Raw genomic sequence first — 144,179 nt, forward strand, 5'->3', positions numbered from 1 at the left:
CATCCAGCGAGGGGAACCCTTTGGAGCTTTGCCGCTTTGAATGGCTGATTTTCCTTATCACAAAAAATAGAGGGATTTTTTTTAAATGAGGCACAGCATTAGAACACACAAGTCCACTCCTGGTAGCTGGTATGCGATGGGGGAAGAGCCTAAACCTGAGAAATGAGAAATGTGCCAGGATCCAGAGTACAGATTTTAGCCCTTTTTTTTTTGGGGGGGGGGGGTAATTCAAGGCATTTATTTTGTCCCCTTCTATCATAGGTATGCCAGGGGAGGATAATTTTCTATGTAAATGCACTTGAAGAGACTGCAGAAACCTGATACATGTTGATGATGTTAAGACTGAGTTTCTAAGTAAACTTAATTTCAGTTTTATAGAAGATGAGTTTTAAGATATATTTAAAAATTTGAAATTAATATTTACAATTAATGTAAATAACATGGCAACTTAGCATGGCTATACAGTATATTTGAGGGCAGTATGTACGTGTAGAGTTTTTCTGTAATTTTCTGAAGTTTATGGCTGAAAGAAGCTCATTTAGACTTCTTCTTCTATTAAATTTCCTACCACCACAGAAATGTCAGCATTTCTATGCCAGACCCAACAGTCCAGCCCATTTTCTGTCTCTGACAGTAGTTAACAAAAGATGTGTTACATGAAGGTGCCCATTATACGATGAAGACCAAATATAGAAAACATTTATTTATAACTTCTGACACTTGATAATTTTCTCAAGTTCTACAGTCTGAGAGGCAGGATTTCTACAAATTAGCTTGTTAGTAATACAGATCTGATCCTCTAGATAATGTTAAATTTCCTTTTTTTTTTAAATGAAAGTAAAAGCTCTGCATTTCTTTAAAAGCAGATTAGAATCACAAGTCACTGATTTTTCACCTTAACTGAAATGCTGAACCTATGCAAAAAAAGGAGAATGTTGTCAAATACATTGGCAGCCATGCAGGGCTGAATTTAGCTGTGCTATACCATATACAGGGCTGAATAGCTCAGTATTTACAGTTCTTACATATACACAAAAAGCCCCAAACTCACCTCTCGAGATCACCAAGAGATTTATCCGACTTATCCAATGCAGAATTTGGACAGGATGGACCATCACCAGCATTTAGACACGCCATGAAAAGTGCCATAGGATCTTTAAGGACTGCAAACGGTTAGGTTTTCTCCTTCTGTCTCGCTGGGAGGAGGAAGGAAAGCTCCAGCAAAATGCTGGGATAAAGTATCTTTCCGGGACACTGGTTACATGTCTAATCAGACAGCTACAGAATTAGTAACATCATTCCAAGCTGTGCTTTTCAGCTTTCTTTGGAGATGTCACATTCTGGTATGGAAACTACTTAGCTCATGATCTTTTTAATAGCCCTTGTAAAGGACCGGGGCTTTTTCTTTCCTCTAACAGTGCCTTGGTGTCGTTCTGAAGAAGTTGTCAGTGTTTCTACCTTAATTCTGCTCTTGTCTGGTGAACCTGAGGATGTGATTTCTGCCAGCTTGCTGGCGGTGAAAGGGGAAGATGGTGCTCTCTTTCCCTTTTGCCATGCCTCTTTTCTCCCAGTACCACCTCCTCCTTGGGCCAGTCCTGGTGCTAGATCCTTCTGTCACTTGATTCAGTTCCTTACCCAGCAGATCCTTACCACGTCGGTGTGGTCGTTGACTCTTCTTGACCGTGTCGGGGAGTTCACGCTGGTTGACAGAGAGGTCTGACAAAAACCAGTGCTGGAGCCAAGTAGCGGAGAGCAAGCCAGGCAACAGGCATGTGAAACCACAACCTAAAATTTCTATTCTTTTAAGTTACAGTATAGCATATCATGTCTTGAAAAGAAGGTGAGCAGCTCCGTGGCTTAAAGGGAGTGCAAATGAGGGAGCAAACCAAGGTGTTTGCGGTAGGTTTCTCCCTGTGATGAAGCTCTGCAAGCACTAGGTGGCCTGCTTTTAAAGGAAATGAGAAATCCCAGCCATTTCGGTGTGCAGGAGAGCATTAAAGGGACAATTTACACAAGTTATGCATCTATTTTATAAATCATGCTATTCTGTGATGAATTCAGGGAATATCAGGGGGGTTTATTGTGGTGCAATGAAATCACAGAATACTGTACTGACTTCATAAACATCAGAGGTGATTTATCAGATTGTTTAGACACAGGAGCAAGTCAATAAATGAAAACTCCCTGCGTGCAGGCTCTTGCTGTACCTTAGTTTAACCGTCTTTCATAGCGATGTAGTTGAATTACTTCATACTTGCTGTGACAGATGCAATTACCACAGCTGAGCAGACGTGATATCCTATGACATGATCGTAAGTGTGAGCCGTTGGAGATTGTATTTTCAACTCAACAGCCCCGGCAGCCACTAAGGAGTAAAGTTGTATACTGAAACAATATCATCTGTGTTTTCAGAAATGTGTTTCCCCATCCTCATACTCCATCCAGTAAAAAAAAAGCTTCAACACCTCTGTAAAATGATAATCACGTGCTTGAAGTTAGAGGCACCACCAGTGTTGGTGTTGGATGCCCTCAAAGACACTGAGGGCCAAAGGAGTATGGAAGGTACGAGAAGCAGCTGCCCTGCAAAGTGTGATGTTATCAACAGGCTTTTTGCTCCAGTTCTATTTTTAACTATCAAAAGTGGAGAACAAGAGAAAAAGACGGGGTTCAGAAAGAGAAACTGCATTTTAGCTCAGGTATTGAATGTCTTCTGGGAAAGTCCTGCTAGCAGTTGTAATTTGTGTAGCTCTAAAAGAGAATCAGTTCTGTTGTAGGCCAGTAAAAAGAGTCAATGCAAAAAGAAACACTTCAACTTATTATAAAGGTCTTGAACCACTAAATGAAATATTAAAAAATCAGTTAATATTGAAAGCAAACCAAGCTTTGGTGAAATAGTAACGGACTCTAACAAGAAACTGTAACATCATCGTTATACACACTTTATGCTCAATGATGCTTTAGGCACCAGAATCACCCAGTGCCCAAAACTAAGGTGCAGCAGAATTCTAGTGTGGCACGGACCCTAAAATTCTCATTTTTCTCTGTTTAATGTGAGTGGTGGGAACCTGACAGCAGCAACAAGTGATTCTGGCAGCGAGAATGGGAACTTAATGGGTTGGTAAAATGTCACGTAACATCTCTCCAGGACTGTGCTTCCTCCCAGGCAAATCCCTCCTACCAGCCCAAAGGTAGCCTCATGGTCAGGCTCCCACAAGTCACAAAGCAAGTAGGTCTACTGAGGATAGGAGTGCTCTTTAAATTAAGGGAAACTATTTTTTCCTTTCCGCTTCCCCAGGGATTAGTCTGGATATCAGAAGCATTCAAACTGGGTATTAGATTAACAGCTGTAAAAGAACCACAGGGGTTTATGTTTCAGGCTTTTCTCCATTTAATCCAGCGAGGGAAAAAGTCTTTAATAAAATCCCAGATTCATCAGCCATCTAAGAAAACATAGGACACTGAATCTTGCTTTCAAAATATACACATTTTGAGAGGGGATTTATGTTGCAAAATAAGCCATGACCTATTGTTGATCCTGCTAGCAAACAATATGGGTTAATGATTTAACTTCTATTTAAAAACCAGCACTTCATCAAACCTTAACTGAGCTTAGTCAGCCAGTAGCTATGGTTCTTACTGACTGAGAAATAAATGGTGATTGATTGTCCTGACATAATGAATTGTTATTGCATTTTTCAGGAATTTAGGCTCATTTGCCCAAGCTGCTCTTTCCACAATGTTCAGAAGATTTAATTAATATTCCTATCAATATTTTAAATAGGCTCAAGATTCTGGGAATTACAGACTAATCATTTTCATGGCTGAGTAGCCACAGGGAGATGAAATTACATTGAAAATTTTCATACTGAGGATGTTTGATTTGTAAAGCCCTATATACCTTCCTAAGACAACTCTGGGAAGGTTTTACGCTGAAACTGTAAAATTTATGCTGTTCATTTCTTGATGCTGTGGTGGAGCAGGGCTGGCACAGGTATTGTCTACTCCATCTCTCCCCGTGTAGCTGTCTAATTCCCTTATAAACTCTTTAAGGGCCATATTTGATTTTTATTCATATATAAACTCATTCAATTATTTTCTTCTGATGAGATAGATAACAAATGACAGGTGCGACTTTAGCTGGCAGCTGGAAAAATAATTTCAGATTTCAGCTGAATTTTACGAGGCAATTGATGCTGTCTGATGCTCTCCCACCTCTTGATCTCGAGTGTCCCTCCTGTACCAACAGTTCCTTGGGTTTACGGTGTGCGGATTACCTGAGAGAAGGTGCTCAAAATACGGTGGCATGGAAGGTGGAGGCCAAGAAAAGAGGAAGCGAGAGAGACCGAATGACAGAGCAGAATCACGTAAAGCTCACCTCCTTAGAAAGTCAGCGCTTAAAAAAGAAAAACTCACTTTATAACATGCTGTTTTATTCAAGTGCGTGGGTTTTAATTTTAGGAAAGGGTTGCCTACGCAACTCCAGGTAAAGGCATCCTCCTCCGAACCAGCGCTCTGGCTCCGATGAGGACTTGGCCCCAGAACCCACCGGCTCCTCCCAGTGTTTGTAGAAGCTGCCAAAGGAGTAAGGATGGCCTGAAATCGTTACCTGCCAAGATTTTTGTGCAGGTATTCCGAATTAACTTGTGAACCTGCTATGCTTAAAAAAGCAGCTTCCCCTCACTCCAAAGAAACCACATTTTGGAAGCAGCTCCGTGGCATCTCCAACCGCTCTTGAGTTTTCTTCATTTTTCTTCATCTGAAAATAGCCCCCTAATGTGTCCGATTGACCAAATTCATGCTTTTGAGCAGAGTTAGCTGGAAAATAAGTCATCGGGCGTAAATCAGCAGCACATACGCTGCTTGCAGGCTCCTGCGTGAGCACTTGCTGACTTGACCTTCAGAGAACCGACGGCTTCAACGGCTGCACCAGGAACTCTCAGCAACGCGGCGTTCCCTCAGGGCGAGGGAAAACATGCCGGTCGTTGAATAGTTATGCCATTAGCAGATTATTATTATGAGGGACAGCGCGTTGGGGATTCAGAGGTATTACATGTGTGATTTTTAATTAACGGACTGATTTATTCAGAGGATAGCGTGACTGCCAGGAGAACGCGTGTCTGCCGTTACACTGATGTCGCTAGGCAGCAAACGGATTTTTTTTTCTCGGAATGAAAGCGACGAAAGGAAATTGCACTTGGCAAAGCGTAATTGGGAAATGACGGTGGGCACCTGAGAAGGGCCGAAAGCTTTGAGACACGGGAGAGGCAAATAACAGCTAAAGGGCAGAGCGGAGGAATGAGTTCAGAGGGGTAAGTGCAGGCACAGCTGCCGTCAGGGAAAGGAAATGGAAACCAAAACCCGAGCAGAAATCCCGCTGCCTCGATGAGGCATCCGCCCCGTCCCAGGATGTCCCATTTCATCACCGTGACATCTATCCACCTCTCCCTCTATAAAAAGAAAGATGCATTTCCGCGTAGATCCCCTCGGTTCTCGGCCAGAAGAGGCGGACCGGGGCCAGCTGCCGCTCTCGCGTGTTCGGCCAGGACAGAAGTTATTGCGCCCGCTCTCCGTGTCTCGTCACGCTTGCAGCGCAAATTCAATCCACCACATCTTCCATTAGATGGCTGGGGACAATCAAGGCCACGGTTCCGGTGCCGTAGGTTATTTTATTTCTTAAAAGCGTGCTTTTAAGTATGATCAGAACTGCAGTTGTATAATTAGAAAATAGCCTGTAATAACTCCAGAGGAAATGGTATGGACAACTAGTTAAATACGCAGCCAGTCTGCGGTAACACCGTGCTCCCACAGCTGCTTCCAGGACAGGGGCAGATTTTAATCTCAACGCAAACTTCCAGTGGCCTGAATGGCATCACTGTAAAATAATTTTCCTTCCCACTTTTTGCCGTGCCCACTGTTCTAATACTGTAGTATTCTAATATTTGAATGTTCTATCATTAACATGAAACAAGAGAGCTGCTAATACTGCCATCGGTTTCGTTTTTTGCCTTGTAGATTGTCACTCCATCCCAACTAAACCTCTTTAAATAATTCTCTGCTACATTTTGTGCCTTAGACATCTATACAGCCCTTTTCTGATAAACTCCCCAGGCAAGAACTCTATTCAATTTGCTTCTAGGGATTTGCTTCGGGACTTCTAATTCGAACTCTTTCCTGTCTACCACCTCCTTTTTTTCAGATTTTAATGAAATTAGTCACGGGAGTTAAAAGTTAGCACGATTTCAAAGTCCTTATCATCAGCTATTCAGTGTCACTGACATGAACAGATTGATTATACACCACAAGTACTATAGTATATATTGTGGTATGAAGTTTGCCCATTTAACCAGACTCCTTTTAAAATTATTAAAAACTTCCCTAACTGCATCTCCCAAGTTCAGGCTTATAATGCAACCACTTTTTTCACATTCTTTGACTTCTTATTTGCAGCAATCTACCACACGGGCAAGAAGAACTATGGGAAGCCTACCTTTTGTTAAGTCTTACCGCTAGAAGCAATTCTGGAGAGCTGATGGTATCAATATACCATCATACTCAGTCTCCTCATATACTGCAGTGCCATGCCCAGCCGTGTCCCCTACTTTACCTCGTTAGCTATTTCTCCTAATAGTGTCTCTCATTTATGCCAATGCTTTATTACAACCAACCACTTTAGATTAGTTAAAGAAACCAAATGCGCACAAAACACGCCCAAAATTAAAGTACAGGCTTCAATCCTACGAGGTTTGTAAGCACCTGGAATTCATCGTGTGTTAAAACAGCCAGTGCTGACCTCTAAGCATTCTGGGTTATCCATAAAAACGCCTCTCGCGCGTACGATCACTTCGGGACAAGAGGGTGCCAACCACAAGACGACCGCCTTCATCAACCGCAAGATTATCGCCTTCATCGACTGACTTAGGTTCCTATACACTATATTTTTCCTTCTGTATATGCCATTGTTTGTAGTTACTGTCGCATCGCGTCTTGTGTCGAGTTCCAGCCTCGCAGCTCACTGACCGACAACACGGTGGGTGATGATTGCCGGCAGAACTGCCCTCTGGCTTCAGCCCTGGCACCGAATCAACTCAAATGAGTGTTTATCTAGGCTGGTGTTCCACCGGCTCGGTATATACTACTACGGAAAAATGTGTTTGTTTTACTGCCACTTACCGTGGAAAAACAGGCACTACTGTATATTGTGTTTCAACGACTGTTGTTACTATGGATGCAAATATAAATCTATTTTTACATTTAATACGCCGTATGCCAGCAAGATCTAGCGGAAGATCCCTGCAAATATAAACACCTACATGCACAGTGACCTACTTACAAGTTACATGTGGGCTTGCACGTAGCCATATAAAGCACGTTTAAAAGCTGTATTCAAAGCCTGTAATTTAAAACAATTTTCAGGCAGTGTGTGGCAGACTGAATAGAAATGATGCTTGATAGTCATTCATCCAAATTTTATTTAGTTTTAACATACAGAGTTTTCTTTTAAATTACAAAGGCTTACACTGTGCCAAGGACTTGCCATTGTGTTGATTTCAATGGGGAATTTTGGTTTGCATTTGATGACATTGGTAGCAGCCCACATTTTGAGTGGATAACATCTAAAATTCAGTGTCATGATGTTCAAGGATTTCCACTGATTTCCAGACACAGAAAAAATTCAAGGAATTACATACATTGAATGCATTCTGTTTATTTGAGAAGGAAGATCTCATACGAGTGCCCATTATGGAAGGCATCTCTTATCATGTACAATAAAATCAACCATTGCTTCCAGCAGAATACAAAAATACACATCTCAGTGACTTCCATACAATAATAAATATGTAATCATGCATCCAACAATAAAAAGGCACGGAAAACTGGTCACTTAGTAGTCATAAAAATTACTAACTATATTAACAAAGCCACCCAAATTATCTGTACAAGGAAATGTAACAATATATTCCAAAGGTGAAAACACATAAAACATCTTTAAAATAGTATATGCAATAAATACCTCAATTGTTTTTTATATATTAAAAATAAAACTGTGCCATTGTAAACAGTATGTAAACAAACAAAATTCACTGTTCCTTACCATTATTACAAGTAAATAAAGCCAAAAGTTACACCCCTGCTCTGTTAGATATACTTCATTGGCAAGTTTTGTCAGGCAGTTTAAAGTTTTACTCTTTTCTGCAGCAAACAGAGCCCACTATGTGTGTGTAATTAAGTACTAGAGCAATCGCCAAGCTTCAGAACTGACTACCCCAAATGCAATAGGTCATCAAATAGAACCGAAACTAGGAAAAGCAATTTTTGCAGTGTTACGGACAAAAGTAATTTATTTATACTACATATAATAGTGTCAGTAAAACGTAGCTGCTTATATACCACTGCTCTCCTCTCGGTCTCGGGGGGGCTGTTCGAAGGCGGTAAGCATCCTCAGTCCCACGGGCGGAGAAAGTGAGGCACACCAAGGTTAAATGGGTTGCCCCCAGTCTTGCACCAGCTCCGCGGCAGGAAACTAAAGGCAGAATCCAGACCTCCAGCCACTTCCCCCTCATTTCCTCGCATATCCTCTACTCGCCATTGCCTTTCAGACAAATAATGGCATGTCCTGAACAACAGTCCCGACTAGAATTACAGAATGACAACGAACGTGCAAAAGGAAAGTTGCCTGCTCACTTGGGCGCCCATCTGCTCCCGTTAACAATCATGGGGGTTTGCCGCTGACCGCAGCGGGAGCACAACAGGAGATTTTTTTTCACCCCAAATCTGTAATCGGATCCACAATAGCAGACTAGCGAGCCCAGGCAGAGCCCTGTGCATCCTCCACGAGCCTACTGATCGCCTCGACTGTTTATTCTTTTGAGGTCTGTTTCTATAGCCAACAAACTCCTGGAAAGTTCAACCAAGGTACATACTTCCTTCCTTATTAGCAAGGGGAAGAGTAGGAATCTGAATATGATCCTTTCTTAAAACAAAATCACAGCAAATGACTCCTGAGAGTGGTGGGCATTCTGCACAGATGTCTTCAGAAAGAGCCTCACGGGGGAATACGGCTGGCTTGCTATTTCTTCAGCTTTTGATAACATTGGCATAGCTACTACATTTTACAAATCCTACTGTATCCCTGGGATGACTATCTACGATGAATATAAACTTACCTGCTCTGGACACATATCTCAAAGTGCATGATAGCTCTTCTTTGAAAATGATATTTTTAGCCTTAGATGAAGAAATTAAGATGCATCTATTTAGCTGTTTCACAGCCTTATTTTTTTTACAGGAAGAATATACTTAGAGCATACACAATTAAAAGATACCCTGAAAAGGGATTTAGGAAGCGCTGCATTAAGGTATTTTTCCTCCCTGGTGCTATTAAAGAACTGATCCTTCTTTCTCTAAACAAGTGATTTCTCTAATGTCAAGCAGTTGTCTGATTTGCCTTACCACTTAATAGTTTCATAATTTTATTCATCCGTAAAATATTAAAAGAATCATTCTACAGACTGGCTCTGAAGATTCCTCCATGGCTTGAGGAGAAGTTTAAAGCCATATACTATAATAACTCCCCCCCCCAGCCCCGATAAGGTACTTTTGGATAAGGTACTTCAAGTGTCTCAGTCCAGATCTGTAGAGCCAGGTGAGCTGCATGAAATCAGTAGGTATACAAAATAGACGGGACTAGTTTTTATTCATCAATAAATAATTCTTCATTTTCACCTGCCACGCTGCATGCCCTCTTTGTGGAGAGAGGTATGAAAGGTGATCTGGTTTTAGAAGATTTTGTATTAAATCTTACAAAAGTTATTTTAGAAGGTATTTTCTTAGACATATTCAAGGACCAGACCAATGAAAAATTCTGTACATTCTCTGAGGCATATATTCCCACCTGTGTTGTAGTTTGCAGGTTCTGTAGAAAAATCCAAATAGCAACTGCAGATTTCACATTGGGAAAAAATAAATACATTTCACTCATTTAAAAAAATTATCACAGTAGGAAAATAGCCAGTAAACAATAGATTCAGAGGGGTTTAATCTTGGCCCCAGTGAGATCAATGGGAGTTTTGCCAAGGATTTCAACAAAGCCAAAATTTCACCCAGAATCATATACAATTCTTTAGCTGACAACAATCATAAACATCCTGCCACTCCATTGTATAAGTTAAATATTTATAAGCATCTGTAAACATCCTGCAATTCGTCTGATATAAAAAATACTATAATAAAAACAATGCAGCATTTCAAGCATTGTATAGTTTTAAGTTTTTTTGGCTCTACACACAAGTTGGCATCACTATAGTGGGCAAAACCAGGGTATGTATATACATATATATATATATATACAGGTGTGCACGCACATACACACTGCAGACTAAGTACTACATATATACACACACACATATGCAAATACTGGCAAGAGAACAACATTCATAGGTATGGCATTTAAAACTCTACCGATGGTCAGTCTTGATGATAACTTTTATGCGAGGAAGAGTTTCTACCTACTCAAATCCTTTGTAGGCTTACACGTAAATGCTAAAACTAAATTACATGAGCAATCTCCAAGGGGGACTGAAGTGCTCTTTAAAGCTAAGCACGTGCCTAAGTCCCAACAGATCTGTATGTTTGCAAAGACGATGAACTTTCCTGTGGAGCGAACGGGGAACGAAGGGCAGAACCTACCAAGTGCGCAGCAATTTTTACCTAAACCAGTATAAATCATGTTAGATGTTTTAATTTTCTATTGAATATGTTTCTGAATTGGGTCAAAATTGTGTGTTTCAGCTTTTTGCTACAAAACACAATTCAGACCCAGATATGAATTATGCAGAAAAATATACAGCATCACATCTCCGCAACATTTCCATGTGCACTTTATGCACCCATTCATGCAAGTAGGTGCATGTTACTACAGAATTAACTAACAGGTGTACTTGACTGGAATACTAGTTTAAGTGACAAGCCTGGCTAATGAGAGGAATCAACCATGTTGGGCTGGGAGCCTCTCAGGAGCTTTAAAATACCTTTAGATTAAATTTGCTTTTTTTACGTGCCAGAACATACACCACAAGTACATTCATGTGATTCCACAGCGCTCAGCATTTCAAGATACCTGCTCTGGACGTACAGTTGTGGCGGTGAGAAGTTCTGTTAGTACTGATATGTTTGCTGTCACCGTGAATTAAGACAGGAAGTTGGTAGTATTAGATGTCGTTAAATGATTTGTGTGTGATGACAGCAACGAAGAAGCACCAGAACTCTGTTGCAGAGATCAGGCCCTCTTCACCTCTCAGAAGCTCCTCAACGGCTTGTACTCTTTATGTACAAATCCCATCTGTTGCACATCTCGCCTTCTGCTGTGAATATTATCTTGCCTTTTGATGATCCTCTCGACATACAAGCTTCAGCGAACTAAATTACTACGTAACTGGCAGCTCTAGGGAGGTCCCATGTTTCAGCTCTTTTAGGATTCAAAGGACACAGTGTAAGGGAGTGGCTAATGAAATGAATTATTTCAGGACAGGTTCACAAGCTGTGCTCTTTAAGGGGGGGAAAAATGGCAATTTTTGTCACATATGGACGCCCGCATTGTTCAAAGTGCATGTTTTAAGGAGACAGAAATCCAGGACACAAAGTATGGACACCACGAGTGACAGATGCCTGTAGAAAATCCTCCGAAATCTGGCTAAGCAGTACAGTCCAAATGCCTGTTTCAATATAGAGAGATGGCATCTTGTGAGAGGACAGTGCCACTAGAAACTTCACGGGGGTATCCGCATGCCCGTGTGCTTGCTATAAACCTTCACAAACTGTTCCGATGGAAAATCTTACGTTCTTAAAATTCTCATTAAGAGCCCCCAGGCCTGATTTGTCAGCACACGTGCTCTCCCTCCCTGAAAAGCAAGACAAAGCAGCTTCGAACGGCTTTCCTCATCCACCCCATTCATGTAACAATTGGCTGTGACTGCAATGAGAATTAGTCCCAAACAGAGCTTACCTCAACTAACTCGGGGAGAAAAACAGTCACGTCTGTAACTCTTTCCCTGTTAATGACATTGCCAGGTTATTAATTAAGCTAAAATGTTTTCTATCCAATTAACACTTTAGTTTATGAAAAATAGGACTTAAAATGCTAATTTCCTTTAAATATTCATAGTAGGCATTTGGGGCACTGTGAGGGGTTAGGTTTTGGCTTTTCACTCAGTTTCCATCCTGAAAACAAACTACCCAATTTTACTTGTAGTTCATTTCTTCCTGGTTTCATCTTCTAGTTCACATGCCCTAGTATAACATAGCTATACCTGGATCAAACACAGCTTCCTAGAAGAAGTGCTTCCAATGAATTTGGAAAAAAAATATAATTTAAAGTACTTCAAACTTTGTACCATATCGCTTTTACTTCCAGTATCTTTTCAATCCTAACACTAATCTTTCAGTCATACTACAAATATTTTTTTCCGAAGTGTTTGTTCCATAGAATAAAATACAGCTTAGTCACTTGTGTACTTGTCCTACTAGTAGCTACCATAATTTCTAGTATTTTCAAAAGTCTTACACAGCTGGTGGATTAGCAAAACCACCTCTCCTTCCAAGGGCATTCCAGTAGCTAGTGTTAATTGTTAGTGGCATGGCAAGCTAAATACAGCTTTTAGCGGGGACTGCAAGAGTATAACTTAAAGGATTTTTGTCCACCATGGCTATGCTGGAGCTTGGAGCCTGAAGCCCTGCTCAATCTAGATTTCCTGGAATATGCTACAGCTTTCTCCTGTCCTGCCTGTCCAGCTCTTCTGAACAGAAACGGGGGGAGACATGCGAGGGTCTCATCTTGCCAAGCAGCTGGGAAGTCATCCAGACACGGGAGCTGGGAAGCAGCGTGAGAACATTAGTAGAGACATGACCTGTGTTAAACAGAAATTATGTACCAGCTTCTTCTGCCCTTGCTAATATAAGCAATAGGTTATATGAACTCAAACTCCCATCAAAGAGTTTATATAAAAAGTGCTTGTATCAACTGGGAGACAAGGGCTTCAATTAATTTAAAACAGATGTTTATAGTTTTACCAAGCAAATGTATGAATTCTGTGTTGACTGCTCTGAAGGTGGTAGGTCTTTAACCACTGCAGCTAAATTCATTACAATTTGTCCAGGAATACTCTCAGGTCTGTAATTGCCAGCATTTTGTTAGTTTGCCAAAGTGTTAACAGTGTTAATATTTTATTTTTTTACAGTTGATGAGGGGATGATGTTTTAAGTTTAATTCTACGGTCTGGAAAAAAAACCCCAACTTTCAAAACCATTTTTTTTCAGTTAAAATATTGAGGGCAATCACTATTGAGCCTACAGAAGTTGCTATGAATTTTGGTATTAGCTCCAACTGGCTACAGGAATAGCCTCCTGGAAGTCTCCAGATGGCTTCCAAATGGAATATAATTTCTGAGAAACAAACTGGACTTCTGTATGGCAGAAATGAGCATTTCAAGTACATTAAGCAAACCATTAACAGAGCTATTAAACCTAATCCAACAGTAGTAGAAAAGAACTAGAAAATTTTTTTCTTTTTGTAAAAAAGATCAATTTCCACACTATATTCTATACATAAATACAGAAATTTATACAACCAGTAAAGATCGTCTATTGATAATTACCGAATGATGCTTTATCAATTGTGCTGACACTACCATTCATCTCTGAAGAGGCAGCAGAGATATTTTAAGTCCTGTCCAAACTCCTCAGCTTCCTCAAGCCATCAAAAACTCCTCCTTTTACTTAAGACAGCAATACAGTCATGTACAGTTCCTGCAAACGTTAAATCTTCGCAATTAGAATAAGCAGCATCGAGCACTGATGATATGAAAAAATCATACTACAAAGCATCCAATCTATGAAAACAGCATCAAAAAAGTGGGAGAGCCCGTAGTATAAATTTAACACTCAGGATGCTGCATTGAGAGGTACTTAGGTCACTGGGGTGAAAAAATAAATTTATAATTACTTATATAATTTTCTGTGGCTCCCACTTACTCACATGAGTGACAAGATGATTTCCTGGTTGTAAGCTGAATGTATTGCTCCAGCTCGGTTATCCTCAACAACATACATCACTTGTGACTTTACCTTTCACACAGACTTTTTGCACTGCTAATTATTAGTTACCAGAGCTGTCAAACTTATATGCAAGAACTTAATACTTAGGGGCAGAGACAGACCAATGGAGAAATAATAGTAAACACTAGTAATGCAGTCATTAATAGGAAGCATCAAGCAAAATGGAATCACTGTGGGGGTTGTTGTCTTACAAGTCCATTGTGGAATTATCTATGTATAACATGTAGTTTTACATCTATTTTTAAAGTTGGACTATGGAACATCCTCTCATATTTGCTTTATACATTAATTTTCCATTACATGTGAAAAAGGTCTCCTGCCAGTCTTCCCGAAAGGAAGACGAGATGCATCGAAAAACGCTGATGATTTTACCCTTGAAATAAGATCTGTTCATTATCAAGGCATCACGGAATTTTCATTAAGTGAATTAGTATCGCTGAGTTCAATTAAAAAGTCAAAACTGGCAGCTATTTCTCTACGAAAAGCATAGGAAAATATGAAATGGGCCATTATAAAAAAAAATCAATTCCTCTTGTTTGAATTACAGTTCTACAACATCACAGTATGAATTTCTTTGGGCAGGGTTGGAGAGAGAAAGATGATTTCTATTGATTATTATTTACAGGACCAAGCATGTTTACTCCAGTCCCAAAGTAAGAAATACTGGATTGAAATAGTCTGGGAGGGTTTTTGATCACACGCTTTACATTTTACTGTTTTTCCAAGTTTAAAATATTTTTCTTTGAAAGAGAGGTTTGAGAGAAAAAAAAAGTGGTTAAGGAGAAATGCACAAAAATGTACCATAAAGAAAATTTGTAATTGCCATCATATAAAAAATTTCATTTTTGAACAAATGTTTTCTTTAAAGTATTGTAAAAAACCCTCAACACCTACAACCATGAGCTTGCCTGATTTCATTCAGTTTCTAAGAAGAAGGCATTAGGCATTATAAAGGCAATACTTGCATGACCCGAATCAGAGGTTGTTACAGCAACTGAATACAGTGAACTGGAAAAATCCTATTCAAAATTGACAAAAGAGAAGCATGCACTTTGCAATCTGCTGCCATTTTAAAACATGCATTTCTCCTCTTCCTCTTTCTGAGGTGTAAGGCATTTCATCTATATGAATACCAGCTGCTTCAAAAAAAATGCCGATTGCTCTGTATTCCTTTCAGATTTTAAGGTATGCTGACTGACCATGGAAATTAAGTGTATTTGACTAGGGGAAACAAATTCATCCGGTAAACTCTGTATAGTCATTTTTTTGTTTGATAAATCTAGCATGTTGAATTGGGCTCCACAGTATCTATTGGGATAACTTGTGTTCTAAAAAACTAACTACTTTTAGGGGATGTGTTTACCTTATTTTTGCTGAAATATTGGGATGTATGCTTTGAAGCACTTTAAACATCAAGATTAAATTATAAAGAATTCAGTTCATTAAAAATGTAGCTATGTATGTCCTTAGTTCTAGGAGCTGGGACTTCTACAGCAGTAAGGAAAAAAACCCCAATACTTGGAAATTACAATAATCATGAGATAGTAACACTGTGTTCAAAAGTCTTTCTTTAGAAAAGCCACATCACTAAACACAGTTACGACCCATGACCTCAGAGAAACCCTGTAAAATATTTTGAGCCTCCTTGTCAGATGCATTTGGATTTGATGGCCAACACTAGTCTAAGGCATAGAGTTGCATAAAATTTGCTCTCCTGGGCATCTAATAAATACAGCATAAATGATGCTTACAATTTTCGTTCTACTTGCACGTTTAAAAAAAACCTTCTGCTTAGGACAATCGAAGTTAAATTCTTTGGTGGTCATTTAAAGAAAAAAGAACTATACAAAGACAATTGATCATTAGTCCTATACTGAGGTAATTTGAGGAGTGCCACAAGAAAGCTGCGTTACAAACAACATTTGCCCATTTTCCCTGCCTAAAACCAGCTCCCTTTTTTTAATGTACTCAGCATAGACCTCTACAGGGACCTGAAGAGATCCTGTTCCATAGCCCATCTTAACACATTTCATATAGCAAGGCTGAAGGTAGTAAAGAGAGTGTATCCTACAATCAGGAAAGCAAGGGAAGTTCTTCTATGTATTCTGTCCGTGAATTGACCAGAAAGATTAACTACGTAGTCTACCGTAACATCTGATATATTAGAACGCTGCCACACGTTAAAATATAGCGTAGCTTACAGAGAAACAAAGAGAAAAGGAAATACAACGTGCAAAGACGTGACAGATGCCATCTGAACTTCATTAAAGGGGTGAATGTCAAGTACATTAAAAAATATATAATCTTTCCATTGTTTGCCTAACTTCCCATTGTTTGCATATGCTTTTCATACAACAGCATGAAAATCATGTCACTTGGCAAAGGGATTTTGGTTTGTTTTTTACAGAAACTCTAATGGAACATAGCCTTTTACTTCTGTTTGTTTACCAGAATAATCAATTATGTCCACAGAGCTCCCAGAGTGGTGCCTGTTGAACCTACAGCAACAAGAGCACATAGTACTATAATTGGATATAAACGAAGCCTGGTTTGGTCCTTTTTATTTTTTTTTTTAATCTTCTTTTTTCAATAAAGCAATGAGGGGAATAGATCTTACTTTCCAAGGGATGATTCCCATCTACTTTCCAAGGGATGACTCCCATCATACTCACAAGAAAGGGAGGGCAAAGCCAGGATGCCGTACTTGACGTTGGCCCCTTCAGACAGGGGAGATGAGATAAGCTTTGGAAAAAACAAATGAAACCTTACTCTGCTGCCTACGAGGAAAACATAAATAGATATTAAGATACTTTTTAACCTGTAAGAAGTGTCAAAGCTACTTGATTAAGTAAAAGTCAAGCGTTCCTCGTGCTGCAATAACACGTTGTTAGGAACAGCAAGCAGACAGCAATTCTGTGCAAGTTTTCTGGCAGGTGGTGCCATATCATCTCATCTCAAACATTTAAGTAGGGTTTTTTGTAGCTATATGCAAATTCTTTTTCTACTAGATTAATATTTTTGTGAAAAATTAACCAGGAAATTCAATTATGAAGCTATGTTTCATTTAAGTAAACTATAAATAACCTTATAATCTCTGGTCTAACGCAGTTTCTAAACAAAGATAGTTTTCATTTTTTAACCTGTTTACATTCATGGATTACTATCTTGCATGTGATTCATCTTTGCATGCATAGTGTAAAACCTTAGAGTTTGTTTTTTGAATTTTTATGATCTACCCATGTAGGAGTGCTGACAAGAAACAAGTTGATGCCTTTGTAAAGAAATGCATACAGAGACATTTTTAAATTAATAGTTAATTAGTAATGAGTAAAAGCTTACCCCACAAAAATCAAATCAGCTGCTACATTTTAAAACTCTTCTTATGTCTGATAAATAAAATGAATTTTCCTGTAAAAAATTTTCATTAATGTTTCAACCTGCTTTTTGAACAATAGAATAAATAAAGCCATTAGTGCCTAAAAGTTCAAATATGCTACAGCTGTTTGAGATAACAGAACAACTACATTAAAATGCACCATGAGAAAATCCTTTATCATTTTTCCATGCAGGAAGCCAATTGATATTTTTGTGAGGTACCGGTCTTTCAAAAATACTCATAAGTTAGTTACCTGATATACCTTCTGTACATGGTATATTTAAAAATCTAACTGTACAGTGTTTCAATCATATATAATGCATATAATCTGCTGAATATGGCACAAATGCTAAGTTTCCACACCCACACATCCTTTGCCGTAGGAACACATTTTAGGCATAACACAACACTGAAGAATAGAAAAGTGCCTGAAACTGGAAAAAAAAAAAAAAAAAAAGCCACTCAAGTAGTAATAAATTAAATCTCATTCAAACCGATATAAAAGTTGTTCAAGTGTTTAAAGTATCAGATGTGTCATGCAACAGAACAACAGACGATTCAGGCAGGCACACCATGCGTTAGTTTGCATTCATGGTATCACAAGGTTATCTCTCCCCCCTTCTGCGTGGCCAGCGAGTGCTGGGTACCTGCGGCACTGCTAGGCTCACGTGTCGAACATCCGAAACCTCTCCGTCTCCTGCGCAGGAGGTTTTACGGAGCTATGCCTCGGAAGGATAACCGGACAACCTCATGCTGTACAGTGGTATCTTGCTGCAGCATAAAGAGAGGCATACTGAGCTGCATGGAAGCAAAGCAATCATTTCTTGGTTATATTTTCCAGTCAGTGCAGTTCACCATAAACCAATCGATTTACCAAAATGTGCTTATCCGAACTGGCCAAGTTTGCACACCGAGAAAACCTCTTCACGGAACATGTCACCTTTTCCTTTTTTTTTTTGGGCACAAATCCTTTTGTAGTCTTGCAGCAAGCTCTTCACCATACAAGAATTCGGAGATACTAGCCTGTACAAACACTGGTGCTTATTCTTCCATAGAGTAAACTACAAAGACAGCCAAGTGCCTGCAACAGCTTTGCCTCTCCAGCAACTTTCCCTTCTCTCTCTACGGAGAGCACCAGCATAATTACACTTCAGACAAAGGGGTGTTCTTGCCGAGCTCTTTAATTCCCTGGAGAATTCGCTTCATATGACCCACTTTCGTTATCCCCAGGTCCTACAGAATAAGAAAAAAAAAAAAAGAGAAAAAGAAGGAAGTTTATTTACAAAAAGGAAAAAAACCACCCCATTGATTATGATCTAACCATGCAACAGATATCTAGAAATGTGCTCACTGCAGTCAACATTAGCCAAAAAAGATTCCGTGGCCCCAGCAAGTGTTGCCTAATAAAATAATTGCTTAGAGCATACAATGAATCCCTCTCTGTCTTGCAGACAGAAAATTACTTACCTGCAATAATGACAACCCAAGGCACTGCAGTATCTGTCAAAAACTTCTTTCACTTGACTTCTGAGTACAAAACCTTTCACAATTTCTGGCAAAAAAAGAACAATCTCCCCCTCCTCTCTAATACAGCAATAATGCTTGGTAGGATGTGATGGATTAGAGCTTCTGTCCAGCAATGTCACTTGATCTGAGGCCCTATGATGTCTGTTTTAATCAACAAACACACATATCCCCAGTTTCTCAAGGGAAAGTGGATGTAATGGCTACAGGCATGTAGGACAACTTCCCTTTAGAGAGCAATAGAAAAGGTAAGCATTTATTTTTCATTCCAAAAAGGTGACGTCTCCCATCATGGATCTTCCTGATTAGAGAGCTGGAAGAAAAGTTCTCAGAGACATGACAGTCACATCCCAAAGGAAAATGTAAAAAGCACAAGCATAAATCTCCTTGTAGCCGCCACTAAAGCAATCACATCAGCTGAAATGTTTCTAATATTGGTTTCTGGGACCCATCTCCGTAGGGAATGACAATAGACAAGAATTTTTTGCAGCAAACCTCTTCCAGTAATAATAACAGCTTTACCAGCATCCCTTTTCAATTTTGACTGGTCCAATGGTCAGAGCAGAATGGGATGCCCAGCTGTGCTAATGATCCCCAACTGTGCTAATGAGTTTTCAGCCCAGTTTGGTGGAAATCTGCTTCCTTTACCTGTAAAGCCCAGCTTTGAAAAACTCTTTAAAATCCTTGTGTTAGTGATGTTGAGCAAGTGACAGAGAGTCAAACACTAGCTACCTGTGTAGAATGTGATTAAATAAAAAAACCCTAGAAGTTTCACTATCTGTTTTTCTGAAATAAAAATAATTTTATTTTAGTTGGAAGATTTTCCATTATGAAGACATTAAAAGGAAAGGAGTCTAATTAAGCAGCTTGAAATAATTATCCTCAGAGTGAAAAATGAAACCATATATAATATTCTGTACATACTCTACACAAAGACTGTATCAACCTTTCTACAGCCAGAAGAAACCTCAGAAAATCTGTGCCTTATATTACTTAAAAGTGTTAGCATGCAATTAATTTTGCATTTCTCCAAAGGAAGAAAGGGGCGGTAAGATGGGCATGTATTAATTATTTTATTGTAAAGGCAGCACAGCACAGATTAAACAGGTGGATTAATTTTCAGAGAGTCTCAAGATTGAATTCTGGTTATGTTAGAGATGAAAAAAACCTGGTTGTTTCTTCAGATGAAAACTATCAGTATGATAAATACGTGACCGTCCTTTCCAGCATTAGGGCACTAAGTTGTCAGCATTAGAGTTCAAGATATGTTCATTATAGTCCCCCAAATCAAGTGCTGTTCATAAACTTATCTGAAAAAAACTTCTGATTTTCCACATCACATCAATTTATATTTCATTTCTGCTAATGCTCATCTCACTTATAAAAAAATGTAGTACTCATTTTTAAGTTAAGAGAGTTGATGTAGGTAGCAGTTGTTAAACTCATCCCACAATGACAGTAATATTTTTCATTTTAGATTTGGAGAATATTTTCTTTTTTATGCTAAACTTAATTTTCCAATGAATCAAAAATACACACGACTATTGAAACTACTGAAATAGCCTAGTTGCTGTGTGGAGGAAATTCTACATAAGGGAAAACCCATAAGGATACTTTCCAAACCACGAGAAGCCACACATGTTAAAGGTTAAGAACTTGCAAATTCTTCAAAACAAACATGTTTCACGAGTAGAACTTCTGTTGGATAAGCAACATAGCGAGATGCTGCCAGACTTCAAAGATCAGAGGAAAGAGTCATATTATGAAATTCCCAGAAAACTCAGCCACTTTTTCCACCAACCTTTACAAAGTATCGTGAACAACGCCTATGTTTCAGAGGCAAGAGATTTCAGTTTTATTTCCATGCCAGTTGAAGTTGCTGTAATGTAGATCAGAACAGCAAGTCTCAAGAGCCTCATCACGCTTTTTGGGACCCTTTTGATAAATTCTGCCACACTTCCAGGGCAAAAAAACCCCAACCAACAAGACAAAAGCTGAATTTTTATGCTTGTGTAATAGTTTGGTCTGGAGGAAATTAAAATTTATACATTCCTGACCCTAGATGCTATCTAGTATTCTCAGTTTACTACTGATGCAGGAAAGTTTGCAGAAATTCTCTCATCTCAGACTAAAAGGATCTGCTACAGCAGCATATCATGCATCATTCAAAAAGCAAGATCCCCAAAGATCACTGCATTTTTGTGCATGCATGAGTTTCATCATGCTCTACATAATCAGTCCATATTTCATTGATATCTAATTAACAAAAATTCAATTTGACCAAAATATGGGTTTGAAGACAAGACTCTAGCCAGTCTGAGGAAGAGAATAGCCTTTCTTTTTCCCCAGCTGTGGCCTTAAAACCACAGGATCACCTCTCCTTCTGCTCTCCCTAACCACTTTGCCATCTCTGGACCTACAGCAGGTAAGGCTCAAAAAACTGAAAAAGAAAAGAAAAAAAAAAAAAAAAAAAAAGATTGGACAAGAAAAAGCTGATGAAAATTCTTGCAACAGCTTTCAGGAGTTCTTCATCTGCATTATATTATGGTGACTTAGGCCCCTGTCTGCTTAGCCAAGAACCCATTTATTCCAGGTTTGCCCCACAGATTTTGGCCAAATGTACCACCAATGTAATATTACCAAACAATTTATATAACCACTCCTTAATATTAACATCTTCCAGATGAGAAAACTCCCCTACTTGCATTCCCAGTGTCAAAAGCCATCTAGCATGCCTGAAGTCTACCAAATCTTAGAAAACATTTTCCATGCCAGAACTTTCTCAAAACACGCTACTGCGAAACACAGAGATGAAATGCCGCAGTCCTCAGCACAGACTTCAGCTTGACCGGCACTGCTGACATGAGGCATGGAAACCCTTTCTCCAAGGAAACCAGCATTGCTATGGAGCTCTAAGGAGACATCGTCTTTGTCCTACCAAACGTGTTGCAGTTCTGATTATTATTGTGTACATAGGAACATCGTTATCAATGCTAAGAATGCCAGTATTTATTTCAGAAAAATCTGAGTCTAGTTTTCAATGCGTTAGCTTGTAAAATAAAGTTTAAAAAAAACCAAACAGTCATGACAAGCTTGCTTTCTACAGCTTTTACGGCATAGTTTGCAATCCACTACTCAGCCTTTCCGCAAGGGAAAGAAAATCACATGGATGTAAACGTCTAAGATTCCCCTAAATAAAATCAGGCATAGGAGGCTGGAGAAAGGGTATTACTGCAGGGGCTGGATGGAAAGAGGTGTCTGGTTTCTCTTGGAGGTGTTTTCCATTTGCCAGTTGCCACACAGAGCTAACTGAGAATGGGATGCACAAGCTACACAGAAATATATATAATTAGAGGTCCAATTCTTCAGTGAACGTATCAATCTATTTCAGTGATGCGTGCAAAGGAAGAGTTTCATCAAATCCTTTTCCGTACTGCTTTTTGCCTCTACTTTTGACCACAGAAAGAAAGGTGGGCCCAAAGGATTCAACTGAAACAGGCAACGATTTTTCCTGTTGTACACATGAGAAGTAATAGAAGTAAATCTATTGCACATGACTTAAGAGCTTGTGAATCAATGGCGAGCCCATTTAGCTTGGCAGGAAGCACAAACCTTGCACTCGAGGAGAGGCTGTAGACAGATTATAGCTCGCAAGAGCACTGAAGACTCATCTCGATAGCCAAAGGGAGGAAAAATTAACAGAGCAGCTGGTGACGTGTTCCTCATGGCCTAGGTACCACATTACACGTCTTGACACCAATTCAGGTCACTGGTCAGAAAACTGCAGGCTCCCCGAGCCATCTTTAATGGCTCCCTGCAGAGATCATGCCCCGTATGTAACGAACAGGACGAGTGCTAAACTCTGCTATTTAAATTCAACGTTGCTACATAGAACGCAAGCCATGCTTGGCCAAAAGCCTGGCCTGCCTTATGAACAGCGCTGCTTTGGAAGCTCTCGGCATCGGCTAACGAGCAGATAGAGCGATTCTGGAACAAGATTTCCGCTAGCAGAGGATATACCCGTGGCAACTTGCGTAGAGCAGCTCCTCGTCCAGCTATGCTGAGCAATTTAAAGCCTCGTATGTGCTTCCAGGCAGCCCTGGTAGAGGGGACAGTAAAAGTCTGTCTCTTTGTAGGTTCTAAGACAGGCTTTTAGATATTTCAGGGCATAGGTCTTTGTGATGGGGTTTTATTTATGCTGAATTAGCATGAGTCTTAGCAACAGGGATAACAGGTTGCTGATTACCCTGCTGCAGATATTTACTTGGTTGAAGAGCCAGTCTTCTGGGCATGCAGTCAAAGTGATACCTATGAGAAATGAGGCATGGCCAGAAGCCACGTCTAGGTTAACACTGATCTTACCCACCATCATTTATTCGAACAAATTTGACATCCTAATTCTTTTTTAAGATTTCTTAACATTTTAGCAAACCTATGCATTGTGTGATCCTGAGTTTCCTAGTTAAGTTTTAAACTTGTTCAGTGCCCATTCAGAAGAGGGACTTGTAACATCTAGCACGGGAACATAGTGGTGGATTGCTTGGACAGTTTTCTATTTCTAAATTTTTGCAGGTAGGGAGTGTCCTGAAACTCTCCCTCCATGCCAGGAACTATCCAGAAAGAAAGGAATTTACCTTCCATGAAAAAAAGCTTAGGTGATCTAATACCATAGGGTAAATTAATACACAACAGCCAAACAGATCATCTCAAACACAGCTATCTTTGGCAGCTGCCTTCTACTGCAACAGTCACACAATGCAAGCACTACCTTATAACGTCAGGATTTCATACTATATAAGAAACTTCGCAAAAAATGGCATATTTGTATGAAAGTATTGCCTCTATCTGGAGACTACTGCACTGTGGCTAGAGCGATGACTTGCACTCTAAATGTAAATGTGTGCGATTTATACAATAGCCTCTTTCCTCTCTTATGTGCTAAAAGCAGTTGCAAAACACATTATCAAGAAGTCATTACTACTGAGTTCCCGGAAAAAAGTAATGTAATGAATCCCCAAAGATATAGCCTCTATTACATATAATGGATGCACTTAAGTCATTCTTGAAAAAGACCAGCAAGCTCAAATAACAGCCTCAGACTGCTAGGTAACATTTCTCCCTGCAAAACTTATCAATCTGACCTCAGAGGAAGAAAGTTTTACAATTTTGGAGTCAAAAAAAGTGCTCTTTTTTAGATGTCTACAGCTAAAATCAGGCAGAGGTTGGTCAGGGACGAGAAAACCTATTGCAGAGGTCTATTTTGACACACAAACACCAACACCATGTAAGTCCAATGACGCAATTTATTAAGCTGCTTCTCTCTCTCACACCCACTATATCCAATATATATACAATAAATCACCTGAAGCAGGTCAGCTGCTCGTAGCTGCTGACCTTGCAGTAGATAGATTCAAAATTATTATCATCACCTTCAACTGATTCATACTGATCCTGTTTAATGGAAATGGTGAACTCTTGAAGATAACATTATATTACATTGATGTCAGTAAGATATCAAATGTGCTTTTCTTATGCCTTCTGACATAAACCATAATGCTATCAATTTGCAAAGGAAGTTTTGGATAACAGATATTCTTTGTTGCGAGTACAAGTCAGCACTTCAGAAATTCAGGCCAAAGGACAGCGCGTATTAGTTTATTGCATATTTGCACAGTGTAAGCCAAGCTACAAGCACATAACAAGTGCAGGGAAAGAAGAAAAGTTGGTTGTTGTTTTGTCAAAGAAAATGGTCAATAGCAGAAAAGTAGCACAAAGGAAATACCTTAAGATCTCGCCTTTCCAGATGTAAAAGCTCAGAGCCTCGGATGTCATGGCTGATGAAGATTTCTTTGTACTCTCCCAAACTGAGCAGATCCAGCCAAGCAGCAACTTCATCTGTGCCCCATTTTTGAACTACCAAAGTTAAGAGCAAAACCCCCTTAATTTCTACATGCTCAAATGCATCACAAGCAAAGGTTAGGCCAAAGAGAGTGGAAAACAGAGTAGAAATGCCGTGCTAGCAAAGGGAAAGGTTAGAGGTGTCATTTCCACAAAAACTGACAATTTCCTTTTTACATGCAGGTTACAGGTTAGCAGTTAACATGAGAAAGTATCTAAACAAAGTTGGGGTTCTTTGCTTTGCAGCCATGCTTTCAGCTTTACTCCAGTTTCTTCAGTAAAGCCTTTAAAACCTCATGTCCCAACAAATTCACATTAAACCATCTTAGGATCAGTGACGCAAAGTCTAATGTTGTTCTGCTTTATACCATTAATTATTAGCAGTCATCCAGGGAGAGGAGAAGCCTTCAAAAACTAATTAACATGTAAAATTAAAATATCAACCATACGTCAAATATAGCAATGGCAGCAAGCAAGTCCAGTTTTAATTAACAGACTCTAATATTCTTAATTAATGCAACAAGTATTCTTTAAGCTACTGTGTTACATAGGCCATTAAGCAGCTCTCTGTAAAACATTGTTCTCTAAGGTTAGTTGCCCACATTAGTCCTAATAAGACCACATTTATTGAAAACAAAAATAGTTATGCTACTTATTGCTATAATTTTGCAACTTCATTCAATGCTGATCAGTTTTACAATGAAGTGAAATCTGAAGTCTAATCTGAAACCTAAAGTCTGATCAACAACTGCAAGATTTTGCAGATCATGACCAACTGTCCATTAAAAAGATAAAGATGTAGAAACAGTTTTAGGACCATCTGATCACTGATTAACTCCTGGACATAATCTTAAGGAACTAAGTTCATGGATAAGAGTGGGAAGAGAGGAGAGTGGAGTTTGTTCAACTTCTAATTAAAAAAAATCAATATTGTCGATCCTGGCTTTTTGTTTGATTTGCCTCACTCACTAATATTAAAACCCGTCTGAAATTTAAGAATAACTGGTTAATTAAACCAGTGTGATAAAAGCAATTGCACATCTTCTGAAACTAACCTGAAAAACCTGAGTTGGAGCTTCACAGGGAAAAAGTGTGTTTACCTATGGCTTGTATTGCAATGAGTTAATCAAATGTAACCACCAGCAAAGACACAGGTCCTGTTGCATGATAAAACTATCTAAATATTTCTGTAGTGGTTCTTTGGCTCACTTGGAAGTCTTGGGGTCCTACCGAATGCTTTCTAAATGCACGGAAAGAAATCCTCACCCTAATGAAGATGCTAGTTAGCTCAGTTGCTTTTCACTCTGATCTTACTCTTAGGTAGAGTTCATCATGTCACCTCTTACCAAAAAAACCCCCAAAAATCACATTTTCCCCAAATGCTACTATTTTTCTTGTAATTTCAAAACACATACCAGGCTGCGGGCTGGTCTTATGCTTCTGAACTTTTTCTTTTTTAAACTTTGGCACTATGCGAAACACTGTACTTCTATTGTTTCTTTTAGCATAATCCAGAGGGGGATCCTGCATGAAAGAAGAGACATAAGTTACCTCTAATTAACAGAAAACAACAGTTAAATTACATGCTTGAGATGGTAATTCACAGTTAATCTCAAAAATTAAGACCAAATTTTACTTCCGTAAAGAATAATGTCAGGATTTAACTCTATACACGTTTCATTTATTAAATAACCATTCAAAACCTTTACATTCACAAAAGGGAACAAAACACGAAAAAACCCCTAAGCTTAGAAGCTTGTTCACAGCAGACGGAAATGATCCAGCATCACTACTGAAATTGCCTCTCCAGGTCATGAGGGATTCTAACTTACTCTTCCCTATCAAAAGAAAATTAAGCTTAATTAGAAACAGGAAGTATTAATCAAACTCACCTCATCATCATTTGGTTGAAAAACATAATAAAGCCAAGGAATCTCAGCAAGTTTTCTCAACTCTATTTCCACGCTGTGCAAAGCATCAGACAACAGTTCTTCATGGGGAGCTTCTAACTGCTGTTTATAAACAGGCCAGAAAAATAGTATTTTTAGTTTTATTAAGATATAACATTTAAATCCAGACATGTTGTTACCACACAAAAACAGATGACTACTTCACGGTGAGCGTAAACAAATGATGAAAACAAATAATCTTCCAAAATTAGATTTTCCTTCAGAGATGCATCAGACCACCTTGACACTATATTCAGTATAGTCGCACACAAAGGGATGATTGAGACAGCTGAGACTTTTTGGTGCAGACCAGCTGGACCTAGCTGTCAATCACTGTCATCGTTCACTGCGCTCCTAGGTCTTCACAGAACAAAAGTTATCTGATAACACCAATACTAGAAAACACACTTGAAATGGAAACTACCAGCACAAGGGAGATAAAAACCTTACCAGAAGAGCAAGAGCCTGGAAAATCTTTGTGTGAAAAGTGGTGTAAAGAAATTGAATAGATGGTAGTAAGCCTGAGTTCTTATTTGCAAATGACAAATCTTCATATGACAGATCACTCTCGTGGTCAAGTAAGAGGATATGGATCTTGCTGAAGACGCTCCATCCTCAAAGGTCTTCCAGTGGTGATATGATACCTGCGCTACCCCTTCTAAATAGGTGAGCCATGCAGCGGTAGCCACTGCTGCTGGCTGAGGGTGGGAAGAACGGGGACCAAGCATGGAAGAAGGACACGACTGCAGCCCCAGGTGGGAGACAAAAAGCCAAAGACATCAGTGAAGGCCAAAGAGGCAAAGAAAGTGGTAACTGTAAAAAGCTTGGGACTTGCTGACCTATAGGAATTTGGCTCTGTCAACACTTTGAGAACCTCATGGAGGTACCAGTTTTCCTTAAAACCCCGGTCTGAAAACTATTCTGCAGCTGTTGTGTGAGTTGAACCCATGAAGAAGACGTAAGACAGGCAGCTGATCCCTGGAAAAGCTGTTTGGGGCTTATCTGGCATTGCTGAAACACCATTTGAGGTAAAGAGTTGAATCCTGGAACGAGTTGCTTGTAATCACTAATAAAGCGATCTGAACATCTATTTCTCTCTTTGAAGTAGTCCCAAAGCAATGCAGAATATCCTTTTAAAACGATCTAATTAAGTTATATCCTAGTGAATACATTTTAAAAATGGAGTTGTAAGAGAATCTTTGATCTCTAGTGCTGGAAAAAGATTTTGATGTTGTTGGGGGTTTGCTGATGAATTACAAGCCCCTATTAATTTATCCTGCCTAACATAAACTTCTTTCCTTTGTTTCACTAGTTTGCATACGTTACCACCTTTCAAAGAAGAGACCACCTTTAGTAAGATATTGCTGTTTAGTATAGTAATACTGGAAATCTAAGCTCCCTCTTGCTGTCATGTTATTTCCTCTTCTAAAGCTCACAGAATTCAGTGCCCATAAGCAGACTCCAATCTTTCTTTTGCCTTCCCTTTTTTTTCTCAATTTGAACAGTTCAGTTAATTTGGAGCACAGTGGAAGACCCACTTGTCTTTGAAGAAGTTAGAACTTCTCTTGTGTTTTCATTTTTAAGAAATTATTTAAGAAGTCATTTATTTTATATAAATGAATGAAGCAAAGTTCTGTCTTTCTCAACAAGCACTTGCCTAATTGCTTGATTCTAAAAGGAAAACAATTCCTTTTTTTGCTTGGGCCCAAAAACCCTCTCATCTGATGGCGAGAAAGTGTATGCATTGGCAATATTGCTCCTGAAATGAACCCAAAAGAGTAGTGTAATTCTGGTAAAGGAAGAGTTAGCAATTTAGGGTTAATTCTCCTCCTACAACATCTTGGAAAAGCTTCTTATTTCCAAGATGGAAATTAACACTATGAATGAAACAATGAAAATAAAGGATTGTCTCAATTCCTTCCCAAATGAAATTTTTAATATGAAAATATTTTATTTCAGTGAGCTCAGATCATTTCAGTCAGTTGAAATGAAACATTCTGTCATATTTCTCCCTTAGTACATGGGAAAATGTGCTCTGTTCCAGACTGGAAATGCTTTTTAAAAAGCAAGCATGGAAACAGTGCCTTTGGAAAATATCTAGACAAAACATAGTATTTTTTATTTTTCCCAAACTGTATTCTAGCCATAACCATCTGGGAACTTCCACAAATCAGCTTCATTTTCCCATCTTATCATTTCACTAAAAATGGTATTTATAGCTAATTCGCCATTTGATGTCATCTAGCTAATACTGTTGTGTGAACTTTTGTTAATTGTATCTTACAGGAGGTGGCAGGAATCAGTCTCCTTCTATATGTATTTACATTTCTTTTGTCTCCTTCAGGAGCCGTAACAGAAAGACTCAAGAGCCGGTAAATGGCAATCAAAGAAGCAGCTTACCAAGTAGTATATGCAACAAAGGCATCAATTTACTGCTATCAGGAGCTTTGATCACAGAAAAGAGGGGTGAGGGAGAATTGAAGAAGAAAAAAAAAAAAAAAAAAAAAAAAAAAAAAAAAAAAAAAAAAAAAAAGGAAGATATTAAAGAAACAATGTCCGTCTTTGTCAGAAAAGAGACATAATTTAGAGAACAGTGTATGATGGCAGCAGCTGATGCATCAAGCAACACCCTACATTTCATCTGTCTCTGTTTTAATAGAATCAGGGACCAACATACACGCAGCTTCAGCATTTATAAAATAACATGGCGATAAGGTTAACCAGGGTGCCTTGTTATTGTGGCTGTGAAATACTGTTCTAAACAAACACAATGTCAAAGGAGCGTAATGGACATTTCTGGAAGATTATCTCGGTATCTTCCAAACGGCCTTTTTATTAAAAATGGGGTCAATGTAGACTCATGACTCATTTGCACAAACCATAATGAGAAGCAGAAGTACAACATGTAAAAATCAGAAATGGACAAATGAATCAAATTAAGCTTTGGAACATCAACAAGGGACCAGTTCAACAACATAATGAGATCACAACTGGCTACAGAAAAGGTAAGGTTTCAATGGGAAGGTTTCCATACTAACATTCTTTCCAGACTGCCTTGATAAATTACACTAGTCCTAGCATGGCACCACCAACTTAAAGCTTTTCTTCTACTTCCTTTTCCTAAACAATTTTAAAATTTAAACAAATTTCTGTATTTTGATTCCCCATTCAATCTGAAATATGGGGAATTAGTAATAGCCATTTGAAAAAAACTGATACTTTTCCCTTTTCTTGGACAAAAACATCTAATGAGTAACTTTCCCTTCTAAAACCTCATAAACTGAATCATATGATCCAGTAATAATCTCTGACTGTTTCTAGAACTTAAATGCTTATTAGCCTTTAGACCATATTAACTTTACGTTACTGTAGAATAGACACGTACTATTTATCACTTGTGGAAAAAGGTATGTGAACCTGCACCAGTAAGTTTCATACCCTGAGCTAAATGAAAACATTCCTATTGATATCCATTTTTAATTATAACAGCCAAAGAAAATATAACTGTTCCTATTGAGTATCTTCTTAATGTAAAACTGGACCAGCATAGAAAACCTGACATCTTTCTTCTCTTCACAATGTCACATGTAGAAATTTTCTAATTATACATCCAGGTACAACAATTCTTGAGCAGTCTTCATCATTTCAGGCACAGAAACACTAGCTGAAGAAGAAGATGCAAAGTCTGCAAGTACCATCAGAGGTCCACTGAACACTTACCAGCTAAAGGTTTTAATATAATTCCTGCCAGGTATTAGAACAACAGTGAGATTTACTTGCCCACATCAGATCTGTAGAACTTGAAAGTATGAGTCTGAACAGCTCTCACTCCAGGTTGTCTTTAAACTCTGAAGATGGTCACATAATAGAACTCCAGAAGTTCACTTAAATGCTAAACCTCCAGAAGATGATTTATCTTTTTCTGAGATAGGCCTCCAAGACAGTTAAGTGTGAATCAACCTCAACAGGGATACTTTTTTCTCTCCACTGACTATTAAAAAGAAGAGCCCAGGCAATGACCTTTTAGATATCTGACGTGAGGCAAGATGGATGCCAACCTAGGACAAGAATTCATAACTCATTCTGATCCAAGCCACAAATGCAGTGTAATATCCTCCAATCGGTCTTACAGGGCTTCTTATAGCATGCCATAAATCCTGTGCTGATTTAAAAAATCAGCAAAGAACAAATCACAGGTAATCTGAATGAGGGAATAAAACCATGTATTTTGTGACCTTACCAAAGGAACTCTTCCTACTAGCAGAGATTCAGTTTCATTATGTAGGGCCTTCACATTGACAGCTATCTCCATGGCAGTGTTTCTGGTAAGGCTCTGGGGAATAAAGAAGCATAAAAATTATTTGAAGTGATGCAAGTCAGAATGAGAATAAGTACTTTGGGCTTACAGCACAGATCTTAAGCATCTTCTCCTAGAAGAAATACATCAGTTTAGCTTTACACTGACAACTTCTTCGGCACTGAGTATAGAAAACAAAAATATAGTATCTGTTTACTGTCTTTTCCTCAACTTCATTTAAAATGACCTTATACAATCCTGAAGATCATCAAGTGACCAGCCACCTGTGAGACGAATCCATGATTTTTATGGATGACAAAGGCCAGCAGAAAAGTTCTGGGCCTCATTTAACAACGACTGTTGATCTGAATTGTTCACCTTATCCTTAGCAGAAGTAAGCTCCTAACCATATTTTAAGAAGCAAAGGCTAATTAATATATTTACCGTATGAAAATTTAGGTTAGATATCGACAGCCTCTACCTAATTAATCTTTTTTGGGTCCAGTCCCTGAAAACACCCAGATTGTCTAGTGTGAAGAGAGAAACCAGGAAACTCTTTTCCCCTCACTCCCTTTGCAATCTCTGCATAGCACTTGGATAACAATTAAGCATGAAAATTTCTGTGAATGCATCCAGAAGAATCGACCTTTATGTAGTAACAGCATTTGTTCAGCCTTTGTCATGCCTCCACTCTGTGTCTGGGGACATGCCTACACAGTTGTCCGCAAGCAGATGTGAGCTTACTTTGCCTATTGTTTTTGGTGTTTGCTGACCTGAGCTTGTTTTATTCATGCTCAGAGCTACATTAGTACACCACCTCACTTGATTTAATAAGTGCTACTGCATCACTTCAGGATGAGCACCCCTGGCTGTGGACTACCGTTGCAGATGGAGCAAATTCTTGACTGCTTCCAAAAGGCAACAGACGTACACTTACCGTGCCCCTACTCCAAACTCCCTATCTCGCTTTCGAATGCTCACTCCCCCTGCAACAACACCCAGGTGGTCTGCATTTTAAGTGTCATTAATGTCCCTTTCTAACGTCCAATGTTCACAAAAGAGAATATCAGCTGGGGAGGACGCTGATGAATACAGAAACTGCACTTTCTGCCTTTTCAGATATTGTATTGATCTAACACCAGGATAGGACTCTCCTCTTTGATACTCTTCTGTAAAAAGGCACTTCTCCTACCTCCCATTCCTGGTATTATTAATAAATTTCAGAATCATTGAACATGATCTCTACCAAATTCATCAGCTATGGGGTGTTTCCCTATGCATGTGAAGGGCTGAGACTCCCTGCTGCCATGCAGAGCAGCACCTTCAGAACTGGAAGTAACTTTCCCTTTACTTTCACCTTAGAAAAAGTGGCAAAAAAAGGGAGAAGATACCGCAAGATACAACATCCATTCATCTGTTAAGCAATTCCATTTAAATTTGAGTGTGTGTATGCATATTCAGGAGACTCGTTTATCAAAAATTTCAAGAATTATCATCCAACTTGTTTTAATATGGGGACAGGGAATACAATACAGCTCACGTGTCACAAGCTTATGCACACAGATATTATAGCTTATTTGCTTATACATAAATCTCTGTTCTTCCTTTACCTCAGGAAACCTTGGGTTGGCTTTATTTAATGCATGTGAACATGCATTAACAGCATGAGCAAGCTCCTGCTCCAAGAGGCCATGTATTTTTGCTGCTTCACAGATCCTACAAAAACATTAAAAAAGAAAAAAATATTTCTTACTTCCTTTAAAGAATAAGTCTTAAGACTACACAACTTTATCAGATGAGAAAATATACAAAGATATGTTTCACAAAACACTTTAAAAAAAATATAGTCCTTTATAACAAAAGTTGAAATAAAGTATCTCTTCAAGCACTACAGCACCTCATATAAATGTTATACATAATGCAGATCATTTATTCTCCTATGAAATACTGAGACACATTTATTTGTCTTAGAACACAAAAGCTACGCAAAAATTGTACCAAAAAATATTGGGGCTATTAATTCAAATAAACTATAGAGGAAAACCTTAGCACATTAAGATAACTTACTTGAAGTTACCTTAAAAACCATTACACCTATTTCAAAAGGCATATCCTTCATATGTGACATTAAAATTGGCTGCAATAATTTGAGATTATGGGAAGTCCAGCTGTAATTACAACCTCAGGACAATCTCTAGAACAGTAAAGTTTTTAAGCTGTCTTGGTTAAATTTCACTTTGGTTAATTTATAACCTAAATTATTCTTCTATGTCTACTTAAGTGACCAGTACAGTATAAAAAGAATTCTTCAATTCCTTTCTTATATTATCAGTGCATCTCAACACATACTCCAAGAATTCATTTTGATGCTTGAGATAATTTGTTATCATGATGAACTGAATAGCAGCTTTATAAAAGGTTCTGACTTTTTTAAAAATATGCTTTTCTTAAAAAAACTAGGGTTTTTTTTTTTCCTCTTAAAATTGAAGTGTCTTCTTTATTAAAATACTTCCATCTCAGGAAGAATGTAGATCTTGAAAATAAGTAAGGCTGTGGAATCAGTTTTATACCATCAGCTCACTATCGTCTCAGCCCACACAAATTACTGAAGTGTCCAGGGGCACAGAGATGAGATTTTGAGCATTAGGAATGAAATAGAAAGCTGCAATAACAATGAATGAGTGGATGAATGCAAACGGTATGAAGATTTTATCTGGCAATTTGGGGTCCTTGAATGTTGGTGTGTTAACTGTTTACTTGACAATATTTTAATAAAACTTTTACGTTTATTGAAAAGTGCTCATCTTTTTGAAATTGTGAGTAACAGGCATTAAGGGGAAATAAGGTCAGGAGAAGTTAACGTGAGGTGGATACATCCACACTGGTGACTTCTGAAGTTGACTTCTAAGGGTTTTTTTTTTAATAAATATATTTTTGATTTTGCATACGAGAAGTTTCAATGAAAAGCCTCTCTGCCAAGAAGCTTTCCAGTTTTCCATTTCCACTGCTCCTTCAGAAAGTCCATTTTCACAAAAAAATCCCCACCCATAAACACACAAAAATAAAATTAACATAAATACATAAGAAAAGCATACATAAAGAAGCTGAGCCTTAAAAATAAATTAAAATAAAATAAAATTTAAAAAATAAAATAACTGATAGAGCAGCAGCTAAACATTAATCAAAAATCAGGGAAAATATACACTTCTAAGTCTATGTATGCATTTGCATGAATAATTCAGTCTTGGTGTCTAGGTTGCCAATCCAAACTTACTAATTTTACTGTACCTGGTAATAAGTTCTTCTGCAGCTTGTGAGCACAGCTGGATCTGTGCAACTTCGTCTTCTGTAGCCAACTCAACAGCCTGCTGAGGGTACAAGGGAGATCGAATGACAGGTTTACAGGAATCATACTTCTGTTTGTCTTCCCAAGACTTCAGGGTGTTTTCAAAGGCCTAATCAAAATGAATTATACATTCAGTTCACAGCACTAGGAGTATTCTTACTTATTAAAAAATATAATTTTATATTTTATATAAATTTCTTAAAATTTTAGATTAAATTAATTTAACAAATAAACAACTTTTAAATTTAACTATAATTTTAAATAAGACAAGCTGTATAAATAATAAAATTACATTTAATTTTTTTAAACTTAGTATAGAAAATAAGTCACTTCTGAAAGCTCTCTCTCCTCCCCATTATCCTCAAAAAGTGTCTTCCAAAACAATAAGAACACAAAGACAGTGATAATACAAGCATATTTTGTGCAGATAGCAAGATGCAAATCTGAAACTAACACAGGATTCAAACCTAAAAACGGTGGGAAAAAGTAACAAGTTTACTAAAATAGAGTTCAAATGCCACTAACTCCACCCTAAATTCAAAATCCAGTTAGTGGATGGAGAACTCAGGGGCAGTTACGCCTTTCACACAGTAATCCTAGACAAGCGTGAACTCTCCAGTGGCTTTGTGAATAAGTTCCTGCTTGTGCCTCTTCTGTCTGAGACTGAGTCATGGGGGAGAGGGAGGATTAGTAGGACAGAGAGAGACAGGAGAGACATCTGCTGAAAGTTATTCTGAAAAATGGGCGTTATAGAACTTTGCTGTTTATGCAACTGTGCTAAAACTTCTAGTATGTGATTGTGTGTAATACACCTAAAGAAAAAGAAAGAAGAAAGAAAGAGACAAAAAGAGAGAAAGAAAGAAGGAAAAAAGAAAGAATATATAAAATTTTGACCATTCTTACTATATATTAATGAGAATACAGGAATAACACTAACAAAACTTGATAAAAGCTAACAAAGCTTTGTCACTTATACAAAACAGGAATTCTCTATCTGGCTTATTATAGAAATTATGTAACTGTAAGTAATTATGTAAGTTATATAAATAGTTGTAAAATATTTCTGTAAGCACTGTTTTGTTCGGGTTACAACAATCAAATTATTACAGAAACCAATGTTAGTAATGATATCTCATAACACACTTTCTGCAACATACTCTGTCTCGCGTTAGCATCTGAGCTCTGTTTTTATGTATGATCTTAATAACTCCTGGGGGCTGGATCCATGCCTCTCCATCAACTTGCACTGGAACGCCTTCATCACCAAGTATGGTGATCTTTACCGACCGACACTGGAAAAGAACAAACACGTTATTTTACAGAGCAATAAATACTAATGAAACCGACAGGCCACCTGAAATGTGTTGATTACCAGGAGCTGTGGCTTCCCTCCAGGACTGTCTCAAGGATGAATCACTTTTATACCTCATTCATCATTGAAGACAATTTGTTACCCGTTTAAAATTAAAACAATGTCAGCACTTTATTAATGTATAGGCTGGTGGTCATCAAGAGTACCACTGTTTGCCAGCATCCCAAACTGCTGCCAACCATGTTGCATGCTTTCAAGTAAGAAACAAACCTGAGCTATCCTGTGGTGCTGCAGTTTGATGACTCTCGAAACTGCCATCTGCATGCTGCCAAATACCGCAACAACTTCTAAGATTTTATCATCGAACGAGGGAGCCCCAAATATCTGAAAGGAAAAGAAAATATTCCATTTTTGATGGTAAATCTAGTGCTTAGAGTGCATGTTCAATGAAACACAGACTGATTTACAGATTGTCAACATTTACATGCTGTAACTTATTTACTGTAGAATAACTACACTGTCTCTCAAAAGTCATAGGAGTGAGATACTGTAGACAGTAGGCTAATACTATTTTAAAACAGCAATGCTAATAGCATTTCAAATATCTGAATAATGAGGCATATCCTTATATAGGAAGGATGGCATGTTTCAGCGTGCAGACTAAGAAATGTTTTTCAAGGCATGATGAAAAGCCAATTCAAATCTCTGCTTGGTTAATGTACTTAATATCTAAGAGGTTCTTGAAGTTAAGAGGAGTAATGGTGTCTTTTTTTCTCAGAAGTGCTTATCTACTTATATTCCAAATTCTCTGGAAACCAACATCTGAGTCCACGCTCGGCTTTGTTAAACACAGCTTTCATACTGAAGAGGATCTTGTTTGCGCTCTATACAATTACCCACTGTAAATATGAAAACTGCTTCTGTATGGAACAAATGTCCTGATAGCCAGCCAAGACATTGAATTTCCAGGAGCTTACACGAAGCGCAGAAAGTCTCATGTGTGCCATTGCCACCCGGTGTCCTGCAGGGCAATTCAGCCATGCCACGGGACAAGTCTTAGGCTGGAGTTCAGCTGGGTCTGGCAGGAGATACCATACTAAGACCACTTGAAGCTTGACCATTTCATCCTGATATGCAATACGGAGCAACGAGGGAGCAAAATCAGCAGGAGAAATCACTCCACTAAGAGTTTAATGGGTCAAGAGATCACCTCTGAGCAGTAGTCAGACTACGTCGGTTGGCACCTCGGGCAGAGTAAGCTGCATCAGATACCCGAGACCAGACTGGGGAAAATCCCTGAAAGGAGCCCAAAAGCCACAACTAGTCAGGTCCTGTCTCCTGATAGAGAATTTCCTGGAGGCAAAGAATAAGAGGGTGCAGATCCAGGACTGTGTAATCCAGGTAGTGTCTCTGCAGCAATGGCTCAGGGAGGGAGAGGATGGGGAACAGGGTGAAGGACTTTGGCCCCTGCTGCTGCTTCTCGGGAAACTGTGCCATAGTTTAGTGCCACATCCAGGTGGCATTTCCCTTCAGAGCACCCCAGGACTGCACAGAGAGGTCTTGAGCGGATAAGTGTCAAAGAACAAAAGTGCAATTTTACTGGGCCTAGAGTGTTTTGAAGAAAAAGGTTTCTCCATCTGAATTTTTCCAATTTCCATGGAAATTTTTCTAGTTTTCACATGGGGATGTGACAATCTTGAAAAGAACAAAGACAGTGATTCTGTTATTCCAAGGTAAAAAGTATGGACGGTCCTTGATCCAGCTTTAACAAGTATAACTGACATCTACAGGGCTAGTTCTGCATGGCTTAAGAAAAGGTAGTTGTAAAATTTCATTTATTTTTTGCTTCCATTTTAGCAAAAGGATGGGCAAACCACAACCCAGTCTGCTGTGCCTCTCCACCAGTAAGACATCTGTACTGAAAACCAACTTTTTTTTTTTTTTTTTTTTTAAATAAAGGCAACCAAATCTCTACAGATCAATGTTCAAGAAACAATTCTATCCTTTCCTGTTGCAGGTCATGTTTCCAGCCTGTCTTCTGGACACCAAAAAAGCATGCCGAAACAAGCCCTGCTCAAGTCAGTCAGCGTGCAGCTGCGCTGCTTGGCTCACCGATAATGTTTCAGGAATAGTCACAGCTGCCAAGGCAACATCTTTCTTTTGTCCAGATAAGCAGAACCAGCAGCACTTCAGACCACCACCACCACCTCTGATGATCGGTCAACTCAAGACTGCACTAAAGCAGTGAATTACGCTCCTAACTCTGTCCAGAACAAACATGTCATTTTGCTGGCACATCTCATCACCGGAAGACTAAGAATATCAGTAAAACTGCTCCAAGATACACACATTTGTTGTACACCAGTATGACAGCTAGAACAGATCTTCTCTCTCAGTGAGGCAGTCCAGAGAGAAAAATAAACTCCTGAACAGGAGCTGAGCAGATGTTGGAGATGCTTTCAGGTTATGAATTTGAACATGGAGTATATAAAAACTTTAGATATCCATAGCCAAATATAAACACAACTGCCATCCTCTGACATATACCAAAAATAAGAAAAGATCATTGAAACATGTTTAAATATTTTTGTGACTTTTATGTATGTGTGTGTATATATATATAAAAGCAAAGGATAATAACTCACAAGAAACCAAAAGCATTTTGGCAAAATATCCTGGATTGTCTATATTAAAATCACAAGCTAATTTGCCACTACAGTTTTAGGTGATTCAGACCTCACACACACGAAATCAGGACATGCAGAACTAGGATAATCTGCTCGAAATGACAGCAGTTGCACTGTGTGTGAAGTGGATGGCAGCAATAAGACTGCTCCAAGTTGTAAGACATTTAGGTATCTGTGTAGTGTAAAGTTTCTTAGGACATGTGAGGAAGAAGGGAAAAAAGATATCTTAAAATATTTCAGAAGCTCATTGAAAATAGTATTTAAAAAACAGATTACTACCCCCACTAAATTATCAGTCACTAAACGTATCAGTCCCCATTTTCTGAATCACCATCCCTTAGTCCAAAGCTGTTTGAAGAACAGGAGGAAAATTCAGGTATAAACTGTGAGTCATTATCCTTGTCCACCTTGCTTATTGTTAGAATACAGCAAACAGAGGAATCTATGCTTTGTGAAACCTTATTTACAGGAGTTTGTAAAACAATATATAGAGAGAAACTATTTGTGTCTCCATTTATAAAATTAGTTTCTAAAAATACTCATAGGGTGATTTTTTAAAAAAAATAATCATTAAGCCCTATTATGAACATTTTACTGGAATGGACACAACAGAAGGCAACAGACAGTAAAAAATCATGGGATATATTTTCAATAAAAAAAAAAATCAACAAGACAACACAGTTTAAACTGAAACAGCCTCCCTGAAGAAGAGTTGCTATCCAAACTATATGCTACTACCATTAAAATGAAATGGGAAGAGCAGTTCATGGTATTTATTGCTGGTTTTGCCCAGAAGGTTACTTCTCTTTAATGTTACTCACATCATCTTCTTTGGTTCCACCCCAGAAATTAGTCCCACCAGCATAGCTGGGAATGTTTAGCACAGCTATGCCCTGCAGACTTGGAAGGGGGATGTACTGTCCGTCACACTGTAATAGATAAAAGCTCATTCAGTATATAAATAATGTGGTAAAAGTAATCAGCCATTTTTAACACATGAAGCTTGAACAGAGCTGGCAGGGGAGGACAGAGCCATTAACAGGTTTGACCCAAGACTATTCTCTCCATGCTGTGAAGCACCTCTAATACAAACCTCTTCTCCCCGCTCTTAGCACCAATTTTTGTAGAGCTGAAAAACATGTAGATACTACATGCTGTAGCATCTACAGCAGAGGTGTTCCATGACTCTTCAAAAGAAACATTTTCACATCGTTATTGCGAAATTCCTCATGCACTTAGACCACGCTCTGTCTATCAAGGATTAAAAATCTTTTTGCAATGAAAAAAGCTATCTCCTTGAGTGCACACAGTAAAATCGCCATGGACATTACAAAAAGCTTCATTTACCCATTCAGTAACTAGTCTTCCATCCTATATCGGCATTCTCAAAATTGCAGTACACTTGTTATTTAGGTAAATCCATTAAGCAGGGCAGCGGGGAGGGAAATAAAAAAGTCCAAGAATATGTCTTGCATAGCCACAAACATGTCGTTAAATGTAAGTGTTGTTAGCATTGTACGCTTGGCATCCTGTAAAAATAACTTCATTCTCCTCCTGCAAGTGAAAAAGCATCAGTGAAATCATTCTAGGCTTACAGCAGCACAACTGCCTGCAGAGGTGAGCCCACTGATCTCAAACCATTCAACTGGGAGTCAAAAGTGCAGTCCTGCAGCAGTGCCACAAGCGGGGATTTGAAGCAAGTTGGAAATATAAGGTCATAAAAGCTGGATGCAGGTGTCACTTCGTGGATTATGAATTTGCAGGTGAAGCCGCCTTTAAAGAAGATTGCTAGATTACCCCAAGTTACCAGTCCCACAGAAGGATCTTAAAGTTACACAAATGAAATAGAAATCATCAGGAAATAAGGACAAAATCTGTAGCAATTTTATCAGGAGGAGAAGGAGGTGCAAACTTATTTCTAGAATGTGCCTAGTGCTCTCTTTTTATGATTTAATCTCAGCAACAAGAGAGAATTTAACATTTTAATCAAAATGTGACAGTATCCAAAATATGCTGTGATATTAATAGATGCTGCACAGCCATTTGTATTATAGTAGAGGTCTGCCTCCAATTCCTGAAGTTGGTATTTTTAATTTTCCAATGCTGTGCACCTCATCACACGTTTTAGCATAAGGCTAATATTATGCAAGGCAGTACTAAATATGAAATTTCTACTTGCTGGTTTACTTCCAGAAATATTCAAAAATAATTATGGAAAGGTCAGATCTGAATGCCTTATTGAATCTTATTTGAATCTTATTCAAAAGATCCTTAAATTAGAATTCTATCTGCAGCATACATAACATACTTTCCTGTCATTATATTTGCTAACTACTGCGTAATTCCTTGATAATTACACAGTCCTTAGGTAACAGCAATCTGCTGCTACCAGACAGATTCCTCCTAAATCTCCTAAAAGTGAGAAAAAGTTCCAGTAACTTAAAATTATTCTCTCAACTTAAAAGGTTATCTTCATATATGGTGAACTTCCATATTAAATACTTCGCATGAAGTAAAGAGAAAAATCATATATGTTCTCTGTCAAAATCCAGCCTAGATATGCTTTGGATGAAAATAACTGTAACCATCCTTTAGTCTTTTTCTGCGTTTGGTAATCATTTATATCTTCTTTAAGTTACCAGTATTGTGAAGAAGACTTAGATTTGATATTAGAACTTCAAAGACCAAAAATAACCATCTTTAGATAATTTACACCACATTTGTTGCTGCTGTGATAATATCCTGCTTCTTTTGTGTGACTGTCTCGAACATCTGGTAAAGAAAGTCTCTACCGGTGTAACTGGGCTTCTTGTGATGCACATTCAAAATCTCCCCTCTTCTGTCAGGAATTTTTGTCTAAGATCATCTGTGTGCTCTCCCTGTATGTGTAAGAAAGCTTTCAGATAGTTTAAAATGAACCTGAAGGATTAACTCTGTCTCTTTCCTTCTGTTTAGTGCATGTTCATTTCTGTTATTGTCCTTAAGACCTGTTCTCCCCTTTTGATGCAGTGAACATTAAGAAACATATCTGACCTATACAAAAATTATTATTTTTTTAACCCCAGTAATTACAAGAAATATTATACTGGGTATCTTGCAATATTTAAGTACTGAAATTTTACTCCAGACAACACCTGCAGAACCACCTTTTACATAGGACATTTTTACCCAGTGCCTTTGAGGTCAGCTTGGGTTGACACAAGAATTCTAAAAGGTTTCAAGAGGAAGCCCAAATTCCTCACTACACACTGTGGGAGCAAAAATCCTCATTCTGCCCATAAATAAAATTTACCTCAAGTTGAACTTTTTGTTCCAAGTTCTTGTAAGTTCTCTGCAGTAGCTCTTTTGTGCCAAGAACTCCATACCACATCATGTTTTTCGTCCGACTTCTGAAAACAGGTAAAACAAGACTCACATATTGAAATACACACTTTATTATGTCTTGTATTTGTAGGCTGAGAAAAAGTTAAGAAATTCAAATGAAGAGATAAGGAAAAGAAAATAATGGAAACATCTTGGCTCTGTTACTGAAAATTACATTACCTGCACTTTTCAGGGTGCTCTTCTCGCTTGTTATTAAATTCTAGTGAAATTTTTGCATCTAACCCAATTCCAAAGTAGTTGTTCATGACACATTTTTCTGAATACCCCTCCCTGTTAGAAGAAAAGAGATAATTATGTGTACATTTGTACAGTACTTGGACACACAGAGCTTTGACCAAGATTATGGCTGGCCTCAGAACAGATACATCAACCAAGAGACATCAAAAAACGTTTCCTCTGAATCTCCCTGAGGAAACCCAACGGCAGTCAAAGAGACAGGTTGGCTCCTAGCTCCTTTGCAAATGCAAGTTACTTCTCGTAGGGCAAAGAAGAAACTGTGCCACACGCCCAGCCAGCACTATCTATCTTCACCATACCCAAAATAACAGTGGGATACGAGGAGAGAGCTGCCCCAAGCGTGGCTCTGAGTGCCCAGACCTGCTTCAACATCTTGCTGGTGGCTGAGCTTGCGTTCAGACCAGTGGTTTGGGCAGGAAAACCCAGCTCTGAAGGACTGCTGCCCTTCTCCTACTCATAACTAAAATGGCACAATCCAATCTGTTCTCAGACCTTGAGGTCTACCGCCAAATGATAGCAAACAAGAACTTCACAATGAAAAAAAAAAGATTACAAAAAGATTTTAAAAAAAGCTTAAGAAAAGCAAACTAAAACTAAACAGTAAATTTGGAAAAAAGTATTTCTTACAGGGAATCTGGATCCGGGTCAATAAACGGCGTAGCACCAAATGGATCGATGTTTGCTAGCAACATTTTGCTAATAATTGAACTTCCTGCAATAGAAGCAGCTAGACCAGCCCTCAAACCTGATTAAAAAAAAAAACAGAAAAAAATAACAAAAACCCCATTTGTATTTGATAAACAGAGAAACATATATTATCATAATAAGCCACATACTGAGAGACAAAATTCGTTAAATCCGTATAGGGAATGATTGCATTTCTAGCTCAATTTTTACCTATATCGGTTATCTTTTCAGATGTCTGGCTCTCTTGAGCAAGAAGGCAGCTATGCTGCAGTGTGGTGGCTGACTCTTCAGGTACCACCATTGAGAGAGAAAAAACACAAACAAAATTCAGGATTTCAGGCCAACACTCACTGGCTGGCATAGTAACCAAATGGGTGACCTAACATGCAAAAAGACTACTAGAGCTTATTATTTAGTTTAATCTTCATCTCCAAACTGTCCACGATTTTCCTTTGGAAATATTCCTAAGGAATACGCTTACCATTTTTACAACTTGTAGAATCACAGTTTAACTTAATTTGTGGAAAGATCACAGCCTTGCCATGCCTACCTTGACTAATATCTGTGTCACTCTACAAAACACCGTGTAATACATATAAGCAAGAAAAGTACTTTCTAAAAGTTAAATTGACCTAAAGAAAAATGTAAGCTCAGTTCCATTATGTTTTAACTGTACTAATGAAGTTAATAAGAACAGTGTTTTACTGGTGCCCCCTAGTATTAATTGCATTTGGATAAGAACAGATTTTTTTTTCAACTGTTTTTGCTGCACAGCAGCTTTGTGTAGTTTCAGTTAAGCACTTCCAGAGAGATATCTACAGGCACCTCTTATTCAGAGGGTTGAACTTTACATGTCTCTGCCCCTCAGCCCCTTCATACCCTCCGTTGATTAAGGAGGACTTGAGGATACTAGTGGAAGAAGAACTCGACATGAGCCAGCAGTGTGTGCTCACAGCCCAGAAAGCCGACTGAAAAAGGGTTGGTTTAGATTGGACATAAGGAAGAAATGTTTTACGATGAGGGTGGTGAGGCACTGGCACAGGTTGCCCGGAGAAGCTGTGGCTGCCCCATCCCTGGCAGTGTTCAAGGCCAGGTTGGATGGGGCTTGGAGCAACCTGGTCTGGTGGGAGGTGTCCCTGCCCATGGCAGGGGGGTTGGAACTACATGATCTTTAGAGGTCCCTTTGAACCCAAACGACTCTGTGATTCTATGATTCTAAGATGCTGACTTTCATTTTTCATCCTCCAGAATCAAATGCAACACTTCTGCTATATCCAGTGTTGTGCCAAACGATCAAGAATCTTCTACGTTATTTTGCACTTCCTAGTATATGACATAACACAAGATGTGTATGTCAGTTCAAACAAATTTAGGGCATGAAGTAAAAATTGTTATTTGACAGCAAGCAGGGGAACAGAAGGCAATATTAAAGTAGTGTAAGGAACAGCAGATTTCAAAATCATAATTACCTGGGCAGATAATCCTAGTGTTAAGCACTGGGAGGTTTTCCTTGCTTGCAGCCAAAGCTGGAGCAGAGAAAGCGCCTGTCTGAGAATGGATACCTCGGCTTGTACGTCGATCTGGAGATCTTGGTGCAGTTTTAACTGTGCAGAAGAAGTAAAAGTAAGAGCACTAATTACACCTATTATGACATGACCATATACATAGTTTTTACAGCCCTGAAAATATTTCAAAAGCATTAATTTAATCTGTTACCATTCCATGACAAATGTCCTTCCCCCTCACACCACAGTTGTTCTAAAAACAGGGAAGAAACCTCAGAAACAGATCAGGTGACAAGCACAAATTAAAAGGAGCAAGTGTGCATGGTATTCAATATATGCACAACTTATGCTTCAAGCTACTAGCAAAAACTGCATTATGTCCACCTTAAAATGCAATAATATTTAATGCTGTAGTAAGCTTCTAATAAACATGTTAATAAAGCAATATGAATTTAAACTTCAATTCAATCTATATTTACTTACAAATCTACCTGCATTATATAGTATATTATTATTTAAAACAATTTTAATATAGATAGCTATTCTAACCCATAGGCTACGGAAATACCTGATCAACAGCCACACTATTTGCTTCAAGCAGCTAAAATGGGCCCCCTGCCTGCATCAGATTTCTGAAAACATCAGAGAAAACTCTGACATCTTCATCTACAGCCAAACTGAAAACTGCAAGGGAAGGGAAAAAGCCATGTTCAGACATGCTTGTCTCCTGCAGTTAGAGAGATCGTGGGGGACATCAATTTCTCATCATCTTTTCTTTTTCACAAAAAAAACCCCAGGAATTCCGAAAATAATTGAAATAATTTATTTGTTAAAATTCTCCAGAAGATGGATCAATAAAACCTTGTGACAGATAGCAAGCTTTGGTAGCTGATGTAATTGTTGGTGATAAAGGCTCAGGAAAAAGAAGGGGAAGAAAATCAAGGGAAAAAAGAAGATGTTCACAGAGAGTAAGTGGTAGCTCAGTTGGGCCAGTTGTCCCTGGGGCTGCCTCTGGAGATGATGAAGAAGGATAGGATTTTCAGAGAGCTGACTTCAGGTGCTGCAATTTACTTTCCTGGCAGAACTTGTTTCATGCAGACTGAGAGAATATGCCAGTGCCTGCTTTAGCCTGGGGGAGTTAATCTTTGGGAAATTCAGCCCCGTCAGATGTAGCTAGAGATTGGTGCCCCAGGGAAGAAAGTTTGGATATTACCAAATGCTTTGCTATAGCATTTCCATGTGCATGTAGAAAGCTTTTGCACACCAGATGATCATAGACAGACATTTCTTGGCTACCTCTGCTTCAAATTATCTCACATGTTAAAACTACTTCAGCTTAGGACAACTTTAAGCTTGACCATCTGAAGAAGCTCGGAACAAAAAATGAAATTATTTCAAAGTGATCTGATATATTCCTCTCAAAACCTGAAAACTAATTCAGAAAAAATAGAATGATTAAGACTAGCATCAAGCAAGCAGAAGAAAAACACCACCAGGAATATGGTGGGAAGGATAAAATATACCCTTTTTTGTGGCAGGAGGGGGACAGATCAGTTCACATCAGTCATGATAACTCAGTCTGAAAGTAACATGGCTGTACTGTATGAAGACATGAATGGAAGGAAAATGCAGAGAAAATCGAGAGACAAAGGCAATAACAAGAACCAGGGTTTAGAAGTTGTGTTCAAATCAATTCAGGCCAGGGTTTGGGCATTCACTTTTTTTTTTTTTTAAGATGATAATCTAGCATGGAACAGTCAATGAAATGGCAAATTCTTCACCTTCTTGTATCCCAGGAATATGATTACACACCTTTCTGGATGACTTGCTTAAGTCAAACAGAAATTATTAGATGCAGGACAGGGATAAGTGGGTGAAATTTTCTGAACTGTTTTATATGAAAGGTCTGACCAAGTGGACTAACAGCTCCTTCTGACTTCAACACCTGTGTAACAGCCTTGGCAGTTATCACAAAATGCTATAGTATCGCATGATAACAATACAACCCAATGATTCGTATCTGTGCACAACAAAACACTGTAATAATGTTAAAAAATGAAAAGGAATAAAAACTGCAAGTGATACCTAACAAGAGTTATTAAATATTTAGATGAGGGTAATTAACATATGGAAAAATATTATCTTCATCAAATGACCAGGAAGATCCTCAGAGGGTAAAATATAATATTCAGAATGAAATTAACATTCATTTTTCATAATGCTACTGAAAAATTCACAACATTATTCACACAGTCTGTTCTCTCTGTACTTGGGAACAAGGCAGTTATATTAAATGGGAAAATCAACAGAGCAGCTGGTCTTTATTTGACAGATGTGACTCATGGGGATAACTGCAATAAAGATAAACTTTTGCTGTTCATGCTCTGATAAAAACAACAGAGCTCTAATGAGTAAAACTGATGTTTCATTGCAGATAATTGAATTCATGTTTCATGCTTTGTCCCTAAACACCTATCTTGCACTGACAGCATTAATATGCACTCTATTTCACACTTATCGGATGTATGAAGAATAATACAGCTCCCCAATAAACACAGAAATTGTATCACCAAGAAACAAGGGGTTCATATATATATTTCTACATATGGATATACATATGTGTATATTATTATTTTATTATATAGTTATGGCAGTAGGATTGGGTCATCCGCAGGGCCAGCACCTGCTATGAGCCACTATTGAAACTGGACAACCAACAAGCATTGATTCCTATAACAAAGGGAAAAGGAGAGGGGCCAATGAAGAGACAATCACCAGAGAAAGTCTGACATCCATTTCTGGAGAAAAGGAAATGTGAGATTCTGAATCAACAGAAGCCCCAACAGACTAATGTCGTATTTGTAAGGTAGGAGCTACCAACACAGGCACCAGCTTCAGAGCAGTGCCTCTTGAGGACGACAACTTTTGAGGATGTCGGTGTGGCTTAGGGTAACAGAAGGAGATGCAAATCCCAAATAACTTTGCTCATTTTGCCCCAGGAAGTTGCTCGCCAAATATCTAGAGGATGGGTTTTACTGTCCACCAGCTACCACTGTTTCTCCGTGACTCACAGATCATCTCGAGACCTCACCTGCAGTACATCACTGTCCATTTTGATAATATGGTGAAGACTGAACTTTCCACCTTTAGTAAGAAGCAGCTTTCCTAAAACTACTATGCAGCTTGAGACTCTTGAACAACCCTGGCACATGAACTACCAGTCAACACAAAATGCAGTACTGACATTTGTGATGGAAAATGTCCAAATATGACCTCTGGCTGTATTGGCTTAGTGCCAAAACCATGCAAGGGACGAGGTAAGTGACGGTCCCATATAGACAAATTGTACTTCTTTCTTCCACTGTAGCCACTCACTGGCATAAAGACGCGTGAAGGAGAGATTTTACCCTATCATTTGAATGTGGGAATTAGTACTATGCTATTTCAGGAGATGACTATTCTCTAAATATCATTTTACACACAGTAACTAAACACTGAATAGCCAAAATGGAAAGCTTTGTGACAAAATGGGCTATTTATGAAAATGCTACCTTCCAAGCAAGTTGTTTTAAACTCAGATCACTCGGTATTCTGATTGCTTTGTACAATTAGCGATACAAATAATACAACTGGGTTCTTTCTGTTCTATTTTAAAACCCAGCACAGGCTACCCAGGCTGTTTTCCTTTTTTTGGAGAGTAACCTACAGAGCCGCACAGTGAGGACAGAATGATGCTCCTATGGGAAAGCAGGAGCACTTAGCAGCAGCTGATAAAGTCCATCCGACCAAGGACAGAGCAGGTAGAAGGCTCTCCACCTTGGAAAGCAGGAGTAGCTTGGTATAGTGGCTTGTTATATGGCTCGTTATCCAGGAGCCAATAGCTGCAAGGGACTAGCTGGACTAACCACGTGTATTTGGGACAACAACACAAGAAATTTTTCATGAGAAGGAGCTCTAGGATGTCAAAGACCTCGGTTCGAATTTCTGTTCTGGATTAGACAACTAAAGGGCGTGACCTTAGTACTGCCACTTCTCAGGAGACTTCTATGCTCCAGTTTCTATTATATTCTTTCCTGCTTTGTGCTGTTCCACTTCACATAGAAGACTTAAATATTCATTCTCTCCGTTCCAATAACTCCAATAACTGTGTCAAGGTAAGTTCCCAGCTGAGACATCAGGGGTTTGTTGTCAATACAATGAATAAATATTTGAAACCCCTTCAACAGAAGTGACTGACAGAAATTCCCATAATATGCCCTTAAAATGCCTATGACTGAGACATGCTATTACCACCATCATCTAGGCTCTAGTCCCAGCTCAGGTTCATGTAGAAAGGTGAGTGCAAACACTGGATTAAATGCAGGCACTTCTCTCCCCAACAAATACCTTCTCAGCTTTGTAAATACATTCCAAAAGACTGTTCATCTCATCTCCTGCATTTTCCCCTTAACTTTTATTTATCCAAATCTATTAAAATTTGTGACTAGTTTTCAGTGAAACAGGATGCTAGTATTTTTAATTATGGAGTCAACTATGCTTCATAATGCAGCCATTAGGAGAACACAATTTTAAATTACTTCATTCATAATTTACTCACTTGATGGGGACTCAAGTTCCTTTGTATCTTCCTCTTTTTCCTCTTCTTTGGATTCATCCAACTCTTTGCTATATTCTAGCGGAGACTGGTTCACTTGTTCTTCACTATGAGCATTCTGCTCATCCACAACTGCTTATTAAGAAAAAAGATAGAAAGTTTAAAGATTTTTAAAGAAAAATTGCACACGTGGAAAATTAGCTTCTTTTTTTCTGTTGCTTTAATTTTAAAAATATTAACAAAAGATTTCTATTGCCAATTCAGTGAAAAAGAGCCTAGCAATCCTTTGCCCATTGATGAAGCTTTGCCACCAGAAATTTTCATTTTGTGGAGGATAATAGTTACAAAAGAAGCACACTATTATGTGTGTACACACGTGCATACATATGTATTCATATATGCAGACAGTCATCAACATCCAAACAAGCTGCATTTCTTTTCGTTGCAGTTTGTAATAAGCACATAATTTTATCTATGTAAGAATGTAAAAATCAAATTTTAATATTGAAAATTCTTGCTAGTTTAAAAAAAAAAAAAAAAAGCATCATTATTCTATCAGTAAGGATCAAAATGTTGCTGATGTGTACCTTTTTCTGCTTGTTCAATGATCTGCCTCACAGCCTTCTTCAAGCTGTTTGCCCGGAGCATTAACTGTTCCCTTGGTTTGAAGAGTTTCTGGGTGGAAGACTTTGAGACACACTCCGCTAATTGCTCTTTACTTTCAGACAAGGATTCTTCACTTGAAAACTCCTCTGCTTCTTCTTCCACAATGGGGGGAGTGATGCCTGGGAGAATGGGAGCAGCCTGGGCTTCTGTGTGAAGAGCCTGGAGCAATAGGTCTAGCTTCTCATTTAACTCGGAGCACTAAGACAAAGCGGAAAACAATACATACACACCAAAAAAACAGCGAATGTGTGAACATTTTCGGGAAATTAAGTACCAGATTATATTTAAAATTGTTGGTGTCTTAAGTGCCTATGTAATTGTTTATGTAAAATCCAAACCTAGTTTCAATGTTTTGGAATATCAGAGTATGAGTAGGTCTGCACAGTTTTTTTGCAGACATAGCCTGTGATACCCAACCAGATTAGAGCAATTATAACAAAACCCCCCTACACTCAGATTAAAATAACACACCGTGCTAAACTCAGCCTGCCACATAACTAGGGTACCGATTAGATCTTACTCCTCTCCCAATGGCCTGCAGCACAGAGAACGATCACAGATTTGCCCACACCATGCATTATAAGAAATTATGGGTGGTCAGTACCCCAATTTGGAGAGATAATCTATAGGGACATGCCCAGCTGCTAGACTGTAACACACGGGTTTGTTTTTGCAACACAGCTGTACATTTAAGCAAGCGAGTTGTCACAGAGCAAAGAGGCTCAAGCCAGAATCAAACACAAACACTTCCACCCATCACTAAGCAGTTGCTCTCCCTGTGCTTAAGGGAAAGGAAACCAACACTGTCTGGTCTTGGAACAGTAAAAAAGAAAAATTTGTTTTCTAAAATGTGCACCAAATAGAAATGCGAACCACAAATTGCCATTTAGCAAGTACATTTCCTGACCCTGGGATTGCTAGTGATTTTGTTTTCTTCTTTTCTTTTCCACTCATGTAAATTTTGTGCCTCAGATCAAATCCTTCTGGGTTTTTTTTCCAGTGCCTTTGCAACATGATCTCTACAATTTGCAGCTCAAACCATTATTTTTAACATTGTAGTCTCTCTTCCCTTCATTCTTCCAGCATACTCCTCCTTTATTATCCCATTGTTTTCCTGTAGCTAACTTAATCCCTAAAAGTATAACTCCTAATGCAAAATATTTCCTTTTATCTCTACATACGTTACCATGAACTTTATCCTTTGTGAAGGAAAAAAGTTTAAACAGAGTTTATAGGGATCTTAGGGTTAAAAGATGGTTTGGAAGTAACTGTTCTATGGAATAAGAAGAGAAGAATCTTAAAGTCACTGGGTGAAATGAAAGCCAGGCTGGGCATCCTGGAGCATTTGAAAATTAAACACCCATGAGCTATAAACTTTAAAAAACCCACAACTTTAAACCAGAACACAGTCATAGTCTTACTTTAATGGCCATGGCATCAGCTTCCTCTGCATTTTCCATTGGTTTTTCGTAAGTCTTCCCTATTTTGGCAACAAAGTCCTTTACAGTTTCACATAATATTCTTCAGATAAAAAAAGGAGAGGGAAGAAATCAAATGAAATAAAATAGATATGTTTTGAATATTAAATTCTTATGGCAATTTATTTATATGCATACTGCTATACATCATTCATGTTGGAAACTGAACTCTGTGATCATACTTGCAAAGCAGATGATACTCTTTTCCACGGCTTGCAAAATTCAAGTGATATGCTTTAAAACAAAAACTCTTCCTTTTATTTAAGCCTTTGCGCACATTGTGTCTAAGTCTCTTAGTTCTAGGAACTGAAATAAGCACGACTCACTTTACCCATTCCCTTGCTTGCACACCTTCCGTACCAGAGGAGTTAGCAAACTTACATTCACTTTGATAACTCCAAACACAGTCTTGCAAACTCCCATGCAAAGATGGAGCCTAGAAACCATGGAGAAAATCTACTGACTTTAATGGAACACTTCTTAGATGAAAGCATATGGCCACACACATCCCGTTGCACAGCTCATGCTTTTGAACCACAGCTGACCCTGAGGCGTAGCTATGCAAATTACAGTGGCTGCAATGAATTTGCATTGTGTAAATCAGAGAAAGACTTGGTTCTTATTACCTACACTGCAGACAGACAGCAAGCTTACTAACGAGGTGTGGATAATTGCTTAGTACTGTTCATTTGATTGAAATTTATTTGACAAAAATTAAATAGATTTAACAAGATACAGACCCAATTTAGAATCTGGAGTTATAATAATATCCTGCAGTTTAATTTTCAACATGTGCTATGTATACTTTAAAAATGAAATTTTATTAATTTGCTTTTAGCAGGAAAAAAAAAAAAAGAGGTGTAATGACATTCAGATGTATTTTTGAAGATCCTATGACTGGTCTTTTGCATATTACAAAATATAAGATTTTTCTTCATAGAGAAGGTATACACAGAATACTTCTGATTTCAGATGATGTCTGTGATTTGTCAAGTAATTACCTCTCATTTTCAAGTGTTTCAGTTTGGGTAAAAAAAACCTATCGTCTAAGACCACTATTGATTGAATTGACATAGACAGAGCTATGACAAAGCTACCTAGCCTGAATTTCTGCTTCACATTGGTAAAGTTGTTTGTCCTCTGAAAGATATGGATATGCATAAAACAAACCAGAGAAATGTAATGTGATGTAGATCACATATTCACATTAGTAAGTGTCATACTTAAGCTGCATGCTGGAGTGATTTAAAAATCACTTTATTTTAATAATATGTGATATTTTTTAATGTTGATGTGTTTAGTATTAAGCTACAATTACATCCGTTACAATTGTACCATATAAAAATTTTGCAGAAAAAACATCCGCTCTAAAAGATATAAATTAAGATATATTAAGCCAAGCCAGTCAGGGCAGCCATAAGAAAATCAGGCTTAGACAGAAGGTTATTATGGTGATGATGTTACACAGGGGATTTATCCCACACATCATACATAAAACCAATCAACTCACTTGGCAGATGATATAACAACTGAGTGCTGATCAGAATTGAGAATTTTTGCAAGATGAGCAGCAACTGAGTCTTCATAAGCAGATATCTGAAAACAGAAAGATGACTTCAATTTCCACATGTTTCAGCAGTTTAACACCAAGTAGTGAGTTAAAACACCTCTAAAAATAGCAAGATTTCCATTTCAGATCTAATACAAGGACAAGGAGCTGGCAATGCAGATTCTACCTGCATACTGTATTTTATGTACCAGATTTTTAATATTCAAAGTAACACTGAATCTGAGAACTTGATCCACAGCTCTCTTCTTCCTGTAGAGAAAACGGTAGGTTATTTCTAGCCTAAAAAATAGTCCATGAGGCAGAAAAAAAAAAAAAAAATCTATCTTCTTTTTAGATTTATAACAACCTCAATTATCATAATCTAATATGTTTTATTTCTAAAACAAGCTTCCCTCAAACTAAGCAGCTCAACTAAGAATAAATAAGTTTGCAGTTATACTCCTGAATTTTCTTTTTACTGTCAGATGGGCTCTTACCCCTTACTACTGACAAAGGCTGCTGAAGTGGTATCATGTTACCAAAACCAATCCTTAAGGAGCAAACCAATTAGGGCTTAGTCTTTACAGGAACATTTGGGAGAACGAATGTGTGCACTGTTCGTCTTTTCTTGCACAGAAGAATTATAAGGTCTGAAATACTCTGGAATGGATCAGAAATGCATTCTCACACACTATAACCTGTCTCAAAATAGATATGGATCCAGACCTCAGTTTTAAAAGAAAATTCTAACCAAATTCCAAATCTAAAGCTAAAAATAAATGCCGTTCTGAAATTTTCTGACAGTTTCCATTAAGAATGTCTTAAAATCTCTTAGTGTGTTTTTGCCCTTTATATGGAACAAGCAGATATACCACCTTTTTTTTTCTCCGAAAACCCAGCCTTAGTTGTAGAACACTGACAGTAAGTCAGTTTTCATTTCAAGGGAAAAAACCAAGACATAACCATCTGATCTGTAAGAATGAACTACTATTGTTCAAACATCAGTATACGATTTCTGGAAGCAAACTAATTGAAATAAGCCACCTGAAACTGGAGGAAAGAGAAAAAAAAAAGTATTGGATATGTAATTTTATTTACTTTTCGAACTGCGCTTTAATACATTACCTGCTGTAAGGTTAATTCTTCTTCTTCTGAGATATCATAACTCAATAAATGATACAAAAAACACTAAAATAGAGATTGAGCAGGGTACTCAAAAGAAAACGGCTTTGTCCAACTTAGAGTAATGGCAGGTAACTATAGCCTACAGAACTGATTTTCCAAAAAAGAAGTTTTATATGAGCAGTTCCTCCCATTTTCAGGATGGGCTAAACACAATTTCAAAGCCAGAACTAACTAGAACAAAAAGTGTATTTTTCCCTTTACAAGATGAAGATACACTTGAAAATTTTAACTGTCTTGAAAAATTAGAGAAGATAAAGCCTCGGTCTGCATTGCTGACACTGGAAACAGAGCTGTGTGCAAAGCAACCCCGTTAAAATCCCAGCCAGTGGAGCACAAGCTTTTTTGCATCTCTACATCCAGCAAGCTGTCAAAGGTTATAACCTCCTTGCCAATTAAACCAGCCTGAATTATTAAATTATTCAAGAACCTGCTGATTAATTATTGCTTCTCAAGTACTTTTGAGCTGAAGTTGATATGCATTAACTTTCTTAGGAATATATTATTTTCTTATTTTTAGTCAGACTTTTCATGCCAATTAATTTGATTAAAGCATCTCCCTCTCTCACAAAATCTAAACCTCATCAGATAGTACAAGCACAAATCTAGTCTGAAAGATAGACTAAGCTTTTCTTTAAGGTCACTTATGATTTCGAGCTCTCCAAAAGAACAAACAGAAAGTTGGGTGGTATCACCTGATCTAACTCAAGCAGCAAAAAGCCTCTTTTCTTTCTTTCAGAATACAAACCTTGCCTTCAAAATGTTGGGGTTTTTCCAATGCTTATTCCAAGCTCAAGATAGCAAACATTTTGCTTTTATATAGATATTAAAATATATTTTATACATTTATATATATCTTACTATAGTATATATAATATTATTATACAATAGCATAACACAAAATCATACTATTATATATGAAATAACATATAACACATTCTTATATATAATAATTATATTAAATATATAATGTTATTATATGGCATACTAATATAATACTATATTATATTCTCATATGAAAATATATAATATATAAAAACTAATTTATAACACATACGTAATAAAATATATATTTTTCAGGAATAAATTTTTCTGACTACTCTGCTGAAGACTCCTTACCTTCATTCATTTTTTGGCAAATAATACAGAACTGGAAACCCTAATTACTTGAGATACACTCCATGAACAAACGTTAACTCAGTTCAGTTAGCAGATCACAAAACATCTGTTTCTATCTTTCATGCATGTGTTTCAATTATAAATATTGTCATCCCAGAAGCTCAAAGTATATGAAACAACAAAACAAAAATAAAAGTCCACCTGGCATTCCTCCGACTCTTCTGCAGTCACTGGAAGAATAGAAGGCTTCGCTGGTAATTTCAGTTCATATGACATTATACTCCACCTGAAAGAAACATAACAGCTTTTAAGTTTCCAGATCGTTAGTTTTATCTTTTCTCCAACATATCAGCAAAAAGAAAATTCATTGCTACACCACAGAAAAACTTGTTAAAAAAAAGCAGCTTAATTTTTAATTGTAAGCTAATTGTATATGGGTGAAATAATTGAGATTAATGGTAATAATTTGTTTTATTGCTCAGAATATTTGTTAGTGATTTGATGATGAGCCATACTTGTGAACAAATCATGGGACATTCAATGCAGGCAACAAGTATTTTCCAACAAAACATTCATAATATAAAAGAATTTGTGCAAACTAACTGCAGAAGTCAAAGGAAAATAGACGTGTTCCTAGAGAAAAACCTCTAAGGTAACATTAGCTTTTCATCTCAACTAGGGGAGGCAGGCATGAGAACAAAGCAAATGGTGAAGTATCTTCATTGACATATATATATATATATTTTTCCCCTGGTAAAGGACAGTACTCTACAGCATAGATAGTATGAAACCGCTAATAGCAACATCCTTCAAAGCCTGCTGAAAAGAACAGGTAATCACTGCAGATGGCCTTGGGAGCAAGTCTACTGAAATTAGAGCAAAAAATAAAACTGAGGTTTTTTTCAGTACAGAAAAAGGCAAACATGATTTAATCTATGAATCTTTCAGAATGCCCAGGCCAACATTTCTAAGGATCAGTACCAAGCATTTCTCTAGATACTTTGCTGTAAAACAATCAAGTAGTCTGCAGAAAAGCTTAGAATAAGAAAGGACTTGTTTCTCTATTTCATAAAAAAAACCAACTAAAATACAATCCCCTTTGATGACATTCGGGAGTTTGTAACTAGAGCAAGAACAGAAAGACCCATGAGAGAAAGGAACAAAGTAAGAAATACTCCTCTCAAAAACAGGGTGTTACACCTTCATTGGAATGACATGACCGTCATCTTATCTTTTTTTAAAAGGAGATTGCTCTTTCGCTTTATGGATGGAAACCACACAAAACAAGGATTGGGAAGATCTCTTGGTTTTGACTAAGAAAATGCCTCAAACAGAAATATTAGTAGTGGATCAAACCAAAGATCCAGTTAAGCCCAGCATCTTGTCCACAGCTGATGCCTCAGGAAATTATATGAAGGGTGAAAGCACACAATGTGAGTTCTCCCCACATCCAAGGACAGAGAGCTCAGGTGTTTCCTAAATAAAGATGCTACCTTTAATGGTATTTAATAGCGTGCATGGCGTCCATGAAACTGCCCCAAATGGTTGTGAATCTATACAATTTCTTAATGCTCACAACTTCTTGTAACAGGCAGTTATGCAGCTTCATCAGTTATGCAACAAACTGTCACCTTTTGTTCATCTCTGGACAACATGCTTCCTAGTTTCATCAACCGTTCTCCCCTCTGACTCTTCAGTTTAAAAGGACTTTGAAGAGCTGTCCCCATTACTATCTTGGTTTCCCTCATGATTATGTTTTGCACCCTAAAAACCAAAACCACTGAACACTAAGTCTCCAAGACGGATTTAGGCCATCAGAAACCCAAACAAACACAATTTGAATCTCATGATAAATCATATCTATGCACATTTAGGTTTACCTGTCTAACATTTTCGTGCTGGCTCGTTCTAGTTTCTCCAATATCTGAGGAAGTTGTGTATCGTCATCACAGGATCCTCCCCAACCAAGGACACGAGCAAGGTCATTTCCAGTACCAAGGGGTAACACTCCCAACTGACACTGAAACACAACACAGGAGCAAATCTACTATTGAAAACTAGAAGAAAAAGTACAAACTATTACAAATGCTTCTTATTTCAAGCAAGAAATGTTAATTATATAGATGATGTCTAAAGCTTGTAAATCAAATTGTACAATCCTGATATAACTTGTCCTATTTACAGCAGTGAAAATTTTCCTTTAAGAGTAGCCATTGAGTTTGGCCTGTATAGAGAGATATGACAAAGAACCAGGTCAAGGAAAAGTAAGCATACAAACTTAAGTCTAGTCAGTATAGTCAAGGAAAGTAAGTAAGCACACTTGCCTGTTTGTGCAAGCTGAGCTTATCAATTTCTGACAAGACCCAACCCACGCTTCCATCGCCTCCACACACAAGAATCCTGAAGTTGTCAAACTTCTGAAATAACCGCAAACTGCAGAGAAAACGCAGCCTGTTAGAGCCAGTCACGTCCATTAATGAGACAGCACTTATATTCATTAGCAGCTGTTACAAGAAAATATGGTGCACGGCACCTTTATGGTCCTTCTTTTAATGTTCTGGGGTATGTGGATACAACCATCTACTTAATAAACCTATCTGCATCCCTTCTATTGCTGTATATTCCACTTATACTGACATTTCTGATAAATAACATGCCAAGTTTTACTTAAAAAAAATTCCCTTGATATTGTTTTCAGGATTTTATTAATATTATTTTATTAATTTTATTAATATTTTTTAAAATTTCTAAGCTATGAAATTGCAACTGCTCTATGCTTCCCACTTCAGGCAGAAGCACAAGGCACCGCTGGGGATTTTTCACGAGAAGAGGTTAAGACACAACAACAGGATGTGCTCCACAATATGCGTGGGCTTTTGCCAATGCCTGACTAACTAAATGCAAGGACCTTTGGAGGTAATTATTACACAAGGTGATCACAACAATATAAGAAAATAATACAAGTATTTCGCATTAGATCATTAAAGCCGTATCCTGCTTTAGCTTTCTACGGCTCTTCCTCCTGTTCTCTGGCTTTTAACACCTCCAGGATACAACACTTGGGCAGTACAGAAAAGGAGGACAAGAGAGACAGAACAAGCAGAAAGGTGAGACACAGAGGAAAGGGGAATGAGATGTGAAGAAACAGCCAAGAGGTAAAAACAACAGGGATTTAAACTTAAAAAAAACAAAGAAGAATTGGAAAGTATAAACTCTTAAAATCATAAAAATAAAGATGTTTATTTTTAACGCATGTTATTTTCCAGAATATGTGTAATCTCACAACTACTTCTAAACACCAACGTATTAAGATCACAAATTTTTGAAGCATTTATATTTTTTCTAAAGAAAATAGTATCACTTGCATATGATACGCAGATACCTATTCAGAACAAAAGGTGCAGATATTTAAGGAAAAAAATGTTGATACCAGAACAATTTCTCCAACCCTGAGAAAGGGGAGAAAACCCCTAGAAATACACTGTCTCAAAGAATGCAACTCTGCTCTTTAGATCAACTATAAAAAAGAAGACATCAGCACGACCTGACTGAGTAACTGCTAAGGACCTCTCTTTGGAAACTGTTTGGGAAAAATATTTAAAAGCAACCGACCTGACCTACGATTACTGTGCAAAACTGGAGTGAGCCTCCTGAACCATGCTGCTGTTAGGTACAACTATATGAAGCAAGAGAACTTGCAAACAGACAGACATATTTTTCAGACTGTCCTCTCCCAAAAATTGTCTCTCCAATTAAGATGGATTTTTATCTGTCATTATAATGACATGTACAAAATGTTAGCCAAAAGCGACTTAGATTAAATTCAGATTTTCAGGGTTATGATGAAAAGAGTATTACAGCTTAAAGAGTTAATATAACATGTCCATAACACAGTACTAATTATAAAAATCCACAGCTGTATTCCATTATATATGTATTACATGCCCACTGTTTGAACTGAATTTTTTGCATTTGTTTCGTCTCCATTTTTGTCATGCAAGCATAATTCTGCATCTTTAAGAGTACAAAAATTACTGTTTCTAGTTGCTGTAACTGATATTAATAGGCCATTTAACCACAATGCTACATCTGAGTGGAATTAAGTTAGGCAACAGAAAAATGTGCATAAATTTAATCTTTATGAATGCGCAAAGATGCTTGGGTTGTGGCCACCACTATGCAAATTTCATCCCTATCTCTCCAACAATCAGCCCTTAGATTTTGTAGAATGCCTGATGGTTTTAATTGTGTTCTTGCTCCAAATTTTGCGAGATGCTCATTTTCTTGACTGTTTGCATATGTTGCCTAAACCATATTTTGAATGTAGTTTTCAGATGACAAAAGTTTTAGTGTACTCCTCTATCACCCACTGCAGACTCCTTTGCTGACATTTGTGTTCAGAGTTCAAAAAGATACAGAGTACATATAGACAATAGTTTTATTCCAAAGCTATTCACAAAAAAGTCACAAGAATATCTGAATTACTCATACGAAATGGAAGAATAGCACGCAGGCAACTGTGCATTAAGGCCCTGATTCAGGAAGGCATCTAAACATTTGTAACAGTTTTGAACCTTACCAGTTAGCAGAAATCAAAGCTAGCAAAAAGCCACAAAACACTTGGGCTAATAGGCATTGGGTTTGAATTTTTGTGAGTTTTCCTAAAAACAAAATATTACCCTACAATCCCTTCACCCACCAGAATTCATCCTGAAATTCTGTTATCTCTTCGATTTTAACTAGGAAGTCACAGTAGATATTGGTGATAGAATTACAGCAACAAGGGGACAACACAACACTATACTTTGCACTAAATTCCCTTGTGAAAAGGATTGCTCAAGATTTCCAAGGTCATTACCCTAAGTGAGGTCCTCCATTCATTAAATCGAACACCTGAGCTGGATTTAACGACTGTTTGAATCGACGAAGAAACTTTACTCCCTGATTGTCTCCACTCTTTGAGTTAACAAAAACTAAAAGAGGACTGGCACAGGATGGCGGGCATGTGGCTTTCCAGAAACCTGTGAACATAGTTAGAAAGAATGAAATAAATAAGGCTTTCTAATATGAACAACACAAAAAGAAATCATGGGAAAGAGGAAGAAAGGGATGAAGGACAAAAGGAGTACATTTTATCATGCATAATGTAAATGCTAAACTGAATATTAGCCCTGCAAGGAAAACATAATTGCTCAAGATTTACGAGTTCTTTTTTTCCTTTCCGGTATTTTCAGTGCCTAGATTTAGTAAAATCCTGAAGACAATAGCTTTATTGCTTTTCCACAGTGAAAAAGTTTATTAACCTTTTAGAATACTTCTCAAATCTCATCTTCACAGATCATCACATAATTAAATAAATATTTCAGTTACAAGTGTTTGGTTTTTAATCTGATTTTTCTTTAACCTTACTGAGTTGAACTGGATCATCCACATGTGTATGAGCTTTCTAAGAGTATTCACAGATTTTAAAAGTTACTGTACTCAGCTGCTCCCAGGTGAGACTTTGCATGAGAACTTTCTTCTCAGACTGAAGTTATGCTATTAATTATACCAGAATCACTGAACAAGAGACCTTCAGCTGTGATCCAAAGCTTATTAAAGTCAACGTGGGTCTTAAGAAATTACAGCAGGCTTTCTCTAAGGCCCTTAGTAAGTAGTATTAATGGACACTGTTGTCACTAACATGACCAGTCTATGGAAGTAGTGGTTTCTCAGCAACACTTCAAAATCAGACATCACAGGTATAGGTTTTGACATTGGTTTCAGGCAGTATTAAAACGACTATGTTGTTTTCAATTACTAGAGCTACGAATAAAAAAAACTAGTGTTAAAAGGATGCTAATTTAATTCCACATTATCATAATGTATAATTTAAAATAAGGTTTGATTAATTTATTTAGATGCCAAGAAAAATAATTTCACATATGGAACAATCTTCCTAGCATGAATAATAAATAGCAGCATGACGCTCTGGTCTAAGACATAGCAAGTAAGTAGAGCGAATATAAACAGCATAAACAATCCTTGTACTAACTTCATACAACAGAATTCATTAAACTGTGTTAAAGTTGTTGGTCTACATTTGCCACACAACCTATAAAATTAAAGCAGTTAGATTTCATGATACTCCTTATTAAATCCACTCCCTGCCTTTAAGTGCAGTCCCACTGCTCACACGTCTCTATCCTGAGCCACCAAAGAGCACCTCTGAGTTTTGAACATTTGCTGGGTTTTTATCTGTGTGTTGCAGGATTCTTACACTGCTTATATTTAAAAGAAATTTAGACAAGCTGTGGAAGCAATTCTTCTCTTTAGCCTGGTAAAGCAGTTGGTGGATCTGAGCCATTCAGCTAGCTTACCTCTGCATTAAGCGAAGTTATCCAAAATTTGAGAACTCACAGAATGAGTGATGCATGCCAGGCAGGCATCAGCCCACTTCATCTGAGGACTCTGGTCATTCACTTGAAAAGTTTCCAAGAGTCATAAATAAAATGGGAGAAAATTTCTAGCGGGGGAACTTTCAAAAACATTTTTTAAATCATGTCAGTTAAATAATCTTCTGAAAAGCTACACAGAAAATTATACTTTTCTCTAAATTTGAAGACTGCGTTCACCTGCTCAGCAGAATGATTTTAGCCTTGTTTAGTTATACAGGTCTCACTAGGCACTGCAAGTCCAGAACTACCACTGAACACACTACAACACTACGTACCATCAGAGTCTATACTGTTTAGTGCTGTTGGAGGTATGATCGATACCTTACATTGGCCAAGTGGGCATTTACGAGGATACAGATCTTTACAGGCAGTGTGAACCTACAAAAGAAACAAAAAATTATTTCCCTACAGTGGAATTTCAGGGTGAAAGTATACCTGATGCAGTATCTATGTAACAAAAATGGACTAATATATAACATTTAGGTGTAGAGGGAAGAAGAGTGAGACTGGAAAAAAACCGTGAGTTGTCAACCACAACAGCTTGATACTCATTCTGCAAAATTTAGGTTTGGAGTACTTGAGCTACCCCTATAGAAGATACGAATCATCCTTTCAAGGGAATCACTTACGTCCATCCATGAGGAAGGGAGGACCAAGTTCCTAGCAGCCAGAATCCATGCTGGAGGCAGCAGGCACACTGTGCACATGCAAACCAACAGCTCTGTACATGCGTGGTCCACCTGACTGTTCTGGAAGACCTATCCGCACTAAAGCTAGCACACATACCAAGCCAGAGCAGCCCACCAAAGGTGGGTCCCATAAACTATGCGTTGTAGAGGTGTCTTCCATAGTTATTGGAAAAACAGGCACATGCAGAGGGTGCTGCACTTCACCTAAATTTCACATCGCCTCTGGAGATGCCAATCATTTCCCACTGCCTACACACAGAGCCTCAGACGTCTATATGCCGAAAGCTTCAACCAGAAAAAACCTGCTGACTTTCCACTTCTATACCCTAGCATATGAAACCTATCTTTTTAGACAAGTTAAAAAATTAAGAGAAAACTGCATTTTGGGGAAACAGCAATAGCATGTTATAGAATTTCAATCTGCAACCTACAGAGTGTCCTGAAGAAGGGAACTTCAAGATTTTGCAGTATTAAAAATATTTCTACATCAATATTAATATAATAAACATTACTATTACTGATATTACTAAAATATTATTACAGCAATATCTACAATAAAAGATACAAGAAATTAACATATGATTATCAGGCATATGGAACAGACATCTGAACTTTCAGTTATCAGTCAGGAGAAGGCAGAGAAAACACATTGGATGACAACATCTATTAAAGAAAAGCTGCATCTGTGGGTGTATTAAAAATTAACTGAAGCAAGTATGACAGTCATGAGAAATTATGAACATTAGAGAGACCTGAGTTCGCACAAGCTGCCTGCTCCTACTAAATCCAAAAGCACAGTTATGAAATGACAAAATAAAACTAATGGTGAGCAATAAAGCTGGCAAAATCACAGACGCTTGGACGTGATTCACTGCACCTACCATAGCTTTACACCAAAGGCACTTCCAATCTTGCAGGCGTAAAACACTGCCACAAGTCTTGTCGCAGACTGCGCATTTGGCACTGACAGGCAGATTACCCTCTAACCACTGGTGAGGCATAGCTATCTGTGAAGAAGTAGTCATAGAAGTTAAATACTCAGAAATAGAAATTAGAGGCTTTTATCTCTCAAATATAGGTGGATTTAAACTATTTCCCACAGCTCTACCCTTTCATCAAAGAAGCTGGTATGGCTGACCAGCATAAGTGACACTGATGCTTAAAGGCAACAGCTATGAATGTGGACTATGGTGATATTTCACATGCTAGGCAGAAAATGTGACAGCTGAAGAAGGGAGACACATCTTATTCAACTGTTCATGGTACTATGGTAGCAACTAACCACTAAACAATGGGGCAGTTAAATCTAGAGACTCTGTAACACAAGTACCCATTCAGTTAATGTTGACTACAAGACACAGACCGACTAAAATAACTAAAATTTGGAAGAATAGGCAGGACAGCAGAATACCTCTGTGGCTTTGCATACACCCTCACCATGGCTGGTAAGTCACAGTTTTATAAAGCAGTCCCTAAATGCAGTGCAAAGCTTTACTCAGTGCACTCTTTGTCTCATTAATACCATGGGCAACTCAGGACACTCATAGCACTAACCTTCTAGGAAGAAGTTTCACACCAGTGGCACATACGTAGGTTGTGTTTGTAAAAATAACCCATCTATCATAATAAACCTCTGAAAAGCTTTTGTCATTTCTCCTGCTAATTTTAAAATTCCTGCTTTCATCAGTAAAAAAAAAAAAACCCCACACGTCAGTGAATTCCAAACAAGCATCCTAGGGAACAGCTATCAGTAAGGGGGACACAAAATAGATTGCCAAAACAGCATGGTAACAGTATAAAATACCACCTTTGCTTAAGAGCAGTAGGAACTTCTGGGAGCAATTCTCCAGCTTCAGAGTTTCTCTGCATGTGGCCTTTAAAATATTGTAATACGGCTGCAATCTAGTGCCCACAGATACTAAACTTGCCTTGTGAGATAGGAATGTAACTTTTGTTCTAAATACCATGTTAATCTTTGAAAAGTGTTCAGCAATATAACCACCTACCATTAACTCCAATGGGTCACATGGCAATATTTCTATGCTTAGCCTTTTTTTTTCCCCATAAAGAAGAAACAGCTTTGGAAAATACTGTAAATATGAAGAGTACTTACACCATCTTCATCTTCAATGATGTCTTTTCCAATTGAGGCTAAGGTAGTCCATTTGCAGTTATTTGTTGCTCGGACAGCACATCTTTTGTGTGCTTTAAACTTACACACTGGAAGACACACATAAACATGTATACTTTGTTATTTGCTGTATTTCAGTGGTACATATCTTTAAAAAAATTAAACTGAGATATTCCATAAAACAGCCAAGTACATGTCATTTAGTGTCGCACACATGACACAACCCAATTAAAAGAAAACTCAGTTTATAATCACTCCAGCTTTAACTCTCTAAAGTGGGCTGAACTGCTTAGCTGTAGTCCGTGTTAAGTGTGTCCTCAAGTCCACATCAGTCCCCATTTTTTCAGGTGCAATGCAAGGTACTAAGGTACAAACACATCTTTAACTGTGTTTTTGCCTTTTCTATGCCTCCAGTGACACAACTCAGATACCTGGTTTAAATTTGCAAGCGGTGATAAGAGAGTGTTTCACAGAAATATTTTGCTTCAGGAGCTCTGTTTCTTTGCTTAAAGGTTCCCTTTTGGGCACCATACTATGCCTGTTTTCCCAGAAGCTGAGAAAGTGAAGGGTTAGGTGGTGATGTATTTATTCAGGATACTGGTGGTTACAATATTTTCCAAGAGGTTACATTAAGTGAGGAAGAGCCTGACTTCTTACTGGATTATTTATTAAAAATCCACTCATTGGAATACTCAGTACAAGTGTGTAGTACAGGCAGACATTTTGACAATCTAATAACTATTTGTATTTGTTCAACTCAATTAATATGACTGGTTAATATCATATTAGACCAGACTCACGCACCCAACTGTGGGTATTTCTGTTACTGAAAGTGCATGACATCATTCTATTTAGAGTGCATTATATAAATTATTTTGGCAAAGGCTATTAAAGGTTTATGAGAACTAGCCAGCAGACCAGAAGTAGTAGTCTCTTTTCAAACAAATATTTGACAGGAAACTATCAAAAGCTTTGGCCCATTGCTTGTCCACCATTAAAAAACATTAAGCCATGGTACAAAAGGTCTTGTAAATCATAAATTTCTCATTTTAATTCCACTGATCCATTGCCAGATCAATTTTAAAAGTGAATTGAGACTATGTAAGCAACATCTGAGTTTGAGAGCAATCCTCACTGTTCTGGGAGATGCACTGAAGTACATGCCTAGCTCAAAGAAAGAGAAGGAAACAGAAAAAGGAGTTTTGTTGCTTTTACAGTAGCTCCCCTGGTCATTTCGAAAAGCAGCATTCACAGACCCAAAGTGTGCAAATATGCCATATTCATCAACTGACAGGGTAGGCTTCCATTTTCAAAACAGCTCAGCATCATATTGTGTGTTTGCCAACATATGCTGGTTCCAAGCGTCTAAAGAAGGCAGCTCTCACAGAAGCACAGAAATAAAGGCTGCATTTTCAAGTGATGGGCCTTGAGCAGTTTTGCCACTTGAACGTTTTGGAGAAGATATGCCACTGAATTCAGCTTCCTACTCATACATGATATGCATTTGTCTTTGCCACACAGATCAAAATACGACAAATCAGGGATGAGGGGCAATAAGAAATTCCAAATTATGAAGGCATAACGAAGTAAGGGAATTTTCAAATCCTACTGAGGTACGATTCAACTACATCTCAGAACCCTGTATTCAACCTCTGCTCTCTCAACAAGGCAAGGACAAATTCAAACCCAGGATCTGAAGAGCTGCAGCAAGCCACACCATGGATGGCAAGTGACAGCTAATGTTCGATTTGTGGGTACAGAATATAACTTACCAAATCTCAGATCAGGCTTTCTGCAGGTCACCCCCCAGCAAGACCAATATCATCAAACAACTATTCATGTTATTCTGAGCATTAAACATTACCAAAAGCAATGACCTTAAGTCAGAGATGTAACTTTCAAGCAAAACACATAGCAGTACAGAAGAGACAGGTATAGAAAGGAAAATTTTAAATCAAATCTCAACCTCAGTTACCACCACCCCCTAATTTTTTTTTGTCGCGGGTGACACTGCATCCCATTCATGAATCAGTCTGATATCTGCAATCTTTTGGAAACAGGCAGACATACTGCTAGACATCAATTGCCATTCCTTGCCAATGAAAGTTAAAAGATAAGAAAAGGAAAAATTTAGCCAAACCAAATCTAGAATATTTATAGAACATTATTTTGAATTTTAATTTCCTGTGTAGATGTTTCTAGGTGGAATATGAAGCAGGTCTCTCAGAAAGCCAACCAAGAGAACCATTTAATTAGCAAACATTTGTCACAGTGGTATCAATATCTGCTGTCAGACGCAGTGATTAAATCTAGAGCTATTATTATCTATAATGAAGAAAAGTCAACATTACTGAATGTTATCATAGGATCTCTTGCACTGAAAATATACACCTTTGTTATAGAACACTGCTGTCTCAAAGGCCTTTCGTTCTAACCACCCGTCAATTAATTCAACTGCATTGGCAGGATACTCGGGAAGGGGGGGGTGTCCTCAAATTTACTGCTCTACCATCTATTTTATGACGAGTTTTCTCTTCTGTGGTCTTCACAGAAGAAGTGGCTCAGACTGTTCTTTTCCAATTTTAAAGGCCAAAGTCAAAGTTTTGAAACTGATCTGAAGATCCCTGAGCTGGTATCTATAATTTAAGTTGTCAAGATGGGAGGATTTGTCTTCAGGTATTCCAAGAAACGTGCTGTTTTGTTTCCAAGAATACTGTCACATGACAGATGGACAAGCCACAGTGAAAATGGAGAGACTCACGTGAAAAGAGCAACCTAACTTCACTCCAATTTGAAGCTTATGACTATGTTACAAAGGATAAAATTCAGCAGTTTCTTGGTAGTTTTTACTATTTTCACCCAAATAAGTAACTCTCTAAGTTAATTTAATATTACAGAGTGCTAAAGGAATACTCGCATTACAAAGTCAAGTACTACAAAGTTGTTAGTTGTGCAACTTAACTTTGCAATATAGCTTTGCAATCTAGCTTCCGTGTGCAGATGTAAAGTCTTCAGTTATATGATCATACACTTTTTGAGAATAGGACCCTCATTCACTGCATGCAATGGATGGGTCTTGATAAGTATGCAGCTGTGCCATACTCTGGTTCACAATCATTTTCAACAGGTATTTGCTTTATTTACCAAAAGCTAATGAAATAACGCTTTTTAGAAACCAATATTAATTTCTTCCTGGCCTTTTAAAATTATTATGATTATTATCATTACACTCAGTACTACTGCAACTAAGACCTTTTTTTCAATACTGTGTATCTTCAAAGTATCAGTGGCTTCGGAAGAGCTTCAACTGATTTTTGCAGTTATAGAAAACTCAGCACTTCTGTGATACAGGTCCCAGATTATAAACAACACACAACTACTAATTTGATCAAAAATCTTATTTAAGTGATTTCCTCAGGAATACGGAGGGGCACAGTGTGATACAAAGTCACCCAACACAGTTTTCTATTACTCCTTAATTCTTTAACAATGAACATCCCTTCTCTTCCTGACCGCTTCATTCACTATTCACTCTCCAGCCTGTGCAGAAAATGTGGCAAAAATCCTGGAGACAATGACTACCCAAGTAGTGCATGTACAATACCCTGTGCAATGGGTAAGAACAACAGAGTTTTGTGGGGAAAAAAACAGAATCATAATGGAAAAAGATCAAGTGCACAAAGTGCATTTGCTGAGACAATTTAATCCCAGTATTTTCTTATTGCTTGACTTCATGATCCAAAAGTGTTCTTTCGATATGGTTGGTTTGTGCAATTCATCACAGGAGAAAGCATCTCATTTATAGTGCAATCTCTAGCTTATTAGGTATATTTGATATTCAACAATCAAGATTCAGTCACGATAATGAAAACACTACATGAAGAAATATGTCTCTGAGAATAATCATAAAGGCAGTGTTCCACTGGCAATGACTTGGACAGAAATGTGGTATTAATACAGAGTAATTGAGGCTAGATGGCCTTGGAAGAGTTAATGATCTATAGTTCTTTGGGTTTCTTTGCCTAAACGTTCCATGCATCCCTGTGTTTACCTGATAACTTCTTAGGCTTAGACTCCTGAGCAAACAGCAAGCTAAACTCTGAATAAGAGAAACATTTGAGGGATATAAAGAACAAAAGCCTTACTTGATTCAGCTAGTTTGGAGTAATTTCCAAAGCAAGGCAAAAAAATTGTAATTTCTCTGTCCTAGTAAGGACTGTGGATGAATGTTGTAGACATCAGTCCTTTAGAGCTAGCTAGAGCAACACAACACGCAGACAACATTTGAAAAGTAGATTATCTTTTGAGAAGACACAAAAAAAGGAACTAATGGGAGGAATAGCATTGCATCTCAAAGGAGTGTGTGATTGTATTTTTTAAAAGTCAATTGTTTTTTGAGCAGTAGAAAGAATGAAGCTGGTTTGATATGAATTTACACCTTTAGCTTAATATACATATCGATTCTTTGACTTTTAAAAAGATGCAAGTTCACACTACAGTCTTTTCCCTAGCAAAGGTATTAACATCCTGTCCTGGTTTTGGCTGGGGTAGAGTTAATTTTCTTCATAGTAGCTGGTACGGGACTATGATTTGGATTTCTGCTGAAAACAGCATTGATAATGCCGAGATGTTTTCATCCCTGCTGAGCAGTGCTTACCCAGAGCCAAGGGCTTTGCTGCTTCTCCCCCCACCCCACCAGCGAGCAGCCTGGGGGGGCACAAGGAGTTGGAGGGGACACAGCCGGGACAGCTGACCCCAACCGACCCAAGTGATATCCCACACCATACGGCGTCATGCCCAGTATGTAAAGGTGGGGGAAGAAGAAGGAAGGGGGGACGTTGGGAGTGATGGCGTTTGTCTTCCCAAGTCACCGTCAGGCGTGCTGGAGCCCTGCTGTCCTGGAGATGCTGAACAACTGCCTGCCCGCGGGAAGTGGGGAATGGATTCCTGGTTTTGCTTTGCTTGCGGGTGCGGTTTTTGCTTTACCTATTAAACTGTCTTTATCTCAGTTCCCAAGCGTTCTCACTTCTACTCTTCTGATTCTCTCCCCCATCCCACTGGGTGGCGGGGGGAGTGAGCGAGCAGCTGTGTGGTGCTTAGTTGCTGGCTTTCCTACACTGCCTTCCACAAAACTTAAAGGAGTATCTTCAGGGTGGGCTGCAGTTGATTTGGCGAACCTTTGCCGAAGGCTACTGGGAGGGAAGGTGCCCTGAAAAAAAGAAGGCACCCATCTTATCTCCAAAAGAAATGAGGCTTGTTGTGTGGTCAAGCTGAAAAAAACAGTTGTGTAGTGCTGCTGGAGACCAGCAAGTCTGAGAGAAAAAAATATTACAGGACTGATCTTCTAAAGTACTGCAAAGTATCAGAAATGGGATTTATTTTTATTTTTATCTACAGTTAACAGTCAAGAATCAGACCACAAAGAGCACAAAGGCTCTAAGCTACTTTCAGGATAACCTGGCGTGCCAGTAACCCAAACCACTGAGAGGAGGAAGAGCTCTAATATCTCTTGAGAAGCAGCCTCTCATGCTTCTCAATACAAGACATAATAGAGTAGCCTGAGATCAATGACCACACAAATAATTGAATTTAGCATAGATATAAATGGATTCCCAGCGTAAAGCAGTGCTGGAGGTTTTAGATGCCAAGCATGAATATTTAAACAGTTTTTTTAAAGATGTAATGAGAAAAAGTAGCACAGAACATGTCTGGGGAATCTTAATACCCCATACTTCCTACATTGCCTCCTCAAACAGTGTATATTGCTAACACAGGGTAAGTAAAAAAAATAGATGGTGAAATCCATTAGAAGTGTACATGGCAGAAGCAAGTAACTATGAACTCAGTCACATAAGAATTTCAGAGAAAGAAGTAGTATCAAGCCAAAATACACTTCTTAGATGAAGAAATTAAGGATGGTTAACATGGGTTTTTACAGGTATACAGAACTGGGGACAAAGTACGAGTATTCCAGTAGAAGAGTCAACTGTCAAATGATTTAGATTAGATGCATAATAAAAGTTCTCCTTATATTTAAAAAAACACTTGGAAAAAAAATTGAAGAAAGTAGATATAAACTAGTAGCTAAGAAGTAAGAGGAGGTAAACTTTATTAATAAAGAATATCATAGTATCTACATATAAACCAATCCAGGTCATACATGTTTAGGAAACTGTGGACCAGTGAAAGCAAACCCAAACTACCTTCACAAGCCATTCGTAAAAACTGCTGAAAGATCAACTGCCACCAAAAATGTGGATAAATGCAGCATTAGTTTGCAATAAGTTATGCAGAAAGGTGACAAAGTCCAAATCTGGAAACTAAGGAAATTTCCTTAATGTAAAGTTAACGCCAACTCCTTGGAAATTAAAAACACACTTAGAAGCAAAATAAGATGTGAAAAAACAGAAAACAATGAACTACAACCATTAACACTGATAATCTTAGAAGAATAATTCTTGCTAAACAGCCTTTTAAGACAGCTATAATACTAACTTATGAAAGGATAAATTCTTTATGGAAGGAAAGAAGTATTTCCTTTGCCTGAGCAAATATAACCGTATTTGTACACAGAGGCAATACGACTGCATTTTAGTTAAGCACATGATACTTCCATCTGCCAATATCAGACATTGAAAATCCCATAATTGCCTTAAAACTGTCCAAACGACTTATATGCAGTGGAAAACATACACCAGAGAAGCTGGAAGTAACTATGCTACTTCTAATTTCTATGAAACGGGTTCATCCCGTTCCTTGGCAACTGCACCATTAGCTACATTAAAAGCATGGACAATTCAGGACAGTGGGTTAATGTTTCCTCTGTAAGATTTCCTTAATACACATTATTATGCTCAGACCTCAAGTATTATAACAGCATCAATAACAGAAATGCATTTGCAGTTGGGAAACATGCATCCAAAAACCAAGTCTTGAATGGTGTAACTGTAACTCTTTTCTGGACAGCTAGGTATTTGGGTAATTAAACACCTCTACATTTCATATATATCATAAGGTCACATGGATGCTTTATTTTCTGCTGGATTCTAACACAAGCAGACTTGTTACCACTTTTTCACAGAACTTGCAGCAGAAAATAAATAAGCTGTTACAGGTTTATTATAAGTACTTGTTTGTGAAATATCATTTCTCCAGAGATGCTTAATGCTCAGGTCTTAGCCACACCTCCTTTTTCTTTGTGCTGGATTTCATCTGTTGAACCATCAAAGCGCAAAGGCATCTACATCTCTACCGCCTCACTGCATGAGAGAATTTTTAAAGCAATAAATCTGTCCTCATCTGTCCTGCCTGTACTGTAGGATTGGGCAGCAGCAACAGAGCAAACAAGAATTGGAGGGGAAGAGGTCGGTGCTGAACAAAGTGTTACGAATTTTTATAGATTTTGGGCAGAAACTACCGTTATGATTTTTTTCCTGAGGAATGCTGATTCTGCAAGCCAGTAAGACTATTTTGTTTCACATTTTCTGACGGGCAAATCAAATAAACCCTATCTTTTCTTGCAAACCGTCCACCCAGCACATTCCAAACTGGTCACTGCAGCAGAAGGAACCGTTTTATTGAGATGAGTTAGAAAAAGGTACCTGGAGCACAAAGAAGGTGAGCCAGATCATGAGCAGTCCCTCTGCCCAAAAGAAAGTCACTCTAGTGAATAGATTTCTCCCTTCAGGATTTTTTCTTACTTGTTATTTTCAGAATCATTACCCGTCTTAAACTTTCAGCCATCTGTCTACATACGCAGCATTATAAACAGGGGGAAGAAAACGTTTATTTTACCTTCACAAGACAGGCCGTGAGAAGTGACTCCAGAGAGGCTCTCTCTACACACGTTACAGAAGGTAGGTCGGGCATGGGAGCAGGCGTACCAGTTATGCATCCCTGAGAAATGTTCCACATTAAACTGTGCGGTCTAGTAAAGGAGAAGTTAAGACAAATTTGCAAGTACAGAACACAGCTACGGTGACTGAAATTACCTACGGTTCCATATTACAGGGGAAGACAATGCAATGTTCACCAAAAGTATTTTCCAAAGGGTATTTAGCCTGCTCTCCCTCCAAACTTCTACACAAAAGTGTGATAATAAGCTCTCATTTTGCTAGTAAAAGTCTTAACGTGAAGCTTCACTCTGACATTAGACACGCTTTTCACACTAAGGAGGGTGAATACTCCAGTTCTGTGTCCTGTAGCTTGATCTGTTGAGCTAGAACAGCTTGCACCAAGAGGGATGTCAACTTACCTCATAGTGTTCTCTGGACTGAACGGACTTCAGAGAGCTTATCCAGTCCTCCATTTCTTTTCTGTTCTCAGCACACAATATTAGCCTCCTAAATGGAGTGATTATCTGAAAAAGATAATGCATTCTGATTAATCCAGATAGTAAAAATCATTATAGACCGCAATATTTAACGTACTCTTTCCTGCAAAATGATGCAAAAGGAAGACACGCCCTAGATCAGAAGATATTAAACACTTAAAAACATTTTCTTTAACACACTACCAACAATGAAGGAGTTTGCTCTTCCTTTTTCAGTTCCCAAGATTCGAATCAGGCTTCAGTATAGGTCTTTACAACCTATGTCGATTATTCCTCCTTCTCAGCTCTTTGTCTATGCACTGAGATTTAAATACTCAAATGGCAGGCACTGAAGCTGCTAAAACAACCGTTCTGGAAATTACTAACTGACTAAGATTGCAATCCTATTTCATAACTGCATTATAGCCACTGCAAGGTCCATTCCAGTTGCTAGAGACAAAAACATATCAAAATCAAAAGCCTGGAAGTCTTAAACAACAAAAGCTTTCAGTATATTTCTCTATCTTGTACACTGATACTAAATTTACACAAATTTAAACATACATAAATTTAAAACAGAACTTTCTATATAAAACTCAGTATAAGAACACATACAAATCTTTATAAAAAGACACAGAAAACAAAAGCAAACAGCTGAAATCATATCCTACTAGGATGATTGAATGAATTCCTGGAACAAGTTGATACTGGGGAGTTTTCAGTGGTCTGGAGTTGGATTCTAGAAATGTGAAAATTCTGTATCTAGGAGGTCCAGAGTATAAGCTGTTTTCCCCTCTCCCTCACCAGTAGAAAAATAATTAAAATAACAGGAAGGCACCAGAAACTATCAGCTAACTCCCACTGAAATTATTTTGAGCAGTGCACAAAAATAGACGAAGCAGTTACTTACATAGCAAAGAATTTAAAACAAAATAAGTATATTAAATTAAAGTTATTTGGTTTGTTGTAGGAAGTCTGAAAAATAAAATTACATCCTTTATCAGTCTTATGCATAAATCTGTTGCATAGTATGTACCACCCACACTTGCAAATTACTTAAGTAAAACAAAGAAAGGACCACCAAAAAATGATAGCTCTGAGTACTGTTTTAAACACTACAGGCTAGATATTGTAACATTTGCACAATATTAGTAAACACTTATCTACAGCTGTATTTACTTACCCAATCTCTGCCGTAAATAGTCTCTAGCCTTGATTTGTCCTATCCACTTCTTCATTAAACTGAGCTGCACTTTAACATATCTCAGAGGCAACGTAACTGAAGTGCAGCAAGCTGCAAGTCACATGGAGGGGAGGCAAAACCCTGTAGGCTTTCTTTTTTTTTTTTTTTTTTGCCTTTTTTTTTTTTGATGTACTCACTTCACATGGAATGGAATAGTTTCTCTGTTTTCTATTTCCTTCAATCTTGCTTAAGCTTTTTAATAAGGTTTATTAGTAGCTCTCCGCAGCTCTTCCTAAAGAACAGTTAATGCAAAGAGCAATGCTTCTCTCATTAGTTTGGAGCCAAACAGACGCTTTATTACTTCAAAATGTTTTTCTAGGCCAGGTCATCAAATGAAGCCCAGAAAAGCCATTAAATCATAATATAACCCTGGCTCCAACAACAATCAGCATTCTGCTGGAATTTCCAGGTTTCAGTGGACTCAGAAATTTTATTTGGGCAAATACACCCACCAGATTATTTCCTATTATATAGCATGACATTATAATACAGATTAAGTAAGGACAAGTCTATCCAAAACTCTGCACTTTGCATCCGTCCTTCCCCCATACTTATTGCTAACCTGCAACCAGATGCTGTGAAATGCCCTTAAGCAACAACAGCTGCATTTATTGCTGAAGGCTCCTGACAATCTTGATCTTTTCAAGTAATATTTCTTTAATTACTTATGTCTTTAATACTACTGAGCACAGAAATCCCCTGTGCACCCCCCACTCTTCCCTCCCAAGATCAAGTATGTGTTCAGTTGTTCACACATACTTACCTAGTGCCAATGGAGATGCCCTTTGGTATCCAAAGCATCAGCACAGGGCAGGTAAATACAACAGAGGACCATAGCACCCAAAACAGTAGCTATCAATAACCCAGGTGGGACACCAAAGGTCCTCTCAAAAGGTACTACACACCCATGTAGCGGCAACCAAGCCATGTCGCCAACCACTGCTAACTAATGTATGTAAACATACCAGAAATTCCTATATCCCAACTTCTTATTAAGTTCAGAGCATGATAAACTTAATGAAGTTCAGAGCATTTCAACAGTCTAAAAGTTAAATTATACACTGAGGATCACATGAACGTGGGATCAATTATTACTAGTGCTATAAAAACAAAGTGGAAAGTTGTAAGACATACATACTTGTAAATACAGAATCTATAACATGATTATACTAGATATTCTGTTTGATTTACCTATTTTTAACAACAAACTTCAAGAAGGTATACGAAAACATGAAAACAGACAAAATGCATTATATGCAAAAAATATCAACAATGCTTGAAATTTTTCTTAAAAAAAAAAGAGAGAAACTAAACAGTCCATTTAGGTTCTCATCTACTTCAGTCTACAAAATCACGGAGAAGATGTACTCTTGTTATTTATTACATATTTCACATAACATAAGAACTCAGGGAAGCAAGGAAATTATTAGCAAACAACAAGAAGTGTTTTTTCCTAAATGTAATGCATTAGTTAGGCTTGAAAAGTATTCCCAAAGGATGTTGAGGAGACCATAAGCATAAATGTCTTAAAAGGTATTTGACAAATTCATCACGAATAGATGCATCACATACATACTATAAAACACAATATCCAAAACCTTCAACTTAGCAAGTCCTCAAAATTCAACAGTGAGCTAACTCAGTATAGCTGTTCTTGCTTGTCCTAAACTGAGAATGACTTCCTATACTATCTTATTTGCATTTACGCAAAAGGCATGCTTTCTTATGGATGCTTACAGAAAGTTATGATCAACTAACTGAAGTGGGATGCTTAGAGTGCATTCATTAAAGACAGCTGAACCTGTATGCAGACATAATCAAAATTAAAATGGATTTAATTGTTGTTAAAACTATTTTCCAGATATGTAAATTTGGATTTTACTAGTAATCTTATCTCATTGCATTCAAAGTCCTGTATCTTTTCTTTTACTGACCAAACTCAGTATCTTTTCTTCTATTACATATCACCTTTTTTTAAAATTAGTGCTTGCTGCCCCAATTATTATTTCTATATTACTGAATATGCTAAACTCTCAACAGACAAGAAGAAATTGTAAAATACAATGACAAAGGAAGTGTCACAGGAACCACTGGAAGACCATTGAGGTAACGTATCTTGGAGAAACTCAGGTGCTAATGATTCACACGCTGACAAAGCAGGAGACAAATCAAGAAGGATGAAGACAGACAAAAGGCCTAAAAATAAATAAATCAAGCAGATTTCATTTAGAAGATTAAGTTACTTTGAAAATTTTCACTGTTGTCTAGTAGCCAAGAAGAAGTCATTGCTGATTTTGGAAAAAGAGAGTTATCAAAGCCAGATACTGCAGTATATTGGAAAGTAATGAAATTGAGGTAGTGGGAATAAAAAACGCCTTTAACGCAGGAAGTATAGGCAAAGAGTGAGCATATACAGTTTTAAAAGTTGTAGGCAAACAACACAAGTCCTAGAACATCATAGGGAATAAAGAAAGTCTGGATAGGAAGAAAAATGGCCCATTACTGCGATAATGTTCCTGTTCTGTTCAGAAAAACAGGGGGCTTTTTGAGTAGGGAATGAAGGAGAGAAGAAGAGGACATTGCTCAGTCTGCCACCACATAGGTCTTGCCATAAATTGGGATTTTCACACATGCTGACACTAGGATAATTTGGCTTCTAAAAATACACACATAGTCATGTATACGTACATACACATATGGAAATTACTTTGATGAAAATTACACAGTCAAGTTTTGGGCTGCTACTGCAACTTTTTCTTCAGACAGCACCTATTAGGAGCAAGCTTAACATCTTGAAAGGAAATAAAATTGCCATTAAATTCAGCGTATATTTGAAAGCACCTTTCACTTTCAAAGGGGCTAACTTTACCGGTAACATTCTATTTGCTTTCAACCCAATTGGTTTAGACTTATGACCTGTAAAACAAAATCATAGAGTTTATTTAAAGCCTATTGCCTAATTTTTAACATATTTTACCATATTTAGCAATATGTAAGAAAATACAGTTCCCAAAGCTTGGTGGCTACATTTCTGATTTCTGTTACCGATTCAAAGAAAAATGCAGACACTACATTTGCTAATCGAGAAAAGAATGGTCTTCATCTAAGCAGCAACACACCAGCTGTTGTAAAGCACCCCACTGCCTGCAACATGATATTTGCATTAAGGCACCTTCTGCTGCCCTAAACTATTACCAGGCATTACACTAATAGCACTTTGTATGGCCGATCTTGAATTGACTTAGTAATGTAGAAACAGCACTTAGAATCTGAAATGGGTGGGGAAATGGTTTTCCTGTTCTTTGAACAGATATTTTTAAAATATCTTTCTGGAATTAATGAAGAGAGGGCGATATAAAGAGAGACAGCATCCCCCACCTCTCCTCTTAGGGACCGCACCCGATGCCTGGGGCACGAACGCAACAGATTTAACGCTCTGTAACTTCTCTGTGCTTCTAGACATCGGCAAGTGAGTTCTGGCAAATACCAGGATAATATCTTACGCCTCCCTTGCTTTCTGTCTGCCCCTGCATTTCCCTGTCCTCATGCAGGTGGGTCCATATGAATGCAATGGATGAATGCATCTCCATCACAGTGGTGGGAGGAGACTGCTGCGGTCGTTGATGCTCCCGTACCTACCAGAACTTGTCTGCAAAAATCACGGTGCTAACAGTTGGGCAGCTTTCTACAGTACTTTAATTTCTTGAATTCAGGATACTAAATAAATTACAACAGTTCCGTCACTGTCAAAGGTATAGTTGGGGCTTTATGGTGAATCGTCACTATTATTTTTCAAGATGAGCCAAGCCAGGCTAAACTATAAATTACAAAGGGAGCAGAGGATTTAAAAGCAAGGCGAGTAATAAATGGCTATTATATTTGCCTGAGTACAATACAGAATTTATAATCAGAACAATTAGCTCTGTCTACTTCACTAAAATGTTGCTTTCCTCTTTTTGCTGGCCTTCTCCTATCTCACTATTGCCAAGCTCACAAGTAATGAAGTAATGTGTGGGTTTGGCCCCTGCAATAAAAAACTCTTAAGAGGGGCAAGAAAGGGGTTAGTCCCACACAGCATCTCCTGCACCAGTACACCAGGACAAGTGGGCTTAACTAAAAGGCAGGACAAAAGCAGTTACGTTACAGAAACAGGTATAAGGTCTACCCTGACTTCACTCTGCAGTAGAATCCAGCCTGGGTAATTTAGGTGGCCTTGCCTTGTACCACATCTAGGAAAAAATGCAGAGGCACCTCCCAGAACACATCCAGGCACATGAAGGACAAGAAAGTGATGGGGAGTAGTCAGCACGGCTTCACCAAGGGGAAGTCATGTTTGACCAAGCTGATAACTTATGATGAAATGACTGGCTTGGTGGATGAAGAGACAAAGGTGGATATCATCCACCTTGCCTTCAGTAAGGCCTTCAGAACTATCCCTTAAGGTCCTCATAGAGAAGCTGACGAAGGATGGGCTGGATGAGCAGACAGTGAGGTAGATTGAAAACTGGCTGAATGGCCGGGCCCAGAGGTTGAGAGGCCCAGAGGTTACTGGTGATCTGTAACACAAAGGCTAGTTGGAGGCCAGTAACTAGCAGTGTACCCCAAAGGTCAATACTGGGTCCAGTCCTGTTTAACATCTCCATTAATGATCTTGATGATGGGGCAGAGTGTACCCTCAGCAAGTTTGCTGATGACGCAAAACTGGGAGGAGTGGCTGATAGGCCAGAAGGCTGTGCTGCCATGCAGAGGGACCTCAACAGGCTGGAGAAACGAGGTGACAGGAACCTCGTGAAGTCCAACAAGAAGTCCAAAGTCCTGAACAGCCCCAGGCACCTCTGTATGCTGGGGGCCACCCAGCTGGAAAGCAGCTTGGCAGAAAAGCCCCTGGGGGTCCTGTTGGCCAACAAATTGAAGACGAGCCAGCAAAGAAGGCCAATGGTATCCTGGGCTGCATCAGAAGGAGTGTTGCCATCAGGTGGAGGGAGGTGATCCTTCCCCTCTCCTCAGCACTGGTGAGGCCACACCTGGAGCGCCGTGTCCAGTTCTGGGCTCCTCAGTACAAGAGACATGGACATGCTGGACACAGTCCAGGGAAGGGCCACAAGGAACATGAAGGGACTGGAGCATCTGACATATGAGGAGAGACCGAGAGAGCTGGGACTGTTCAGCCTGGAGAAGAGAAGGCTCAGGGGGATCTTATTTATATGTGTAAATACCTGAAGGGAGAGTGCAAAGAGGACGGAGTCGTGCTCTTTCCAGTAGTGCCCAGTGACAAGCTAAGAGGCAATGGGCACAACCTGAAACACAGGAGGCTCTGTGTGAACATCAGGAAACACTTTTTTTCTGTCAGGGTGAGCACTGGCACAGGTTTCTCAAGGCAGTTGTGGAGTTTCCATCCTTGGAGATACTGAAAAGCCGTCCAGACATGGTCCTGGGAGCCTGCTGTAGGTGGCCCTGCTTCAGCAAGGGGGTTGGACCAGATGACCTTCACAGGTCCCTTCCAAGCCCCAAACCACTCTGTGATTCCGTGAAAACAGAATCCAGGTAAATCAAGTAATCCAGTTACAACATGTCCAGCCTCAAACTGTAAAACTGATGCAAAAAGCATCCAGCAAAGGTCACTTTGTCAGAAACCTACAGTTCCCCAAATTTGATCTCATGTATCCAACATCAACCAACTGCTAATAGAAAAATATTATTCCTTCAGAAGTATAACTTTATAATGAGGCAGTTACAAGAAGCAGGGTAGGAAAGTGTCATGAATTAGAAATCTATCTTAAATCAGTATTTAAATATAGCAAAAACAATAAACCATTCTTGTAAATGTAAACTGGAAACTGCTATATATAGTTCAAGGCCTGCACGTTTCTTTAAAGTCCTTACATAAAGATTTGTTAAGCACTGCTGTGCCCTTAGCCCCAGCTTCACCGGCTCATTACACGTCTATCAGATGGGATGGCTTCTGTGCTTAAAAGAAAACATTTAGTTATATAATTAATGGCATTAGGTGCAAAGTTATACAAAATAAAAGAGCAAGTGACTATTTTTTTCGTCTGTAATAACAGTTGCCTGTTTAAACATGATCCAGCTGCTTGAAGCAGGAAATTTATTCAAAGTTTACACCAATGGCTTTGTTTATAGAATTATTTGGTATACAGGAACTGCATGGAGGGACATTTTTAAGGTTTCTCCAGGTATTTTAACCACTTTTAAAGCAAGAGGAGAAAGAAACACCAGAGAATAGGTAAGTGTAAAACTGCAGGAAGAACGGAAACTGGCAATACTCAGTGCTTCTTCTCCAAACACCCCAACTGCTTCACTGGTGCTATACCAGGAGTTCAGACAAGGAAATAAAAGGTATTTTTGATGCATTTGCTTCTATGCAAATCTTCTTACCTTGTTTTGCAAATTAAAGAAACTCTTAGAAAACTAAAGGAAGAAAAAGAAACATTTTCTGTGAGCTATTTTAGAAAAATCCTGCTTAAGCTCGAAATCAGTGGAAAACAAGCTCCAGGCAAATGTAACTAGAACCAGAATGTACAATATAGCCCAGAATGGTCACATTTTTAAGCATCCCCTTGTTTTCCTCTTCTGAAAACTGTTCAGCTTTCTTGTAATACCTCAATCCCAAGCGATTTATCTATGGATTTTAGCCTCACAGTTGAAATGCTTTATTGCTTTTTCATAATGAAACTTAAAGCTTCAACGTCTCCAGACACTCTAGGGAAAGGGAGGCAGCACATCAAGTCAGAGCTAAGGAGCTTAAAACTTGAAAGTCACACCCAAAGCTACCCAAAGAGCTCTCAGCTTCATTACGGTTTTTTTGTCACTGTCAGAGGGCGGGGGAAAATGAGCAAATGCTAAATGGAGGAGAAAAACCTAAGTGCATCACAAGTGCACACTAATTGCTTTTGTCTAATTTTTTTTCCCCTCGGCATATTAATTTGCTATTTCAGTTTTTGTTTTGTTTCTAAGCTGCCTGAATATAGAAAAAAAAAAAACAAAAAACAAAACACTGAGTGGAAAATTGAACAAAATGGAAAACAAAGCACTTCCCCTCTCTTTCTGTGGTTTGGGTATTGCTCAGGCTGGGAGCATCAAAAAGCCTTCGTCATTTCGAGGCTAATCAGTATCTGTATGAAACAGCAGATAGTTCACAACTAGGAAAAAACTAAATCCATCCCAAGAGTTAGCTACCCATGCAAAGCTGAGTCACACTGGTGAGGCCAGCACAGGAACTTGAGCTGTTTCCAGCCATATTCTACCTCCCGGAGAACACAAGAGGCCCCGAGATCTTCACGGATGTCACTCCAGGACCTCTGTCAGCCCCGCGCTAGACTGCAAACAGGGCACAGGGAATGTCTGGATATGCCATTCCCCCATCTTGAAATGGTGCCATGCACTGACCCTTCTGATAATGCCAATAGCAAAATTTAAAACGCAACGTTACTGAGAGTGGGATTCGGCTCGCAGAGGAAGGCACTTTAAGTAAAGACATCTGCAAATCTGTCTGAACTCCCACCATCAATCAGTGTATACTGTTAGCAATGTTAACACTCAACTGGAACGCAAAGGAAATTTCAAAGTGTACCCAAACACAGGAAATTACTGCACATCTAAAGGATAAATATGATGTAAAGTATGCTGAGAGGAATCCTAAGGATAGCACCGCACAGTACATAGCACTTCACTGATATTTCTTTTGTTTTCCTTCACACAAATGATTTCACAATATTAACGTAAGCTCATTATCCATACCTGGATCACTATTATTATTATTATTGAAATTAGTATGCAATTAAGTTAAGATACACATATAGCAGAGGTTCATGCAAACTAAAGAGTGTTCACACAAGACTGTGTTCAGTCAAGTAAATTTTATGTGTAAACTATTTGAATTTTGGTTTATGTAAATTCATCAAGAAACAGAAACACGTTTCTAAACACAAATCCATTCCTTTCGTGTCCCTGTGGTTTTTAAAGGGAGAAATCAAGCAAGAGTGTCTCCCTTCAAGGGAACATCATCAGAGACTATATGTAGAAATTTACTCAAAATACATTTTTCAGAAAGGAAAAAAATTGCAGGTAGCTGTGCTCCAGAGTATTCCTACAGAGCAAACCAGAAAGTTTAATCATCCAAGCTACAAACAAGGCAGTGAAAAAAGTCTGCTTAGCAATAGCTGAAACCAGGGGAAACAACCCCAAGCCTGGAACAAGCCAAAGCCTTGAAGGTGGTTGCTGACCCCATGATCCCAGGAGTCTCCCAACACAGGAGTAGCAAGATGATTTCACCAAACTACAGAAATAAGAAAGATGGTGAAAGAGAAGCAGCAGAAAGCCCAGAATAGGTCAGTGCGCCCTTTAGGTGAGTGGCCCTCAGAAAAAAACAGACTGAGGTAGAAGAGTGTCTGAAAGAGGCTTGAGGCTATAAGGAAACCATCTCCTGGTGTCCACTGAGACTGAACTGCAGTAAATTGGATTTTGTAAGAAAGCAGGACAGCATCAGAGAAATACTTCCACTGACATCCATAAGCTTTTCTGCTCTTAAACAAAGCTCAAGACCCTGAACTCTGGGCAAATTGAGATTCAGTAATAAAACTGAATTGATGTTAGATTATTTAAATAAGAAAAAAACAGTATTAAGATAATTTTTCCCAGCTTTGGGACTATCTCTCTTTATCTCTGATACTCTGAAAGACAGAAGATTGGAGTGTCCAAACCCAAAGATGAAAGGTTTTAAACTCCTTTGGGAAAAGGCTCTTCTCATTTCCTCTTGATGTGGCTTGGGGAAGGTTAAGCAGTTCTCACATTCCCTGAAGTTCTTGTAGTCCCAAAAGTCTCAATAACAACTGAAAAAAAATCTGGGTGGCAAGAAAGTAAGCAAAATATGTTCAAGTCTAAGAAATTAACACTCTCTCTCCAATACACTGCAAAAGTCTGGCAACACATTCTGTTTTCCAAGCCCATCGTGAATATTAAAAGTTAATTTTCTAAAATCAATTAGAAGCAGCTAATCTCAATGACGAGCAGAAAGTTAACTGATGTCAGAAGCAGCAGGGCTGAAATAAACTGCTAAAAAGCAATACGCCTTCAGGCCCAGTTGTAATATTCAACTTGAAATTCTGACGAATAGAAAGAATTGAGTTTCCAGTACAACCAGGCAACTTCCCATTAAAAACAGTGGCTGTACAGGAGGATTCAAAGATGAAAAGAATTGGTTTCTGCTTTAAGCTGGTTCCACATAAACTACATGCCAGTAAACTTTACATCCCTGGCCAAGATGTAGGATACACTACATTCAGAAATATGGATAGGAAATAGGGTAATCAGACTTCTGGAAGAAAACAATATAAACTGGAAGAAAACAATATAAATGTTAAATACAGCTGAAGCACAGTTGCTCCAATGGAGTATTTGGCCTCACTAACCTATAAAAAATACCTAACCATCTCAAAATAATAGGTCAAAGGAAAATCAGCAAATATAAATGTTTAGTTTTTCAAAATCTATCCAGATTTACAGAATATCAAGAAAATCGCAGACAACTGGACAATTTTTTTGTTTGTTTAAAAATATATTAAGCAGAACCCTCTGCTTTCAGGCCAAAGTGAACTGGTAAGTCTGACCAAGAAAATGGAAATCAGAGGAAAAAAACCTTTAACTTTTTGTTACAAAATTACATTCAGGGACTAACTTTAATGAAATGCCATTCATGTTTCATTTTGTTCTTTATATAATATGAAAAAAAGATTTAAAACCAAAATTTAATCCCTTCAATTTAAACTAAATTAAGTACTTCTGTTCAAAAAAGTTAAAACATCAGGTTGACCCATTATTATTTTTAGTTCAGTCATTGAACTGAAAAGACCAATTATTTTTATGTCCTGATCATGCGATGAGATGAAAAGCTAAGGGATGTAAAAAAAGTAAGCAGGAATAATAAGGATTTTTAATATGGGGAAAGATTAATAGATAAGCACCTTATTATCCTCTTACAAAATTTTGTGGCACAATTCTTAAATGGGACGAGAAGTGTAAATTAGTGATACAGAAACATTTACAGACAGCACAAAATTTTGATTACTTAGTTGCCTCCCTTGATCACCAAGGCACTTCAGAGCGAGCCAAACAAGGTATTAAACAGACAGTACAGTGACTTGAAAAAGTTCTACGTTAGTAAAAACAAAAAAATACACACCAGAGAAAAACCACAGAAGCATAGAAGTATTTATGAATTACAGACTGCTCCAAATTAACAGGAAAGGCATCTTAGTATCATTATAGAGGATAAAAAAATGTGTAAGTTGTTGCTGCTGCAGAAAACTGAAAAAAAATATGGGATACGTTGTTATTTTTTTTTGTTATTTATATTATTACAAATGTAAATGAGCATTAATTTAGAAAACGGTCCCAAATATTCGTGACTTGTGCTCCCTAAGTGCCAAACTGGTCACTTCGCTTACAAGATGATGATGCAGAATAATAGTCAGAAGAACAGCAAGAATAGTTAAGAGTATAGAAGAACGTTTACAAAGATTATTTATCCTGGAAAATAGTCAAATCAAAAGGAGGTAATAAAAAACATAAAATAAAGAAGAGATGCTTTATAGGTTTCTGCTCCCTTTGCCTCATAACACTAGGTGAGAATACTTAATTAAAGCCCAGCACCTTAAGAGTTCTCCAAGGAAGTATTTTTCCACAGAATAAATAATGAGACTCTTTGGTCTATATGCTCTATAGCATTACTAAAACCAAGAAATCAGCAAAAATTTATCATATTAGACATTTTTGCAAGCGTACCCAGAATCCTAGTAATCAGTGTTATTGGCTGGAATATAAAGTCTCATTTCCAGCCAATTTCTAATTACTAAGAATTGCAGTAGGCTTTCCAGGACAGCAGATCTGTCTACTGCAGCTTCCTCCCTCTCAAGATGACCACATTCAGAAGATGCATATTCAACAAAAAGTACTTGATTCAGCACCTCATTCAGAAAGCTGAAAGCAGGGATCTACCTTTTAGATGCCCTGGATGACAAAGCTCCTATCATAGCTAAGGGAGAGTTAGTTAATAATCGGTGAAGTCTGTACTGAATTGAGCAATTAAGGGAATCTGCTTTAAAGACCTATTAATCTTATCCTAGATACCTAAATTTAGGGGTCTAGAAACCCATCATTGATTCCCACCCTGAAGTTAAGGCAAGCTGAATCCCCATCCTGAGTATCATCTAGTATGTTAATTCTCATATTCCTGGAGGGCACCTTCCAGAACAACAGTGAAATTACTTCCTCTGTTATTCTCAGAAGCAATTAGATAACAGAATGAATCAAGCCAGGGCTTTCACTTTTCTGAATATACATATAGTAAGAAATTGAGTGTCCATGGCTTTGCGTAATTCTTAGATGCACTAGAATTTGGCCTAACCCAAATCAAATGTCTAAAGCCAGCTGTCCGAAGTAATGCCTCAAAGCCAGTATTTCAACCCTAAAATTATTATTTTCCATCACATTTATCACAAAAACCCGTAACTGAATTAAATGTTTCAATTTACATTTCAACATCAGTTTGCATGGATTAAATATAGGTGCTGCCACACAATGCCTGTGCATTTTATATGAGACTCTAGGATAGATTTATAACAACCCAGGCCATTTTATACAACCATATGGCTCAACAACTGAAAGGCAGCATGGCTGACATCTACAGAATTTTTTCCTCGCCAACGTGCATCAGTTCTTCATCATCAAAAGCAAGGCAGAGGTAGAAACCTACGCCAAAAGCTAAGCTGCCGAAATCTCCTTGTAATTACAGTTTATAATCACCTTTGATGCCCTGAGGAACTTCATTAATTGAATGTGCCTGTTCAAGAATCATTTTAGTATTTAAAAATCCCATTCCTTACACCTATTAGAACAAAAGCATGCCACCAATGTTCCACATGCCCATGCTTGCATGCTGGAGAGCACTACTCAGCCTCATTCAGTCTCAAGTCTTGTTCTGAGAACATTAAAGAGATTTTTCTAAATGCACTTGAGATATCAACAAGCCATTTTCCATCCCTGCAAACCAAAAGGCATATGGAGTTACAGCTCTCAGCAGAACTGGTCACTGCTCCATCTGCTTGCGTGCAATAAGGTTGGAGAAGACTGATTCATCCCCAAAGTGTCCCCAGAGAGGTAACGTGCTGTGCAACTACACTCCTCGGGCTGTGCCGAGATAACATAAACCACCCTCCGAGGCAGAAGCAAAGCCCTGTGGAAAAAAAGTTCAGCAGAGTACCCAACACCATTACGAGGACTCAGCACCCACCCACGCCACTGAACTACAGGCATGGGGTGAGCAAGAGCCCCCATGGGCTCCTGATGTGGCCGATGGAGAGGGTGATGCACAGCCTTAATGGGCTGAACCGGCTTCTCGAACCTCTTCTCTCTCTTCCCACAGGCTTAGGAGACTGGTACCTAACAAGCAAGTAGGAAGAATCTGGTCTTGAGGGTCTCACAGAAAGACTCTGAAGTCAAGGGACACCTTCTCCTCTATTTAATAGCCTCTAGATGAGGATGCTCAGAACTACAAAATGTCTACAGTCTATTACAAGGCACCCTAGTGCAAGCTTGTGCACTAGGAACTATTTGCTAGAAATGAGTCAGCTGTTCATTGAAAAGTAATATCATCAGCAATAAAGAAAAAAATGAAACAGATGAGCTGGTTTAAGCTTAGCAGCTTCTCATTTTAATTAGTAGATATTTATTTATCTCAAGTTTCCCCTTAACCTCAGTTTGTTTGTAGTAAGAAAGGAAAAGTAATTCTGGTGAATAAACACTGATATTTAGTTACATAAAATATTCTACAAGCATGCGCATTACAAATAAACTCAACCTTAAATCTGTGTGTTATGACTAATTTCAGACTTGAGTTTTATCCAAAAAAAGAGCATGGAAAATCTTGACACGCACACCTCTGTCTCTAAACAGACAAACTAGAAAGGGCAAAAGGCGGCAAACCAGTAGCTTCTACAAGCTGGGGGTGGGAGATTGAGGGGAGAAGGGGGGGATTTAAGTGAAACAACAAAAGGGTTTGTATAAAAATAATTAACTCATTTTAATGTAAATTTTTAAAAGTGTGTTTTCCTGGAAAAATCATTGGGTGTACATTCCATCTACGTAAGTTTGTGTTAAAAACATTCTCTATTGGGACAAAGAAACAAGAGGAGTACATTAACTAGAGAAAGCTAAAGTGAAGGATTTATTTTTTGCTTTTTCAACAAAGAGAAAGCTAACAGAGGACTTAGAACATAAAGAAAAAAATAAGTAATTTTAAGAAAGGCTGGATTATCTTTCTTAAGATGGAAGGAATAAAAAGCAAAAAGAAATTTTTTTTTTATTATTTATAAAGAGTATTGCTGGAAAGCTAACCCCCCCCCCCCCCCCCCCCCCCGACTCCAAACCACTGCAGGCAACGCCAGAGATGTCTTACTTCACTGAGCTGTGTTGCTGGGAGACTGGGTTAGGCAAACACAAAGAAAGAAGCCAAAAGATTAAATGAGATGACGACTATTACCATATTTCACAGTCAAATCAGATGACACTTCAATCCAGGAGAGCTATAAATCCAAATAATTTTTCAAAATGAATTTGAAGACTCCTCAGAGAAAACAGTTTGCCTTAAATTACCCAGGACATGAAAATAAATAGTGTCTCCAAAGCTGTTAAAGCTGTAGCCCCTGAGATACCTTTTTTCACTACCATCTTCCCCAGAATTCTTGATACTAGATACAAAACATGCTTTTGGTGAAGAATGAGGTACTGAGTGGGTCTAAAGGATTATAAAGGATACCAAAACACCAAACATTGTAAGGAAAAAAAAAAGGGGGAAAGAAAAAAAAAGAACCCAAAACATGCCACTTTTCTTCTCCACATAAAATTACACCAAGATCATAGAATCACAGAATATCTCAAGTTGGATTTGACCCATAAGGATCATCGAGTCCAACTCCCTGCTCCTCCCAGGACTACCTAAAACTAAACCTTATGACTAAAAGCATCGTCCAGACACTCCTTGAACTCTGACAGGCTGGGGACCACTTCCCTGGGGAGCCTGTTCCAGTGAACCTGTTCCAGTTCCAGCCTGTTCTCACCCTCTCAGTGAAGAACCTTTTCCTGACTTCCAACCTGAACTTCCCCTGGCTCAGCTTCATTCCATTCCCTCGTGTCCTATCGCTGGTCAGCAGAGAGAGGAGATCAGCACCTCCATCTCCGCTGACCCTTGTGAGGAAGCTGTAGCCTGCGATGAGATCACCCCTCAGCCTTCTCTTCTCCAAGATGAACAAGCCAAGTGACCTCAGCTGATCCTTCTAAGTCTTGCCCTCGAGACCTTTCACCATCTTGGTTGCCCTCCTCTGGACACACTCTAATAGTTTGATGTCATTCTTATATTGAGGGGCCCAAAACTGCACCCAGTACTCAAGGTGGGGCCACACCAGTGCAGCGTAGAGTCGGACAACCACCTCCCTCGACCAGCTAGCTATGCTGTGCTTGATGCACCCCAGGACACAGCTGGCCCTTTTGGCTGCCAGGGCACACTGTTGACTCATATTCAACTTGCCATCAACCCAAACCCCCAGATCTCTTTCCACAGGGCTGCCCTCCAGCCTCTTGTCCCCCAATTTGTACATATAACCAGGGTTACCCCATCCCAGGTGGAGAATCCGGCACTTGCTGTTGTTCAATTTCATAAGGTTGGTGATTCCCCAGCTCTCTGGTCTATCCAGATCTCTAGATGAATGTCTTATTTCAAGATTCAGCTATCAGTAGTAACATTATAGCCAGAGTTTTCTTAATTTTCTTTTTCCCATAATGGAGGCTACGGTGAAGGAAGTTTGGGTCTTTAAGGCATGCTAAGCCTTATACCCCGTCTTGAACAGTAAGTGACAGTCATGACTGCTGGGATCCTCAACTCATCATCTTTGTATGCCTCATTATTCCTCAGCTATCCTGATGCCTGCATGACAGCTTTACTTTTGGCCAGGAGCAAGGCAGAAGCAGAGCTTCTAAGCAACGGAAAGAACCTCTTAAAAAGGCAAGCTGGTACCTCACACAGCCACACCTTCACCTGAGACCTTCCATCAAAGTAGTCTTTTTAATTGTATTCTTAGTCAGTAAAGTAAATTAGGTTGACATGACAGGCTGGACCATCCAGGCCAACGCAAACATGTCTTTGAAGTACTCTGACTACTTCAGTAGCTGCCTGGGAGGTACCACAGCAACAAAGACCTGATGAAGCTTTCAGGAGGCTTGCATTGGACTGCCTTGGAGAAGAACAACCAACACTGGTAGCATGGACCACCTGTGAAATTAAAATCCTCAGGAAAATGGAAAATCAACATTTTAGAGAATAAAGGGATTTGCAGGTTAAGAAAAATGATGCCACTGCAGTCAGTGGGAGAACTCAAGACCTTCAGAAGGACAACTTTACCCCCAATCTTCCTCACAGCTAGTTCTTGTTCAAAAAATTTGCTTTTCCAGAGGTTAAAAATCAGCAGAGGAACTGTCAGACGTTATCGCTTAGTTCCAATAAAGCAGTTGAACAATAAATGGCAAGACCTGTGTGTAAAACACACTTGTGAACTTACTGAAACAGGGATTTACGAACACTCTTTGTCTCTTATACCAGTATCAGAATCAGGGTACGACTGCGAAGGCAGCTTTTCCGCGTGACTTGGAAGCATACAGGGATATGATCAGCAATGAAAAAAAAAATACACTTCAATATGACAAAACCCCAAAAATGTTATTATAAGAAATTAAAACAATAACACAATTACATTTGAATCAATTCAGCATGTCACCTCAAAGACAAAGTACAGCATAAAAACAAGCTGTACTAATAAGTACTAACAAAGTACTAGTACTGAATCTTTCTGAATTTTTAATGCCTTCTATCATCTTCTTTTGAAGCAACTGTTATCTAACATTCTAATTTCTGATAAAAAAACCCACAGAAACAAAATTGTCAATAGCTGATGTGATATCATTCTGATACATTATACTATTTCCAAATAAAGGATATTTTCTTTCCAAATAGAGGAAAATAAGAAGCAATTCAGAGGATTCTTGATTTTCTTAGTAACAGTCTATCCACAGCTTTCAAGACCAGTATTATAGTGGTTCCATACCGTAAAGCTGTTGTTGACATTTTTTGTGCTCGATTCAGCTACGCTGGCATCTGACAGGTCAACTTCATCAAATATTAGAGACTGTGAATGGAAAAGAACATAAAAACATTAAATATAGTCTGAGTCCACTTTCAGGTATGCTTACAGTCTGTGCTTTCATTTTCTTCTGTCCATTCCTACTGGAAAATAAAATAAGAAAAAAAAAAGTAGTGAAAAAATTGGAAACACTGATGATGTGATAAAACTTCATATTTCACCCCTAAACACAGTCCTATTTGCTGTCTAAGTGGTGCATGAGAGCATAAAAAACTGGCTCCAAAAATATACATTGCTTTAAAATCTCTTTTAAAGAATTTTTTTTTTAAATAAATGCAGCTTTGTGGTGTCTACTGTGTAGCATAAATGTGGTGTCAGAGGAAAGAGATTCACACTTAGCAGAATATAAATTAATTAATCAGTTTTAGGATGGAACTCTAAATTCATGAAGGGCAATCTATGATATGGCAGCCATATGAGAAAAAACAGCTCAAGGGCCTGAAGAGATCCCTTCCACTCCTTTGTCTGATGTTCCAGCAAGAGAAATATATGTCTTCTTTAAACACCCCAGCCTCTGGCAAAGAATTAATTAGGTTCTGTTAAACTCATGATGGATTTTGAAGCACAGAAGGGAAGAGCAACAAAAATGCCTCCCCCTTTTTTTAGCCATACCATGTTCTTCGTCTTCCATGCCATGGGACAGAGAATCGATGTTGGGGGAGTTTCAGCATGTCTGGATTCAACATTACAGAGTATTTGTACAATTGCCTACTCATTACACCTCCTTTTCTCATCTTTATGGCACAGATGACGTTGCCATTCTCAGAGTTCTTATCTGCCATGTTTATTAAGTCTTTATATAGACCGCTCGTGGTAGCGCCATGTGCAGAGAAGTGTGACAACAGAGGTACTTCAGTGCTGGGCTCCCGGGAGAGATGATGTTTTCCTTGATTCGTCCCAGCCACACAACTGTGCACCATGCAATTATAGTCAAACAGTCCTAGAAAGAGACATCTCCATGCCTTAGTAATAGTTTTATTGAGAAAACCAAGCTACACAAGATGATGGAGACCTGAAGCACCTCACATACATCTCCCGGCAGACGCTGCAACCCCGCAGCGTAAAGAAAACTAATGCCCACCTCTACGGACCAGCACAATCTGAGCCAGCCCAAAAAGCCAAAATGCTCTCAGTCCCGGCCCTGAGGGGGAGGGAGCAAATGCTTTCAGAAAGAAGACAAGTAGTCCCCTCTGCCCAACCCCAATTTTCCCACCAAAAATTTCAATTGATGGGAAACAGCTTTTTCCCTTATATATGAGTTTTGGCAGAAAATCTTCCTATCTTGATTTCACATAACCATTTCCATCTCTTTAACAGCAATATGGGCATCAGACTAGAAGAGTTTTAATGGCATTCAGTTTGAAGGATAACTTCTGAACATTATCCAATTTTTACTTTTCTTTTTTTTAATTGTTAGATTTGGCTGCCTGAGAGCCACCCCCCCGAAAAACCCCACAACTCCTTAAGTTATTATTTGTGTGAATAGTCAGAAAGGTTAAAATAACTGTGACAAACTTCACTGAAAAAAAAAAATAAAGAGAAATCACCAGTCTTCCTTAGTTAAAGTTAATTTAACACACTACATCCCATAAAGAGCAGTTTTTTAATACAACAATCACTAACAAATCATTAAATTATTATTATTATTGCACTTATAAATCTAAACAAAACGGCAGTTACAAGTGTATGGCATTAGACACTAATAGCATAGAATTACCTTTGAATCCTTAGCATAGTAAAGGGTACGACCTCGAAGTTTGAAATAACGCTTTTTCCACCTCTGAAAAGAACTGGTTTGCTTCAGTAGTAATCCTTCTTTTATACTTGTCTGAAAAATATGAAAATACAGAAGATAAGGTAAATACATATCTAAATAGCTACACATATAAATGAAAGTTACACTTTTAAAAATTTATGTTCCACCTGATGTAACTACGAATTTATATTTGTTATCTATTCACATTAAATTGAGACTAATTCTCTGGACAACCAGACTTTGCATTGCTATTTTTTAAACAACAACAATGTTGGCAAAATGCTAATTTTACACGTAAATCAAAAAGGCAGTCAAGAGGCATGTAATTATTGTGAAGATGAACACAAATAATTCAGTTGTCTGGATAGCTGCAAACCCACAAATATTAAAGTAAGCAACAACTGATGGTGGCACAATTCAGACAAAAAAAACAATGCTAAAAACCATCTACACAAGGTCATTTCCAGCTCCAAATTTGATTATGTTGAGGGGAAAAACAATTTCCACATAGGCAGTAATTCAACAAGGTAATTAAATGTGTGTCTGATTCAAGCACATGATTTATGCCTTTAAAATAGAGGGAATGATCCAGTATGATGCAAGTCATGCATGACTTCAAGTGCATTGCTGAACTGAAGCCTTCAGCATGAAATCAGCTTACCATTAGGAATAATTATTATACGGAAAGTGTGAGAACAGTAACAGCTAGCATATTTTTACCCGGCAAATATTTTTAGTCAAAAAACCATTTGCCAATCCAAACCTTTCCACTGCAGACTGAACCCTGCCTACATAAAGCCCATTTTTTTAAGTAAGACACAAATTAGTATATTTTAAACGTGTATGCTGCTTTCCCCAGCGTGTGTGGGATTCATCCAACCGATGACAGAAATTCTCCACTTAATCAGATGAAATGACATGACGCAGCATACTAATTGCATGAGTCTCAAAATTCATTTTCTTCAGCTTTGAAACACACAAAGGGTATGAGAAAAAGCAAGTACATTTGGATATTATATTCCAAAATGGTCTCTAATATTTCCAGAATATTTCCAATTTGTAGTGTAATAACATGATGTGAATCTTATAATACAATTTCTAGACAATGGGATATAAACATAACTTGAAGTTATTCTAGAGCTTTTAGAGACTTAACTGAGACCGTCTTGTTATCAGATGTCAAATTCTCCTTAACTTTAATGCAAGTAATAAAAATACAGAAAAAAACAGAAAGCACTTTAACATTCCTACTGTTTCCTTGAATTGAGAAACATTGCTATTACATACATACGTCGCAACCTTTTTTTAGATACTCCTAATGTCACAAACTAAGAATATGGTCCAACGATCACAAAGCAATTGAATTAATGCTCTCAAAAAAGCAACCCTCTCAGATGAAACTTCACAGCTGAAAGTTTGGATTTATCTCACTTCACATGCCAACAACCTGGACCAATGCATTCGGTCAGCCCTCCTGCTCTAGCTAAGGGGTAGCAATTCCCAGCTGAAAGGGTCTGCTCACCACACACCATTTCAAGATTGCTTGCGATTTTCTAACCAGACCCTAAGATAAGCTAGTTTTACCTGATATAAATAGATTTAATCAGTTCGCAAATACAAGCACTTATTCAAAGCTGTCTGTTGTAGTCGTGCAGCACTTCTGTTTCATATCGCTCTCTGAGATTTCAGAAGCTCGTCACATGGGATGGGATTAGATGACTTGTATGTTTATCAAGGGTCGGAAGATGTAAGACCAGAGAAATTCAGTTCCAAGGAAACAGTACTCCACATACACGGCAGGCACTGGCCTACTGGAAAAAATTTCTAACATGGAAGGAAATCCATTTACCCTAAAACTTGCTGTATATACTAGAAGACACAAAACATACATTATAGTGAATATTTTCAGGATTTTTAAAATCTGTTCAGAGAACATAAATATCCCTAAACCTTGAGCTGTTACTCACTAAAGAATTAATTAACTGTTCCATGTAATTTTTATGCCTACCTAAGCCATTTCCCCCTATTTCTACCCACCCTTTAAAACAGCAGTATCCCTAAAATCAAACCAATAACTTCAAAATTGAACCTATTTTGCAAATCAGCCATTTAAAATTAACTCCCTAAAGTTGGCAGTAAATAACAATGCAGGCTCTACAGAATGTAATTTTGTATCAAAATGTTAAAAAAAATACTAGACTGGTAAACATTTACCCAAGAAATGTAAGCACTTCATAAAGTATACATCTGAAGTTTACATTTTACCACCAATAGATATACTAGGCTGAGGCTTGAGCATTTGAAATAGACAATTCCATGGCTGCAGGCATCAAAATTGAGCATAAAGCTTTGGCCCAATACCCTCAATTAACTTCATTTAGCCTTTAAAATGTGCAAAAGACTTCCAGCTGCCAACTGAGTCATTAGGTAATCTGCTAATAATGTTTTCCTGAATCTACACACAACTCACAGCACTTACAGTAATTTGAGATTGGAAGGGACCTCTCAGGTTGTTGAATTTGGGTCCGCATTGTTGACTTCAACTAGGTCACATAAAGTTTTTGAAAAGCATTGATTGGGCTATAGCTACACCTTAAGAGAGTGATCGGTATCTTTTCCTCTCCCAAAGGCAATTAAGACAGTGCTCCAAGATCTAACTGTTCTGAGAAACCTTCTTCTAATTAATCTCAGCTGGACATTAAATCTGAAGCATAAGCAATAATCACTGCCAGTTATATTAACTACTTTCCTACTGTAATTTAGGAGAAACAAGAAGTGTACATCCCACAATTCCATGCTACTTCTCACTTTTACAGAATCACCTCTCATCTGCTTGCCAAAACCTGACTTCCCCATACAGCATTTTATATTATCTAGTGATACAACATCTCTCCAGAAGTATGGGGCTATAATTAGAACAGAACAGAACAGAATAGAATAGAATAGCATCACTATTATGGAATCATTAACAATCTTTACTGCTTTAGCCATTAACAATTATGAAAATGATTCAAAATATTAAAATCACATCACAGTGCTCCGCAGTAGTGTATTTTCCTGAAGAAATCTAATTATAAAAATCATAGCCACATCTCATAAATTAAGAAGGTGTACATATGTGTTCAATTATCCAGGAATGTTGAATGCAACTCTACATCACCATAATCTAAATGACAAAAATAAATGGCATTTGTGGGTATTTTGAGCACTAAAAAATGAGAGGCATCTTCTTTTGTATCAGCAGATTTTTAAATATTCAGTATATAACACTTGAAAATTCAAAACTAACAGTTTTAATTTCAAAGACAACCAACCACATTGCCTTACTCCTAATTCACTCAGTTTGTAAACTCCCACATTTGCACAAAAGTCAAATTTTTTATTTCTGCTGCTGCTAGAAAGACCCAAAGAAAGGAGAAAATATTCTGAATTTAGAAAAGAAAACAGTAAACTAACTATGGATGCATTATTGGCAACCGCAAACTAAAACATTGAATGATTAAAGATGAAACTCTCCCCTCCACTCCTCTTCAGGTATATAAGTAGACGTGCTCTCAAAATGTGTCAGGAGAGCGAAGAAAAGAACATCAGGAAATTTCTGAAAGTGAGGAGAATTTAAATGAGAACAGGAAAGGCCATAAAACAGGGCAGGTCAAATGTAAACAGGAAATTAAGAGTGTGAAGAAGCATTTTAAGATCCCCTTGCAACAGATGCTCACGCTGAGACTAAAATGTTCCTTAAATATTTTGAAAGATGAAAGACAGCTAGGTGGCTGGCAGGATCCTTTCTCAACAGAGGTATGAAAAGGGTACTCAAGGATGACAGAATCACAGCAAAGCGGTTCATCACATTTTTGGCATCTGTCTTTACCAGTGAAGATGAGGAGATGGTATCTCACAAAACATGTTCTTTGTAACATCAGAACACGTAACGTCAACATGAAGCACATATACAAGGAAGCACTAGAGCAGCCAAATCACTAAGTCATGTAGCATTGACCTGAGAACCTTGAACGTCCTGAAAGGACCACTGATACTAACTTCCAGTCCTGGTAAGACAGTAGAGTCCGTATAAAAGAATAATATTGCTGAGCACACATACATCCAATGGGAAAAATTCAACAGAGCTTTTGTAAAGGAAAATACTGCCTTGCTACCTGCAGGGAGTTCAGGAGCTGGAGAAAAAAGCATGTGGATAAATGAAGATCCAGTGGACTCAGATTTTCAGAAAGCCTTTGACAAGGATTCCCAACAAACACTATTGAAGAAATTAAGTTAAAATAGAATTGGAAAAAGGGGCTTTTTGTGGACTGAAAGTTGCTCGAGGGACAGGCGGATGGATTGTCCGGCTTATAGCTCAGAAACAAGTTTCACCACGGCTAGTGCACACAGGCAACTCATGGGGGGTTACAAAAGCGACCCAGCCTTGGATTGCCTTGAGGCCCCATCTCTCTGCAGAGACAACTCACAGGAGCCGTGCAGACAGCTTAGCCCTGGGTTGTCTGATAAACCCTCAACTAAACAGGGCGGTGGCTGCGCCATTTAAAGAACCAAAACCTGAACTGAGCCTTGAAATCCCTTAACAAATAGTATGCCCTGATCAATCCAACCACTATTCAGTTGCTTGAGGAAGCAAGGTTAAAAAAAAAAAAAAAAGCTAGAGGGTGTCAGCTTCAGTTTCAAATGACAACCTTGTGTATTCAAACAATCACAGACTAGCAAAGGAAAGATAAGGGGAAACTCCACTCAGATATACATAATCCACTCAGACATAGTCACACACACCATTTCACAAGTCAGGGGATAAAACCCCTAAGATTCAGGTTGGAAATGCAGAAGTCACTTAGCCAACTATACAGTTGGCTTGTGAAGGAGACCCTTCCCCACCCTGATCGGGATGCTGGTCAAGGTAGATTCCCTGGGATTGAGAGCCCTTACCTGGAGGGGTAAGTGAATATTGTTTATGCTTTAAGTTTGTAAACACGTGTGTGGTTGTGGTTGTCTGTGAATCACTTGTGGTTTTAATAGTGTACTACTCTTGCTTTTAAAATTGCAATAGTGCATTCCTCCACTGTATCTGTAAAACCCGCATGTTAAGTGTTAAGTCTGTAAGTGAAGTTCAAACAAATCATTTGCTTGAACCTTGCAGTTAAGTCTGTAAGTGAAGTTCAAGTCATTTGCTTGAACCTTGCAGTTAAGGCTTCTTCCACCACAATAGGAAGCACAAGTAAGGCTTAACAGTCACTCTCTGTTCAGGATTCCCAAGGAATCAGGTTTATTCAAATTCAGTGACCCAAAGAAGGATCACCCAATGAAATCTTCAGATTTGCAGAAAATATTAAGCTCTTTTGAGTAGTCAAAATCCATGCCAATGGCGAGGACCTCAAAGGATGTTATAAAACTGAGCAAAAGGGCAAAGAGGCAGAAGACAAGCTTCAGCCCAGGTCAAGGTAAGATGCTGTGCTTCTAGGAAAGAATCTAAACCCCACTAAGATTCTCACATCAACTTTGAGTAGAGAAGAGATCTGGGAGTCACAGTTCACAGCTCTGTGTGTTCAACCACAGCCAGAAAAGCCATAAAACATTGGCTGTCACCAAGAAAAATAACAAAACCAAGACAGAGGATGTCATTTTGCTGCTATATAAAACAGTGGTGTACCAGACAGTTCTGGTGTCTCCAACTCAAGAGGGTTAAGAGAAGGTACAGAGAAGGGCAACTCAAATGATTCAGAGGACAGAGCAGCTGCCTTACAAAGAGAGACTAAAAAAGATGGAACTCTTCCGTTTGAAGAACAGAAGACTGAGGGGGCAATATGATAAAAGTTTATAAAAGCATTGAAGCAGAGTATGGTGAATGTAGAACTATTGCTCACCAAATCCCACAATATTATAACAAGGAGGAATGTGATAAAACTATATTGAGATCAGCTTAACAAAGATAAAAAGCAGCACATCTTTACACAGTGATTTGATGAAGCTTGCTGTCACAAGAGATTGTAGAGGCAGACAACATCGTCAAGTACAGAAAAAGGATTAGACAAATTTTGCAGGTTGGATTTTTCCTGCTATGTTGACAGTATCTCTTTTGCTTTAAAGTCTGATGTTTGTGTCTGTAAGCAGACCTAGGCCCTCATTTACCAAAACAATTAGTATTTGGATTGTTGACAGAGCAGGCCATTAACGAAAAAAAAAAAAGAGAGACAATAGTATTTGATACTGTTTAATGCCCTCCTGTGACACTTCCTATTCATATGACTTTGCAAAGTTGAGTATTGAAATAAAACCGACCCTCTTCTTTTTAGTATTGTGGAGAGTTTAGTACATTTTCACCATCTGCACAGGTATGGCTCTAGGCAGACAGTGTCTTCATTACATTACAAGGTGAAGTCTCACAGCTCATTAACTCAGAGCCCCTTAAAATGTTGCATATGTTCAGTAGATCAAAAATTACTTTTATTATTAAAAAATGTGACAATCAAACTCTTGATTTTGATTAAAATTATGATCCAAGAATTCCAAGCTTGTGATTTTCTTGACAAACTCTGTACAGCAGCTTCCATTACTGTCACCTATGCTGACAGATTTTTCATTTGTTATGTCAAAATAAAAATAGATTTTTATCTATCAAGAATAAAAACTTCATCAGCTGCTCAGTGCAAGGTTACATTTTTATTGAAGATTCCTGATCATAGCGAAGGGAGCCTGACATCTGAAAATTAAAACCAAACCAAGAACTATGTTATACCTGTGAATTTATACAGCTAAAAATGGTCAAAATAAAATTGAAAATCAGTATGATCATGTTGACTATATAACATTGCTTTAATTTTAAGAAAATCTTAATAAAGAGAAGCACCATCAAGAACTGATCACTCAGTGGAACATGTGGAGCTCTATCACGGGGTACCTAAAGCACCATGCTTGCCTCAGCTGACATGCCCCAGACTGCTGCTGCTGACCCATCCTCCAGGTTACGTTAGCGACACAGAAATCACAAAAAGTGGCAAGTTGCATATGCTCAGTCTGTCACTGCTGATGACACTTAGCCCTGTCCCACTAAAGAAAAAAACAGGCTAGCTAGCTTTGAGAAAACAGCTTTCCAAAATCTCAGAATGAAAGCCAGCCACGCTCTCCCCACTCCCCACCACAACACTAACCTGTGATTAAGCATCATCATTTTTGTGTAATAATAAAACAGTATGTTCTTCCAAAGTTATTCCTACATTCCATATTTTTGGGGTCCTTTATGTGGATGGACTCCAGCCTAAGTGAAACTGTAGTACAAATAAATGCAATTATACAGCTTACACAGCGCACTTTTTCCTCAACCCTGTTCTCCCTTCATGTTTTCTTGCAGCCTATGCTAAGGAAACAGATTTTGCATTACAGTTGTTAAAATTAAAAAAAAAAAAAGCTTTCAGCTTCCTCTACTTGGAATATATGGTACTGTAGTAAACCATGAAGTAAATATTAAATTGCAGAGAAATTGCCATAATAAAAATATCTTGGTAGCAAGGTGAAGTTCAATTAGCAGATTGATTTAAAAATAGAGTTTATAGCACATATAAAAAATGAATAGGATATTGCCATATTAGGATGAAACATTACACTGGGAATTAAAAAACAAACAAAACCCCCCATTTTAGGTATGAACTTGATACTAGATTGAGAATCGGAGAATAAACTTTATCTGCAGTTCAAGTATTTAAACTCCTAACTTCCACCCGTGTACAACATGTTGATCTCACTCTGCGTTCTCATTAATCAGGGCATGAAACAGCTGTAATACACTGAAAAAGGGTAAAACGCTTCATAGGACTGTGACTTAGTGCCAAAGATTTAAAGGTCTTGGTGTTATTACACAACTCAGCTAACTTAGTTTTAGAGTAGTATTTTACAGCTACCGTCTGGAGCTTCAATAGCTGTTCCTTTTAAATCACACATACTCTGAGCAGAGAGATTTACAACAACTAAGTCTAACTGGTTTTGAGACAGAAGAATATAAATGGAATGTATTTCAGGAAGAAAAAAAACAGAAAAAGTAAAACCCATAATAAACAGTCAAAGCACTCAGCTGGCAAGATTTTTTCTTCACCAGAGTTATTTAGGTCTTGGTCTCAACTACATAGGAGGAGCACTCAACACACTTGCCAGTCTGTAAAGTATATGCAGTATAAATCCAAAATAAACCATTTTGCCACCTCACACAGCAAAATGCGGAAAAAAAGGATTCCATTACGTTTCCACAGAAAAGAGCAAACTCTTCGTTGAGTTCTATCCAGTGTTAATACGCAAGTAACAGTTGATCAATTACTTGAGGAAATTACAAAAGCATCATATAACAAAAATATATTAAACACCGCTACAAACTTTTAAGCGATCCTTTCTTGAAAACAAATCATAAAGCAAGCTTGTCATAACAAACCTGCTGTGTTTTACTTCTTGCAGTTTTTAATTTTTGCCCCTCTGAGAATGTTTAAACAAATTCCAGTGATGCTGTCAGGCTTCCGAGGAGCGACGCTGGGTAGAAAGGAGCCTACGCAGAGCCACTTGGAGCTTGTGACTCTCCAGGGTAAAGCTGGGGAACAACTCATTTCCTTCTCGCAGGCTCTTTCCACACTTTCACCAATCGAGTTAGGAAAGAGAAAAAGCTTTTAGCAACAGAATTCGCATGAGGCCAGGAAGAGTTGTAGAATAGTGGTTTGGGTTTGTGCGGCGGGGTTTTTCGGTAGCGGGGTAGGGTCGGCAGGGCCGGCTCCTGCTGGAAGCTGCTGGAAGCTTCCCTGGCTGGGAGCCGGACCCGCCTCTGGGAGAACAGATTCCAGAGGGGAAACCTGCCGGGAGTCGGGGGATCGGGATGGGAGAGGAACCCCTGTGCAGATCCCGAGGGCAGGGAGGAAGGAGGGGCGGGGGAGGAAGGAGCAGCCCGTGGAGGAGCTCATGCCAGAGCGGGGAGTGGACGCCCCCAAAGAGGGCCGCCACTCCATGGGAAAGCCCGTGCTGGAGCAGGCTGTGCCTGAAGGACTGCAGCCCGCGGGAAGGACCCACGCCAGAGAAGTTGGTGAAGGACTGTCTGCCATGGGAGGGACCCCCCGGCGGAGCAGGGGACGAGTGAGTTGTCGTCCCCCCCTAAGGAGGATGGAGCGGCAGAGACAGCGTGTGGCAAGCTGACCCCAAACCCCATCCCCTGTTCCCCTGCACTGCCAGGGGGAGGAGGCAGAGAATTCGGGAGTAAAGTTAAAGCTGGGAAGGAGGAAGAGGTGGGAGGAAGGTGTTTTCAGAATTGGTTTTACTTCTCATTATCCTTGTTTTGATTTGATTGGTAGTAAATTAAATTGATTTTGTTTCTTCCCCAAGGTGAGCCCGTCTTTTGCCCGTGACCGTAAGTGGTGATTGATCCCTCCCTGTCCTTGTCTCGACCCACGAGCTTTTCTTTATATTTTCCCCTCTTCATCCCACTGGGGTGGGGCTGCGGCGGGAGTGAGTGAGCGGCTTCATGGTGCTTTGTTGCCGGCTGGGCTTAAACCACGACAAACAGAACGGAATAATTCAGTTGGAAGGGACCTACAACCATCATCTAGTCCAAAACATACACACTGTAAACATCCAATTTCAGGAAATCTCAGAATCTCGCAAATGTGTTGAAAAAGAGTAAGTTCTTAGAATCTTTATATTCATTCACTTCTTTGAAGAGATGAAAACTGTAGAAATATCATCCCATCCACTCACTCCTTAACCTTTTCTAAATTACCAGTCATTGTTAGAAAGTGATCCATCATTGCAGTTGATATCTTACTCAATACTCAAGCCTATAGAGACAAACAGACACCAATTTCACAGATGCTGTAGCCCTGTGATCTGTAAATTCCTGATATGTTTAGAATTACAAACAGAGAAGTTTATTAACTGAATACCCAAGGATTCCTGAATTTTTATAGTGTTTCCGATTGCTTCAGATAGAGAGATTACATGCTTTAATCTAATTCAGTGGCTGCACTCCATTGCAAGTTTATATTGGACCCAATTTTGTTTTACTGGATGGCACATAAAATCCTGGATACACATTAATCGTGTCTTGAATTACATTTTCTAGTATTTTTCCACTAACAGTCTTAGCTTGATACTCTACTTCTAGAATTGTTAAATCAATAAAACCTTTAATTCCATAATAACTCAAAAGCAAGGACCTCTGGCTTACCTATACAACTTTTCAGGCATGGGGAGACAAATAACAATATATTTCCCACTACTGAGAAATTCATCTTTAAGTGAGAAGCCTGGGAATCTAATCTGAGTGATGATGGTAAAATTATACTAGTGAAATATGCAACAAGGTAAAAAAAGCAATGTACAGAAACAGGCACTTAGAAGAGCTAATGTATTACAGATAGTGAAAAATCCTTTTATTATCATCAAAATTATTTAAAGAAAGCACAAATACAGGATAGATACACCACAGGTTGGAAATCTATTCCCAGTTTGACCGCAGATTTTATGTGTGACCTGGGGCAAATCAGTTACTGTGTGTTCTTTGGTCTCCACACTGCAAAAAATACCTTCTTTATTCTCCTCCACAAGAGTCTGGTTGTGATTTCTTACCATTTTATTGAGCGTCTCACTAGAAGTGGCATTGCATTTTAATCAAACTTGTTCATGAATGACTTTTTGAATGATGGGGACTTCAGAAGTAATAAAAGTGGAACTAAAAAAATTCACAATCCCTATCCTTTATGATCAGCATGACAGAAAAAAACGTTGAAAAGCACAGAACTGTAAACAAAGGTGCAGGATAAAAAGCTGCATTTTGAGACAAGGAATAACACAGAACTTTAATACTTGTACTCCGTAACTAATACTGGTACTGTAGGTTCAGGTTATATATATTCACAATTAAGGAGCATGGCTGTTGCAGAATCACAGAACAACTGAGGTTGGAAGGGACCTTTGGAGATCCATCTAGTCCAGCCCCCCTCACAAAGCAGAGTCACCTAGAGCACTTTGCCCAAGGCTATGTCTGGCCAAGTTCTGAATATCTCCAAGGATGGAGACTCCACTACCTCCCTGGGCTACCTGTTCCAGTGTTCAATCACGCTCAAAATAGACAAAAAAAAAAAAAGAAAAAGAAAAAAACCCACATTTTTTCTTGTGTTTAAATGGTATTTTCTGTATTCCAATTTGTACCCGTTGCCTCTTGTCCTGTTACTGGGCACCACTGAATGTGGCTCTGTTTTCCTTACACTCTTCAGATATTTGTACATATTCATTAGATTCCCCTAAGCCTTCTCTTCTTGAGGCTAAACAGTCCCAGGTCTCTCAGCCTCTTCTCATATCAAAGATGTTCCAGTCTCTTAAGCATCTTTGTGGCCCTTTGCTGGGCCAGTATGTCCATGTCTCTCTTCTACTGAGCAGCCCAGAACTGGACAGACCCCTCCAGGTGCGGCCTCATCAGTGCTGAGTAGAGGATCACCACCCTTGACCTGCTCACAATACTCCTCCTAATGCAGCCCAGCATACTGTTGGCCGTCATTGCCCCATGGTCCTCTGCCAAGCTGCTTTCCCAGTGCATGGGGTTCTTCTTCCCCAGGTGCAGGACACAGTAATTGCCTCTGCTGAACTTGGTGAGGTGTCTGTCGGCCCATTTCTCCAGCCTGTCCCTCTGAATGGCAGCACAGCCATCTGGTGTGTCAGCCACTCCTCCTTAGTTTGTACTGTCTGTACACTTTCTGCAGGTATACTCTATATTACCATCCTGGTCATTAGTGAAGATGTTACACAGCACCGTCCCCAGTAACAACCCCTGGGGTACACCAGTAGTGACTGGCCTCTAACTGGACTTTGTGCCACTGATCACAACACTCTGAGCCTGGCAGCTCAGCCAGTTTCCAGTCCATCTCATCCTCCATTTATCCAGTTTGTACTTCATCAGTTTGTCTATAAGAGTGTTATGGGAGACCGTGTCAAAAGCCTTGCTAAATTCAAGATAACATCCACTGTTCTCTCCTCATCCACCAAACTAGTCACCTGGCAGCAGAATGCTATCAGACCAATGGCTTCCTCTTCATAAAAACATGCTGAATCCTCCCAATCACCATCTCATCTTTCATGTGTTTGGAAATGGTTTCCAGGACTATTTGCTCCGTCACCTTCCAAGGGATTGAGGTGAGGCTGACTGGTCTGTACTTCCCCAGATCCTCCTTCTTGCTCTTCTTGAATACAAGAGTGACCCTTGCTTTCTTCCCCTCCTCAGGAATCTCCCCCAGTTGCTATGACCTTTGAAAGGTAATGGAGAATGGCCTCGCAATGCTATCAAGCAGTTCTCTCAGCACTTGGAAGTGTAGCCCATCAGGTCCAGTGGACCTGCGTACATGCAGTGTAAGTGTTCCCAAACTTGATCCTCCTCCACCTAAGGCAAGTCTTCCTTGCTCCTGACTTTCCCATTGGTCTCAGGGACCTGGGAATGCAGAAGGGTGGTCTTACCAGTAAAGCCCAAGGTGAAGAAAGCATTTTGTATCTTGGCCTTCTCCATGTCCTTTATCACCAGGTCCCCTGCCTCATTCATCAACAGGCATAAGTTTGCCCTAGTCTTCCTTTTTCTGCTGATGTACCTGTAGAAGACCTTCCTGTTAGCCTTCACATCCCTTGGTAAATTCAACTCCAGACAGGCTTCGGTTTTCCTAACCCCATCCCTGCATGATTGCTTCTCTAAATTCCTTCTGGGTCACCTGCCACTGCTTCCACCTTTTGTACGCTTTCTTTTTATGTCTGAGTTTTTTCAGAAGCACCTTGTTCACCCACGCAGTAGACTGCTCTTAAGATTGCAGGACTATCACAAACAGCCAGATTCTGACTCTGTCTTTCACTCTACCTTCTGTTAGTTCTAAAAGTGAAATTCCTTGTAGCAAAAACACACCTTTTTTCTAAATTTGCTTTGCCTATAATTCCTTACAAATATTATTGAGGTACCCCTTGCACAATTTCTCCTCATCAGAATTTTCTTATATGAAAATCTAGCAGTTCTAGACAATGCCTGGAGCCCAAACTGGCATCAAAAATCCCAGTTCTCATTACTGTATTTTAATTAATCTGGAGTTATTAAATTTAGTAGGTAAATATTTTATAGCTTGGTGTATTTTGGAGGAAAATAAAAAAAAACCAGTTTGTAATATAGTACTGAGTAAGTGCCAAACTGATCTGAAGTTTACTTTCCAGGCCACTAACAGTCCTCTGTAACCTCTGGTAGGTGGCTTATTCGTTGCACCTCGATTCTGAACAGGCAGAAAAGGACTAATACTTCCTCAACTCAAAGAGATGTTATGCTGATACATTCACTTGTTTGTGCAGCTACATATAAACATTACACGTGTACCTACTGAACCACTATACATTTAGAAAACGGATTGTTACCACAAGAGTGCTGACAAATTCCCCAAAACAGCAAGGCACTTTTAGTAAAGGACAGGGTCTCAGCTGTTTCTAGCCATTCTCATGGTAAAATCTTATTTTCTTTCCCAGTCTTCAGCAGCAACCCTGGTGGAAGCAGAATTCTCATGTTACAATGAGAGGAGGAAATTCCCTCTTTTGAGACAACCAGATTGGAAAGCAGAAGAATAACATACATCAGACCCTCCCTTCCCCTCTGTTTACTGACGGGAAATAAGAGCCTGTAATTACCTTTGAATTCACATTCCCTTTGTGACCAGGCTCATTCATGTACATGCTATTTTCTCTCATTCAGAAAACACAGTAAAGCCTCTTCTCCCAAAACACACGTCTCTGACCAGAACGGGGCAGATCAGTCATTCTCTGAGTTTTATACAGCATTGCTGATGCTTGTCTATCCATCAAGGAACCTCTTCTCCGGCTCTGTATAGGCTCTGGCTCTTACTCCATGTCCAAACCCTTGAGTCGTGGAATACAACGCAATGCCTCACTTCAGTCCATGGGAAAATCAGGGAGTGGATCCTCTTGAAACATAGTTCTGGGCACATGAAGGAGAAGGAGGTAACTGGTCACAGTTCGCATGGACTTACCAAAGGCAAATCAAGCCTAAAAGTCAGGGAATCTTTTCTAAGACCCCTGCATTAGACAATAGCATAGCACCTCCTATTCTACATGCTGTTTAACAGCTCTTATTGCTAACATATAACAAATGTAGTAGCCACTTGCTTTTCTTCTTTCGGTGAGTCAAGCAGTTAAGTATGGACTTTGCCTTTTCTGTTTTAAACAGCTTAATGGTATTTTTTTCCATTTAATCAATTTAAATTGCTATTAACAAAACAGCCTTAGTATAAAACCAAGTAAGACTAGAAACATGGAAATAAAGGTGTTAGAATAAAACTTGACTATAGTTGTCATTGTTTGGTTTTTTTATTGAGAAAAGTAGTTTCCATATAAATAAATAAATTCTCAGCTTTATAAAACCTGTCACTTTACATATCCATTGTGTAAGACGATTTGGCACCTTGAAGGCAAGAGCATTTATGTGTTTTACAGTGTGCTTGCTTTCAGATTGTGATGCAAAAGCTACTTTCCAGGGGAGCTAAAAAAGGCAAATTCTATTTCAGCTTCAATAAAACCTCAAAGATATTCTGAAATCTTTGTTTAACAATGCATCCTCTATACGCACTAACAAAATCAGAGACTCATAAATGACCTAGAAGAGGCACGAAAAGATCTTTTAGCTCTCCTCCGAGGTAATACTAACTGCATACGGATTTGCAGAAACAGGTTATCTATCATCTTATTCACGTGTCCTATTTTTTCACTTGACATTTTTTTCTGGCCCATTGGTTGGCAAAAAGGCCACTATCATCCAACGTCTGCATCAGAAGACAGAAACACATGAGCAGTACAGGCATTGCATCTCGTAAGCCTGCATTCATTGCTTCTGTAGAGTTAATCTTCACATGTCCAGCTCCCAATCACAGAATCCCTAGACAGAATGATGGGGGGTCTAAAATCTGACTTTTCACATGACCTGACTGTCATTACAAAAATACACCATCCTTCTTTCCTTTCTATTTAAATGAGGTCTGCATCTGCCTTTGTCAGCCATCCTTAGACTATTCCCATAAGACGTTTGCCTGAGATGTTCTTAAAGACCCCAGTTACAGAGATTGTCTGCCACTAAAATGTTTTCCCTTGTGTAAACCTCCCTTGTTGCACTTCAAATCCATAAAGTGCTATAGTAGGACAATGATACAGAAGTAAAATGCCAATAAATGAACTCAAAGGCCGTTCCTAGTTCACAGTACTTTGTACAGAGAAAAACAGGGAGAACAGCAATCACTTGATAAGACAATTGTTATTGCTCTTCACTTGGCATGCCCCAACTTTCTTTTGTTCAAATCACACTAACTTTTCATCAGGAGAAAACATTATGAACAAGCGGTTATTAAATGAGTCATAAGTTTGTTCTGCTTTTTGACTAAACTAATACATTTACATCTAGAAGTATTTTTAAACAGAACAAAGATGGAGAATTGCAAATGTTTTTCCACAGACGATATAGGTTATGAAAGCCTTATATCCTGCTACGCACTAAGATTAGGTTTAGCATAGAGCCCTTGAGGTAGATATGATGACACTGTGTGAAATCTCTCAATGAAGTACCATCTTCAAGAGCTTTTATGAGCGAGAAGCTCTACTCTCCTCTGGGATGTGGATTGAGTGCCCTACTTATTTCACTGGCTTTTCACATAGAACTGGAAAGCATGGAAAATATTTTTTAGAAATAGATGTGGCTAATCAGATTTCCTCTTATGTTTCCTGATCATGTTTCTTTGGTATCTACTCTCTTCTGTTTAAAATACTTTTATTCTCGTAATTATTTCCTTGTGTTTAATACAAGTACTATAAACTTTTGAGATTCATCCAATTTCCAAGCATTAAGTACTTAAGGAACGTCTGCAGTTGCTATCTTTTCCCTGCGAGTAAGAGCTGGAGGACTTTGCCAGATAAACCCTAGAAAATCTTGCCCATGCTGTCTGCTCTGCTGCGACAGACACAGAAGGGAAGATGCAGCCACTGTGCAATGCTTCAGGTTAGGCAGCCAACAATAGTATGAGTTGAGACAACATCATTAGGAGCTTCAATGACTGAAGCACAAGCACACGTGTTTCAGGACCAGTAATTTGGAGCAGAAAGACAGGGTAGGTGCTCCTTAGCACTAAACCCACCAAAACTTCTGAGCCAGAGCATCCCATTTTCTTTGCACACTTTGCTGGAGGCTGAGCTACATTAGAACTTTCTCCACACACAGAGGAAGTCATAGAAAACAAGCTAAAATCATTAAAAATACATTAATCAGATCTAAGCTGTATGATGAAAATTTTAAATCTTCAAGATGATCTTCAGTCTTCTTTCAAACTAGGTAGGCTTCAAAGAAAAAGGCTAGGTAATTATAGTCTTATGCTACCTTAATTCCAAGAAAAATAATTCTAGCTATTTTTTATAATGTTTGTCTTGTTAAAAAATGAAAACCCCTTTAGACAGAATATTTTAAGAAAAAAAATTATTAGTCAAAAATCTCATTTGCACAAAGATACTGTGAGTTTGTTAATTGGTTCCAGGCAGTAGTTAGAGGTGCTGATCACAAGGACCTGGATGAGAGGAAGGTGACAACAAACTCAAAGCACCCACATCAAGAGTAATTTGAGTCACCTGAACTTATCACTCTCACTTCTTCCCACCAGATTCCTAATATGGTCTTATACTAGCAAGAAGTCTGGGAATAAATGTGATTAATACTGCTCTTTTTTTCTTTTTCTTCCTTTTTTTTTTTACACCAAAGAGATGCTTCTCAAGCAGTTAAACTATCTGTACACTTCATATCTTGCTATGCTAGCCCTGCTGATTCATCTGGGGAAACAGAAGAAAAACTACACTTGTCTATTTATATGTCTGATGCACTGGCTTTATCTGGGCTGAAAGTACCATCACTAGCAATTCTAGAGACACAGCCGTTAACACCGCAAAAAAATGGATGTTACCTACAATCTAAGACAAGTTTCAAATTAGCGGTGCTGATTTTAAAGCCATTCCATTGATTTATCCCATCAGCTGCAGAGACTGCAAGTGTTTTCCCTTAACACCACAGCTACTAGCCAATTTTCAGGTTGCCAACTGAAAGGTGATCAATCAGTGAAACTGGTTAACAACACCCAGAGGTTTCAAGAGGACATTTGATCAAGCTTCAATGAGCAGCAGCCTCTAAGGGCTCTCATTTGCTCTACAGTTAACCAAACTGATAGAGGATTATTCATCTAATGATGTAGTTGCTGCCTTCAAACTATCATTCAAGATGTTGAACAGGTTTTCCATACGCAATAAAAGCATACAGCAAAAACATAAGATATTTTAATTACAAAACAGAAAACCTCACCAGACTTTTCTCTCTAAACTACAAATCAGAACTGCTAAACCCTCAGAGACTTTCACTTGCACTTCAAAATGTAGCTCCATACCCTCAGAAGGGGCAGAATATATCAAGGTCTAGGCGTACATTCCCTTCCATTAAGGCGTGGTAAATGGCCTGTCAACACAACACCATGGGGACCATCGCCAACAACATTGCCTTAAACCTCTTTATTCTCCACTGGAAGTCATGGTTTAATTTATATACCTGTTAGTTAATGAAGGTCTTAAACTCAGAAGAGAAGCCCGTGGGGGAAAACGCATGGACAGGCGCTGACAAGCTAATAGATGATGAGAACGGCAGCAGGCCTTGAGGTACGTTGGTTATTGAAGGGTAATGGGCTCCTCCATCTTCCTTGTACCCACCCCATCTATCTGGAATGCAGCACCAAGCCACAGAAGCCCATTTAATTAATGGTTCCTGCTAGGCACCAGGCCTTTTGCTTTTTATCTGCATTAGAAACTGTTTGGCTTATAATTCTGAATGAGAAGGCTGAAGGTTTCTTCACGTGTTTTCTAATATACCTTAAGGTTGATAGAATGAAAAAACTGATTTTCTATATGTAAAAAAAAATCACTGTCCAAGTTTGAGACAAAAATCAGGGATATTGTAATTTTTACATTTCCAATACAGAGCATCTTTTTTTTTATTACTTATAATCCTCAGTCTATTTTAAGACTTGACTTCAATGGGGTGGGAAGTTAATGAAAAACATAACTAAAACTAAATATTCTGACACATAAAGCACAGTGACTGGAGGGGGTGAAGTGTTTTCTTTGCAGGTTAGTGGCAGGTATTTTTAGTAAGTTTTACAGTAGTTTTACTTTCTGCTGCCTCAGTCACCAAAGATGAATGCAGAGCCCGCTGTGCCCTGGAGCATCCTTTTGGACCATTTGTATTTGGACCAAAAATGGGCTGAATCTGGTCCAGGGCACAAAACAAGGAGTTACCACCCCAAAGAGCCTGCAGCTTTAAACAATCAAGATACAAAAAGGATGCACTAAGACACCCTGAGGAAGGAATACATCAGTTTTTAACTAAGGAGCAACAAAATTTATATTACTGTTTGAATACCAAAAGGAGATGAAAGCATTTAAATGGAGACAGAAAAGTGGCGTGATACGCGTGAAATGAGAAAGGGGATCCTTAAAGCAGCACTGGCACAAAAAAAGGACAAGGAAGAAAAAAGGCAGGACTATTAAGTCTAGCATCATTGCCAATGATGGGGAAAGCCACACACAAATCAGCAAGGGTCTCTTGCACTGTGAGCCTACATCCTCTGATTTACAGTAACCATTCACATATGCTATACATAATGAAGAATTATTCATATGAAAAATTGTATTCATTATGAATAATCAACGACTGAGAAAAACTACACTTTGGAGTCTCCACTTAAATTTGTTAACAATATTTGTTATCATTTGATACATGACGTCACTGAAGTCATACAATTGAGTTTAGTTGTTTAATTCACCTACCTAGAAACCTTTACAATGAGCAAATAGGATCAATATTGAAACACAGATTGAATGTGCACTAACACTGCTATCAAGAGTGGGGGATGTCTTTCTAGATAAGCAAGCCCCAGCAGTATTAAACAGGAGAGTGATATAAAGTACATCTCCTTACCTACTGGTAAGCAAAGTAGAATACACTTGTTCTAAGGATATCTGGAAACTGGTTCTAACCACTTGTCTGAGGAAGATCCACAAAAAAAGTATAAATACAACTGATTTTAAAATTACACTACATTTCTCTAGTATGAAAGAGAAATCATCTACGAGCAGAGTCCAACTAGAGTATAATTGGATATGTTAACAGTAAAAAGTGGGGAAAAAATGAAAAAGTGGAAACCACTGTTTATTTCAGAACAGATGTTGGATAATACTAATACAGAAAATTTTTATTTTCTGTCTCTTAAGAATGATTCGTGTATTGTTTTCTACAAATTAGGATTTGAATAATAAATGATGACCACTGACCGCCTTTTTGTGTTTAGTGAAGATCGAGATAGGTTTTTGAAACAGATGGAAGAAAAAGCCCTCTCCATCACAAACTGCCCTAGCATACCACATAGTGCTAAATTTTACATACAAGATGCAAGAGTTACTCCAGGTCTTGATGGTTGGCAAAGACTGTAATTAATCCTAGAAATTACTTGCCATAATTGCACCAACAGTGAGGATAAAGATAATATGGATGCTATCTGTATGAAGGAACCACCTATTACTTTTCCATGGGACCCACATATAGGTGAGGATATACAGTCCTAATAACCCAATGAGTTAGCTTACAATGCAAAGACAGCTCCTCTACCAACTTGGTACTCATTGTAAGGAATTCTGATAGAATTTAGAAATGACACTGGTCATTTTGACCTTAAAGGTGTATCATTAGCATGCACGAAAATAAACCTTTATAAATTCTAAAAGATATCATTATGAAGCAATAAATCATTATGAAGCAAAAATTTCCTGCAATGTTTCAAAAAATACATTGTAATTATTTCTAAGATGTATTATATATTGCAATGAGAAGAAATTATTAGAAAACAATTAAAAATTTTTTTTTACTTAATGTGAGCATTTCACACTCTGCATAATTAATGTCTGCCTATATACGTCCTGAAAAGAGATAATAAACTGGTTTATAATTAGTATTTCTGCTTTCTACAATAAATAGACAAGTCATACAAACAAAGAGTATTCCCACACCTTCCTAGAAGCAAAGCATCTATTTCATTAACGTCTCTTGTGTATCATTCTGAGTACTCGTGTTCTTTACACTACTCTTTTACATAGCAGGATGTCACGGTCACTTCCAATGCATAGCCTGTTTCTGGACATAAAAACTACTTTGGAATTAAATACTGTGCCTAGTATTTTAACACAAGATAGCTGATGCCAATGAAATGTCCTGTTCATTTTCTTTATATATGTTCCATTTTATGTTTTACAGGTTATTGAAATGACTGTAGATTGTATACCTGAAATTCCCAGGTGTTGTTTTTCTAATCAAGCCTTAAAAGCTGTTGGAAAAGCTAATTCTTATAGCAACTTCCTAAGTAACACTGACTTTGTCACAGCATTATGTGAAAAGGAGAACACGTGCTGATTTTTATAATCTCCCAACACTCTATGTCCAATGTCTTGAACAAATATTAAGATAAAACACAAACACAGTGTCCTTCTAAAAAGAGTAATTACCTTTTAAATGAAAATAATCTACAAAAGCTTTTATTCCTTTTTATAGAAATTGGATTATAGCTAATGACCACGCGGGGGTAGTAGTGTGACGGTAATGCTCAGGTACAGCGTCTTGTGCCCAGCAGCACACACCAATGCAAGCATAGTGGCTGTGTGAAATAAATGCATTTCTGCAGCGAGTTTTTGATTCTTTATAGCATACCTACTTTCACTGTAGGATGTACATACATGTGGCCAATTGCAGTACCAAAATCTGAAATTTGGGAGACTCAAGGAAGAAGGGTTGTAAGTTACCCTTTCGTTCTATAAAGGATTTGTTGTGGAAAAACAGAACAGTCACAAATTAACATTTAGTGAGAAAATATATAAAAGAGTTTTGGCAGTCATCTACTGAAAGCTGACATTTTCAATTCCTAAGTTACAGAAGAGTAAGCATTTTTGCTAAGGCAAGTTGGTAAGCTATCAGTGGTTAGTCACTTCTGGCCTTAAATATAGACTTGAATTTTCTATATGTAAAAAAGGATGTTCAGGCTTTACTCTTATAAAAAGAAAGGTTAATTCCTATTCTACTTTTAGTGTAAAATAGGGTCAATCTTTTTTTCTTTCAGTTACATCAGCCAGTATCATAAATAACTCACAAGAGTTGGTCTTGTGAAAGTCACTTGCTTTTTTAAGATAAGTATATAAATATTTATTAGATTTGTACTGCACGCAAACATAACAGAGAAAAAAGGCGAACTTGCTATATAAATAGCTATAAACACATACAAGATCATACAGTGCAGCTAAGCCTCATAACAAATTGGTTATGCCATAGGATTTGTTCTTATTCAGCTATGTTGATTCACAGACTTTTAAATATTTCACTCACATATACTCTATTTTTGATATATAATAACATATATTACAAATATATATTGTTTTTACACATATAGGTGTCCCAGACACATTTGATAGCATTGTTAGGCATGATCAGAGACTGCCAAGAGAGGAAAAGAAAGAAGTCTTGAAGTCAGCAAGCCAAGCTGAGCTACAGGCCACCGATTTGTTCCTCTCCAACCCTTTTTTCCCCAATGCTTTTTCAAGTAATACGTTGCAAAGTCAATAAACTCCAGCCTTCCTACAATCTGTGTAAGGCAGCATTTGTACTAAAATCAAAAGAAGTATTATTAAGGGCTTGCCCAGACTTGAAAGTTGATGCAGATTATGGGAGTGTTTGACGCTGAAGCGTAATAACCGGTCCATAACCCAATGTGCAGTCACTCTTACCCTCAAGCAAAAGCATCACATTCCTGTTTTGCTTAATCCCCAGCTAAAGAACTTCTTCTTTGCTGTCAGGATGATTCATTAAATCAACAGCTACGTCTGAAATAATTCTTCAACCGAGGAAATTCAGCTCTGACAACCCAAGAAAAACACAGGAAGAAAAAAAAAGGTCAGAATGGGGCAAGACATCTCATGGTAAAAACAGATAAAGTCAGGGTGGACAAGTGAGGGCAGCAGCATCTTCAGCGGTTACCGCTAAACACGACAAAATTCAAGAGCATGAAACTTCTTTGCCACACCAACTCTCTGTGAAGAGGAGGTTGCTTTTAAACAGGAATTTCAACTGCCTGGTTAAATATGATGCCATCTCACTTTATCTGAGTAATTTTACTGTTTTATAATAATGTGATGTTAATTAATTAATATTAATTAATATAATATTACCACTGTAATACCCAAGGGCTTCATTAGTTAGTCAATACCCTTTTTCCTACACCAGACGAGGCTGAGCAGTTTGGGCTGGCGCAACTATGTTGGTAACTAAAATGCCTGTGTTAAACAGGCTTAAAATGACCATAATCAAAGGAGATTAGAAAAGCTATTCTTGTTTTTACTTTGTGTGTTTGCTAAATCTTTTACAAAACAGTTACTTTAATTGTAAATATGGTAGAGTCAATTCTTCCCATTTGTAAAGGTCTCCACAGTGCAGCAGAGAAAGACATTGCAAAACAGTAATAAAACAGGAAAATGCAACTTAAAAAAGACACAGAGTGTTTTAAGAACATGACAAGTATTGAAAATTTCTTAGACTTATTTCAAGTACTTCTGCCCTTTTGTTTGCAACAGTCAAAGCTTGCAGGCAGTAAAAGAAGGTAAGAGGAATAGTGTATTTTTAGGCTGAGCTGCTGATATGTAGAAAACTTAACGGACATGCGTAAAGTCACAGTGAGTCAGCACCAACAGAACAGTGAATTGAAATCCTAATCCCATTCTCAAACTACTGGATTGACTCATTTCCCACATCAGTTACTCTGTCTTTATTTTACGCAATACCCTGCTCAAACCATGAAGTTGCTTCTGTAAATGGAATTTTTCGTGTTACAGCTTCTCTTGTAAATCAATCAAGGATACATTTCATTACTTTTTAATGAACTTCTGTGATCTCACTTCCCATGTCATATTGTATATCCTTGCTTAATGCTAGATAAATGAGTCAAGTTGGGCATTCCAGATGACTGACATAAAATAGTTTTAATGCATCTTCTTAGGAATATGTTGCCGCAAAAAACCCTGACCACAAAAGAAATAAGCTAAAACCTAGATATCATCATATCTGTAAATCAATGCACAGTGTTCTCCAGGAATCAGCTGCTCTGGCTTCGAGAAAACAGTAACATATCTTGAGATTTTTCTCATGCAAAATGACTTGACCATTTCAAAATGCCAAAAGGTACTAATAAATGATGCCAGAGATCCTTAGAAAGTTCGCTCTCCGAATCTCATGAAAGGTCCCTTGCAGAAAAAAGCACTTAAAAAGAAGTCTGAAAGAAAACCAGCTTAGCCTGGATCTGATCACTGAAAGCTCCAGTGTTATCTGCTGAAAAGAAGGCAGTGCCTTACTCTGCCTCCAACTGTTACGGACAACATAGATCACGAGCCTACGCAAATACCAAGGGCTTCCCTTCTGCACTTTATCTAAATCTGGAAACCTGCATGTTTCAAGCTTCATTGAGAGGAGTAAGAGCTGCTTCCCTTGTCAATGTTAAAAGCTTTGAGGGAGTCATAAGAGTGTCATAAATGCCGTGAATCCATTCCTGTACAGCAGAAGCCATGTAGGTCTCAGGGCTGGGTGAAGGCAATTCCATTTGCTTGGTAGGTACCCAAAGGACATAGCCAGCCAGGTTAAGGAGAACCCAAAATTGACTCTGAAGGGCACTGGGGAGTCAGATAGCCCCTTCTGGCATTACCTCAAATGTTGGCATTTGCCAGCCATGCTCCGATTTCAAAACTCTCTTTCACCTCTTCATTCACGAATGAACCAAAAGGAAGGGGCAAAAAACTCAGTTGTTAATATATTAACTGCTGCGTATAGGAAATAGTTGAATTTCTTATCGTTCTGTTGCAATTTCCTCATACTTCCCAAGGCTGCAGCAGCATAGACTGTCAGTCACATTACGGGAAGTAGGCAAGATGTGAAATTCTGCCCAGACATAGTCATCACACAAAGATTTCTTGAGCCGTACATTACATTTCTAGAGCAAAAATCAGATGCATGGTATACCTGGTTGTGTTAAGCAGTCTGGAGACTACGAAATGGTTAGTTCACTGTTTAAAGAACTAACTGTTCACATCCTTGTGAATGTGAGGGCCTCTGAAGTACCTAAAAGACTATAATAACATAATTAATATATGGTATCTGTTTATATAATATAATTTAAAATACTTAAAGCAAACCTAGTATGTGAGAAAATTCACACAAAACCAAAGAAAGGTAAAGAACACAGAATTTGGACTAGAGAAGAGCAGACAGTGGTTATGGGACCACGGGACGCCCTTCCTACACATCAACTCTTCACTCCTCTAAAGGTACCGCTGTAAGACTTTGTTACTAACGCTCAAGAGCTGGAAACTGAGCTGCTACCCAGGAGCACGTGAGGTGCTACAGGTTCCTCCTTCAAAAAGGCTGTGAACTCATGGGTACTATAGCAGAAAACAAGCAAAGCCCAGAAGAAAAATCTACTGACGGCTTCCACCAATGTTTTTACGACAGCAGTCTTAAACCCACTCCATTTTAGTTGCATTAGAAAGTGGTGGAGCTGTAACTACATACGTGTCTGTATGACAACAGACTTTCACAGATGCTGTGAAAGTCAGACAGGTATATTAGCAAACCACATTTTTGCCAGCATATCGGTTGTCTGAAGAATTATAAGCTGTACTAGGAAAGAATTTTAACAAACTGTACTCAAAAGCTTTTGGTGTTTTTTTAATACAGCTTGTTTATACTCCTGATGAAAAAATAAGAGTAATCACAGTCTGACCCCACACTCACAATGACACAAGTTTCTCTTGAGTTTCAGATCCCAAACCTCTGTGCAGATGCACAAACACTGGCTGAACAAATTTCGCAAGAGCGCTTGTCTAACCTTAACTCTGAAGGAATCAAGTCCAAAAAGGGTTTCCAAACTGTCAAATTTGACAAATTAATGTCAGATCTATGTTAAAGAGATTATCAGACTGCATACTCCACTCACTGCATAATTATAAAGTTGGACAGAACGAAGGGTTTCAGTTAGTTTGAGCTAGTATCCAAATACAAGACCTTTACGTTCCATTTCCAGGAGAACAACTCCAATATAAACTATCCACGCGTCTTTAAGAAATGCAATTTAATGTGAGAACATGGAAATAACGAACTCCATAAAATGCTAGCCCAGACTGCATTCTTCCACGCTGCCTTCTGACACACAGACAGAAAATACTTCCGAATTAAAGACTACATTATTCAATATAGTGGTAAAAGCACTCCTCTTGCTTAGAAAGTATATACCCGTTTTAAAAAATAAAGTGGCTCAGAGCACGAAATACTCTAGACCAGTAAACCGGGTATTGATGTGATTACATTATTCAGTGTTTGTGCAGGTGCGATTTTGAAACAAGTCTAAAAAAACTACGTATTTCCAATTATTTATCTTGGAGTAAAGAAAATTTTGGGGTTTTTTTTAGAAAACCAAGACTGGAATCAAGCTTTCCAGATTCAAAAACTCTCCTCACTGATACATTAAGTAACCTTGGAATGCCTTTAACATCTTCCAGCACCCGAGTTTCCCATGATACGAAGTGCGGGCAATGCCTCCGCCACCAGAGAAGGCGAGGAAGTCATTATTTAGCCTTTGTACATAGTTTGATCTCCACGCAGTTTACAGCGTGCCAGGTTATTTTCAATGCATCCTGCAATCGATATAAACCAAATGATCATAACTCATAGGGAAAGCACTACTTTTTGCGTATTAGAAGACCCAGCTTTACAGTCATAACCTGCAGAAGCAGAAGTATTATCCTTATACCTTCTTCTTCTATGTTTTCCTAACACAGAACACTACCATATATTTAAAAAGGAATGTTAAGATCCACAGTTTACCAAAATATGTGCATTATCCACTGCTGGTTCAAAATATTTATGATCAGATGTTCTAAAAATGGGACTATTCATACCACAAGACTGGCCTGTTTTGCAAAGTCTGATGGAAGATCAGTTTTGTAAGTAGAAAAAAATCTGAAAACGTTAAGAGAAGGTGGGGGGGGTAACTGAAAAGTAGTAACTTCAGATGGATGTAGATGTGTAATACAGTCACCACTGTGTAATTTTAATATCTCACTTGTGCAAAATCTCCATGTTCTGACACACCTAAAGAAACAGGTTTTTGCACAATTTTTCTGCTCTTGTTTCTCAGTTACCCCAATAAAGTAGCTCCCTGCACTAGGTAAGGCTAGTTAATAAAAGCCTTCAATCATGTAGAGAACAGGGGTTTTTCCACTGATGTGTCACGTCTCTAACTGGGGAATATACAAATCAGTATATTCTATTTATCACCATCAGAAATTTGCATCTCCATCTACACAACAAAATTGGGGGTGCAACAACTTCTTTGCTACATCGCCTCCTCCAGCTCTGCTTGATCCAGAATAGAGCTAGATCTACTTTTTGCAGCTGAAAGAATATACTCTCAGGTCATCCATCATCCCTCTCTGCAAGTAAAAGGAATGCTGATTGCAAGGGAAGGGCAGAGGACAACCCCAACTACATCCCTTCTTGCAGAGGACTTCGTATGAAGTTTGCTGCACATCTTTTTCAGCAAAGACAACAAGAATAAGGAGGAACTACACTTGAAGTAATATCACTTGCTCAAATTGCTACGTTACTCGTAACAATAACATGGAACAGCAGGTCCCTAACACTGCTTTTATGAATTTTATAAAACTGCGTGCCTATGGCACTCCGGGAACCTAAAGACAGATATTATAGGTGCCTATAAATTAAAGTCATATTGCAATGCGAAAGACACTCAATAACCACATTTGCTGAGCCCTCTCCCGTTGCCTTAGAAAACAGAGAAAAACGGATGCAAGTAGTTCCTCTCCTCATGCAAAAACTAACACAGAACCACTCCCTTGCTTTACAAACATTTTTTTTCTGATTAGCTCAGCCAGAGCACACCCAAACTGCAGCCACGCTCTCCCCGGCAGCATGACCTCTCACAACCTTCCTCATAGGCTTATGCAACCAGGAAACCAAAAGCTATTCTGTGTAACTTGGCTAATTTCAACCCATCAGGCCACTTTAAATTAAAAACAAATAACTGTCCCCAAATTTAGAATCAGCAGGAAAAAGTGATTTGGAAAATGAGTATAGAAGCACACTGAAAATTCTGAAGGCTCTGACATTTCTTCCTATTTTTCAATCAAATTCACAAAACTGTTTTACTTCAATTGCTCCTTCCCAGTTGTGAAATAGAGAATATTAGAATTCGGTAACCTGTCAAAAATGGAAAAGTCTGGATGCTAGGTGTGCATTTCTGTCACAATTTCAAAGGAAACTTTCACCCCACACTTGCATTAATCAGATGCTTTATGCCAAATTATTACTTCAATAACTCTTCAGAAATGGCATTTCATTGGTTTTACTTCAACTTAACAATATCCTTCATCAGAAGGCCACTTAAAAATTAATGTTATAATGGCTTCCTAAGGGAATACAGCCTTTTTGAACATTTACACCCAGACTAAAAGGCATTAGTAAAATTCTTACATATACATAAGGTGAACATAGAGAATAGTTTCCAGTCTCACTGAACTACGAAAGAAGACGATGTTTTCATATGGATACGTGAGTGTGAGCTCATGACCACTAGTGATACACATAACGCTTAAAAGAACCTTCTATGCTGCAAGCATATCTGCATACCGAGAGGCCACATCTCCATCTCCTCCTCCGTAGGTGACATTGGGAGATGCGATTTTTTCTGTCACGCTGAAAGAGTATCTTGTCTTTGTGGCACCAGTCTTTGTCTGGGATCGGCAGGTTCAAACCACCCAACAAAAAAGCATAAATGGGAATTGGGACAAAAATTGCCATCTGTAGACAACTTCATGGGAAGTTTGAGGAACTGCACACCACATACATGCTACTGCTACAGAAAGCTGGGAAATTATGTTTTTAGAGAAGGGATGAAGGGAAAAATCATTCCTTATTATATCACACACACTGATCCCTCTTCCAAAAAGGCAAATCAACAGGAGAGGACAGTGAGTTTTATACACAGCCTAAGAGGCAGAGCATGAAAAGAAAAGGCCATCATTGAATTGATTCTAGCTAAGAGATCTTACCATAGCAAGAGATAAGATCTCTGACAAACAGCTGAATTTTGCTATATTTTGCTAAAAACAGCAGCTCATCTGAAGCACTGGCCAGCTGAAAAATTAAAATACAGTGGTTTTTTAAGTGGAGGAGACTCCAGATACAAGAAACTTGGCTTCACCACAGTCTAGTTTACTTTCTGTCTCCATCTGCTGGTACCTCACATTGCCCTGTTAGACAATTCAATACTTTAAAACTCTGTTAAAATGTCTCTAAAATATAATAGGGTGGTGCAGCTTCCATTAGCATCAGCAGAATTACAGCTGAAAGTTTATGGGACAAAAAGTCCATGAAAAGTTTCACCTCTACAGCCACATTCAACATCGCTTCAAATAGAACAGTCAGCGATGGATGCCTGGAGCTGAAACAAATACACAGTCTCCAAATGGTTCATTTTTATCACATTTAAGTAATGATCTACTTTAAAAAAGAGTAATGAACATGATTTCCTTTGGACTTAAGAAAAGCTTTTGCTTTTGCCATCATTTCTGGTCTACTCTTATTTTTTCACATAGCTAAAAATGATTTAAAGAAAATCCTCTAGTTTATACACCGAATTATCGAATAATAACAAAACCAAAACTTTTATACACACATACAAAGTAATTGTTTGAAGAGTGACTATAAAGTACCACTGCTCACTGCTTTACTGTTACTTCAGTACTCAAAGACAAATAGAAATCCCTGGCTGGTCCCCAAATTGCTCTGTACTCCCACTGAAGCTTTGCAAGATAAAAGTAACTTATGTCATAAACCTGTTCATAAGCAAGCTCCTGATGATGTTAAGCTGAACTTAGATTCATTGCATCCAAATTTATCGAGCACCTATTTTCATCACAACCACATTTATAATAATCATACCAGGTTATGGGAGGACAATACAGCAGGGAAAAAAGGAAAAAGTAATCAATACACTCAATAGATACACATTAATATATCCAAGGTAGCCACTGGAAGAGATGCCAGCTTGCCATAAGCTTTTGGTTGAAGCTGCAACTCCAAAGTTACTAAAAATAATGTTTTCATTTGGAAAAATTGATTTTCACTTACAAGCCAGTCATTGTAGTTTTGCATCAGTCCAATTATTTCACTTCAAATTACTGAAAGACAATATGGATGGGAAACAGATAGCAAGCTAGGCAATTTGTGTTTAATATAGTGAAATAATTGCAAATTAAAACTATAATTTATCAAAATTTGCCTTATCTATATTCAGCTTCTTGTCAGGGTGTAAGGTTTGGTTCAATAGCCTTCATATTAAAACAGAACTGCAGAGAGGAAAGGGTCTTTAAAAGGCTCCATCTTTAAACATAAGAAGAAAAAATCTGGTTAAGATAATTATGCATATTCATTTCTAACCACACTGAGTGACAAAAGAATAATTAACAAATACTGACTCTGTGATCTTGATAGACAAGTATACCATCCATTTTTATATTTTAAAATAAAATATCCCATTTTAGTTTCTCTCCAACTACCTGACAAACAGCTGGTGAAGCCTTTGGAAAGGCTGAAGACAGTTAGTTGAATGTATACTTCTTAAAGCACAGCCCAGGTCCAGAGAGGGAAGGATGTGAAAAACCTGTTTCTTCTCTCAGTGGCATTTTTCAAGAAACTGAGGCAGGAGGCAGTTTTATTTTAAGATCTGGATCAATTGCTCAGTTGGTGAGCTAAGATTTACCAAACCATGAGCCTGCTCATCAGCCAGCACGCGATTTGGCTGCTCACTGCCGTCCAGACCCAGCTAACTCAAGCAGTGGCGAGTCATTCTTTGATCACAAGAAAGTATTTATGTTCAAAGAGAAAAATATTTCTCAGTTGCCCCCATCCCCTCCCCAACACCTTTGCAAAGGTGTACACCAAGGCAGGGACGCTGTTAGTGGCCACATCTGTTTCTGACCCAAGTCTTGGAGGAAAAGAGGCTTCTGCAGACTAAATAACCTCCTTTTAAAACAGGAGTTGGAACCAAAAGCCAGGCAAACCCAACTTTTCCATCAAGCAGAAGCCATTTTACTGAAATTTTGCAATGCAAATTTCTTATTTCCATCCTATGTACCCAGGAAAAACACCTGTAAGGGAACTTTGGCTCACATTGATACAGCTTTCGGTAAAAAGCAGTCAGCAGCCCTCCACCTTCTCGCATGACGATGGGAAGCTCTAAAACTGCCTGTTGCTACCCATGTCTAAATTCAGAGGGCTTTGCTTAGCATTAGCTGTCTGCTGTAGAAAGGTTAACACAAAAAGAAGTATAATTTTATTGATTCCTACTCAGCTAAAATGCGTACCCTTTGGTAGCTCTACATTGAAAACGTTACATCAAAACACCCGTAGAAGCTATGTTGGGCCAGGTTCTTCAAACCATATGCCTGAGAACATATCACATCCACATTTTTTCATTTATGTTTTCAATATTACAACTACAAAGAAAAATAGCAGGTTTACTTTTTGTGTTCAAGCATCAGATTTTTGGTGGCTTGGGGGAAAAATGCAAAAATTTCCAATTTCTAAAAAGATTCTCACAATTAATAACCTTAGCAAATAAAGCCTTATTCCTGAGTATGCATAATGACTTGGTAAAATTAATTGCTTTCCTTTTTAACCCATTATTCATCTGTTTTTCATTCTGGTGGAAGCCCAGAGTTTCATCTTCCTTTGTACTGCAACATTAAACCAAGAAAATTGCCAGTGGCAAAATAAACATTATAATGCTTCACATAAGGTTTCCAAGATTCTGGTGGGAGCTCTGTACAGAAGTATTTCTGTACTCCGGGTTACGACATTCTGTTATTTAAATATTAATAAAACAGTGATGTAAACCACATTAGAAAAGAAAACAAATCTTTTCAATTAAGTTTATTTTTAGAACAAGTCCTAGGATTCCGAATACAGCAGCATTTTCTGAACACAGTGTTTTTCCCTTAAGATTTCTCACTGGCAAGATTCCATAATCTACTCAGTTCAGTGGTGGGAGGTGAACTTTTGTAGAGAGAACAGAGGCAGTTTAAAGGGCACCTCAGAACATTTCTAAATGGGCAGTCAACACACTCAACAGCTGCTACAAATGTTTAACGCAATAAAAATTATGATTAGAAGTAAAATTTAGAATTTTTCATGGCATGAAACACTGAGTTATAAGGAGTTTTTTCAAGAGCATTTAGTAAAGTAAACTCTGAGGGATACAACAAAGAATATTAGCTCACGGCACAAGAGAGATGGGGATAAGCAGTGCTATAACAAACCTAATTTATTCACCAGACTGATGCAATCTGGCCTCGACCAGATTGTATTGTCACATCTCTGCATGGAAAAAAAAAATTCAAAAGCTGTTATTTTTAGGGTAAAAAATATTTCTTTAACATTTTTGGATAATAGCCAGCAGCACAGGGCTATGTCAAGATGATGGAATAACCCAACCTTACATCTCTAAGCATCATGGTCACAGGAAACAGAGGCCAAGGCTAAAATGTGACCCGTTGTGGGAGGATTTAGTTCATCTCAGGCTTTAAGTGGAGCAATTTCTTTCTCAAAGAAAAAAAAAAGAATTATAAAAAAGACATCGATAGTGAAGTACACCAGTCATACTATATTTGTTTAGTAACCATAAAATACCCACTCGCACTCTTCGTGCCACACTTCCACAAAAGGGACGACGTGCGTCTCTCGCGCATACATTCCCTCAACAGATCAGTCCGAAGTGAGACGTAGCTTTGAACTTTGTAACTCGGGAAGAGCAAACACACCACCCAGAAAACACCACTCCATCCACGACCAATTGGCAAAGGTTAGAAACGGGATTTTTTTCATTCCTATGAGAACACCTGCAGCTGATGGACAGCTGGCATTTTAACAGAAGTATTAGGAATGCTTAAAGCTTAATACCAAGCTTTTCAACAGAAGACCTGTAAGTGTTTGCTTATACGCACTTACAAATCCATTTAGCTTGGGATATGGGGGAGCAGAGTTAGGATAAACAGCAGAGTTCGTGCCTAGCGTAGGGTTAAAAAGGAAGACTGGCAGGCAGGAACAGAAGGCAGCAGCCAAAACCTCCACTTCTCCACTTTACAAAAAACCATTTCTCCTCTGCAGCCCTGCCGTTCCCAGCGCCCCGTTAAGCAAAGGTGCACGCGCGGGCAAGCACGAACAGAACGTGGCTGCGTAAAGGCAATCATAAATACTGCGCTCCCAAAGAATGCGCAGCATGTATAAATACTCCAAAATAAAAACAATCTGTCACTAGCAATATAGAGAGGTTTCCTAGCGGGCAAAATTCTGACACTGTTAAGGGTCAAGCAGGCAAAACGCCAGAGGTAAAGTGTAAAAAGGCAAAATGAAAAAAAAATCTCCCCCCCCAATCCCTAAGCACTTCTTAAGTCTATGTAATGCTCATGATTCACATAATCATGCTTCTGATTACACTGACATGCCAACGTTTCCCTTCTCAAGTGATGAACTGGACAAGTTATTGGTCCCAGTTACTATGCACTGGGAAATCCAGTGAAAGGCATGAAAAACAGGTACATCAGGACCTGCTGGAAGAATTCAGTGTTTAATACATTTTCTTTTTGTGGGTGTATGAATAAAAGGGGCGGTGTGAAAAAGGAGTTGAATTTTTGATACAGAAATTACTTCAATATAGAAATATGCAGAAAGGCCTCATATTTAACAAAACAGAGCTTAGTATTCAGGTACATCACTGAGGGAGGACGCATCTTCCAGGAATTCTAGTTGTCCCATAGACGTATCTGGAAACATTACATCAGTAAACTGCCACAGTATTTAACAAGAATCACAATCCCATTTAGTAAAGATCAAAGATAGGGATAAATGTCAAAAATAATCATAATAAAAGCTAGCTTTTCTTCATAGGAACTATACAGTAGCAGCAGTATACAGGCTACATACCTTACATGCATATATCTCTCTAAGTGGAAGGAAAATAGCAACAGACATGATACTGGACTTCATCATAGGTCTGGAAGATAAGTGAACAACTAACAAACATGAGGACATACAAGAAAGAAGGAGAATTAATACCCTCTCAAAGAAATGCCCAAAGCCTGGAACACACTTTAAGACAAATCTCATGTACATATGCTTCCTAAATATAAAAAACTTGAGTAAAAACTCTGACTCTCAGCCATGAACATAACTTCAAGACTTCCTTTTAATGATCTTCCACATAGTAACACCACAGAAAATATAACCTAGAGGACCTGAATCTTATACAAGGCTTCAACCTACAGGTGAGTAATAGCCTGAACAAATATATTATCAAAAAAAGGGGGGGGGGGGGGGGGGGGGGGGGGGAGAAATAGTACAGAAAGATGCAAGTCCATCATAGGGATCTGCACTGCCACCCATCCCAATGACCTCCGATTGCTCACCACAGCACAAGAGCAATTAATGGGGACAAGCAAAATCAGCTGTTTCATGACAAACCAGGGAACCATTCTGGAAGGCAAAGAGGTTATGTTCCAAAAGTTTTATTTGTTTAAAGTTCTTTCTAGAATAGCAGAAGTGCAAGAGGTAAAGGAATAGACTTTTACAGTTGTTGAAAGTGCACCTGCCACCTTGAAATATCTATAAATACAACTGATGCAGTTACTGTTTTGTACTTTTAAAAAGTACAGTGCCTGCTTGCAGTTCACCCCATCAATCAGCACTGAAGACAAATGAGGACCACATCCTTACAGATTTTAAATCCTCTTACCCTAAGTACTGTATATTTCTAAAACCTATGTTCATTAAAACACATTGTCCAACACAAGTTCTAGTAAGTGCCTTCCTTCTGCTCTCCTCACCTCCACCAAGCATGGTGAGGGACATATAGAAGCAAACCTTTCTCAACACAAACTGTGCCTTTAGGTGAAAAGTACCTAAAAAGTGAAAGCTCTTCTCCCAAGAAAACCAAAACCAAACCCAGAGCACGATCCTGGTAGGTGACAAATACCCTCCATAGACATTTAAGCTGATGGAGCAAGAAGCTGATTTCTCTGGTTCGGGACAAAACAATTTCTGTGAAGTACTTAAGCTCCAAAACATGACCAAAAAAACCCCACCACCTGGTTCTTCAGGCTCTTCAGTTTCCAAATAGGAAAGTACTGTACAGGGGACTAAAGCTGTGTTTCTACAAGTGTTCAGATTGGGCCCGACTCTGGCAGCAGTGAGCGGTCCAGATGCTCCCTCACATCGAAACATGCTTGGGATTCTCATAATATTCCTGAAGTGTCTGATCTGGCAAGTGTTGTCAACACAAACATGCGCAAAACTACACCATACCACCAGGAAAGAGGTTTTCACAAAAGAGCCATCACAATCATTTCTCTTGAGGAACACACAGAAGGGTTGATGCTCCAGTAGGTCACAGTTTATAAAGTGTTGGTCCATGATGCAAGAAAACTATGATTGCACTCCATTCTTCAACTGGAGGGGACCCAAACCCGTACGTCCCTTTTGAAGACCATAACTTCACTAGAAGCTGTTTAGCCATGAAGCAATTGCCTTCAGCAAAGCTGAAGGCGCACCACTTGGCAAAAAATACTTAGCAACGTTCAAAGGGCATCCAAAAAATCAGAATGACTCCATGCGCCAACATATACTTCCCCAGAAAGCACCAGACCTAGGTTCTGACCTCTGCTCTGTCGACCGTTTATGCAGTGTATATTATACAGTCACTGGATAAACACAGCTATGTATTTTTTTGCATTGGATGCATCACTTTGTGGATTTAATACTATCATTTTCAGGCCATAACATCATAATTATGTCTTCTGCCACTTAACTCTTGAGGGAAGTGAGCTCGATGTCTAAAACATAACCAGAGCAAACTTTTAAACCAAAATCTGCATCTCTGAAGTTATAAGAAAACCAGTAATTTCTGCTGGCTTTGTTCTTATTTGCCTTCTACTTCTGCAGAAATATGACCTTGGACTGTATTTCCTATCCAGAATTGGTGGGGCAGTGTTGTAGTACCTCCAGAAATGCTACTCAACCTCTATTGTATCCACAAACTTTTACTGAGTCTACAAAAAAAAAAAAAGCACAGTTTTACTTCCAGAATGAAATAATAAAAACTTAGTTTTATAGATGTATTTAAACCACAAAATCTTGTAAATTAGCATCTCAGTTTTACATCTGTACCTTTTTGAGTCCCCTGTCATTATTGTTCTTACGCTGTCAACAAGCCAATTACCTTAAAATAACCACCAGTACTCAAAAAGCTATTTTTGAATGTGCAGTGCTATATTTGACACTCATTCGTCAATTAATATTCTGGTTTTAGCACGTCAGTTTACAACTTTTCAAGTCTATTTTAATCTCTACAAGTACATTGGTTGCTGAAAATATGATTTATTTGAAATGAACTATCAAGAAAAAACCAACCCCCTTCTACCAGGTTAACACTCTAATGTCTAGGCTGCAGATAATCCCAAATAGATGCTTTCATGAGTTACTGAGTCATTGAGCACCAAGGCAAGTGAGAGGATCACATTAGTTTAAGACACAATAAAAGAACATGATATCCTGTGCTATACATGTGGATACTACTGTCATGAACAGGGAAGCAATTCTGAGTACGGCCGCCAAATTACATTCTTTTTTCCAGCATGAGCTCCCAACAGGGAACACAGCTTCTTCCTTTTCTGCATTGGTGCAGCAGTCTCAAAGGCAGACGTGGCAACCTGTTATGCCCGGATCTGACTCAAGGTCCCCTCCAAGTCAACAGCAAAAATTCCTTTGTTTTCAATGAGAGGAGGATTAGGTTCCCAAAGAACTCGCAGTTCAGCTTCCCTTGTAAGTACCTTTTCACCCCAGGACCTACATGGCTTTTCGCAGCATCCTATCTCATCTTCCCCCTCCCTATTCTCAGCTCAACTGTAGGAACAGAAAAATCTCCATGCATGTTTGTAATCAAATGGGGTGCATACTCCATTTAGACGCAAATTTGGGAGCACTCCAGAACTTTATGCTAACTCAGACACACATGAAGAATTAACCGTCTGTGTTATCCCATCTGTTGCCTACTGTACTTCAGAGCAGCCCCAAACAGTTTGGCACATCTCATTTTCTTGCCACATGAAGTCAGAATGATTTTTTGTTACAAAAAACAATGCGAGAGACTAAAATTGTATGTTTTTCTATACTTTGGGATAGGGACAGCTGTTTCATACAATGTTACAAACATGTTTTCTTTGGCAACTTACTGGTTCACAAATCATGTTTGTTAAATTATTTGTAGTCTGCAAGAACCAAATAAAAATGAAGTTTTATGCATTAGACCAATGAAGAAATTAGAAAATAACTGTATTTCAAAAGAACTCTTTTTTTTACTCTTTCTTTAAATAAATGGAAGTTTACATGTATTAACTCTTAAGAAGTAAAGTCATACCTATGTCTTGAAATACATTTTCTCAAACCTCCTTCTAAACAGTAAGTAACCAAGGCCAAAATGCCAATCATAACTAATTAGGAAACACAATTACCCATTCTGTTGTTATTTCATTAACATTTCTGTCAGAAAGAAGAAAAAAAATTAGCACCAAAATACAGTGATACCGTTTAGGACTGTGGCATCTTGGCTTTCACTTATATTGTAGATAATAAATTGCTGATATATTCATGGAAAAGTTATCCTCAATAGAATCAGACCTTATCCAAAAACCCATGAGAATGTCAAATGTTGTTATTCTATAGCATTTGGTCTTAAAGACCAAAAATTTCAAAACCAGCCTGTGCAATCTAGATTAAGGTTTCGAATTTTAAATCAAAAATTGACTGAAAGTGCAAATAAGATTTCTATATTTCGCACCTATTTTTCTTAGCTTGTATTTATCACAACATTTCTAAAAACAACACCTCTTATAAATGCTCACATGGGCAACTGCATTAGAATCAGTCTAAGAGGCTTCAGTGACTCTTTGCTAATGTCACCTCACAAAAGAAGAACCTGAAAGACACAGTGGACGGAAACACAATTGATACCCTGCCCAATATTATGTCAAAACTGAAAGTAAACTAACGAGTACAGACTTCTTACAGAATATACACTACTGAAAATCATGAATTTTATAAAACACTATAAGAAGCCTAGAAAAAACAGTGTGGCAAAGGCATGACTTGTGAATCATGGATGGGGACTCAATTCCCACCTGCCACAGACTTCCTGATGACTGCATTAGGCAACTTTTCACTTCTCTTTTTTACCTTCATTTCACAGCTGGAAATAGAAAAAATACTTTTTTATTCATAGAAGAGGGAAAAGATAAATTTAGTTATTTTGATGATTCATTCAGATACAATAGCCATGGGAGTCATTCTAATATCCAGAATAAGTTAGACAGGGAGGCGTTATTGGCAGAAGTTTCAAATAATCCTTATGCAATATCAAATTATACTGCAGTCTATCGAACAATCAGAAGGGAACCATTTATTCTTTTAAAGAGCATTCATATAAGATTTCCAGAGAAGTGAAAAGACTGCATGGCATGATGAATTTAACAGTGTTAAATAGTATATTGTCCTATTAAATGTTTTTAATATACATCTTCCTAAATAATTTAAGAAAGTGGGTTTATGCTTGTAATTTCTGGAAGCATCTAGAGTCAGTTCAGTGCCTGCAGAGATGACCACAGCTTCTTACTTTACTTCACTAGCCTACCAATGTGGAAGCATTGCTTACCTTTACACAAGGGACAGAGTACAACTCTAATTGGGGATTTTCTAGAGTAGAATACACAGCTTATTTCTAAACATAAAACCTTTCTCTGTGTATGTTTGAAAAACATTACACAAAGCAGCCAATTTTCATCTGAACTGTATAGATGAAGAGCATGATTTTAGGCAGGAACCGTAGAAAGAATGTTTTGAGACTGTTTAGATTAATACTGCAAAGTTGTTGAAGTCTAATCAGAAATCAAAAATTATAACAAGGCCAGATACTCTAACCTAGGTAATAGATGGAATGAAGCTCAGACAGACAGAATCTCAGGATAAAGTACCTACCTCAAGATCAAGTACTTGACTTAGGGATGTTCCCAGTAGTACTTACAGCTTAAATTAAAGGGTTATCTACACTTCAAAAGTACAATCACTCAAGTTAACCTGCAACACAGCCATTTGAATTTAAAATTTTTTTATTATAAAACACCCGACTTTTTACACGTTGTTACATCAATTTTGAAAGTGTATTTTGACACTGAAGTACCTTTGCCGACAACTTCAGCAAAGTAAATGTGTATGCCTAACTGTCCTAAAGTAACGGTTGGTTATCTGCCAAGTCCTCCAATTATTAGTCCTCATGCTTTTCTAGCTACGTGGACAGCCCAGCTTTTTATCTGAATATCATAAAAGCCAGAGAATTTATGCATCGTATTAGGTCATCATGTACCCAACATGAGTTTGCAATTTAAGCAAGAGTACCCAGTCAGTGACTATTTATGATGCAGCATTCATATGCAGTGTTATATCCTTTATTATTTAAGTATCAACATGGTCTCCTAACCACCACGCCATTGGGAGAAGTGTTTGAAAGTCCATCTGTCCTCTGTCCTGCTTTGTTGGTAAACCTCTAGATCACTGTGTAGGACCAGAGTACTCAAGTGCAGATCCACATCAGTGGTTTTCAACCTTTTTTTTACCTGAAGTCCCCCAAAACAGAGGTATAGACCTCTGAATAGCGGTTTTACACTCTCTGACAATAAGCTTGCCCTTCTCTACAACTTTTTGGAAGTCTGTGACCGTAGACACAAACTAAAAAATTCTAGGTTTTGAGAAACACACTCCAACAAGCTAGAAGATAACATTCCAGTTTCCAATATAGCTCTTGGGGCTGCAGTATCTATGAGACTATTTACTGTAAAAACATCTCACTGCTCAACCAGTGCATTTTCTGGGAAATTCCCCATCAGTGACAACAACAACAATCAAATTCTTGGATCTTATCACCAAGAAAAACAAGAGATATAAAACCATGAAGGCCATGAATCTGAATGCAAATGTTGGATGATACAACACAGTATCAAGGGATGAGACTGTGAGGCAGACCATTCATAAAGTTCACACATCTGGCCAGCATATTTCTTAAAGGTCACCAGACTAATGCAGTAGGATCCAGATTCCATTTTTTTATGAAATAAGCTCCAAGTCATGATGTCAGACACTCTCCTGAGAGCCAGCGTTTCTGTTGTCATAATACAGGTGAGTGCAAGTAGAATCTGTTTCCAAGTCTCACTTCTTTTCCGCACAGCTGCTGGCACCTCCTTAATATCAGGTAAATCATCTATGAAGAATCAAACATGTTCAAAGAATTCTTGGGATCTCCAGGGAAGGAGAGAAACTTTGAAAGGATGGGTTCCCAAAGGAGAGGCAAAAGAACAGATAAAGAGAGACAAATTAAGGAGAGTCAAAAGAACAGATGATTCTCACAGACATGATTTTTGGAAATGGAAGAGCTTGGCTGGATGGTAACAATAAGATCATGTGGTTAATGATTGCCACATACTTTACATGTACTCTTGCAGTCTTCAGTCTTTCAACACTTCTGAGGTACTACATGTGTCCCTTAATGCTCTCCAAACAAGTCCTCTTCTACAGCTGTGGACAGTAAGAGATTCCTTTTCCTCTCTTAATCCATTCCTGCATAGCTTTAATGCTTTTCCCTTTCACAGAAGGCTCTGTCATCATGGATCTTAACAGGCACTGTATTAGTATATTGACTGTGTGTATTGGGTTTGCATGGCCAGGTTTTGGTAGCAGGGGGGCTACAGGGGTGGATTCTGTGAGAAGCTGCTGGAAGCTCCCCCATGTCCAACAGAGCCAATGCCAGCCGGCTTCAAGATGGACCTGCCACTGGCCAGGGCTGAGCCCATCAGCAACAGTGGCAGCACCTCTGTGATAACATATTTAAGAAGGGGGAAAAAAACCCCTGGTGCAACAGCAACTGCAGCCAGAGAGAGGAGTGAGCATATGTGAGAGCACCAGCCCTGCAGCCCCCCAGGTCAGTGCAGCAGGAGGGCAGGAGGTGCTCCAGCCACCGGAGCAGAGATTCCCCTGCAGCCCGTGGGGAAGACCATGGTGAGGCAGGCTGTGTCCCTGCAGCCCAGGGAGGTCCAAGGTGGAGCAGATCTCCAGCAGCAGCCGGGGGAGAGAGGAGCCCACGCCGGAGCAGGGGGATGCCCGAAGGAGGCTGTGACCCCGTGGGAAGCCCACGCTGGAGCAGGCTCCTGGCAGGACCTGCGGATCTATGGATAGAGAAGCCCACACTGGAGCAGGTTTGCTGGCAGGGCTTGTGACCCCGTGGAAGGGACCCACGCTGGAGCAGTTCGTGAAGAACCATGTAAATCTCACATAAAGCATTCCAGTGTTGCACAATGCACACATCAGCATGGGCAGTGTTGCCAATAAGGCTTCACATACAAGCAAAGCAAGATGTTTCCTGGCATGTGATCTTCAGAAAGAGTCCCTCCGGCTGCTCAAAACATTCATTAAACAGCTCATTATGCTACCCATCTCTCCCAACATCCACAGGCTTGGATTCCTTGCTCTCAGAAAAGTCTTACCAAAACAGAACAAAAACCAGAAGGCATCCAGGGAAAGGCAGATATTCTCCCTCTCCTTAGAGCGTGGCCATCAGATATCTCAGTTTGCCTTTCAGTTTTGCAAATGCACATTCCGTTCTAATTCCATAACTACTCAGAAAACAGCTGCAGCACCTTTCTCCCACCCATTTGTCCTCCCAAAAAGGCTACAGAAGCAAAATTTTGTCACTACAAAAGAAATCCAAACCATTCAAAAATTTCACCTTGAGATTCCTTTCTAGGAAAGGACATGCCAATGGTGCCAATAGAGTCAGAAAACTCAGCCTTAATATCCTACCAGTAAAACTTTCCATATGGTAGTCCAGCTTGTGTCCTTTGATAACAGTGCAGACTTCCTCAATACAGTAGCTCTGAATTTCCACCTACTGATATCAACCTGGTCAGCTATTCAACAGAAGCACACGGGAAGTGAACTAGACATGTCAAGGTGAAAAGCTTTATGCTCCTTGCCTGCCTCAGAGCACTAATAGATAGCCTGTTTCTTTATTTCCAAGGCAAGTTCAGATTTCTGGGAATGTGTTTCTTATATCTGTGAAAGTCATCTCATATTTTCAGGGCTACCCACTCACTACTAGTAGAAAAACTCAAAGCAGCATCCACTGATGAACTGCACACTTTCTGCCAGTCCCCTGCCGCTCTGGTTCTCCTTGCAGAAGCTCAATTAAGACTCAGAGAAGCCTGGTTAAAATCAGCACTAAGGAGATTAATGTCTGGCAGTTTTTCAACCCTGATGGTTTTTTATCCACTCTAGGTTCTTCCTCTACTAGCCAACATATGCTACATTGATGTCCTGAGCACATACTGAAATTTTTAAAAGGTAGAGTTTCATTTAAAGTGAGGGGTAAACCCTCATTTCGGTCTAGCCAAGGATGCGTACCAGTCTAAAACATATCCATTCTGTTCAGACCAGTATTTTTTTACTAAGATAAAATATTCTGAAATGAACCAAATTGAAACTTAATTGAGCACTGTCAACCAGGACTGGTTCAAGTTCAACTAAATTGTTTTGAAATGCTGTTTTGCATTAATCTGTAAAACTTGTCTACAAGTCCAAATATGGGGACTTCAGACTTCTATGATTTCTTTTTCTTTTTTTTTTTTTTTTGAGCACAAAAGCAAAACAAATTGAAGGTCAGATTTGGTTTTAATGAAGTTGTATTGAAAAAATTATGGTCCAAGGGATAACTGTTCAATTACAAGAGGGTAGATTTAGACTGGACATAAAGAAATTCTTTACGATGAGGGTGGTGAGACACTGGCACAGGTTGCCCAGAGAAGTTGTGGGTGTCCCATCCCTGGCAGTGTTCAAGGCCAGGTTGGATGGGGCTTTGAGGAACCTGGTCTAGTGGAAGGTGTCCCTGCCCATGGCAGGGGGTTGGAACTAAATGATCTTTAAAGGTCCCTTCCAACCCAAACTACTATATGACTCTATGATTCTCCTAAAACTGGTTCAAGACCTGCCCAACTTCTCCATGACACACAGCCATGGGAGGTGCAGTTCTCTTATCTACACACATGGAGATGAAGAGAGAGATCAGAGTGAGAAGGGTAAAGGTAAAATCAGGTCAAGGAGTCTTTCAGACCTGAGAACCCATTCTAAAGGTCCCTGAGCAAATTCTTTCTAAGATGTTGCTGGATTCACTGGTCATTTCAAAGACTGAGGAAAAAAGGGATGAGCCCTAAATTGATGTTTTCTCTTAAAAGCTGTGACAAATTTTCTTCAAAATACAGTAGAAAGTTGAGCTACTTTTCAACAGAATACATGGAGTCTACAGGATGAAACACTAATACAAGTAAAATATAAGAGTGCTTACAGTTAGCTGACCAATCTGTAGAGAGTCATATAAAAATCAGTCAACTCAAGAAGGAGTGACAAAACCTCTTCCCATACTACATTTCTATCAAAACACAAGGCTTATTTGCATTTGGACTATGAAGTGGTGGACTGCACATCACCACCTTTCTTACGTACTCCACACTGTCACATGAAATGTTTCAAGAATTGGGGACCCACCACATTAATGCTGAACGCAAAATAGGACGGGGCTGTGTGTTGAAGTTTTCATGTTGCAGACCAGGCGCAATCATCCTGGGCCTAAGAAATAGGCATAACCCTCCAGAACAATTAACGCTGCACCCAGCTTCATGGGGATGAGCTCTGTGCTGTGAGCCACCTTCTCGCCGCCACTCTCACTATGGGAAGGGCTTTCACATTCTTTTGGGGATTCTCTCCCATTGCATGAGTAGTTTTGGTACAAAGGCGCTAGCACAAGATGGGCAAAAAACCTCAACAGATTCTGGATGCCCAAAGCGAGCCATAAGAGTGACTGATCTCTCTGAAGAACTCAAGCCCCTATGAAGTGCAGCAAATTGAGTACTGTCCCACAAAAGGGAAAGTTAACAGAGGAAACAGGCGCTGGTTAATCATAAAGTCTAGTCCAGAACAGTAAGTGAAATTAACTGGAGCCTCTTTGTATATATCATTTGTCACAACTTTAAAATCTCAGAACTTTGTTGGCATCCACCGGCAGCCCTGATATACAAAACATTCCTCCCCAAACCTGCAGCTAGTAAGACAGCTGTGACAATGTGTGTGAAGCTTACACTTTACTACCAACAACCCCCCGCTTGCTACTCAAGACCAGACAACTGAAAAGGTGTATTGAGACCAACACAGAGAGCTGTGTGAGACATACACACCAACACAGAAACTCAGATTAAAGTGTGATAATTTCAGTGTTCAGCACTATGAAGGTGGAATCAATTAAAAGACAGACATTCTATACATACAGTACGGGCTTGAAGTCATTTGTTTCAAACTCACTTGAGCTATCAGTATGTCCATTTTCAAATATTTGTCTGTCATTACCCTTTATTCATATAATTCTGAGGAAAATCTGTTTTAGTTGGTATTTATCCTGGCTAAAAATAAGTGAGCACTTACTTCTCAGCTGTTTCAACCTCTAATTAAAACCAGTTCTACAGCCAGACACAGACACTATGCTAAGAAGAAACAGCTTCAAGTAACACAATTTTCATTGTTAAAGAAAGTGGTTCATAAGCAATTATATCTTGTCAGCTCTAACAGTTAATCTAACCTCTTCAATGACACCCAGTTATTTTCACACTCAACATCCTGCCATGAACCAGTAATTATGGCCTGTACTTGCTATCTCTGCTGACACTGATTTCCAGACTACAAAGACATAGGCAAATGAGCTTATAACCTTAAGATAACCAAAGGACACTAAAGAGGTTATTTTTTGCAACATGACATTTATTCCTGAAATTGTTTGACCATTAAACAACAATCATTTCATTGTTTAATCTGATTCTGAGACTCTGCTTCAAATGGAAAGCTTTTCCACTGTATCATTTTTTTCTATTTGCAGCAAGTCATTAAAACAAAATAAATACATGATGAAAAAACTGCAATGAAGGAAAAAAAAAAAACCCTCTAGATCTTATTTTGCTCCAGGGAGATTAAGATTTCTCTTGCTGGAGAAGGGGGAGGAGGGAAAATTAAAGCTGTCAAGCAGCGGTTGCACAAGTACAGACTCCAAACCCCTTCACCTACCTTCCCAAAAAAGACTGTCAAAAGACATCAGTTCTCAACATTTGGTTACAGTCTGACAGAATTCATGCCAGAACATCAGCAATAACCTTTGAGAAGTTAGGGAGTCAAGGAAGTACACCTCAGGAAGACCAAAGAAAAAAACATCATCCTTGTCTTTAAAAGGAGATAAAAGGAAGAGACAAAGAATAATGGCCAAATTATTTTTCCTAGGAAAATACTGAAAAATACAATAGGGTAACAAACCTCTGGGTACAGCAAAAGCAATGTGTTCTAAAACTTTTTGACAATCCCTCGTGACATTCTCGTCACAAGATATGAAGTTAGTCTTGTGTGGTTGTAAAAGTGGCTGGGAAACTTTACTTGGGGAACATATAAATGGAAACACGACATTTAAAAAAGTAATATGGGTTATTTACAAACTTTATGAATTTGAAGGTCATAATTGAAAGATGTGCTCTCACAATAGCAAGTATCAGTGGGTATTTGAATAGATTTTTCAATTAAACATTCCAATGTCAATAGTTAAGTGTAAGCAAAATACACTATAGGGTATATCATTCTACAGATTTGCCTGAGAACACAAGGTATAAGCTGTGCCTGCAGAGATTGCAAAGGAATTTAAGGATGTTAAGCACTAAAAGAAGGAACTGAGGAGATGGCATGATCCTATTCACCTGCTATGTACAGTTGATTGTTAAGAGACAGAGACTTACTGTACTGCATCAACAGAATGTGGCACATCATCCGTGATTTAAACTGTTTTCTTTGGTGTCCTCTCCTATTTACAGCTGATAACTCAAGCCACAATACAGCTGGTTTTAAAATGAATGATACTTTTAGTAGTTACTCAAGTGGGAGGTTGTTAGAATTAGTACTACTTTGCATGTAATGTCTGGTCCAGCAATTTTGCCAGAGTAGGATACATCTTTGAAAAGTTTTGCTTTAGGTTATTGGCTAAAAGTTTCATGTATGTATGTCATGTATATCAAATTTAACACATGTAACTATTATCAACAGAAGTCTGAAGCCTGTACACTGGAACAAGTTAAGCACCACAGGAATTCCATGTTCTCATGAAGCAGATCTTCCAGATCTCTTTGGTCATAAAACCAACTAATATTCTTCTAAAAGAGCTGTGAAATTTGAATAAAGTCCACCCAATAGGTTACAGTTACTTAAATCTTCCTGATGCAGCCTTCTGTAAAAGGGGGTCAAGTGTTTAAGGAAAGAAGGAAAATGTTAAATATTACTAAACAAAAGTAAGCTCTAGGGCATCACCCTAGTCCAAAACATATTCCATTAATATACTTTTCTTTTTAATGTGGCTCAGTGATGTTATCAAAAGTTCAGTTCCAAAGGACCAGCTCTCTTGGTTACCAAACTGCAAGATTTAGAACTTTTCTATTCCATCTTTTGTTTTCCTTTTCCTTTCCCACATCCACACTTAGGAGTTTGCCAACTGCCCTTCAGTGCCCAAATTTCCATTGAAAGAAAGTTCTAACTCAGCCAAGAAAACCGAAAGAATTTGGAGGCTGCACAGATGGGAAATCATTACATGAAAACCGTTAAAGAGAAACACATTAATTGCTCTCTCACTTCCTCTTACAATGAGGAACTCTTCCAATGTTCAGTTAAGGTGCCATAGACAAGGGCATATCTAAAGAATCAAATTCTATTTTAAAACAGATTAAAATGTATTTATCCTCTCAATAAAACGTAAAAAAAGAAAAGAAAAGAAAATACCACCAAGGAAATCAAGAGACATAAGGACAATATTCTCCCCCCTCTGCTTCTTCAGGCTATTGGATCATTCTTATTATGTAATACGTAACCAAACTCCAAGAGGTTTATAAACAAATTTAGTCTAATCAAATAATAAATGGTGGTTCAGCAGCCAAACAGGTTTGGATACCCATGTACAGCTTGGATAACTGCCTCGGAGAACAATTCTTCACAGTGCAATGTCCCAAACTCAGAGATTTCACTGTAAGACCAGAAAATGAATTAAATCAGAGCATGATTTCAAGTATTTAAAATCTTTTCCCTTCCACAGAAACTATCCTTTCTTTTCTTTTGCTAAGCAAAAGACTTATTTTCTGAGAACAAACTAAATGTAAAGAAGAGGAGGATCAATCCTACAATACAGGGCACGCTCTGGAAAATCCTGAACACCAGTCACATTCTCCAGAAAACTGAGAGTAAGGAGGTCATGAGTTTGTAACTGGAAGCTGCTTGCCCCTACTAGTAGCAGACAGTGCTTCTTCTGCAGAGTACTCGCCTCAAAACAGGTAATGTCTTCTTCTCAGAATAAACAAGAGACAAAGTCTGTTTAAACATTCACCATATTGTATGTAGTATATTAAGCAGCCTTTATAAGGAAGACTTCGGTAGACATACTTTCCCTTGTTCCTAAAGCTCTCTAGGAACATAACAACAAAAAACACAGGAGTACAGAGAGCTGAGCTATAAATAGAAATTTTTCCTACTAAAATTATTACTAGAATTTCTTGGTAAACATCTTTAGCTGAAAGAAGCCTGAGAGAAAGTTTGATACGATCCCCTTGCAACCCGCAAAATATCCACTTCTAGCTAGACTTTATACAAAACCAAACAGAGAAGGTGCCGCCTGGAATAAGACAGGCCGGCAGAGACATCTGATTATACTCTGTAACACTTTCCTATTTACACAAAACAATAACAAACAAAATAAAAACGCACTCCCATTTTTCATACAGGAAATTAAAAGCCCTAATTATACAATCAGCATTAGCAACACAAATGTTACTATTTGGAGCATGAGAAGCATTTTACAATCACGGGGGAAAAAAGAGGAACAAAGAAACAAATATTTATAGTGGCTCTATCTTTATTTCAAAAATATGATCACATTACATTCATTGAACACTTTTTTAAGCGACAAAGTCAAGCACTCAGAGACTAAAACCAGAATAGTTTGGCTGAGCAGTCATAATTTAGCTCTGTAAATCACATACATATTTTTACAGACCTGTAATTACAAAATGATACACTATTCCTTCCCGCTGGAGCCTCACTCCAGGCAGGTGAGGCAGTGAGCAGGACATAAGATGTTCAAAGAGCAAGAAAATTGTGTATTTATTTTTATTCTGATCATTTGGGGACACCAGTCTTTACGTTGGCTTCAGAACTGTTAATTTCCTTTTAATAAGACACTTTTCACCACCATGTCATTCAAGCATCAGTGCATGTTATCTTCTTAGATGCCCTGTGGAATAAGAACATGCTACCTTTCTCCTTTTATAACTAAGGACAGTGAATCACTGGTGAAGCTGAGGGCAGAACTTCAGAACTTGTCTCCAGTCACGGGTTCACAGATTGCTCATTCCTGTAGATAACAGATGGACTTAGCATTTAATGTTCCCATGGACCTCAGGAGAAGTGATAAGAGTCCAATTCTGCCATAAATAGCATCCAAAAAGGGGATGACTTGCAATTTCAGTGGCCATCCATCCTAAAATTGCTTTAACTAATCCTTTAAAGAGGAAGCAAGGCTTATATACAGCCTCCTCCTATCATTCATCCAATTCATAAGAACAGCCCACCTGTCCTTGTAATCTCTGGCTTCATTCCCTACATGCATGGTGATCTATCAGGCAAGACATGGCACCTTCAAACTACAGCCCCAGTGTCTTGCCCTCACCCTTACCGAACTTCTTGAGCCCTGCCCAACTGTTAACCATGTATTATTAAGTAAAAAACCTGCCCTTCTTGCAGTTTCTTCTTCGTAGTGGTACCATTCCCTCCCTCCTTCCCAGTAAAGCACCGCGCGCTCCTGACAGCAGTGTGGGACCAGATTTTGATAAGAATATTTGTGCTCAGGCAGTGTTTTGACAAGCTGCCAAAATTCTGCAGACAACAAAAGCAACAAGAGAAAAAAGAATATCTGTTTTCAATCTTTTGTAACTGAGCTAAAAAAACACTCTAGGATTTCAAGCAACAAAGAAAAAGCACTTTTTTTGGCTTTGTGGTTATCTCTGCTGAATTCCACAGACCTGCAGTAAATAATAGACTTAATAGAATGTCCTTTAAAAAATAACAGAGGTACAAAAATCTTTTATAATGAAAAGTGTTAGGCAACCTAGCCTAGAATAAAAGGACATCAACAGCAGACTCTTGGTGCCCTTAAAAAATAATTAAAAGTGTAGTTCATCAGACAGCAGCAGTAGCCAAGGGCCAGATAATGGGCAAATCCCAAATTCACCTCAGTGAAACAATACTTCCACATCTGTGCGATGTTGACCTCATTTCTTCCTTTCCCATCCCACACTGTTCCTGGTCTACTAACTATGTGCAATTAAAATAATGTTGCCTGAGGCTGTATCACTTCTTTCATAGGGGTTTTTGTTTCCAAAGATAAGGCAGGGAAAAAAGAGGGAACCAGCTAGGAGCTCAAATTCAGAAGAGACACACAATCTCTAAAGTGGTAGCTACGAAAAGCATGGCCCTTGCCACAGAAAATGATCACAATTTTGATCCTAAGTGTTGAGCTAAAAAGTAAACTGTACAAAGAAATCTCCATGGAGGTTTCTATGGAAAATATTCTACAATGCAGCTTCAAACAGCTGGGGGGGGGGGCAGGGGACAGTCAAAGTCCCCAAACTCTGTGTAACATATAACACCGAAATCTCCTTGTTATGGTGCTCAAAATATTAAATCCAGTGAAAAAGCATCCCCCCTTTTTCAGCAGAACTACATCAAGGAGTGTTTTAAAACTCTGAAAATGTGGACTTATACAGGATGATGACTAATTGTTTCAAAGCTGTGTGAATGATTTAGTTTTCAGTGATCCTGTCAAATCATCCTCTTCGCATTCACACAACATCCACACAGAGGCATCTTTCTTCAAAACTTTCATTATTTAAATGTATTCAACAGGTTTGATTTGGCTCTGAATAGCAGGAGATTCATTGCTCTGTAACATCAATATACCATTAGATTGTCCTAAAACAGCCAGCACCGTGTGGCTAATGACTCAACAGGGAAATTACATCTGCATTCCTCTGCACATCTAGTCTTCTCTTGGGACGAGGACAAAATGCACAACCTTCGCCTAGAAACTCCTTCTTGAAATTCAAGCACTTTCCCCCCAGTGTCCGATTAGCTACTAGAATGAAATTTATTTTGCTAAGTATAGACAGAAGGTGGTCTCTGATACAGCTACGACTTGGTCCATTAACGTCTTTCAAAGAACTGCGATCAAGTTCTCAGCTGTCCCTAAAAATCAATTGGGGATGTAATAGCAATTGCAGAGCACAGAAGTGACACAGCTGGATGCAGACACGATGTGGATGTGGAGAACTGCTATATAGCTGTTCCCCCTGTGGTGATCAGTGGTCCACATGCTAACGGTGGCAAAAAAAGGGACTAGTAAATCCATTAACCCGCTTATAAATCTTCCCCAGCAGCGGTACAGGAAAGAAAAGCTACCCAACACTATGCAAGGGGAAACCACCTCTCATCCTTCAAATCAAGCATAAGAATAATTTAGTCAATAGGTTATTTGGTCACAAAAAAGGCACAGGCTCTTTCTCTAGCCTAATACACTCAAAAAAAAAAAAAAACCCTGGCTGATGTTTAACTGTGCTTTCAGCATGGGCTTCGTAAACGCACTAAAGAGTACAGCTGGATCCTCTTTTGGAAGGATGGGATGAACTCTACTAACAAGATAAAGCTGGAAAATGTTATTTCACCCTCTGTCATCACTTCATTAGGTTTCTCCCTATTGTTGGAGGCTATAAGACTTTTTCCTCTAATGAATTTCATTTTGTGAGTCATTAGGCTGCTTCCTTTGTAATTCAGAATCCTACCTGTGATTATACCACAAGCTTGACTTTAAGCAACATGGTAAAAATCCTCTGCGAGCTAAGCATCTTTTTTGATACCCTTTTGTTATCCTTCCAAAAGCTGACGTAAGTAGCAGGCAGCACTATGGGATCCAGCCCAGCCAGTCCCCCTAGCCTGCCTGGGCAGACAGTGGAGAAAAGGTTTTTCTACCATTTGATGCACTTTATCTTGAAGTAGGCATCTAAACCAGGTCAGACACCAACCTAAAGGTGCCCATTCCTCTCCACTGATTATGAAGTGGAAGTGACCAGCTCAATACTAGGTAAGATGACTCATTTTTCCTGGTCTAGACTCATTTCTGCTTTGCCTTTTTTTTCCCTGTTACTGAATAGCATAACCTGTACACTTCTAATTTCTGCTTGCTCTCCTTTGCCAATTCTCTGAGTTACAGACTCCAATATCTATTTTCCACCACCAAAGACTCATTCTTACCAAGTGTCAGTTGGAATCTCTGCACGAAAAATACTGTAACTTAGTTTCAAAAAAAAAAAAAAAACCAAAAAAAAACCCCAAAGAAAAATCCCACGACGAACAAAAAAAACCAACAAAAACAAAACCCACCACCGCCACCCCCCCAACCCAACTAATGAACACAAAAACTAATTATAAATGTAACATTTGGATACAAGGTTTTGGGTGCACGTAAACTTCAGGATTTACTTTGATCAAGGCAGATGAAAGCCAATCCTGACAGTGAAAATCCAAGCAGATGACTTGTTTTTGCAGAATTCTGTCTGCATACAAATTGCCAAAGAGCTTGATGATGTACCCAGTGCAGGGATTAAAGTCACTGCAAAAGGGTGATAAATAGATAAAGACCTAGGCTTTATTTATTACTACCCATTGTAGGTTTTCATCTTTTTTTTTTCATAGTCCTGGGACTTTTGCATGTACATTATACATGTGTATCACTATGCTCATTTCTCTTTTGCTTCTAGCTTGCCTAGCTACTTCCTCCCTGTGGAGAGGAATAAGGAAAATGCTCCATAGGGAAGATCAGGCTCAAACCACTTAATTCTCACCTTGTGCTTCTTTAATAAAGTGTATTAAGATTAGGACTCAAGTAGCTGAAATAGTCTTTATATGTATCTTAGTAGTCAGGCCTCAGCAGATTGCTAACAACAATGGTAAGTTGCTGTTTTATCTGAGGTATTTACTGTTTCAGAAGGGAGGGACTATGTCAATTCACACATTATATAGTTAATGGTGAAGACAGAGAGAACAAGAAGACGAGAATATCATGGTCACCGACAAAAACACATACACAGAATTAACAGGACTAAATTAGACCTTTCTGAAGAAAGGAGTATTTTATGCTGTTCTATATACACTTCAGTGCTTCAATCAAATAGATCTGAATTACCTTTAAGAAAAAAATTATCATCAATGAAAATCTTAACATCAATAATTCTGAAGAGCTGGAAACCTCAGATTAGCATGATCAATGATAAAAAAAAAAATATTCTCTGATTTCTTGCACTTTTTCTTCATTAGAAATATTACATGGGCCAAGCAAATGAGCTGATGGATTGACTATTTAAAGCAATGTGATTTTAAACTCTTTTCAAAACATTCAGTCATATGCCTAATGAAGTCAAGAATGTCAAATACTCCTTCTATTGGGGACACTCAGCCTTTAATCTCATGTTTCAGATCACTGCAGGCAAGTTTAGGAAATCTGTCAGCCTTCTCATACCCTCACAAGCTGGAAATACAGTTGTATGCTCTAAAGAGAAGGTATCTGACCATTCAGCATACAAGAACAACAAGGAGATGCACGTAGAGTCTCAGTCCAGCTCATTTGGTAAAAGTTGCATCTAGCAGGATGTTTAAAAATGAAGTGTTTGCTCCTCAAAGTACATCAGTGAAACATTAAAGCAGAGTTTTAAAAATAGTTTTTTCTAACATTTGAGAATTTACATTTTTATGTCACTCTGTATTTACAAGCAGCTTCTCTACCCAAACATCAGTTTGACATCAAAAACCCACACATATCAAAGGAATGATATGCAGAATAATCACTGAGCATCAGTGAGCAGAAATTAATTTGAAAAATAAGCCGGTTTGAATAGATTCTTCTAGC

The 144,179-nt window shown here is 38.5% G+C and overlaps 1 protein-coding gene across 2 annotated transcripts; it reads right to left on the reverse strand.

Moving 5' to 3' along the window:
• Window positions 1–18,628: 18,628 nt before the first annotated feature.
• DGKH (diacylglycerol kinase, eta) lies at window positions 18,629–89,928 on the reverse strand. Of its 2 annotated transcripts, XM_010576472.1 has the most exons (28): window positions 89,880–89,928; window positions 72,411–72,515; window positions 71,951–72,083; window positions 64,139–64,245; window positions 62,907–63,032; window positions 61,612–61,714; window positions 59,758–59,920; window positions 57,224–57,332; window positions 56,780–56,919; window positions 55,101–55,185; window positions 52,560–52,645; window positions 50,993–51,092; window positions 49,493–49,769; window positions 48,909–49,037; window positions 44,276–44,410; window positions 42,747–42,864; window positions 42,042–42,152; window positions 41,791–41,887; window positions 39,320–39,427; window positions 36,082–36,195; window positions 35,657–35,791; window positions 34,442–34,608; window positions 32,764–32,869; window positions 31,097–31,189; window positions 26,800–26,919; window positions 26,323–26,431; window positions 24,792–24,922; window positions 18,629–18,718 (listed from the first exon to the last, which is right to left on the reverse strand). In XM_010576472.1, exons 2-28 carry the CDS (start codon window positions 72,462–72,464, stop codon window positions 18,629–18,631), a joined length of 3,246 nt encoding a protein of 1,081 aa, XP_010574774.1. In that variant the 5' UTR covers window positions 72,465–72,515; window positions 89,880–89,928. The 2 variants fall into 2 exon arrangements, with proteins under 2 accessions (XP_010574774.1, XP_010574785.1); XM_010576483.1 differs by lacking the exon at window positions 24,792–24,922 and having other exon boundaries at window positions 18,666–18,718.
• Window positions 89,929–144,179: the final 54,251 nt, after the last annotated feature.

This window comes from Haliaeetus leucocephalus, unplaced genomic scaffold, assembly GCF_000737465.1.
Source record: "Haliaeetus leucocephalus isolate CR32 unplaced genomic scaffold, Haliaeetus_leucocephalus-4.0 Scaffold32, whole genome shotgun sequence".
Classification (NCBI taxonomy): Eukaryota; Metazoa; Chordata; class Aves; order Accipitriformes; family Accipitridae; genus Haliaeetus; species Haliaeetus leucocephalus.

Bases quoted from the DNA above. Each gene is read 5' to 3' on its own strand.
- DGKH (XM_010576472.1), bottom strand. From the start codon at position 72,464: ATGGAGGACTGGATAAGCTCTCTGAAGTCCGTTCAGTCCAGAGAACAC. The intron at 44,411-48,908 runs GTGAGTAAATTA...TCTTCTGCACAG, and splicing joins GGAACTTGAGTCCCCATCAA to TTAAAACTGCACCAAGATCT. The intron at 31,190-32,763 runs GTAAAGGAAGAA...TTTATTCCCCAG, and splicing joins CCAACCCAAGGTTTCCTGAG to AGCCTTACCAGAAACACTGC.